Genomic DNA, 120,781 nt, shown 5'->3' with positions numbered 1-120,781 from the left:
ACTTGTTTGGTATTTTTCAGTTTGGAGTTATTTAATTCCGATTTTATTGACAGCATGTAGACAATACTGTGTGATAGTGTTTAACCACGAAGTGGTCAAATGTGGGATAAATGCAACTGTAAAATGACCGGTGGCACTGTCTGGTAGTTACACGGACCTTTTGTTCGGGAGGTACGGGATCAAATCCTTCCAATCACAAAATATATGTGTATTGTGTGTGGGTGTGTGTGTATTGCCTTAAACACTGTAAACTATGACCAGTGGTTCAGAACCCACCGTAGGCTGTAGGTTCACATATCTAGACAAAAAAATCATACTCGCTTAAGAGAACTCTCCATAAACTGGAGAATTCATTCTACCCTAGGTGGGGGGAAAATTTGTCTGAAACCCCAGTAAGTAACCAGTCTCATTAAACATGGTTGAAGTTTATGTCCACAAGTGATTTAAAGTCTACTCAGATTCATTATTTAATCTTTAACTAACCTAGTTAATTTTTGCTTCATGGTGGCTTATAATTTTTTATCATAAAAATAATTGCCTGGTGTTCATCATGAAAAAGAAATAAAAAGTTTTTCTACATGTTTTACAGATTAAAAAATATATATTTAAGTTATTACAGTACATTTTAGTATAAGTATGGGTTTAGAGTTTGAAATTTCAAAGCAGGCCTAGGCCTACTTTAAAATTTGTATGCACATAATATCTGAATTTGGCTATTTAAATTATCTATTTAGTTTGGTTTGGGTTTTATTTTAGCTTTTTATATAAGTAACAAATTTACAAAATTTGGCTTAAGTAGGGCTAACTTGGCCTATTTAAAAAAGGCAATACAAAAATTCACAAGTGATTGTAACATTAAATTTTACTTATTAAAATTGCTTTAAAGGTGTTGGCTTTAAAGAAGTTTAATGTAATTAATTTACGGGTTTTAAATAACATTTTCATTTTTCCGAACATAAATTCAAAAACTGTATTTCTGCATATCAAGACATGTCCAAAAATGCAAATCTAGGTACCCAGACATCCACTATTTTGTTTTTATGCATGACAATTTTTGTCTTAGGATTTTTCCAACCAATCTTTATGAAACTTGGTGTATTGTTAAGGTATTTAAGATATTTATGTTACAAAAACAATTAATTTGATCCACTTTGAAGTATCAAAATGGGATCATTATAATTATAACTTAAAATTATTAAAATATGGTAAATTTTATGAAAAATGTCAAAAACACTTTAATTTTAGCATTCAAAATTTCATTTTAAACAACAAATTCAAAAATATTGTTACAAAAGCAATTAGTTTGATCCACATCAAAATATCAAAATCATTATAATTCTAACTTAAATCATTAAAATATGGTAAATTTTATGAAAAATGTCAAAAACACTTTAATTTAAGCATTCAAAATTTCATTTTAAACAACACCAAGTTCAAAAATATCGAAGAACGACTAGCTGAATCAAGTTTTTACTTCTCCCCCTATAAGTAGTACATACATGGAGAGGTATTGTTTTTGTCAAAATTTTCATTAGTTTTGGGACCCCCGAAACCCAAAAAATGGTTTTCAAAGTGATGCCTGTGTGTAAGACCATTCGTGTGAGCGTGTGAATGTGTACATAGGTTCAGACCATACCTGTTGCCTGATATTGATGAAATTTGGTACCTATGTAGGTAGTAGTAGGTAGGTACTAAATCAATCTGTTTTTTTTTATTTTTTGGAAATTATTTTTAATGGTGTTTTTTTTTCTTAGTACTGTAACCCATAAAATGATAGAAAATAGGATAAAAAACGGCTCGAACGATTTGGATTCAAGTTGAGTATGTTTATGTAATTTTAATTACCATCAAGGAAACAAAGTTGGAACGGAATTGAATGATTCTAAAAATTGTGACTAAAAATATTTAGTTGTCAAGTAGCTTTACTTTGAAAGTTATTCAGTATCACTATATAAATATACTAGCTGTACCCACGGGCTTTGCCCCGTTTAACTTCATAAGTATTCGCATGGCTCAATCACGTCACGGTTGAAGTTCGTTCGCTACGCTCACTCACCTTCAGGTTGGAAATCGTTCGCTGCACTAACTTGTTTTCAGGTTAGCTCGTTCGCTACGCTTACTCGCCTCCAGGTTGATGTTCGTTTGCTACGCTCACTCACCTTTTGGTTGCAAATTAGCTGTTCATAACATGCTGTCATACATTTAAAAAAGTCATCCCTTTTATTGTTTATAATACAGTACTTTTATAAAGGTTTTTATGTTTTAATATTTAACATTGGAGAATTTAAACGTTGTTAAGTGCACAGGTGTGCTGCGATTGGGGTTTAATACATTTGGACTTATTTAAAAGTAAAATAGTTTTCTGTGCTGCAATCTGTAGAAACACTGTGGCACTATTTCAAATCATGACTAATGCTAATACAGAATGTTGTAGTTATTCAAACGTACAAAACAGTTGGTGAAAGTAAACATCTGCTTTTAAATCTATCTATCTATCTATATATTAATAGGCAAGCATGTTTCTTTAAAACCTTTTTTCTCAGCTCGTGTGCATCGTAGGGAAAATCTACGCATACCGTTGGAAAGCTATTTTCCTGTAGGTGTGCAGAATCCCTTTATAAATTTAAATAGGCTCAAAGATAAGCACAAAAAATAAGTTTAAAAGTTGTAAAAAAATAACATGGATCTTATGCGTTGCTATGCTGGTTACGAAATAACAACGAAATATAAACAGAAAATCAAAACAAATGGAGGAAACTCCAATCACATGTTTTATTTACAGTGTGGGGTGAAAATAGTTAAGTGAGTACATTACATATTTTTGGTCGAGTTTCGACCACTGGACGACCTCTCGTACTTATTTAATACGCAAGCATGTTTTTTGTGACAATTACTCCTCCGAAACTACTGAACCGATTGACATGTTTTTGGTGTCATTGGAAAGAGCGTAACGTGAAGTTGTGCAGGAAACTTTTTTTTAGGGAAATAATTAGAGAGTGAGGCCCTGGGGCCCTTTAAAGTTTCGTATTTCTCCATAACATGGGAAACAAAAATTTTTATAAAACTTCAGCTGTTGTCAGAAGTTAAAAGTGAGAAGAAGAACATATGTTAATTCTAAACATCCAATAAGTTTGCTAATACAGTTTGTTACAAACATTTACTGACTTGGTTTAAATGAAATATTTACTATTTGAATTTAGGTTATGGTAAATATTACAATTGAAAAAAGCGAGAGAGCCTGGGTAAATAATTGATATATTCTGTTAAATCTTGAGTATTTCCATAATCTTTTGGTCGAATCTTTTAAAGTCATCAGAAATTATGACCGTTATTCCTTTAAAAATAACGCCTCTAATACTTGGCAATTGCTCGAATTCGAGCAACAGGGACACTAGTTATATTTATTTGTTAACATTCTAGATCAAAAAGTCTGACATTGGCCCTCTTAAAACCCTCTGGGGCAGAGCCCTTTTGACGGATCTGCACCAAACTTCACTCGAACCATCCTTGAAAGATGCTTAATAATGCCTGAAAGTTTCATTACAATCTGTCGAGCGGTTTCGGAGTCCATAACGTATATACACATATATATACATACATAGTTCCTCTTTTATAGATATAGATATCCTTTTAGTTATATTGTAAAACAAAAACTTAAGCACAGCTTTGAAGTACTGCATAAATATGCATACATGACCAAATGAGACGCTGAATACAAAGTTTCAGAGTATTTCATTTTGTACTTAACAAAGTATAAATAAATAGAAACTTGCTTCCATGATGATTAAATTTGCACCATGGAACATTCAACATCACAATTTAATAACATCAATATTAAAATAATTCTAAATTGATTGCAAAAAAGCCAAAATACTTAACAAAAAGGTATGTAACAAGGATAAAATAAAACACACACAATAGACTAAAATGTGATTTATTTCTAGTGAATGTAACAGTAATAATAACATTAAAATAGACCAAAACTTGATCTTGCCTACTGGCAGTCAATATCACCAGTTCACATACAACTGTTTAGGTATTAATTTGGCATATGGTAGTTATGAGCAATGTGTGATTCATAGGAAGTGGGCTCTGTAGAAATGAGGAACTAACACTCAAGTTCAAATCCATTTTACAGTCTGGGAAGATTTTAGTGCTTTAAAGGACACTGAAATAAAAACCATCATAAAAACAGGTAATACACAATCATAAGAGCTTGTTAAGTAACTTATAAATAAACATTTTGGATGCATTTATTATCCATGTAAGATATTTTATTCATTACAGGCAGGTAGAAAAATAAGGTGGAATTGTAAAATATAGAACTACTTTGTCCTCATTTCTCCAGAGTAAAACCGTTATATTTAGAGAGACCTTTTGCTTTATAACAATTACAATGATATGCTTTCATAAAAAAAAGGTAGAATAATATTTCTTTCTAGCAATATTTGTTTGATATAGTAGCACTTTTACTGGCATTTTTAGGACCATGGACATAACAAATAACTTTTGGTATATACATGACAGGCAATACAGTGTGTGAGATGCATTGAAAAAAGGTACGGTAAATATAGAACCGCTCTTAGTTTAATGTGGAGAACAAAACGCCTCCTTAAACGAGTTTGATTATAATATTCAAGGACTGACTGTATATTTCAAGATAATACAAAATTTTAAGCATGTTAGAAACAGTCCATAAGCCAGCTTAAGTTTAAAATGTGCTTAAAAAGTATGATTTTTTTTAAAGAGTAGAGTACATAACAATTGATAATCATCTATAAATAATTGATGATCATTCACCTTTCCGATTGTATGTTAAACCATAATTTATTATGTTATGGAAAGGTAAACAAGCCGACAGTTAATTTTAACATTGCTTATTATTACAACAGTTGATTCATATTAACATACAGTGTAAATTACAAAGCAAAAGGTCATCAATGTTTTACAAATAAAAAGTTAAAAATTGTTAACTCAAACAGGTTTAAATTTAAAGACCTTAAAATACCTAGAGAAATATTGATTTAAAGTTGATTATATGACTATGAAGCTAGTCATAATGAGCATCTTAATAGTTAATGTTAGCTAAGGCAATTTCAAAACCAGGTTAGAATATTTTTACATTTATTTATACATATTCACAATAAGCAGTGAGAATAGAAACAAAACGTTCGCATAGACATCACTAGCTAAAGCTAATATAAAATTAGTTCTTGAACATTTTACAAAACTTTAAAAACAACCGAAAAAAGTGTCAGGTTTTGTTATACAGACCTGCAAGCTTCAAAATCTCAAACGTAACAGTTGCAATAAAAATAAAATATCCAAATATATATTTATATATCTAATAACATGCACATAAATGCTATAAATCTGTGATTTATCATAAATTAACATGCTTTAGAATCATTATCGTTTGTGAAAATACTTAAAAAAGCAGCCTCAATCAGTCGTTCAGAGACAAATTAATGATTTCAAATAAAACAACCATTAAAATAGGATCTATAAAAATAAGCAATACTATATTGATACAATCTTTTAAAATCCATTTAAATATCTCCTCTATTCATATAAAACACTGTTTAAAATACATAATAATACTTATAGTGGTATTCGTAATCTTGTTACTTTCACGTACAGGTATTCATAAGTGTGATCATTTTAAAAACCTCGATTTTAATTATTTCAATTCTTTGAGCAAACTGTTGAATATAAAAACCACAATGTTTCATAGCACAACTACCAAAAATGGCAGTCGTATCACTTTTCACAATGTGTTTATTGTCAATAATTCCTAGGGTAAATAATAAATATATAAAATGCATTTTGGATTTTAATGAAAAGCATTAATGTATCTAAAAGGCAAAGTATATTGCTAGATTAGGTGTTTAAAATCTTAGAACTTAGATGAAAAGTTTGAGTAGAATGCTTTAATATATCAATTATATAGACATTTTTTATATATTAACACCTAGTAGCCTGAATATCAGCAAAATATCTTTGATTGAGTAACAAAAATACACAATCTTATGTTTATAAACTTCACTCTGATAAGAAGCAGCTGAAATAAAGTTGTAAAATTCTGCACAGTTGTAAAATAAATTCAAAAGCATCACTCTTTAACTTGATTTAAACTTTTTGTTGTTGTAAATTAGAAAAACTTAGCTGTTAAATAACACCCATGTAAAATATGAAAAAGGTTTTTAAACATGCATAAATAAAAATAATACTCATGATAAAGTTAAAATATGCTTTATCACTTGTATGCTTGTGTGTTTTCAAGTTTCATAAGAGGTGGCTAGAAACATTCTTGAAAAAATTCTCTCACAATCTGCCTCGCATTGACTGAATAAGTTTTGCTATTATTTTTCAGATGTAAAATCCAATTCTTTATCAATGATTTAGAATAAGGTTTCAATGAGTTTATACGGAATACTCAAGTTTGCCTGTCAAACTCACTTATAAACACAAGACATGACTAGCCACCACTTAAACCTTTGATTTTATTTAGGATAATAAGAATGCTGGGAACAAACGGGAAAGTTAACAACACTGCACTGGGTGTGATGATAATCAATATAAAACTATTCAATACAAAACTGATGTAATTGATCAGCTACATCAAATATAAGAATGATATACAACTTTATAAATCACCCAGTCCCTCATAAAGGCACGTCTCACTCAGCTAGCTGCCTCGGTATTGTGTTATAGACCGTATTTACACGATATTTACAACTGAAAATGTACAACTTGATTACGACTATCGATCAATAAAAACTGTTATAACCAAATAGCTGGGATGCAGACCTCATTAATTGGTTGAGGTTGAGGGGATTTATGTGCAATTTCTTTGTTGGCTGGTTCCCAAAAACCAGCACCTAACTGAAAATATTGAGCTTGTCTATTGACTTTAAGAAAATTACATGCATTGTAAAATGTTGAGTTAAAAAATTACTGGAGAATTTTATAAAAATAAGTAGAACTAAACTTGCCCTTAATGCTCTAAAATGTTATTAATAGCTGTTTCGGATCAATTGAACCACTTTTATTTGATATAAAATGTTAGATCAATGATATGTGTTTGCTCCATAAAAAACTACAATACAACTAAACTATAGGAATTGAAACAATTTAATTTACTTACAAATATCAAAGGTATATTTATATGTAAACAGAATTAAACAAAATTTGATTGTTTGATCAAAACATAACAGCACCTACTTTACTACAACAGGTTTTATGATATATCAGTGATTTATCCAATAATAGTAAAATAGTAAATATATCAAGTATAAGGCAGCTCATAAATATAAAACTTTCATTGCCGTGAAAAAGATAGTCAAAAACCGGGTTTCAAATTGAGCTCAGGTCACCTGAAAAATAAGAGTAAACAAATTAGTTTGCATTTCATAATACTGTAATAATTGTTATATTTTAAATTATATTTGCTCTTAATACATTTAACTTCTGTAAGTACCTTTATGCCTCAACAGAGGCACAATCATCATCAGCCCATTCAGAAACTTAGCTTTCCCAAGAAAAAAAGATAAATCTGACATACTCAAATGTAAAAACTACTCAAAGATTCTACACAATGCTTTAGGTAGATAACCCGGCGCATGAATACAATCCCTTTAAGAAGCAAAATGCTTATGGAGAATAAAAGTCAGACTGGAATTTTACCACTAAAATTAGTTTCGGGCGGCCTCCACTAGGATCGCTTGTGCGGCGGCCGTGTCTCTGTCCGTACTCTGTCTCTGTCTCTCTCTCTCTAAGCCAATTCTTTGTCTCACTCTCTCTCACTCAGTCAGCTGACTTGGCCGCGCACTAGCGATAGTTTACCTAGCGGCTGCCGCGTGAACTGTACGAAATTGAAATTTTCCAAGACTGAATTTTTAACAAAGGCATTGCGCTTCTTAAAGGGTTTGTATTCATTGCCTGGCGTCTAACATTAATATCCTTATAACTTTGAAACACAAATTGTTAGTGAACCAAAGATGAGAATTACCAATTTACCCAATCAATTTCCACATCAACACCAGTCAGCCATGTAAGTGAAGTCTCTGAAGAGTGTCTGCTCATCGTCAGTGAGAGGTCGTGGGTCCTTGGGAGGAGTCAGCTGAGGCAGTTCTGACGTAAACTCTTCATCAAAGTTACTCACGTCTTCCACGCCATGCTGTGTGACCAACATAAAATGTTAGTCTTAGAACTTTCACATTGTTTTGGGCAGAATAGATACAACTGATTGATGGGCAAGCGGGTATTAAAAATGCAATGGTCTGCTCTTAGAGTTTAATAAACCTATATAAGGAAGTAAGCCCTGTCAACTCCACTAAATTATCTTCACTTTAGAGGATTTATTACTGATATAAACTTTTGCATTACACTTAATTTCTTTTTCAAGGGCTGCAAACTATTTTTAATCTGTTTTCTGTTGTTGAAATGTCACTAGATGCATCTCTGTGTAAAATATTATTGCAAAATTTTACCACAGTATGTTTTATAACAATATTGAAACAAATTTATTGCTCTCATAGAATTAATTATGTTTACTTGTTACTTACTAAAGCCAACAGCTTTATTTCAGTTAGGCTAAAGTTTTTTTAAATAAAAATATTTACCATTTAATTCAGAAAAAGGTCATTGAATTGCGTGTCTTATCTTATAATTTCAATAATGCCAAGTTGCCAAATTGCCAAGACTGTGATGTATTGCTTTATGGAAAGAGTTTAGCTAAATTACCAGAGAAAGTTAGAGTCCAGGGTTAACACATACACAATTAACTCACAAACTCATAACTCAGGTACACTAACTTATCGCTATCTCTTTTCTAAAAATTCCTCTTCTTTCCAAAGTACACAGTAGACTCTTTTCAAGATAACAAATTTCTAAACACAGAAACTCCCAAGGGCTGCAAAATACACGACAACATACCACAGTTGGCACGAAGGGAGGTTTGAATCGACGCAGCAGCAAGTCTTCCCAGGGTATGCTACGGAAGAACGCTTGCTTCTTGACATCCTCTGCATCTCTCTCACTGGAGCCAAGCCTTCGCTCAGGGTTCTTACGCAGCAGCTGTGAGCAAATCATAATGCAAACCGTGAACCAGACCAGGTCTAACACAATGTGAAACATAAAGGAGTGTCATCAAATCAAAGGTGTTTTGCATAATTCTTAAAAGATAATAAGGACTGCGAAGAAAATGTTTACTTTATTTACCTCATTAAATGCTATTTTAAGACTTGAATATATTTTTAATTTCATTTTTAGATTTAATGCTAGTGACCTCTGCTAAGAACGGTTACTAAACACTTTTTGGAAAAGCGGTTCAAACCCTTAAAACCTTTGTGGATGAGATCAAACCGGTTCCTCATACACCAAACTCACTAGAGTAGCAATTGTTTACTGATATTGAACGAACACATCCCTATCCCAAAGAATTAAAGAAAGTAGTCTATGTGTTTACATGTATGCAACAGCACTTACCCTTCTCATTATAGCAATGGCCTCTAGTGACAGGAATCTTGGGTAGCGAACCTCATCATTGACTATAGAATCAAATACTTCCTCCTCATCATCTCCAGGGAACGGTGACTGGAAAACAAAAGTAAACATGGTGTTAGTTACTAGTGTTCCTAAATTAAAAAAAACATCAGGTTTCATTTATCCTGTAACCAACACACTTGCTGCATGAAGTGGAGCTACTAAACATTGGACAATTGTTCCATCAATTCACATTTGAAATTGAAGGGACAATAGTCTAGGTTAAAACAAATAAACTAGAATTTTTTATGGCTCGTCAGGGCACATGAAACACAAAAACTTTAAAATATAATAATACTACAATATTTCACAGCAACTGACGGCAATTTTGAGGAAAACTTAAGTGAGAAAGAAAGACCCATCTACCCAATTTGTTTTTTGTATTTATTTTTTACACAAACCCTTGTACAAAAAACAACCTTGAAAAAAATTCTGTGTAAAGTTACAGTGTAAAATCCAAACGATTGTGTATATTGGTAAAGAAGTTGCTTTTCTTGTGCCATGATGAAACTAATCCACTGTTTAGGTGAGCCTGCTATCCCTAAAAAAAATACTTAATTCTGAGTTTTCAATATTTACTACAAATCTAGAACACATCTTATCCTCTTTTGTGATAAACAAAATTCACATGAAACATTTTATTAAGGTGTAGAAATACATCAACTGACTAGACAAGAAGCCAACTCACCTCTCCTACAAGCATCTCAAATATCAGCACGCCCAGACCCCACCAGTCCACGGCTCGGGTGTAGGATGTCTCTGTGAGCACCTCGGGTGCCAGGAACTCGGGTGTGCCACAGAATGTGCCTGTGCGATCTCCAAATCCCATCCCTTCCTTACAAAGTCCAAAGTCTGCGATCTTCACATACCCCTCGGTGTCCAGCAGCAGGTTGTCCAACTTGAGATCTCTGTGGAGATAATATTGTTACTACTATTTTTGCCCCAAACCAGTTAGCCTAAAGATGTTTAGGTTAAATTGATTATAAAATAAAATTTTCACATTTAGTGAGAAAGATTTGCAAGATCAAAAACTTACGACGCTGAAGTTTTACACTGGGTATAAAATTCAAAACTACAAAGTATCAAGAATTAACAATCCCTCAATTCAATCTTATCACTTCACTAGTCTACAATGATTGAAACAACAAAAATAGGGAATGAATGGACAGGATCATCCCTGTTATAACAATAACATGTGTTGAAAGGTGTTAACTGTATTTATTTAGTAAAATCAAGCTAATTGAACTAGCTTTTTAGAACCTTCGCTAATCTTATGTTTAGTTAGACAACTATCTTAATTTTGTAACATGGGTTACGAAGTGAACTAGTGTACCTATAAATGATCTTGCTCTCATGCAGATATTGCAGTCCCAAGACAACACAGGCTGCATAGAACACAGCACGAGGCTCCGTGAACACGTCAGCATGTATGTGCATCATCAGATCACCACCGGCCGCATACTCCATCACAAAACATACGTGGCCCTAGAAAACACCATGATTATTATTATTTTTATTACCAACTAAAGTAGAAAAAGTATGTTTACAATAGTGAAAAAAACGGTCCTAGCCAAAATATTTGGTGTAAAATGTAAAGTTGTATGTATGATTATTTTGCAATTAATATGACGTGTCCTATTTCTTTGTAAAAAGATCAATGAAATAAATCATTCTTATTCTTGTTTGCTCATGTTCTTCAATTTTACGCTCTCTAAGTTTGGAAACAAGGTGGCCTAAGGCTCATGTTTAATTTTAGTTTACCATCGCCCACAGTGGTAGCAGATAAAATATCAAGAAAGCTAACAATTCAAATTCTTTAAAAAAATGACAGCTTGGGTATAGCTTTGATTTACTTCAAATTGAGCTCAAATAGGTTGATTTACATGCACCAAACAGTATATATATGTCCTGACTATATTTCCAGGCCAGGTATTATCTGATTGAAAAGGTATCTTATTTCCATTCCTTATTATGTTATTTATCTGATTTGAAAAGTATACAACAAGAATTTACTTTAAAATCTCAACAAATTGAGGAGCAACAAGCGTACCTCGGTCTGGAAGCAGGCAAACAAGTTGACCAAGAAGGGATGCCTCATAGTGTTTGCCACCTCAAATATTCTCTTCTCTGACAGCAGAGACTCCACCTCGTCACGAGCGATTATGTCACCCTTCTTGAGTGCCTTGATGGCGAAATACTCCCCGGTGTTGCGGTACTGTGATAGGATCACCTAGAAACAGATAAATGTTGCTGTAGAAAATGTTTACACAGCAATAATGATGGCAAATGTGAGACGTATTTCTGATCAGTTAGTTGTACATCTGTATTCGTTACAAACTTCATCAGTCCTCATTTTTTATATACAGTACCGTAAATTAAAATGATTGTATACTCTACTATTCACAAACTATAAAAAAAAATACTGTTCACAAGATCAAGATGATGATAAGCAATTTTTAACCAAGCAAATAAAATAAAATAACAATGTCAAGGTGATCACAGAACTCCTTATAAAATCACACATTTTCCCCGGTTTTCCCGGTCCGTGATTCCTTGGAACCAGAGGACCTTTTGACTAAGGGTCTACAGGTTCCCAATATTTTTGGGTCAAGTCAAACCAAAAGTTGACCCTAGGGATTGGTTCCGGTTGAAAATGATTAACGGTCCAAGTTTGAGTTGAGATGAATGTATATTTACACAATCACGGAAAGCAAAAATGTACGATCAAAGATTGAAAATTTGTCACGTTGTCCACCGATTTGTTGCAATCCTGGAAGACAATAATGTTCCCGAGACCATGGAAGATGTCCTTGATTTGGTTGTGACCGCTGGAGATGTTCTTGATTTCACCGTGATCGTAGAAGGTGTTTACGATTTCACCACGATCTCAGAAGATGTTCACGATTTCGCCAAGCCCACAGAGGCAGTTCCCAAATTTTCTGAGATCAAAGAAGAGGTTCTCAACTTAGCTGGGGTTGCAAACGATGCTCACAATGTGCAGTCGGTGTTTTCATGCCCTAACGGAGTTTCATGATGATTCATGAGCGTTTGTGCAAATACATTATGGCGCTGGGTGTGAAACCTTTCTAAACTTGTACTGAATCCATATTTAAAATGGTTAGTTCCCGGTTTTCCCGAAATTCCCGTTCTCTGGTCACCCTGAACTTACATATGTAATTTTTTTGGTCTATATCGAAGCCAAGACAACAAAAGATTAGACGATAAAAGGAACTTTAGAAAGTACAAGTTCTAATAATAGTAAGATAGGCCTATAGAAAAGTAATGTAATCCATATTAGGTGAGATAAGTTCAATCTTTTGTCACAAAACATTGTTTCAAGTACCAAAAAGATTAATGAGATTGATTCTACTTAATTAATGCACTTACCATAATTAAAAGAACTTAAGAGATCAGCATTAGCACTTTATGATTCTGACCATTTATTACTTATTGTAGTAAAAATTAGAACATTTACAGTGCAGTAATAAGTTATACAAATCATTGTTATATTGTCACTCTGTGGATTGGAAACATTTAGGACCCAACGGTTTGTGGATATTCAGGACCTGTAGACCCGGGTGAGTTTAAGGAAAGTTTTGTGTCAATGGGGGATGGAGCTTACCTTGCCAAAGTGTCCACGGCCCAAGACACTAAGCAGCCTGAAGTTGTCCATGGTCATACCAGAGAACTGAGAATGTCTGCGAGACTCGTACGCTGAGTCTCTATACTCTAGGGCTCTAGCTGGCGGACGAGGATACTCAGGCTATAACATTACGTACAACATAGCCCATCAACAGTCTGAGTACATTTTCTTAAAAATAAGGGGACAGTATGTCAAAGCCAGTAAAAACTGTGATGGACCCACAAACCCATTCATCTTAAAGTTTCCTCCATCTGAAGGTTACCCCTCAATAAATAAAGAGTATGAGATCTTAGAAAAGTACAGAGCAAAGTTAACAAGGGTAAATATTTAATAAATTACAGAAGACTCTCTCATCGGTAACCTATTTCTGGACTCTCCAGCCTTAGCCTTATTTTCTTGTGTGATTTTGGATTTGTGGGTAGTAACTCGATTACATCAGTACAAGAATGATCTTTTATTACTGTGATAAAGGTGGGAACGGAAATTTTTTTTTCAAGCAAAAGCTGATTGAACCTATTACTTTTCAAATTCAGGGAGGAAAGTCATCCTCTAAGTTTGCCCGGATAGAGGCGGTTAATTCAAAATGGTGATTGATACAGAGTCAGTTCAAAAGAGTATATATGTTAGTAAGGTTGTATACCTAAATTTGATGGGAAAATATTTTTGGAGATATTAGAAGGGACCTTTTTGATACATTTTGGAGACTTGCCTAAAAAAAATAGTTTTGATCTTCCCATTATAAGTTCAATTCATTCCAACTTCATTCAAATTGTCTTGTAATCTTGTAACTACATATTATGGAGTCTAAGGAGACAAGATAATTTAGGTTAAATATTAGTTGGATTTACAAATCAATCAATCATCAATCAATGAGATGGGGATGCCAACTAGGTGCGTATTTACAAGAAATATTCTTAGTTAAGATGATTGCCATAGAAAAATTAAATAATCAATTAAACATACACCTTGGTAGGGAAGTTATATTAAGTTTTCACCAGTTTCAAAACAGTTACAGAAGTCATTTAGTTATTTCCAACATACCAGTGAAAAAACTAAGGAAGTATAGTAAATTTAATTTAACCCGTAAAATTATTATTAAAATGGTGTTATCACTTATCAGTCAAAACATTTATATACAACAGTAAGTGGAAAGTAATTCATACAAAAACACTACATTAGAATAACAAGGGGTGTGCAAGTTAATAAACAATCTGTTACAAAGCAAGAAATTTAAAAAATAGATTTTTTTATCAGTAATTAGATATAAGAAAGAAAAATAATAAATTAAACTAATGCAACAAATACATAATGTTTAACATTCAGCAACCCTAGTACCTGTTCCGATACAAAATAATAAAATATTATAACATTTCTGTAAGCATTCCTAAAAATGTAATAGAATTAGTAGAATTACTGAGTGTGCTACGGTCATACATTCTATTTTCTCCCTTGATTTTAATTGCTGTAATAGTTTATGTGAAATAAAAGATGCAATAGCCTTAGGATGCAATAGTCTTTTCAATTTGACTTGGTTAAAACATGGGCGTATTGGAAAGAGATTAGTACTTTAATTTGCATCAGCACACTCTATCGATGGATCAATTGAACAATATTTATATTATTTTTATCCTGAAACTGGGTACAACCGTAACATGGGGCTGGGATGTATACACTATCAACAGCCAAAGGTAACCATAGGGTTTGCAACCACTGGTAGTAAAGTCTTGGGCTGATAATAGGTACCGAAATTGTTGGTTCAAGACTGGCCACATGTCTAGTCCTACAACTTTAACAAGGTATAGAAAGTCTAGCGATCCATAGTCAAAGAGTTTACAAGTATCATGCTACAGTTTAACTTGCTGCACACCCCTAGTTACTTATTTACAAGGTACTGTACACTGTACAGCATGCAAGGAGATACCTCTTCCTGGGGGAACTCTATAAGCGGAGAAGGAGTTGGAGGCTGGGTAGGGGGTGCAGGGGGGTGAGGAAGTGGTCTCACTCCCCCTCTCTCCTCCTCCTGAAGGAAGTCAAACTCTCTCAGCGCACTCTGCAACTGTGGACATTGCGAGTGCGACATGCAGCAACAACAACAACAGTGCGGTATTGTAACAATCACCACCTACCACCTACGTATGTACAATATCAAACAATCTGGGATAACACAGTTTGTCTTTGAATGTTATGTAATTATATTAAGGATGTGTCGGTTTCTAAACCTTCTATGGCAAAAGTTTGATATAAGTTCTTGTTTTTTGTGACTTTTGATTCCATGCCAAGCAGTTGCTTTGCTATACACAAGTTTTTTATAGTATTTTAACTATTAAAATCTGATGGCGGTCAAAGGTTTTGTCGAGTTGGTATCACAACAGATTATAAATCGAATAAAGCTATACAAAATGTTTCCCTCCCAATGCACTATATTTATCGGCTCACCATTTGCTTTGCTTGAAAAAATGCACACACAGGCCTCTAAGGCCCATTATGTGCGGGTTAATGCAAAGTTAAAAGATGTCACAAGCCTCGGTTGGATAAAAAATAAATGTGACGATATCCATGTTTGTGTCAACTTAATTTCCTTGCAATAGCAGGGACATTAAGAGCATTTATTCTGTGACGTTTCCGTACCTTAAAATAGTCTTAAAATATTTACAGTCCTCCAGAATATTCTACCTATTTCATTATTTACAAAAATTAAAATGTTTAATATATTCTGGAAATTTATGTCTCATTACTAGTAAAATTTATTGCTGTCATAAAAACGTTACAACTCTATGCAGAAGCCTACGTTTGTTGTCATAGTAGATTTGTCAGTAAAATTTGCAACCAAAAGGAATAAAAGAGCAAACATGAACAGTTTTGAGAAAAAAAAGGCATCGGGACAAAAACACCTTCAGTTGATAAATTAAAAAAAATTGAATTTAAATGAATGTATGCATATATTGCAGTTTCATACCAGATTGAATGATATGTATATGTACAAAATATAACTTTCTGTAAGTTTAAAACAAACTGTTAAGCCAAATAAATTATGGTTGTTAATTTTGTTCATAAACTTGATTATGGACTAGTTTTAATTGAAAACTTCTTTCAGCATTAGCCATGTTGAAAAAGAATTTATATAAAAACTTATTATAATGTTTTGATAATAAATTTCAGAAATATTGTAAAACAAATATTGTAACCTTTCAAATATGTGGTAAAACTATAATGACAAATTTTTGAGATGAGATTTATGATAAAGTGAACTAGAATATTTTATGAACAGAATGGTGCAAAAATGAATGGACATATTTTGTTGGTTAAAGTGATAATAAATAAAATGGTAAGTATTATAAGGGTGAACAAAAGATTTGCCAACAGCAACAGAGAGCAAGGAATGAATCACAGCCAACAGAATGAAAGCAAAGGCATGGAAAGAATTTCAAACCAGCTGATGTGAGCAAGTAAACATGAAAGGTTTAATTGATTGCCTGACTTGAAGTCAATTACTTAATAATCTCCGAGCCATTAAGTTTGGAGCCCGATTCATAAAAAGTATGAGAAAATAAAACAAAATACTAACTATATATTTGAATTTGAATACTACAGATACACCTTCAGAAAATTACTATCACCATCATTCCAAACCTATTTTTTTTATGGCTAATGTAATTTTAATGAAAACATTTCATGCGAATTTACCATGAATTTTCTATTGATATAAATTAACAATATTCGTTTTAATGAAAGTGAGATTTTACAGAAGGTCAAATCAAAATTTACATCATCATTTATACGGCAACTATGATACAGGGTAATCTTAAAGCCATTTTAAAGCAAATTAGGAATCTAAAAATAATTTGAAAAATATATCTTTTACCTTAGTGCATGTTAATCCAGTTTTTTTAAACATTTAAGCCTGCCTTTGAAAAAACATCTTCACAGACTTTATATTGTAATTTAAATTGTATTCTTCTAGCCAGGCAATCAAGAAGGATAGGTGAAAAAGAAAATGAAAAGTGTGTTACCATTCCATCAATTACCTCCTGGTCAAGTCTAGGTGGAGGCGGCGGTGGTGGCGGAGGTACAGTAGGCAAGGTAGGTGGTCGCTTCTTAGCCACAGCGGAGGGGAGGAAAGGCATGTCCGGGGGCAGCGGGGGCAGCACTGCTACACCCATACCCAGCGGCCTGGCACCACTCAGCCCCGCCACACCCGGGTCTGGGGCCTCACCTGGGGCTTCTGGCTTGTCTTCTACCTCACTCCCTGCAACAGACAATGCTGCGTAAAACAACTAGCCTTGGCCGGACATATGGGGCTATGCCTATGCTCCACCTTCAGCATCACTCAGCAGTTTACTCAAGGGAACCTAATGGTTTCTAGAAAATAAAATCTACCGGAACAAACCGTGAAGTTGCATCGCCAACAAAAGGGGGTTAGCTCATCCAGAGCAAGGACCGGCTCTTGAAATTATAACATTAAGAATACTTATTGATGCTCTTAAAAGTAGAAACATCCACCAACAAGAAAGTTGCTGCATTTATTATTTTTTAAATGGCAAAATCATTCTGGACAACCACTTGACAAGAAGCTGCACTCAGAACCTAGGTCAACAGGTAAACTCACCAGTAGAAGGTGGACTCTCTGAGTGTGTCCTAGAGTTCTGTATGGAGGGCGACGACCTCTTCAGCAGTCTGCCCCATGTGGCAACATTGATATTCATCTGCTTGGCTCGTGGGAAATTCTTCACCTGCTGCTTGAAGATCTTTCTCTGCCTTTGCAGCTTGGGTTTACGTGAGATCATTGGATTCAAGAATTTAATCTGGAAACCAAATAAATTCTTTCTACTCGCTTTGTATTAGAACTATTATTAGGACAAATATTATTCTACAGCATCAGGAGAAAGGATTGGATCAATTATGGTGTCAAAGGTATTTCTTAGTTTTATTTCCTCCAAAAAAGCTGTAGTACTAAAATGGTTGACAATAAACTATAGAAATTTAGTCTTGCGATATTTAACAGCTTTTGTGCTAATGGGCTTCCAATAGAAATTTGATTATCACATTGTAGATTAGCATCTGGATTACTGAATATTGGCCTAAGAAAGTCCATTTAACGTTAATATTGTCAAGTAATCCAGTATCCAACTCCGATATCATCATTTATTATTATGCAATAATATGACCTTGAAAATTAACCGCTTTGTAGTTAAAACCTATAGTAGTTCAGCAATATTGAATCACATAGCAAAGAACAAGTAATTGAAACTAAACCTTCGTTAAAACTGGAATTTGTATGAAGTTTTTCCCACTATTACAAATATGGATTAATTATTTCTATGGCTTTGAATAAGCGGATAATTCAAACATATGATGATAGAAAATCAAATGATACATCCATAGTTTTAGGAACCACTACAGTACCTCAGCAAACAGAAGGCCCTGGGGTTCTAGCTGCAGAGCCATGCCATGTCGGATGTCGTCTATGAACTCCTCCAATCTCAGGAACTTGATGGCACACAGCGAGCGCCAGTCTCTCCAGAACACTCCTATCTCTAGCTCTCGCGACTTGTCTAGTTCTATGGAGAACCTACGAACAATGAACAAACTGAGCAAAGTATTCAAAATACAATAAAGTCACGACTAGCTAATCTCAATTAGTCAAGCTCAGGTAGTCAAGAAGGTTGGATAAAACCGAAAAATATAATAAAATAAACATTGATAGTTTTTTTTATGCATACCTCTGGTCCCAGGCCTGTTGTGAGCAGGGACGCCAGCTAGTCTGGGCCACTGTCTGGTTGTCCAACTTGATAACTGCCATGATCTCATCTGGAACAATACAGCACAACTATACTACGATCCAGTAAACCTTGTATTATATTTATTTATTACACAATAACTTTTAATTCTATTATGACACTGTGACCTCAATAAACCAGGTGTAGGAATAACCTTGATTGTGATACCTTTAATCTGTACTTTTGATATAGTTCACAAAGTCATAGCATCGTGATGGATACCCTAGAACAATACTATTAGCAGAGCACAAAGACAAAGTAAGAGTACATACATGATGACTTAAATTGGAGTTAGGCAGTTATAAAGGTGACAGTTTATCAAGGACTATTAGACACTATAGTGCAAAACTATTCTACAAAAAATATACCATAGTGGTGTGGTATATTTTTTGTAGAATTAAATATTGGGAAAAATAACAACTGTTTAACATGCAGATGCAAGTAACATACAAGTCCTTAAGTAGCATGCAGGGATGGACTCTTTTCTTTCTCATTCTTCTAATAAAAAAAAATTCTTAAAACTGAAAATAATGGTGTAAATAATGGAGAAATGAACTCTTTCCTATTCTTTAATCCAACTAAACTCATCAATAGTGTTATTTAACATGCATATATGGACTCTTTAGCATTCTTCTATCAAACAAACCTCCTCAAAACTATGAGTAATCAGTTATGCCATAAAAACCTGGTTAATTTACTGATTTCACTTTTCACCATAAATTAGCATGCTTTAACCAAACTTGTAGTTTGACAGCATGCAAGGTAGTGTTTAACTACTGACTGCTAGTTTCATCCTTGACGCTGTAGCTCTTACTGGAACTGCGGCCTGTCACTCCTTTGACAAAGGACCTCAGATCTCCTGGACTGGACGAGTTGTCCTTCTCTCTCCTGGACCTTCCGGGCACATCCTCCAACAGGTCCTGGCACCCCATCAGCCTTTACAACAAACACCATGAATAATAGAACATACAAAACTATTGTAAAAGAACTGTACTTGTTCTTAGTTGTAAAGACATAGAAATAGTTACACATATCTTTATATATCAACATTTTAACTTCTTGGTTGGGTAGGTCTTTTAAGATGGTAAAACATATATGCCAACACCACTGGATTGCAAATGTGAAAAGTACTTTTGACTGTTAGATCCTGAAGTTGACTTCTCATCTATACAAAATCTAGGGTTGCTAGTTTTGATATTATGGGAATGGGATGTCTCTTATGAGTAGTAAAAATGTTTACCTCAAAGGTACATCACTACCAAACGGACCAAAAGGGTATGGTCACAGGGGGTTGAATTTAATCACTAAAGACAGATTACTACGCTCAAGCATTTCCTGTATAGTTTCAGAAACCTGGTGGGAGGTCTCACCTGACTTCCAGCTTGCCAGTGACAGCAGCTGTGCGGCTGAGGCTAGAAGGGTTGCTGGAGGCAGGCTTGGCGGCATCATGACGAGGGAAGGGCTGCAGACTAGTGTAGGTGACAGGCCCAGGGCTGGTAGCCTGGACACTCTGTATCTCTGCCTTGAGTTGCTGCGCCGCAGCCGAGTCCGGCGGCAACTCCTTGTGGCGCAGCTCCAGCGAACATCGCAGCAGATCAAGCTTGCGAGAAGATTCGGACAGCGACGCTTGTGCCTGCAACGACAGATACAATGGTTTTAGTCAACAGAAGACTGAATGGAAACACAAGAATACTACTCTTTCTCAAAAAAGTCGGCTCTGAAATTGTCCAGATTTACCCTCCCGTTGAGATAACTCGAGACATTATGTATAGATAGAACACAGCTGAAAATCAGCCAGAACATGAGCCACAGACTCATATACACACATACTTACTGGTTTACCTGTGAGAAAAATAATACAGGGTGATTTTTTTTAAAACTTGCATCTTTATTTATGTAAAAACCGCAATAGATAGAAACATGCAGTTTGCAGGAATCATCTATTGACGTAGGGGGCCCAATTTTTTGGAATTCAACGTTACATTCACATTCCCCCCCTTTACCCCCTGCCCCAACTTAATTTTTTTAAATAGCAAGGTACCCCTTGTGACATATCAAATGAAAGAGCATGAAAAAATAAAATGTTTAGTGAAATTTATTTTATATTTTATATGTCACAAGAGGTACCTTGCTATTAAAAAAAAAGTTATGGGTAGGGGAAAAGGGGGTGGGAGATTATCTCACAAATTCATGAGCCGATTTTCAATTTTTTTCACCAAACATTTTCTTTTTTCATGCTCTTTCATCACAAGGGGTACCTTGCTATTAAAAAAAAATTAAGTTCCAGGGAGGGAGGGGGGGAATATCTCACAAATTTATGAACCAATTTTCAATTTTTTTTCATCAAACATTTTCTTTTTTTATGCTCTTTCATTTGATATGTCACAAGGGGTACCTTGCTATTTAAAAAAAATAAGTTGGAGGCAGGGGGAAAGGGGGGGAATGTGAATGTAACGTTGAATTCAAAAAAATTGGGCTCCCTACGTCAATAGATGATTCCCGCAAACTGCATATTTCTATCTATTGCGGTTTTTACATAAGTAAAGATGCAAGTTTAAAAAAAAAACACCCTGTATATAGGGCATTTATCTTAAATAATTGTGAGAACTTTTATGGGCAAAATAAACTCAGGTGTTCCTCAAGGACCTTTGCTTTTCATTTGTTACTTAACAAATTTTACACGTTCTATTTTTTCTCCATACAGTTCTGTATCTTTATGCAGATGACTCATACCTAAAAGTATCTGGGAAAAGTACAGAAGATGAAGAGTTGTTATCCACAACAGAAACAGCTTATATTAAGGATTTTTTTTATGATTACGATTTAAAATTAAATGAAAGTTAACCTAAATGTGTCACATTCAAAACAAAACAAAATCATTTCCAATCCTGGTATTAAAATAATAACAAAAACAAGCAATTGAAATAAAAGAAGCAGTTCCTTGGGTTGACTTTAGACAGTAATTTGTCTTGGGACCAACATTTTAAACTTTGTATTAAATAAAATAACCGTTTTGCAGTTTGAAAACTGTCAAAACTAAGCAGTATTAAATTTGTTTAACCATTCATTACTCCCATAATCAATCCCATACATCTTATGGTTATTATTTTTACTAGCCAGTAGCCACATATGAATTTCAGTTTTAAAAACGTTGTAAGGAAGCGATAGAAATTTGTTGGGCAATTTATTTAGACATATTAGGCTCAGAATTTTATGACTTTTTTGTTTTACTCAGTGGAACATGGGGTATATCAAATTGATGCCTGTTTCTAGTCTCAAAATCATGATAGTCACTCCATGTGGGATGGGAGTCCAAATCCTTAAAACTAGTTAACATTACATTTAAGATGTATGTAATAACAGTTAAAATATTAAAATCAATAAAAATGGGGCTACAATGTTCCTTAGGATCAACCCTAGACATTATATGTAGGACCTTTTTTGTAATACTAAGACGTCAGAGACATGAGAACTATTACCCCAAAGAATAAAACTAAAGTTCAAAGCAGACTGAAATAAACCAAATTAAAGAAAATTGTAGGGTTGTTATTGTCATTACTATGAAAACACAAGAACTATAAACATTTATAGCAAGCACATACCAAAGTCGTTAAAATAGATTTCATGTGAAACTGGGATAAGTAGAATGAAAAGGAAATAAACAACATTGTTTTATGATAAATTCTGTGAAACCTTATTTTTATTGTAAATAAATTGAAATTAAGTAAATTTGGAAAATCCTTACCACTATAATCTAATTATAACTCTAAATTACGCACTGGAGATGATTTCACAGTCAAAATGAAACTGGTTGGCTGAGGCCACAAAACCAGCTTGCTTCTTGGCAAAACTTCAGTAACAGAAACTATTTTAGGACAGTAACAGCCTTGGAATGCCTTATATAATTTTACACTAACTGGAACCATTCTAAAACATGAAATATTATATTTGCACTGTGATACATACAAGCTAAAAAATTATTTCTCGTGACATTAGAAGCAATTCTGTATCAAACGGCGATGTTCCGATATCTGATATTAAAGAAAATAAAATCCTGGGGTAAGGTTAAAATAAATGTTGTACCTAATGAACCTTTATGAGGCTTCCAGGGTAACCAATAACACATTGTGTAGGGTATAAAGAAAAATTATAAAGACAAGTGAAAACAACATTAAAACTTTATTTATAAGACAACATAGAAATGCTAAATAGTTTTAAAAGCATCAAGAAGAGTATTAATTACAATTCAAATTTAAAATATAATGGTATACCTAGGTTTCTAAGAAGATAAATAAACCTAAAGTAAATAAAAGTAAATTACGGTAGCAAATAGGTTGAGAGTTAAAAAACAAAATCAAAATAAGATTACAGATATAAAATATATCTTCTTTCAAAGCAAATTTATAAATTATTATAGGTAATAAGGTAACATTAAACGTTAAAAGGTAACATTGACAGAAATTTTCTTTTTAGACATTAAACTGAATTGCTCCTTGCAACCAGCACATTGTAGAAAATAATAGCAAGAATTCAACATTGTTCAATATAGCATTTTGAACCATGTTTTAGAATTATTGTATCAAATTTTGCATGAATATGTGCTATTATTAAAAGCAGGAGTAAGTTTGTAACTGCTTTACCTTTTGGAATGTCAATAAAAGATTAATCACAATCAATTTGTATTTTTTTTTTTGTGAATACAGGATTGTTTCTTGGTTATATGACTAATGTAGTTAATTTTTATTGTCTGACAAAATACAAAATAATAATTTCTCATATGGAATTTCTCTTAGTCTCATAAAACATTTTTTGAAACAAAGTGAACATTTTAGTCTTTTATTTTATGGTTTTCTTTCAATAGGTATTTTCAATTTCATCTCAAGAATAACTATGTCACACTAACGCCCCACATTCATAAATGTGCAATTATAAACTGTTATTTGTAAAGATAGGCTACTAAATAATGTCATCAAACTATTATTGATTTGAGTTGATGGGCCGAAATCCTGTAATTCGGGACTGTACATTTTTCATAACTAAGCAACGTTTACTTTAAAGTACAAAAGAGTAATAAAAGCAATAGCATAGAATGAAACTTAAAAATATTCCAAGTTATTATTTACTAAAAATTGAAGAAATGGACAAGGGTAGATCCATTTAAGCTTTAATATAGAATTTAATTAAAGAGTAGTGTAGGGTTGTTATTGACTTGTTTACATTAATACTCTCAAACATGCCAACCAACAATCTATAGAGTATAACAACTTGTTTGAGCACTTTGTAGGTTTGAGCAATTCAAAAAAATATAAAAGTACAAAAATGCTTATGGGTGACTAGTCTAGTAAATTTTCACTTAAGGCACTTTTCTTAAAGGTTTTTATGACTTTAAACAACAAAACTACAATACAAATTTAGTTTTACAGAAATCAGTGCGACTTTTTTAAACAAACACCTCAGAGATAGGTAGGGACAAATACAATACTGTTTAGCAAATGTAAGAATAGAGTGATAATAATGTTACCAAATTGTAACAAATGCAGTGATTGGTTTACAGTTTTCTGAAATGGTGTCTTGTATTTATAAAATTGATTGATCATTTTTTGAGAGAGTACCAATACAAGAAGAAATATACAGTACCAGCAAAAATGCATCAACAAATGTTTTTCTGTACTCCTTACACATTAAATGGTGACATCAGGTTAATATTCAAGAGTTAAACCATTTAAATACCAATTTTTCAAAAGTAAATAAATAAAAATGTTATTAAGTAAATAAAGCTTTAAAATATTCTTCATTATTGCTAATGTTGTAAAAAAAATTCAGCATTGTAATCAAAACCTTACCGGAATAATATTTTATTGAAAGTCTCTAAAAAAATAAGTCTTTTTAAACGTAGCAGTCTTTTATCAAGAACGTGTACAAAAAAGCTAGTAAAGCTGTTTTGAAAAAAATGTGTTTTTAAGTCTTCATACTTCAGTTCCCATATCCCACTCTCCACTGCCAGAATCTTCTTTCAACTTGTTTTGTTTCAATGTATCTAAAGTCGCTTTCCATTTATCTTTATCCTTCTTGCTAGGCATATCCCCTAAAGATCTCGTTCTATTCCGATATCCAAGCTCTTCAAAGTACTGACGACAATTGTAGCAAGAACAATCAGGATTTTTGGAAGGCCCAATATGATGCCCGGGTTTCCGTAAAGTGCCTAATATTGTGCCAAATTTTTCAGCCTTTGATAGCTGGTCAGTTTTCTTGCCCGGTATGGCAGTAAAAGGTGTTGTCACAGTAGATTCCAGCTTTTGTTTTGGAGGTGATGCTTCTTTGACCCCAAAAGGTCCGATGGTCTGTCTCATAAAGCCTTTCTGTACAGGAGACGGAGCAGCTGAATCGCTTAAGCTTCCAGAATCGAGTATTTTACTAGCTCGTTTCTTCAACTCCTCTTCTCTTTTAGGGTACATTGTGTCTTTGGCTCTTCTCACTGTGTCTTCTCTCTTGATCGGTTTAAACTTATCCAAGTTTCCAAAGCTCCACGCCATCTCTGACTCTCCTGAGTTGGAACCCTCAGAGCTGCTAATACTGCTATCCTCATCTTCGTCCGCCTGCCAGTGAGGGAATGGAGATCCTTTCCTCTCAATGTACTGTTGGTACCTCCTTTGCTGAACATTATGTTTCCTCTCCACTTCGTTTGATCTCCAATTTTTCTCTTGATTGTTCGCCCAAGCCCTCTCCTTCTCCATGATCCTTAGACGATCGACACTGTCTGCGTACTCAAAGCTATCTGTTCTATCGAGACTGATGTCGCTTTGACGGATGGAGTCAATGTCACTCGTATCTTTCCACGAAGTGATGATTTCGTCGCTGAACAGTGCACAACTAGAGGTGACTCGTGTCATAAGGCTGCTGTCTGTCTGCAGACTATCCGTGCTCTGCAAGCTGACTCCGGATGCAAAGGAGCTACGTTGTGACGGATACAAGGAGCTGATGTTGGTATCACTGGCCTCCATGCCACCTAGACAGCTGTGAGCACTGGACGCTTCACTGAGCGTACGTCGCTTCTGTCTACACAAAGCTTGCGGCAGCCGCTCCTCCTCCCTGGTGTGCACCACCCTCACATCCTCAGACTCAAACACTGTCTGTCTAGATGACTCTGACAGCTCCTCACACTCCGAGCTACTGGCTTCAGATCCTGTACAGTAGACATCTATGTGGACAGTGCGTGGTTGTTTCTTCTTGCCATCGCTTGTGCTGTTCTGTTTGTTCATAAGAGGAGACTTCCCTCTGAGTCTTGCTGGTGATCTTGACAGCTTCTGAAATACAGAATAGGATTAGTCATTATAGCCTTCAAGATACTTCTTAGATCTATTTGATAAAGGTTTGTTGTTGTTTATGGTCGTTGTATTTCTGGTTATTTTGGAAATACTAAACAGTATAATAGTTAGGGTTTTGTTTGGGATTTGAAAACAGTAGTCTAGTTGTTTGATTTAATTTAAAGGAATATCATCAATTTAATTGTTTTTCTGAATAGCTGAGTTATATGAACTTTGAATGCTGAACTGACATGCAACTTCCCCCTAACTTGTTTTTTTTCTTCCCTAAATGAGTCCAAACCACCAGTAAAAACATGACATCCCACTACCAGGGTCAAAATTTTTGAGGGCTTAAATTTGAAATGTTCCTACAGAGAATTAGGCTCTTTCTCTTAAACGTTTTTGATACTAAGAACAATCCACAAACTATCTTTGGTGGGGATGGTTTGCATTGGTTATTATGAGTGTGTGAGAGTATCGTTACCTTACAGAGAAATTATTGGTTTCACAACTTGTAAAAATTAATTAATATAATAATAGCAAGTTACTTGTTTAGGTCTTGCTACTTTAATTAAAAATATTTGCTACATCATTAGCACATGTGGTTTACTAAAAATGTCTAGTTTGCCGATCTACAGAATTATTGGCAGTAGCATGAAATTAATTTTTAAAAAGGATCACTTAACTTACCCTTTGTGTTTTTCCCGGTGGTGTCTCAACTCCTGGAACCTTGAGCCTGTTCTTTTCTTCATCCGACACCAGTAAAGGTGGGGAGAATATTTGAGAAGTCTGCGAAGCCACAGTCTTAGTTCCCATAGTCTTGTCAGGCACTCGAGTGCAGAAGTGTGAGGTGAACGTGTGTGCGCGGCGCGACGGGCTGTGTCGTCCACCACTGCACACATCGCACTCGTCGCGTGGCTCGCAGGACAAGGTCACTGTGTGGTGACATCGTGCAGGAACACTCGGCTGCGCAGGGTCCAGTGTTATGTTACAAGTACTCATACATCTGCGTCCGTAAGGTTGTGGCGTCCTGCGGACAGGTAGACTGCTGCTGTCACCTGGAGGTTTTGTTGTGAACACAATGTTTCCCCGTTGGAACCCATAGCACGGATGACCTGCGGGACGCGGGGCTACAGGAGGGATATTGGCTTCCAAGTGTGTTCCTCCATGTGAAAATGTCAACTTGGCGTGAACCGACCATTCCTGCTCAATGTCTGCTGGCCTACCTGCCATTTTTTATGACCAATTTGTCTTTACATTTCAATCTTGAAAATATTAAACTAATTTTACGTAGCTAAAATGTGTCAATTGGCAAGACAGTTATTTCTTTTAAATGATTTTTAGATACCAATTTAGTCATAAGTCGTTTTCTACACTCATTAATGAATAGTAAAGGCTCCATTGCAAAATCAGGACACTAGTTTCATCACCCTACCATTTCCTAACCTCATCAACACTATAATTAAGTAACGATTAGAGAACATATTTAACTTATCTGTCACTACATTTTCAACACAGCTGGAATGCACAAACGGTTATCACTGAAAACATTGTAACATTTTAACACTGGTAGGAAAGACTTGTTGCAAAACCATCGGCCGAGAGAGTAGAGCAAATGAGAACGCACAGAACGGTTCCATCTGCTGGCACGAGGCCAGTCAACACGGTGGACGAGACCGAGGAGAACGAACGGAATGATCCTTCGACAGCAACATTTGCTGATCCTACCACACTCTCGGTCTACCGATCACATTTTTTTACGGAAAACAAGAGTGGTATGTGCGGGCAAGGTGTAGAACTACGTCCGGGAATAGAGTGATAGCTGGGATGGAGAGGCGCCAAGCCTTGCTATTTTCAGCCACTCCTACACTGTCGCTGCACTACATTCATAATTACCAAGCCATCAATATTCCATATTGCGAAACTAATAAACTGTCGGGTCACTGAGTTTATTACCTATTCTATACTAAGTTAATCAAAAAATTGTCACAAACACATAACTTATTTGAAGACTGCCTGCTGATCCCAATTATGTAACTTAAGGTAGATTTGAGCATGTTGTAAGAGATTTAAGAATAACTAGTTCTTACTACAATTAATAGGCTACTAACATGTAAATATTTTTTTTTTTATTGAGTCTCTGGTTACTTTTATAGATTAAAACATATAGTTCAGATTAAACTCTAGTTTGATTTGAAAATAAATATAAAAAAGAGGATATAACATTTATGTATTGTAAGCAACTGGTGAAATATATTGCAATAAAATTTGATAATGGTTAATAAATCATGAAACTTGGAACAAAACAAACAGTATGCATAGGTGCAAAATGTGCATGTTCTTAGAAACCACAAATGAATTTGTTACACTAACTCTAGCATGGTTGAGTGTGGTCACACTCGCACACAGTTGGAAGAAATTTAACGATAACTTTAGCGTACGTAACAAGGAATGTTTTTGTGTTAATATGTACAATTTTAGATACTTAAATACATTTGAAAACAGAGGGATGTATTCAAAAAGCTGATTATAGTTTATTCGGTTTCATAATGTTAATAATATCAGTAGGTTCTTATAATAGGTTTAAAAGTTTATTGAATGAACTTAAATAATATCATTTATCAAGAACCCATCATGTCTCCTAATAAATTTGTATATGACGGTAAACAGAATACAAGCTGAATAAAAAATCAAATGTAGAGGGATTCAAGTATTAAATCTAAGAGTTGTTTACATTTTATATCGTAAATGAACAAACTATTTTTTATAATAAAAGTTTATGAATTGGTTGAAAATTTATTTTTGGATTTAGGATTAAACCATTGCAGGTTACTGAGCCACAACAGGATACTTATTGGCAATCGATTGAAACAGTTGCATAGACTGAGGTAACTGGCAATATTACAAGAGTGAACGACCCCATTGGCTTTCCATTCTACCATCAAGCCAGAATATCCTCTCCTAAATTATTCGGTCAAATGATTAAACACAATGTTTGATCTAAAATATTAAAATAAAGGAGAAACTCTAGATTAGTACAGATTCAGAATATAGGTAAAAAATTCATTCATTGTAATTTATTTGCAAAACCAAAACATATATTTTCTCTTTTGGTGATCATGCCCGTATGGTGTTATGTATGGGGTCTGTGAGCCTTCGTACCGGCAAGCATGTTGGGCTCAGTGCTCGCCTCGTCGGACCTGACGAGCCCGAGCCCCAACACAAACATGCTTGCCCGTCTATGGGGACGACCAACATGTTCACGAGCATACATGTCACAAGTATGAGAAATATGTCTGATAATGTCTTCAAAATAATTTTCAGTCATCCTCAGATAGTTTTTATAATCATTTGGTTCGTTTGCTGCTAGTTCTGCTAAAAGCGACATGTGACTGAACTGGTTCCTGATTTTAAGCTAATTCTTGCACCATATTTTTTGTGGGTTGGGTTTTTTTTTCATCTTTAAAACAAAGAAAACCACCGCAAATAGCCACAAGAGCGTTAGCATCCATTTTGAACACAACTTGACCGTCACAGCGCGAGAGAAGCATGAGTACTGTGCAGTGGTGGCGAGCATGTTCATGAGCACGCTCGATCGTCTGCTGGAAACGCCAAAAGGAGACCTTATGCTGCTTTTTTACCATTCAATATCAGCTGATTTTTTAGCATGTTTGATCAACAATCCTAAGTCATGATAATTGTCTTGTTTAAACCTTGGAATGGCTTATATCCTTCAATTAAGTGTCTTATTATGGACAGGAGAGTTAATAAATCACTCAGCAGGAACACACACTACAAATTCAATTATGCAGTAATATCATTGGTTCATGTTAGTGGTATTATCAGTAAAGTCCATTCTTGTACTGAGCCAGCTCACCTCTGTTTTGCATTAAACGTTATTTACACAAGCTCAGAGCACAAGAGCAACAAATGCAAGGTTTAAAGAGACTGTCAACCTCCTAAAAAGGTGTAACTGGAATAAATAGCAAACACATAAATCAATCAGCTAACCAACCAACACAGAAAAAGAAACAACAAGTAATATTTTTAAATCTTTAAATAACTATCATGATAGGCTATACTTAATTGAGAGTAAATCGTCTAAACACAAATAATAGTCTACAAATAACCTGCATTTTTATACTCTGTGAATCAAGAACAATAGAGCTAGGTAAGGGGACCAAAAGAGTATATAAATAACTGTAAATGCCCAAAACCACAAAAGACCTAACTAATGAAGACTTCCTGTTGGCATGAAATTTTGCAGATGACGAAACCAATTCTAAATGCCGTGGGTGCTGAATCTATAGTACTAACTTGAAGACATGATTTAATAGAGTGTGTATACACTTAAACTGATCAACTACACTATCGATAGCACTCAGCCTTACAATGTTTAATTGAATAATAATTATTATTTGCAACTGAATCAAATAACATTCCCATCCTAATCATATAAGCCTGTTATCCTAACAAACATCCTCAAGCTCGTTGTGCTCTATGAAACATCTTTACCCTTCGCTTTATTACTTAAGATACTTTAGTCTTAGCAACTGTTTTGAAAGGCGAATGGAAGCTTAAGAATAGACCCCGCTTAGTATTTTAGGCTTTAGTTTTTATAAACTTCAAAGGACCTAGGGCCTACCTCTTGTAGGGCTTTCTTGTCAGCCACTTTAGAGCTCTGCAGCAGTCTGATGACATTCTTGGCTCCTTCCACCACAGCAGCTTCTATCCTCAGCCTGTGTCGCAACTCTTCCACTCTCTCCTCCAGTGGGAGCTCCAAGTTGCTCTCCACCTTATCTGTAACAAGACCATAAAGGTTACTTCCACCACAGCAGCTTATATCCTCAGCCTGTGTCGCAGCTCTTCCACTCTCTCCTCCAGTGGGAGCTCCAAGTTGCTCTCCACCTTATCTGTAACAAGACCATGAAGGTTACTTCCACCACAGCAGCTTCTATCCTCAGCCTGTGTCGCAGCTCTTCCACTCTCTCCTCCAGTGGGAGCTCCAAGTTGCTCTCCAACTTATCTGTAACAAGATCATGAAGGTTACTTCCACCACAGCAGCTTCTATCCTCAGCCTGTGTCGCAACTCTTCCACTCTCTCCTCCAGTGGGAGCTCCAAGTTGCTCTCCACCTTATCTGTAACAAGACCATGAAGGTTACTTCCACCACAGCAGCTTCTATCCTCAGCCTGTGTCGCAGCTCTTCCACTCTCTCCTCCAGTGGGAGCTCCAAGTTTCTCTCCACCTTATCTGTAACAAGACCATGAAGGTTACTTCCACCACAGCAGCTTATATCCTCAGCCTGTGTCGCAACTCTTCCACTCTCTCCTCCAGTGGGAGCTCCAAGCTGCTCTCCACCTTATGTGTAACAAGACCATGAAGGTTACTTCCACCACAGCAGCTTCTATCCTCAACCTGTGTTTTAACTCTTCCACCCTCTCCTCCAGTGGGAGCTCCAAGTTGCTCTCCACTTTATCTGTAACGAGACCATGAAGGTTACTTCCACCACAGCAGCTTCTATCCTCAGCCTGTGTTTTAACTCTTCCACCCTCTCCTCCAGTGGGAGCTCCAAGCTGCTCTCCACCTTATCTGTAACAAGGCCATGAAGGTTACTTCCACCACAGCAGCTTCTATCCTCAACCTGTGTTTTAACTCTTCCACCCTCTCCTCCAGTGGGAGCTCCAAGCTGCTCTCCACCTTATCTGTAACAAGACCATGAAGGTTACTTCCACCACAGCAGCTTCTATCCTCAACCTGTGTTTTAACTCTTCCACCCTCTCCTCCAGTGGGAGCTCCAAGTTGCTCTCCACTTTATCTGTAACAAGACCATGAAGGTTACTTCCACCACAGCAGCTTCTATCCTCAACCTGTGTTTTAACTCTTCCACCCTCTCCTCCAGTGGGAGCTCCAAGCTGCTCTCCACCTTATCTGTAACAAGGCCATGAAGGTTACTTCCACCACAGCAGCTTCTATCCTCAACCTGTGTTTTAACTCTTCCACCCTCTCCTCCAGTGGGAGCTCCAAGTTGCTCTCCACTTTATCTGTAACAAGACCATGAAGGTTACTTCCACCACAGCAGCTTCTATCCTCAGCCTGTGTCGCAACTCTTCCACTCTCTCCTCCAGTGGGAGCTCCAAGTTGCTCTCCAACTTATCTGTAACAAGATCATGAAGGTTACTTCCACCACAGCAGCTTCTATCCTCAGCCTGTGTCGCAACTCTTCCACTCTCTCCTCCAGTGGGAGCTCCAAGTTGCTCTCCACCTTATCTGTAACAAGACCATGAAGGTTACTCCCACCACAGCAGCTTCTATCCTCAGCCTGTGTCGCAGCTCTTCCACTCTCTCCTCCAGTGGGAGCTCCAAGTTGCTCTCCACCTTATCTGTAACAAGACCATGAAGGTTACTTCCACCACAGCAGCTTCTATCCTCAGCCTGTGTCGCAGCTCTTCCACTCTCTCCTCCAGTGGGAGCTCCAAGTTGCTCTCCACCTTATCTGTAACAAGACCATGAAGGTTACTTCCACCACAGCAGCTTCTATCCTCAGCCTGTGTCGCAGCTCTTCCACTCTCTCCTCCAGTGGGAGCTCCAAGTTGCTCTCCACCTTATCTGTAACAAGACCATGAAGGTTACTTCCACCACAGCAGCTTCTATCCTCAGCCTGTGTCGCAGCTCTTCCACTCTCTCCTCCAGTGGGAGCTCCAAGTTGCTCTCCACCTTATCTGTAACAAGACCATGAAGGTTACTTCCACCACAGCAGCTTCTATCCTCAGCCTGTGTCGCAGCTCTTCCACTCTCTCCTCCAGTGGGAGCTCCAAGTTGCTCTCCACCTTATCTGTAACAAGACCATGAAGGTTACTTCCACCACAGCAGCCACTCCAAACAGGAATGTATTGTGATTTACTACTCTCTCCAATCATATTCATTACATGGTCTCAGTATGAACACAGGAGGATATGGTTGATATTTCAGCCTAACAAGATAACCATTAACCAACAAACCTCACTAATTCCTCCCCATTTTAGACTATTGTCTATATAGGACACTAGTCAACAGGCAACTCATTCAGATTACAGGAATGATCACACGTTATGGTTACCTAACAAAAAACCACATTGCTTGACGATTCACAGGAGACATAGCATGCAGGAGGTGGGGACAGTCTGAGGAGACTGCAGATCATTTACTTTATGACTGTGAATGATGAACGAGAAAGCACTCTTGGAAATATGGTAAGGGGCAATCACCTGCCTTAGGAAGAGGCCATAGCTATGATGATGCAGTTCACTAAGAACATCAGTAAGTAAAAAGCATACGAGATTCTGTAGCTACTTGTTTATGGAATAAGGTCCAACCCCACCACTTAATCAACCACGTAAAGTATGCTTATTTCAACAAAAATCAAATATGGCAATGAATTACAATATCATCTTTTTATATAATACGTGAAGGCGATTTCTACGAAACACTACTGCAAATAAATATACCTCGTGTATGGGACTCCACGTGCTTATAACTTCTCAGAGTATAAGGAATCATCATGTTCACATCTAGGCCCAGAGTTAGTTATTCGCAAGTGGTAATGGTAAAATAGCTGTAGGCCTATCGAAACTAAGTTAGAAAAACATTATGGACCTGATATAGATACTTGATGAAGGCTTGTTAATGAACAACATGACATAGTTTTAAAATTGTTAATGAATCTAAAAACACTTAGAAAAGACATTTACAATGTTTCTTACTGGTCTAAAATATTGCGTGGTAGACTAACTTGTGTTTTCAACTGCATGGGATTCCTGACAGTAAAATACTGTATTTAAAATGCATTATTACTTAATATCGTAGTCAATTTCAAATAAACTATTCTTGAATTTCTCAGATAAGGTGTACAGATTACTGTTGACATTTTTATATCTGACTGTTTAGAGCTCATTTTGAAATTGAAATTAGAAATACCCATATCAATGTTGATCAACCTTGGTGAATATTTATGAGCTTTAATATAAAGAAGTTAAAAATTACTAAACTTGTAAAAAAATTATTACTACATGATACTTCCAGTTCTCTATTCCTCATACACTGCCAACAATTAAGCCTTGAGGTTTGCCAACAACTAATTCTAGACCAGACGAATCACAACAGAAATAAGTTGAAACATCCAATTTTAAAGTTTCAAATAACAACAATGTTGAGATGTTAAAGAAAAGTTATTTTAGAAGTACTTACTTAGCCTACAAACACAAAACACTCTAACAAATGGCTACTTTACTTAAAGTTAATTCACTAAATCGAACAATCAATTACCTCATAATTTACCATCACAAATTCAATAACTTTTAGATTAGGCCTATATTAAGAAAATAACAGATTATGTTAAAATAAAATAAATTAATACAAAATTTAATTTTAAAATTTCAAAATGCACAAGAATTTTCTTAGGGAGCATAGTGAATTTGGAAAGTAAGTTTTATGAGCCAATAACATATTAATCTAGCTTTACCTTTTTTAAATAAAACTAATAGTTTTTACTAGTTTTGTTCTTTTTTAAGCACAACATAAAAATTGGCCAACAGATGCATACAAATTTTAAATTTCATGTAAGCCTGGCAAAGTGTCACACCTTAATGTGCGGTGTATTTACTGAAGGCTAAAATCATTAATGCAATCCATTTGATACTACTGCACATTTTCATTATTGACTGAATTGACTGTTTTCAGTCAATTTGTGGTTGTTATAACAAAATCAGTTAGGTACATTACAGCTAGTTCAATTTAAGTTTAGGTTGCAACTACTTCTACCGTACTTGGTTTTTATGAACAACCGCAAATCAAACTTCATTTTTAGTTTATATTTTTTTAAATTGTAACATAGTAAAAGCTCAAAAATAAGACAGTTTTTTCTATGTAAATTTCGGCTAGATTTCACTTAAGGATAAATCACACATCCTATTACAGCTGATTGATCAGTCTACGAAGACGGTGGAAGGGAAGGGGGGACTGAGCAGTGTTAGCGGCAAGCAATAGCAGCAAACCAAACCAGTACCTGCCCAGTCCCAGTGGTCATGTTGTCGTCTCCTATTATCAATTATACGTTTGATAAGAGCTTTCATGGAATGTGAAGCGCGGCGCGGACGGCCGTGTGGTAATGGCCACACTGGCACCGACCCGAGGTATATTTAGCCGCTACTTCTTACGTCTCACGTACGACATTTCGTCAACGCTAAGGCCAGGTGATTGTCAACAGGTGATAGATCAGTCTGACCATTCATTGTAAAGGTTAACTGACGACACATGTTAACTTCAAAATGATTATTGGTCATCAGTTAATTGTCCCATCAATTCAGAGTGGAAGATAAATTAGTGAAGATAAATTATAACTAAAGATAAATGTACAGTGAATCTAAGTTAGCTCTATTACTAAACTGATATTAGCTTAATTAAAAACATAATCGATAGTAAAATTCCTAATGACCAACAAAATTATTTACCATGCAATGACTACTGTATAACTAAACTGTGAACAGCTTCACTATTTATTGAACAGATTCTTTTGCCATTGGGTTTTTAATTGACGTCAACACGTTTGCCATTAATCATACAGAATAATTCTAGGGGGAGTCACCAAAGAACTAATTAACCAAAACGTAATCTTTGCTGTTAGCCAAAAAGTAATTTACTGATCTAAATTAAGAGTACCACTCAGGTACACACAGGTAAGTGGCAGTGTTTTTCCCTTAACTATAACTAATCTCATTATAAATAACCAACATAACCCTGGCCAGATTATGCTTTGGAAAAATTTAACAGCATAGCTTTTTTAAATGAAAAATGGGTTAACAAAATTAACATTTCAAATACTGTAATATTTTTACCTGGTCCTTACTATATTCAGGCGGTTGAAGAAAAAATGTTAGAAAGACTTTCATGTTAATTTTAAGGTAAAGAATTGTAATTAAGTCTAATACTGAATCCATATATTGTTAGGCAATCTGTAATAATGGAATTAAATCAGGAAAATAATAAGCCTAGATAAAAGAACTCTAAAAATGCAATTTATCGACTTACCCTTATGGGAGAGGTCACCATTAGAGGAATGATCTTGCGACTTCTGTGTTCGATTCTGTTTAACCTGTAAAAATTGTGATTCATTAGAAATTTAACACTGAGGAGGGAACTTGCATTTAACTGTGTTATTTGATTGTTTTAACACACTCCATACACACACTTAGTCTAATCCACCTGCATAACTCTGTGCTACAATTCATATTTTGCTTTAAGTTTAATTTGTCAATTATTTTTTTATGTTACTTAAAATAATGGCCTCAAAACAGAAATAGTGGTTTTAATGCAAAATATTAAAGGTTTAAAAACAGAGAAACGTTTACTATGAATACAATGGCAGTATTAGGTTGGGTCAGATCAGGTTAGGTTAGGTTTGAATGAATGAATGGATTAAAATAGCATTTTAGTGATGCAAACATTAGGGCCACATGGATTTTTCTTGCAGTTAGCGGCAGTAAATTTCTGTGCTATAGGACTTTGTCGCGGCCTGTGTAGGTCGGATAATCAAGATTTTATCATATGTAGATAGCAAGAAAAGATTAAGAGAATTTTACATTGTAGATTTATGGTCTTTGGGTCGACCGTGTCAAAAACAACTAGACATTTTCATCAATCGACGTTTTGGTCTAGATGTAGAGTGCAGAGTGCAGAGACTTTCCTTCGTGAAGCACAGGCAAGCAATTGTTACGAAAACTGTGGAGAATTCAACTCGTTGATCTCGTACAAAAATGTCAGTTAATAGAAATTTTTTGTTTTTTTTTCTTCGTCGACTCTCAAAGACCTCGAATCCACGATCAATGAACGTGGAAGCCTACCCATGAAGATTAGTTTTACATTGTTCACTACGACTATCTTAAATCTCTTTATATGAAAACTGTAAGAAGTTACCTTCATGATCCTCATGCGCAGGTACTCTATCTTGGCCCTAGAGTCAGCCAACATCTGTTGTGCCTCTGCCAGCAGCTTCTTGTCCCGAGTATGTCCACTGGTCAAACTCTGTATCATGTTCTCTGCTCCTTGCTTAACCTGAAACACAAATACCAACACGGTTAAATTAATAACGTAACATTCTTGTTACCAAGACTGCAAAATTTAAAACCTATCGTCAGCCCTGTTAGTTAGTCAAAGAGTTATTAGACTCGTATCATATGACCAACAATCTAATCCAAAATCAAATTGGTCTTGGCAGGATTCGAACCTGAGACCTCGAGGACCGAATCCTGCACTCTACTACACCAGCTCACCCCCTATTCTCATGGTATTTGAACCACACATAGTCTTATACAATGTGTTATCATCTCACGATACTAACATATGATAGACAACAATTACGATGTTATTTGCATTCTTCAAAACAAAAACTCAAAATGCACCAGGTGTTTTAGCGAGGAGAGGAGCAGGGGGGAGAGAAGAGGGGGTGGGTGTTGTATTTCTGTAGCAGTATCCGTGTGAGATCTGACAGTCAGTTAACAGCTGTTCTTGTAAACATTTCACCTGAAAGTTGTCAACTGGCAGCTTGACAGCAGATAAACTCTGTCACAGCACCTCCTTCCCTCTTTCCTTTGCCTGAGAACCTTTGTCACCACAGTATCTCTCAATAGGAAATGTCATTAAACAGCTTTGTATTCACTTGAATGTTTAAATCATTGATATCTTTCCAGTAATATATTCTTGATTGCAAAAGTTTTAGTCTGTCAGTAACTGGACAGTGTAAGTTTAATCAGTTAAAAATTTAGGAAAACAACAAGAAATTTAGAAGTTATTAAAAAAAAGAATTAGAATTGAACAAATAATTTTTACGAGCACATTAGATATATTTACCTTTCAAATCATGGTAACAGATTACAATCACTCCTTATCTCTGTGTCACACACAAAGTTGAATATTTTATGGTGAATGTGATTGTAGATGAAAATGCAGGGTGAAATTAAATTAGATAATCTGTTTAGGCTTGATATTTACTCCGAAATTGATCTCTGAGATCTATTGACTTCTGGACCCAGTTTCAAACCGGCCAAAAGCTATAGACTTCTCAGAATTAACCAGCAATCTGCCATGGTAGGCAACTTAGACAGACAACTAGGCGAGAACAATAACCACTCAGCTTAACTGTTATTTTTATTCATACATGAATTTAAAAAATACCAATTGATCTGAGAAAATCCTCAATCCTGATCTTGAATAATTGGGAAGATGGTGGATTAAACCCAGTTAAAACTAAAAACATCATATTATGAAGCACAGTAGAATAAATGAAGCCAAAAAGATTGGTACAGTAATGTTTTCTAAGTGTGTTTTCCAAATGTATTTTGCTTAAACCTCCAATATCCTTGTTCTTCAGAATCCTTGTCAGTCAGATCCAGGGTCAATGCAATTACATAGTTACACTGAACAGTCAGGAAAGTTGTAAGTAATTTACACATGAGTGCAATTTTCACACATCATTAGGGGCAAGGGTATAAAATAGGCCTATGTATGAAAATTTTTTCTTGAAAAAAAAATAAATGTTATATAATTTGACAAACAACAACCATTTTTAAAAAAGGAGTCGTTTTTCAAAATTCCTTCCAAATTAAATTAAGTGTAAAAAAGTGCCACGTAGCCCTTACTTTGCCTAAATAAATCAACTTTTTTTATTTCATTTATATTTTTTTATAATTTAGAACCACAATTTACATTAAAAACCTTTAGGGTTTTTTTCAATGCCGCAAAAGTAAAACAGGTTATAGTAATGCCTTTCAATACCCAGTAGGTATTGGGTAACAAGTATTTGTTATACAAGGAATTAATTTAAGTCTTGCTGTATTGTTTAGAAAATGCAAATGAATCAAAGTATATTTTGTATTACACAGCAGGGCCAAGATTAGTGGTACCAATACATAATATTATGTATGGGTTTTTATCCAATATAATGATAGTACAGTGGTATAAGGTGAAGTCAAAAAAGTACCTAAAAGGCGGGTCTAAACTGATGTATCGCAGCAATACAATATTCAGATTTTGATTCCTCGTTCTTCTGTATTGCGTGTAAATAAAGCAAAATTGTTACATTTGAGTATGAAAAACTTTTCCTCTCATAATAATAATTGAATATTGTTGCAATTTCTATGAAAGCACAATACAACGAATAAATCCCCACAAACAAGCCTATTATTTTGACAAACACACAAATTTTAAGTTTTATTTTTCAGTTAAATGTTTATGTATTTCAATAAGAACAAGTGAGAAGGAACGCAGGGTAACCTATCACAAGTTATTTGTCATCAGCTCAGCTGTAGCAAGAGCAAGGCAGGGGGAGGGGGAGGAAAAGTAAAATGCTGGGAGCGCCGCCAGTAGCAGCACCTGTCACCGGAACCGCACGTTCTACCTTCCACACTTCCACTTCCGGTCGTAGTTCCCGCCATTCCGCCGCCCGCGTACCGGTCACCCACCGGGTAGCCGCCCTGTGATGCCTCGGTCGTACCATCCGTGCACACATACATTAAAATCGTAAAAAAAATAATTATGTATATAAAGAAAAAGTTCTTTTGTCAAAAACACCTACTATTTTCTTTTTCTAGATTAATGGACCAAAAGCTCCTAACCACCCGGTTATAATGTTGTCAAACTGCTAAAAGCAAAATTGGTGATTTGCTAATTTTGAGCATATATATACCTCAGGATACGAATGCCTGCGGAAGTGTTTTTAATTGCAGGGTGAATAGCTTTTTGGACGACAATCCAAAATGCATTGAAGACAACTAATAATATTACCTCTACCAAACAAAGGACTGTTATAAAATCTTTGTTTGTCAATGTACGTTAAAGCCAGAAACATAATGTCCCAAGACTAATTAGAATTGCGTATTGAATACAGATACAACGATAGGTTGATAGCCGCTGAGTTGGAGGCTCGTCGAACGGCGAAGCAATAACATCAAACTATGCTAGTGAGTGACGAAGTGTCTTTGATTACAGTAATCTGTACTTCCACGTCTGAACCACGGCAAAGGGTGACTCGCACACGAGCACCAAGCATAGACAAGTCATCAGCTGTAGTTGTAAACTGACCTCAAAATGCAATACCTCCCACCTTACCCGAATAATTTGTGGCTCTCAGTTCAAAATTTCTCACTGAAATTTAAATCATAATATGCTATCGGAACCAAGGCTTTCAAGGACAAATCAATTAATTACACAAGTCTTGAATGGCAATTATACCACCAGTTTACAAGAAAATAACTTTGTTGGTTATATTAAACCAAGCCACTTTACTAAAGCTTGGAATAGCATAGGAAATCGTGTTGTTGTTTAGGATGGCGCCCCATACTGCCGCGGGTTATAATACATCGTTGATAACTTCAACAACAAGGCCCGGTTTCAACCACGACAATAATCTTTTAGATTACAAACATTTCTGTGGGGAAAATAAATTTTAAGGAAATTTTTAACATAACAGCTCAATTTTTTTACGGTTCTGAATAATTGTCAAGGTCAGCTAAATAGTCTAACGCACATTACAAACGATCCAATTTTTAACACGGTTGATTAATATTTACAGACGTAATTTTTTTGCAAACCGTGGCGATCTGTTACGAATCATATCAATCATTAGTTTAATTAATTTCAAAAACGGTCCATCAAATCCTCACGTGATACTATAGTATGTTTTGCACCGACGACGCAAGCCAACACAAAAGCCTAATGAACAGATAGAAAGCCTCTTTAAGCACAATGAAAGAGTAAAACGGGTTCTTTTGATTCCAAGTAAACCTTCTCCATTTTAGATGTTCAAAATATCGTTGCTAATTTACACCGTTTGTTTGGCAAAACTTGCAAACGTGTGCAAAATGAGCCAAGAAAACGAAGACTTATTGACAGCTAGTTGGAAAAGGGAAGTCCATTGAAAATAGTTATAAAACAGGAGACCTTTTACTTTGGATACAATACCGTGCAGTAGACATTTCATTTTCATGTGCAGAATTGTAGCCAGGTTTTACCAGTTTTACATGAAAAAGGACTTAGCTTAATTGGACTATTGACAGTGTGTTACTTTAAAATACTGCTGTGCCTGCTTTCTTATTTACTGACGTCCATAATTTTAGGAAACTTTCTTTATACTAGAGCATTTCTCTCGCCCATATCAACTACAGTAAAACAGTTAAAAAATAGAACTTCAGCAGCACACTACTGTATTCAAACTCAACTATGATATCCTTGAGTTAAAACTTGACTACAACTGGCTCATAAATGCTACATGAAACCTACTCAACTACTTTAGAACTAGGCTACTTTATAACTGCTACTTTAGAAACCTAAGTCAACCTAATAACATCGACCGGTTTGTTGCCGTCCCTAAAAATTCTAGCATTTAAAATCGTTTACCGGCAATGATTAATATGTCCGGAACATAAAAAATTCAAAATTTTACCTTAGTCTCTGAAAGCAAAAACATACGTGGTCTATTATTTATCACGTCTGAGATTTTAATTCAACTTACGTTGTATGCAATACTTTCGTTTCGTCGTACATTCGGTATTGGACAATTTTAGGACCTGTCGATAAATAGTCACAAAAAATAAATCTCGAGTAAATTACACCAGTGTGGTGGAATCAACGGAACATAGCTGTTGTTTAGTGATACTGTAATAGTTCACGTAATTCTCTTTCCTCACAACAATTGGTCTTCGCCAAAGCAGAAGCAAAGCATAAGTGTCGACCTTGCTGGATAGCAGTCTTTGTCATTAGTTCCATATTAGGAAATAGTAATTGTGCACGTGCATCGCAAATATACGTTCCTTAAGAGTTCTTGTGGTCTAAATTGTCAATGCACATTGAACAGCTCGCGTAAGTGTGTATTGGATTACTATAGTGTTCAATGTATCCTTGGGAAGTGTTGTGCGAGGGATAGTGTTGAAAAGCAGGTAGTTGGGACATAAGGGATTTAATTGCATCATCCTAAATTATAATAAAGAAGTAGCTAGAATTTTAAGTGGTGGAGAGACTTCCATATTATTTTGTGGCACCATGTATTCCTAAGATATTTTCAGAGTATACATAGAAACAAACATGCATTATAATTACACTGATGAATAGCAAATATATCCCATACTATAACCTGTAGTATATATTTTATGTTTATTACCTTAAGCTCGATGTTGAGCTGTTTCTCCAAGGAGACCAGTCGGAGGTCGTTGGCGAACCCGGAGTTCTGCGGGGCCGCCACCACCGGCGACGAGTATCCATCTGCAACAGAAATCAGCCTACTTTAATACAACCAGCAATAACCAAATATATTCTGAGGAGTCCCTGAAAAGCAATGTTGTTTGAGGTTTTATGTCTGACGTGTGACTACTGTATTTACCCCAATGATCTAGTTCTCCTGTGTAACTTTACACAACTATTCAATCGTTCGAATCTAGAAAATTTGCATGATTTGCAAGATTTCAAAATATTGGATCAACTGTTGATCCTTCATCATAATCGAATACTGTAGCACAGTTAGAGTATCTTCATCGAAGCAATTCTACAAGAATGGTATTTTTTTATCAATTCTTCTTAAGCCTATAATAAATTGTGATTTGTACACTCTGATTACTGTATTCTCCCACATTTATTGTTTAGAAAAGGAGTTACATTGTGGACATTTATTGTACATTTACAGTAATAAAGCGTTTCCAAACAAACGCCTTTCTGTACTCCTGATTTATTTTTAGCTGAAATGTGATCCCCTCTATATTTCATAAGTTTAAAAGGCACCACAATAACTTTGAATTAAAGGGTACATACAAGATTCTACAAAACAAAAATTTTAGAACACTAGATTTGGGTGGATGAACATAATTAACAATATAAAACATAAACCTGAAAATATTTCTTCAGTATAAAAGTGTGCAACATTGAAACACCTCTTGCATGGAATACAAAGGCATCTAAGAAGTGTATTCATATTTTTTATCTCGCTTGTTAGTATTCAGATATAGAGTACTTTGTTAACAATATCACTGTTTAGTTTCTGTATTATGAACAATGGAGATCTGTTCACTGCACAGAATATGAACAGTGAACAGTTCATAGAAAGAGCAATTAAAATGTAAAAAATAAAAATAAAAATTGTAATAGCGCTGAATCCTATTATCTCCATTAGTATCGGTTATTAAACAGAAGGAAACTTCATTCTAAAATTTTAATGTTGCAAAAATTGTAATAAAGAACACAATCGTGATATAAATCAAGGCTATTAAGTCTACATATAAAACTACATGTACCGTTAATCCGCCACTGAAGGACAAACATATAATTTGTGTATAATACGAACTACCTTTGTACTCATTTCATTCTTAATGCAGCCTTGACTTTACCTCAGTTGGTTATTGTATGGGCATAAAATACTGTGATTTTATTGTGTAACTAATTTCAACCAGAAGTACAGTATATAAAAGTGTCCGGTGGTTTAAGCTGCTGTGTCAATTATTTTGCTTAACTCGGTTGGCTTTGCCAGTAGGTTAGTAGATAATTATAATCATGAGGTAGAAATAATTTTTAATTTTTATTTGAGACTAGCTGTTTCCGTGCTTTGCAATGGGAAGAGGATACGAAATAGAAAGATTAACATTTTTACATCTGTTGTATAAAATAGTTACACATCCGCCAACCCTTTTTAGAAACAAAATTCAACCTTTGTGGTCTTTATAGAAACGTTTTTGGCTTTTAAATCTGGTTAGTAGTGGAAACCGCCATTTTTATTTTTATTCATTTTAAATCTTGTGTAGGCTGATATGAGAAAAACCTAATGGAGTATGTTTTATCAATGGAAAAACGTACCTAATTTTCAAATACAATTTTCACATATATGATTTACATTCATCTCCATTATTTACACATATTTTTTTCTTTTTTTTACATTCTTAAATTTTAATCTTGAAGTTTCAAAACTACTAATTATTAAATTTTAATGAACAAATTTTTAGGTCAATCTTCTTTAAATTAAATCACTAATCCTTCCATCTTCACTCAGCAACACTAACATCAGCTGTTATAAACCTTCGAAATATTGTTGTGCCTTATCAATAGTCTTTTGAATTATTAAAGAAACAATCTATACTATAAAAGGTTGTGAATTATTAATTTAGCTCGTAAGTAGTAATGCCAATAAGAATTTATTTGTAGTATCCACCATACCCGTGTTTCGCAACGGGAAGAGAACGCTTAAGAGAATAATTATTATTCCATAGATCTGCTGTATATAGATAAACTTTTAGTAATACACTTAATCTCAAAACTTTAAAATATTAACTGGATACATTCGTTTCCCAGACATTATTTTTTGGGAAATAAACCATACAAATCCATTAGGTTTTTATAAACATTTTGGAAAAAAGAAAGTCAATAAGTGAATTTACTGAAAGACATTTAATTCTTTTAACGATGGTACTGTTTTCTGATACGAGACCAGATTGCAAAACACGGCGTCACATCCACAAACACAATTGCCAAGTTTTGAACGCGAATGTTCAAACAACTTCATGTAACACTCAATTGGCACTTGTTCCCGCCATAACAATGCCACGAGTAAACATGGACGTGAGTATTGAATAAACAACTGAACAAACGCTACCGAATTCCCGACAATGTATGGGTACTCTATCACATCAATACATTCTCGGCATTACAGGTTCACAAAATTATGGACACCATTCGGATGGGTTATCCTAGGTGGCGGAAACGTTTTCGGCACAAACTCTTAACAAAGATAGAATAGCTGTTTTCGTAGATGTCAAATTCGTCGGCTGTACTCTGAAAAAGCAAAATCACAAAATCATGCACTAAAACATTCATAAATTTGCAGCAGTATTCGGCTACCGGATTCGGCAGCTAGAAACTTTGCCTTTATTACAGTTAGCCTAACTATTTAGATCCCGTTGAAAGCTTAAAACCACGAAAAAAATTACCGACATTCTAGATAGGTACACAAGTTAAGGTGATAAGTAGACGTGTGTACACTACAGCACCTGAGTTGTGACAAGACCAGGAATTTTAGATATAATACATGGACAAATAGTTGTTACTGAAATAAGAGTTATTGAATAATAACACATTATTACCCCATCAACACCGGTGATGTGCTAACTACACCAGAACAGTCATTTGGAAAATATTTTTGACGAGGGTATTAATAAAATATATTGAGTGCCGTACAACATATCCAGTAATCATTTAAAACAAACCCAGCAACAACTACTGTTCTACAATAATTTCATAACGCAAACTACGGTACTATACAGGCAACCGGTTGTATGGAATGACACTTATGTGGAAGCAGATAGAAAATTCGTTAAGCAAACTTAATATTTACACCCACGTGTGAAATGACTTAATTTGTCTGTGGTGTAGTATAGTAATCGTTGATTTGTGTGAACATCCATGATTAGTGAACCAGGCAAAGATTGTTCAGGTCCCTCCCTCACATTCCGTTTACAATTCTCACTTCAAGCGGAAACAATCCAGTAAGAGTTGAGAATACAGTTGAGAAAATGAAAGCACGCGTTCAAGACCATCCGTCACCATTTCAACTTCAAGGGTTTGCACAAAGCGCAATGCGACAATTAAAATACCAAATGTATGACACGGTGTGTGTGCAACTGCAGCCAATGAAGACAACTCCGAGGTAGTGTATCACGCAAGTCTCGTAGTTTCTAGTTAGTTTAATTGTCTACACAGAGCGGAGGCACGACACGGGCGCGACAGGTGTGTGAGACGTAATCCTTGGCCATATCCGGCGGTTGTAACCCGGCTGCGGCACTACACCACACAACCACACACCAGACACAGACCCCCCGTCAAAACATACGTGGCGGAGTTGGAACACGGTACTACAACCACATACGAGACACAGACTCCTCGTCAAAACATACGGTGCGGAGTTGGACACGGTATTACAACCACATACCAGACACAGACCCCTCGTCAAAACATACGTGGCGGAGTTGGAACACGGTACTACAACCACATACGAGACACAGACTCCTCGTCAAAACATACGGTGCGGAGTTGGACACGGTATTACAACCACATACCAGACACAGACCCCTCGTCAAAACATACGTGGCGGAGTTAAACACGGTGTTACAACCACACACCAGACACAGACCCCTCGTCAAAACATACGCGGCGGAGTTGGAACACGGTATTACAACCACATACCAGACACAGACCCCTCGTCAAAACATACGCGGCGGAGTTGGACACGGTATTACAACCACATAACAGGCACAGACCCCTCGTCAAAACATACGTGGCGGAGTTAAACACGGTGTTACAACCACATACCAGACACAGACCCCTCGTCAAAACATACGTGGCGGAGTTAAACACGGTGTTACAACCACACACCAGACACAGACCCCTCGTCAAAACATACGCGGCGGAGTTGGAACACGGTATTACAACCACATACCAGACACAGACCCCTCGTCAAAACATACGTGGCGGAGTTAAACACGGTGTTACAACCACATACCAGACACAGACCCCTCGTCAAAACATACGTGGCGGAGTTAAACACGGTGTTACAACCACACACCAGACACAGACCCCTCGTCAAAACATACGCGGCGGAGTTGGAACACGGTATTACAACCACATACCAGACACAGACCCCTCGTCAAAACATACGGTGCGGAGTTAAACACGGTGTTACAACCACATACCAGACACAGACCCCTCGTCAAAACATACGCGGCGGAGTTGGAACACGGTATTACAACCACATACCAGACACAGACCCCTCGTCAAAACATACGCGGCGGAGTTAAACACGGTGTTACAACCACACACCAGACACAGACCCCTCGTCAAAACATACGCGGCGGAGTTGGAACACGGTATTACAACCACATACCAGACACAGACCCCTCGTCAAAACATACGGTGCGGAGTTAAACACGGTGTTACAACCACATACCAGACACAGACCCCTCGTCAAAACATACGCGGCGGAGTTGGAACACGGTATTACAACCACATACCAGACACAGACCCCTCGTCAAAACATACGTGGCGGAGTTAAACACGGTGTTACAACCACACACCAGACACAGACCCCTCGTCAAAACATACGCGGCGGAGTTGGAACACGGTATTACAACCACATACTAGACACAGACCCCTCGTCAAAACATACGGTGCGGAGTTGGACACGGTATTACAACCACATACCAGACACAGACCCCTCGTCAAAACATACGTGGCGGAGTTGGAACACGGTACTACAACCACATACGAGACACAGACTCCTCGTCAAAACATACGGTGCGGAGTTGGACACGGTATTACAACCACATACCAGACACAGACCCCTCGTCAAAACATACGTGGCGGAGTTAAACACGGTGTTACAACCACACACCAGACACAGACCCCTCGTCAAAACATACGCGGCGGAGTTGGAACACGGTATTCATAATTTAAGAGTGTTCGAAAGAGTCCACTGATTCCCAAACACGTACCACACAACTGGTGCATTATGTAGAAAGAGAAGCATACAGAGATGAAGACTAGAAATGTAGGCACCCAATACGCGAGTGAGGTTTCTCAGACCCCCCAAAAGGTTTAAACATGTATACGTGTTCAATTCCTTTGAATCTGCTTCGACAACACTGTCCAGTTCATACTCAAAGAATTATGGATTTGACGAGGGTTCGCAACATTTGTCATCCTCGTCGTCGTCGAACGGAGGCAGATTTACCATACAGTATTTAACCAATTAAGCTCAATGAAAACAGTCTTCGGTGTTTACATTTTTCTGCGTGAAAGTGACAATTTTTACAGAAATCAAAATTACCTGATTTGTCTTTAAATAACAACACTATGTTAACATTGTCAGTACCGGTACGTATCAAGAATATATGAACACGTTTTATGCGGCTTCATACAAGAGTACCTACATAACAACGTCAATACAAAAAGTAAAATTTCTCATTAATAAAATATGCAAACACTATTAGAACTGTGAACTAGAGAACTATGCTCCAACTAAGAGAACTATAGTTTAGCACAACCAGTTTTAATGACAGTTGTTCGATAAATTATCACCTTTTAAAGTAAGACAAATGTTATATGTTTTTCCCTTGACTATCTTGACTACTAAAATAATTCGGAGATAGAATACTAACAGATGTAATGTTTTTCAAAAACTCCCTTATCAAAAAGGAATAAGAATTCGTGGAAAGAAAACGTAACTGTCTACAAAATAAAATTCAACATTATAAACAGCAAGTTAACTTGGCCTACAGCCGCAACGATCATTTATGACATGATTGCGTGATCGTGAGGCGCATCACATTTTACTGTAGAAGACTTGCCGCAACCTTCCTACATTGTAGTCTATTTGGATGTATACTGTATTACCCACACAAAAAATAACTACATTGAGTTGAGCACAAAGAGAGTTTTACGGCACGACGTAAACCAAGTAGACCCTATCCAAGTAAAAAGTATATAAATAATCCAGACTATTGAGCGATCAATGGCAGGGCTATCTGTGGTGCACAAAATTATCGTTTGGCGTAGCTCATAAATTAATAGCAAAAATAGAATACACAACCAAATTTTATTTTCAATCAAAACAATTGAGTCAATTACGGAATGAATTTGTTTGTAGTAAAAGTGTTGTGTATGAATCAACTCATTGATGAGAGCAATCCAATTCCAAAAATTGTAAATAATTATCTTTAGCTACAGTATAACTATACGCTCGTTGCTTAGAGCAAAATGTCAACGGCAATTACGGTACTACTGTCGTTTTCATCGAGGACTTGAAAAAACTTCCATTAAAAGTACGAAAGCTATTTTTTTTACATCACTGAAATATTAACACATTTCAAAAGAATTTACCCCCGAAAACAAAAACCTCTAAATATCTGCCAGTATACCAGAGGCCAGAACATACTGCTACTCGAAACATCAATAGTACAATAAATTTACTTTTGAGGTTATAGTTGCTGCGCATCGAAAAATGCTAAGATGTAGATAATAAAGACAACAAACATTTGCTAAGAATAAAACCAATGTAGAAACCAAATACATTATTTCAGTTAAAACTCTAGGGCCGAAAGTATTTTAGGTTTTCAGCCCCAGCCTGCAATACGGCACTCTTTGCAAATTATGGTTTAATAATAGCTGATAAGATCCTAGAGAGGTGATACGTAAACCGAAACTCGTTGTTTTGAAACTCGGTATTGAACCACAAGATGAATGCAAGCCATTGTTAACCTAGCCTAACTGATAAATAGGGCGTCCATTTATTTAAATAATGAGACACTATGACGTATGCTAGACAGATGCATGGTCAATGAGTATGAATTGGCAGACAATTGGTGATACAGCCTACGCTATACAGGGCAATCTGGGTAATTGACCCTTCATGTTGGCGCCTCTTCTAAACACGTACGTCATAGCTTATAGCACAGAATAAAGAGTTTATATGCACTATCACTATAAAACGTTGTATCTGACGAATCATCAATATCACCAGACAAAATAAAAGTGAGTGAAGCACACAACAATTTCACAAATGGAAAATAATTATTAGTTCCTCAAATTAGTATTCATATATAGGCCTATATAGAATTGGACCAAAGCTTTATTCTGCATACAGGGTGAATAAAAAGTCAAGACCCCCCCATCTAATATTTTTCCAAGTAAATATACAGAGATATCCTTTTGGGGGTCGTGCAATCTTAGCAGGAAGTTTCTTTTTATGATTTTGAAATTTTTGAGTGTCCCCCCAAAAGGGGGGATTTGGGGGGTAACTCAAATAATTTAAATGTAAACCCCCTTCAAGTGACACCTTATTTTAAAGTGTTTACTGAAACTTAAAGAATAGTGAAAACTAGAGGTCGCTATCTCTTCTCTGACCAAAATGGTAGCCCGTCAAATGTTGTGGAAAATCAATGGTAAAATTTGTTCGTAATTGTAATATTGGCTACCATTTTGGATAGAGAAGAGATAGCGAACTCTGGTTTTCACCATTCTTTAAGTTTTTGTAAACACTTCAAAATGAGGTGTCACTTGATGGGGTTTTACATTAAAAAGTTTTTAGTTGCCCACCCAATCCCCCCTTTTGGGGGGACACTCAAATATTTTAAACGTAAACCCCCATTTAGTGACACCTCATTTTGAAGTGTTTACGAAAACATAAAGAATGGTGAAAACCAGAGTTCGCTATCTCTTCTCTATCCAAAATGGTAGCCAATATTAAAATTACGAACCAATTTTACCATTGATTTTCCACAACATTTGACGGGCTACCATTTTGGTCAGAGAAGAGATAGCGACCTCTAGTTTTCACTATTCTTTAAGTTTTTGTAAACACTTTAAAATGAGGTGTCACTTGAAGGGGGTTTACATTTAAAATATTTGAGTTACCCCCCAAATCCCCCCTTTTGGGGGGACACTCAACAATTTCAAAATCATAAAAAGAAACTTCCTGCTAAGATTGCACGACCCCCAAAAGGATATCTCTGTATATTTACTTGGAAAAATATTAGATGGGGGGGTCTTGACTTTTTATTCACCCTGTATAATCTGTGTGTTTGCTCTATGTCTGTTCTGGATTATGTCCAACCATAGATTAAAGGAGTTTTTAATCTATGGTCCAACCCTATGTCCCACAAATGAATTTTTTTGATGAGGGTCTAGACAAATTTCATTGCGCCACTGGACGACAACGTACTGTAGTTCTTTACATCGTTGCCTGCGCATAACGGAAGTGGGGTTATGTTTCCCGCCACCCGTGTGAAAACGCCGCTTTTTCCCGCCAAACCGTTACTCAACATCGCTATCAGCGGGACTTGAATTGATTCATTAATGAGATGTATATCACACATTTCGTTTATTGCTTGCTTGATCTTTTTGCTTGGCAAAACATCACACGTCTTTGACCTAAGACAGATTTTACAAAACCTTTCAGATTTTCAAAATTATTTTTTTTATCTAAGTCCAATCAAATCAATTCTGTTAAGTTTAAACCTAATGATTGAAAGGGCATTAAATTAACTAAATCGAATGGAAAGTCTATTCTAGCGGAGTGGGTCATAATGTATTAGGTACATAGTTAGATAAATCGTTCTGCATAACCTTAAATCGTAAATGTTAATTATACTTGGCAGAAATGTTATTAAACTAGTGATAATAGTAACGTTGAAAACTATCTGGCACACCCTTCTTTAGATATTAATTATTATCAAAAATGTAGTAGATTTTCCAAGTATAAATTCTTCACATCAATGTAGACTATATTATACATTAATAGTGCTTAAATTGAGCTAGCCAATTCACCATAACAGTATGAAAATTATTACTGAAACCAAAAGATTTAAACGTTCTAAATTGTTGAAACTAGTTCTTAAAATTGAAAAAACATTCAATGTATTGTGTTATAAAATGTTAAGGAGTAAAATGTGTTTTTTTTGCATTTTCGTTGCGCAAAAATTAGTTAAAAGGTGGTCAAACTGGGGTGGCGGAATTGTACCCCCCTGGAATTGTACCCCCTGCTGGTTTGTGACGTCACGATGACGTCTCATTTTCTCTACCAAAACGGCGTGTACGGGCTGGAATTGTACCCCCCTCATAAAACTTTGATATTGTTATGCACGAGTGGTTTGATTAAATCCACTGGCATCTAAAAAACTGTACGGACCGGAATTGTACCCCCCTGGAATTGTACCCCCTCAGTTAGAACTCACTTTTATTTGACCAGTGTACGGGGTGGAATTGTACCCCCCTGGAATTGTACCCCCCGTCAGTCTAGCCCTTCTTATAGGACCGGAATTGTACCCCCCTGGAATTTTACCCCCTGGTCACTGCAGAAGAAGATGTACGGCCCGGAATTGTACCCCCTGGAATTGTACCCCCCCCATTTAACCGAGGAGCTTGTCTATTATGATTACCAACTAAAATCAAAACAATAGTTATGTTGTATATTAGAGAGGAATCACACGAATGTGAACTGAAGCAAGTTACCCGACACCTAATGAATTGCTTGTTGTAAAAGGATATTCTAAGAAACTGCAAATTAAGGCCATTCAGAGTAACGTGCGAGAGGCCTAACAGACTTCTTTGTACGTTATTCATTAATAATTTCTTAACCTTCCCAAGTACTAACTGTTCATGGGTTAGCTTATATTCACAAAGGTTAAAACTTTGACAAACTGTGAACTACTTTGTACCAGATACCTACATTCGGGACCACGTAAGTTTGCAGTTGAGGGAGGAGCCTATTTACCATATGGTTTTGAATGGACCAATGAGAACCGTGCGGTGTTGCCAAATCTAATAATACCAGCTGATTTGATAATATTGCTTAGTATACAGGGTGGCTGAAAAGTAACTTGCACCCCCACTTAACTTTTCAACCATTTGAGATTTTTGAAATCGGTTTCTGGCAACCTTCTTAGATATAAGGGGCTACAATAATTATGGTCAAGCGGGGGTAGGAGGTAGCTCAAAATTTTCAAATGACAAGTATAGTCGAGTTTGGTATCATGTTACAGGTCTTGACGAAACATGAACATTGACATAAAGAAAACCAAAATCGGCTCACTAATAACAAAATGGCGCCCTAAAACGTTTCAAATCCAAAATACCCCCGCCGCAGCAAACCTGCAGACTAAGCGAATTTCTATTTGACTGATTGGATTTACACTGAAATGTCTACTTAAAAATATAACATTTATTCCCGATTTAAATAGAATTAGTTTAACAAGTACTTAGGTTTGCTGCATCAGGGAGGGTAAAACTGTTTTTTTTTTTTGTAAAATGTTAATAGTTAGTAAGAAATAAAAAAATTTTCCAAATTTGATCAAAATATGTTCATAAACAAGCAAACTACAGCAGTTTACTTATTCTCCATAAGAATAACATGGGAATTTTAAATTTACAATTTTTTTGAATTTTCTCCGTAACCATTAGGCGCATAACAACGCTTCAATATACTAAATTATTTGTTTTTTTAAGCTCTACAAAATGGTTTGAAAATAAATTGCTAAATTTTATGTTTTTTGGGTCAAAAATGGGAAAAACCTATTTTTACCCCATAAAACCCCCCGTAAACACCCGTTCCCATGGTCCGATCATGCTGGATCGCGAACTCGTTCGAATAAACGTAGGTTTACACGTTTGTACCAAATTTAATCAAAATCGGATCATTTTTGCTCGAGTTATCGTGCTGACGGACACATATATATATATATATATATATATATATATAAATATATATATATATATATGAATTTGAACGGATGGTGTTTTTGGCCTCTAGGGACCTCAAAATGAAAAAAAAATCGGTCCCGCGTCCAGGTCTTACCATGAGTACTACGGTAATAGCTTATTCCCTATATGGGAAATTCGCTTAAACCATGAGGGTGACAAAAAAATTAACTTGCACCCTCTTTAACTTTTTAACTATTTGAGATAATTGAAATCAGTTTGCGGCACCTTCTTTGGAAATGAAGGGTTGCAAAAATTATGGTCAGTTTGGAAAATTTTGTTCTTAGGGGTAGCGGGGGTAGGGGGTAGCTCAAAATTTTCAAACGGCAGCTATAGTCGAGTTTGGTATCATTTTGTAGGTCTTGACGAAACATAACAATTAACATAAAGGAAATAGAAATTGGACCATTAATTACAAAATGGCAGCTAAAAATGATTGAGACAATGGTTATTTAAAGTAATTTTGAGCTGCCATTTTGTTATCAATGATCCGATTTCTATTCTCTTTATGTTAATTGTTATGTTTCGTCAAGACCTACAAAATGATACCAAACTCGACTATAGTTGCTATTTAAAAATTTTGAGCTACCCCCTACCCCCGCTACCCCTAAGGGCAAAATTTTCAAAACTGACCATACTTTTTGTAACCCTTCATTTCCAAAGAAGTTGCCGTAAACCGATTTTAAATATCTCAAATAGTTAAAAAATTAAAGAGGGTGCAAGTTAATTGTTTTGCCACCCTCATGGTTATTTGGATTTGAAACGTTTTAGGGCGCCATTTTGTTATTAGTGGGCCGATTTTAGTTTTCTTTATGTCAATGTTCATGTTGTGTCAAGATCTGTAAAATGATACCAAACTCGACTATACTTGTCATTTGAACATTTTGAGCTACCCCTTACCTCCGCTACCCCTAAGGGCAAAATTTTCAAAATTGACCATAATTATTGTAGCCCCTCATATCTAAGAAGGTTGCCGCAAACTGATTTCAAATATCTCAAATGGTTGAAAAGTTAAGTGGGGGTGCAAGTTACTTTTCAGCCACCCTGTATTTTAATTAGTGTTGTCAACGGGCGATGTGGCAAAGTCGCTCTAGCCTTGTCTTGTGATTGGCTGGCACCATATGCAAACTTACGTGGTCCCGAATTAAATTTTACAACAGGTATTTTGTCTACCTTTGCCAGTAATAACTGTTCATAATTTGTTACCGAATGAACAATAATGCATATTATGTTTGAATGAACAAAAATGAAATACATTAACTTCTTTTCGCGGTCATATTAAATTACGTTGAAAAAGAACGAAGAAAAGTGACGTGAACAAATAACCATTCCATTCTTATAGCGTAATTATTGTATACAAACTTGTTTAGCTTAGTTATTAGGCCTATGAGCAGTAATCAAAAGTATGTCAAATTTATATAACCAAGCCGAAATTCGCTGCTTGCGACTCCTCTCAAAAACAAAGTTTGTTAGAATTTGCACTGCTTGTATCGTTTTAAAAAAAACCAATCAGCTTGGGTTATAAAATTATTTAGAAGCTTTGTCCATGAGGGAATCAAGCTCAGCGTTAATTTCGTAAACGTTTATTCCATATTGCTTGGCCTTTTATTAAGTCACTAAGGAAGGCAACAGGTATATCCTGCGATCGCAAGAACATCGCAGTTATCCCAAACGATCACAGCAAATTTGTCGTCATCTCCCACGATTACGGCAACGCTGTTTGTTATCATCTCTTGCGATCACGGATACAATGTGGTAATTTACCGAAAACGTGATTTAAGAGACACAAAAACAAGACGTGATAAGGTAACTAACGGCGACTCGTTACAGATTGCTTTGGTGGATATTATAAAATGTAAATTTCTCTTTTCGCACAAAGTATTCATTTTGTTTGGGCACAAAAGTCCCAGGTATTTCCCTAGTCATTAAAATTCAATTTTAGTACTTAGTTTTTTCGATCACCCTGGTCGCAAAAAAAATTCTCATTTTATTTGGAAAATTAATTTTCATCACTCCGTTACGAAAGTAACTATTTTCGATAACAGCTGACATCAATGAAAGTAGCTGTTTCCCAAGCTCTAATTTAGGGCGAGGGAAAATCGATCAGCTGATTTTCCCTCGCTCTAAATTTACTTTCCCTCGCTCTCGATTAGTTCTCCATTTATTCACTACGCGCGCTAGTGTTTTGTTACGGTTTAATTTAATGATTTGAAACAGCTGTTTTTATTGTTGCTCAATCTAAATCTACAGAAACGGCTTGTTTTGTTGTGTTTTAACATAATGCATGTTTGGAATTGCTCAAAGTATGTCTAACATTACTGAAGATTTGATGAAAACAGCTTAACTTATCATATTTCACCGTATAAATCACAGGAAGGATAAGAAGAGGAATACAGAAAGCTTAGACACTGGTACAAATCACAAAATGTTAAGTTAATTAACGTGACGAAGTATTTATTAATACATTATTTATCTAAATAATCTACAATTATGAAACCATACACGTAAGTTGTGAAGTGTTATTTTCAATGATAAAGAGTGGTCTAAAACTATTTTAATCCTACTGCGATATGTTATTCTGAATGTGTGTATTTTTGCGTCGTGATGAAAAGTATCGTTCATAACTCGTACCAAAAGCTTTTTTCCGACACTTGCTCCATTATTCCCGTCCTCGGCTTCGCCTCGTACGTGAAAATAACTCTCACCTGCTCGGCTTTGCCTCGCACGTGAAATTTGGTTTTCCTGTGTTCGGCTTTGCCTCACACATGAAACTTGAGCGCGCGTCGGAAAATGCCGCTTTCGGTCCTAGTAATGAAATATACTATATTGTTTGATTTTCATTTGAATATCCCTAGTTCTTCCGTTAAATGTAATCCGTTTAGAGTTAGTGTTGAGCAGAATTTATATTGTAAAAATGTTGTAAATAACTGCTTTAAGGTAATCATTGAATATTACAATAATTAAGGTTTATCATAAAAAGTACCTACTGATGACCTAATGTTCATCAGTAAACAGCAGGCTTCAAAGCGAACATAAAGCTTTTTGGAAAATGGTATAGTGAAAGTTGATAAATTAAATAATTATATTCATGAATAATGAAATACAAATGGGTTCCGAAATTTATGGAGTAGAGGGCTTCATCAGTTACCCATTTAATAATCAATGTTCCAATTAAAATATTACACCAAACTTAACAAATAAAGGAACAAATAGTATGAACTATAGTAATAGTATGTCTTAGATATTTCAAAAACTGTTTATAGGCCAATATGAATCGTGTAGCAAATGTGATATAAAATAAACCATCCATTTATTCAACTAAAATAATTTCAGTTTTATATTTAGTGAAATAATTCCAAAAGAGTAAAAGAGTGTAATTTAGTAATTCAAAACATAAAAAATAAGAAAAATGAATTGATATAGTAGGCCTACTTCTGTATTTCTTGAGCAATCATTGAAAGAACCGGGTGTTAAAAATGGAAACATAGGAAAGTCATAGAACGACACCAAGTGGAAGAAATAGAGATTTCTATTTTAAATTACTATCGTTATTAACCTATATAATGAAGAACACATATTATATGAAGATTCCCACAAACAATGAACAAGTATGTTAGCCAAAGTACTACTATTTTGTAGGAAACATAGACTTAACTTTACGATGATTGGCAAAGGAAACCCCTCTAAGGCTGAATTAATCTGGTACGGCAAGGACATTAATAGGTGTTCATAAAAGTCAAGTCATTTTAAAAGAATATGATTGTTTCTTTTCTTTAAAAAAAATATTTCTTTTTACACAAGTTGTTTGTGGCTTTGCTGGGTGCAATTTTTCAGTGAAAACTATGTCTGTATAACAGCAAAGCCATTAAAACAACGTATATGACCATATTGTTTATAACACAGTCTTCAAAGAAGCTCTGTAAACATGTAAAAACGTAGATTGACATTATATTTTGAATAAGTTAACTATCCAAAATGTAAACCCAGTCTATTCCTGAAGTAAGGACGCATACTTAAATAAACGATGCGTTTACTACCTAGTATTAACTGTATTTATTTATTTATTTTATTCATTTTGCTTCCAACGGTCCAAACAAATTAATTTACAATTATGTTTAAATAAATATTCAATGTTACTAATATCTGTATGATGTGTACTTGGACGAAAACCAGGATAATAAATCAAAAACTCCTAAACAAACTTGAAGAAGATATTCTGTAGCCTACAATAACGGCTACGTTAACTATATTATTCAGAGATAATCTATCCATTTATCTATCCACCCATCTAACTATCTATTCATCCTTCTATCTATCCCTCTATCGATCTATCTATCTATCGCAATGAAATAAATTTGTTAAACTGATTTAATACAAAATAATAACAATGTAAACTACTTATAACGTTAACAATATAGGTACAAAATGTAATGTTCCACTATCACTCTTAAACACATTACAGCGATTGTTTATATAATAAATAAACAGAACAGCCTACAAGACTTAGTATGGGGTTGGATAATATGTGTAACATAATTATTGTGATACAAGATAACCTCAAATTAATATATACAGGGTGGCGCAGATGGATCGGGTGGTTTTAAAATACTTGTCAAACTGTCAATTTTAAAGGTATTGGATTGAAATAAAGTGCAAAACGTGTAGTTGCAATGGAAGTTTATTGACAAAAAATTAGTTAAGTTAGTTTTTAAAAATTACATCCATCAAATGCCTTCCTTCTCGAGCGACGCATTCTTGGGGTCGGTCCTTGAGGTTCCGCATTGCTCGCTCAAGCACATCACCAGGAATTGATGTGATTTCGTTGTGAATTGCAGCCTTCAACTCCTGAATGGTCCGGGGTTTGTTCATGTAGACCCTTGCTTCAGGAGTTGAAGGCTGCAATTCACAACGAAATCACATCAATTCCTGGTGATGTGCTTGAGCGAGCAATGCGGAATTTCAAGGCCCGACTCCAAGAATGCGTCGCTCGAGAAGGAAGGCATTTTATGGATGTAATTTTTTAAAACTAACTTAACAAATTTTTTGTCAATAAACTTCCATTGTAAGTGCACGTTTTGCACTTTACTTCAATCCAATACCTTTAAAATTGACAGTTTGACAAGTATTTTAAAACCACCCGATCCATCTGCGCCACCCTGTACAAAAAAAACCTTGTGTGTAAAAAAGCTTGTGTATACGTTAAGCAATAATTAAAAAAATCACATGCACATTTAACACAATGACACACACTTACATTTTACTCACATTTAATGTATGTATGTATGTAGACATTAATTATCATTGTATATAGTTGAGCACTTTTTTCCTGTGCTTGTGTCACAACCATGTCACCAATGGCTGAATGCTTGTGTAATGAGTACGCAGTGCGGGAATTCAGTGCATTTTTGAGACCAAATCGGTTCTGAGATGACCGGAAACCCTGTCACTCACTTACTTGTGAGCGCTTTGTTGGTTTACGAAGAATCATTACCGAAGGTCATAGCTCTTACAATAATCCCTATATCTTCGGGCCTGCATTGTTGTTTGATTAATAGCCTCTTAGAAAAAGCGTTGACCTATGATGTGTACTGTGATTGTGGCTTCGTCTTGTGTATTTTCAAAGTTTGAAGGAGATTAAAAGTTAAATTTTATGATCAGGTTTTATGTTATTAGATAATAGTGTATAAAAAGTATTACAGTAAAAACAAACTAAGCAATAATGCATTCAAGTTGTTCATGGTTTAAAGAAAATTAATAAAATATGCATATAGCCCGAGGCGAAGTAAAGTGGCGAAGCCAGATTTTTGGATAATCTCTTCACAATTATAGTTCCTTGGTACAATCACTATATTCTGTACAGGTTTGAAAATCCAACATATGTCAATGTAGAAGGCATTCTCTACTACTTCATTTTCATAATACCAATTAAGATTATCGAGTGGGTGGGGGGTACATTTCCAGCCCGTACACAAGCCAAGCTAGCTGTCCAAGAGGGGGGTACAATTCCGGGGGGTACAATTCCACCCCGTACACATTTGGCTTGCTGATGGGGGTACAATTCCAGGGGGGTACAATTCCACCCCGTACGTAAATATTATGATGTTGGCAGGGGGTACAATTCCGGGGGGTACAATTCCAGGGGGGTACAATTCCGGGCCGTACATCTCCTGCTCTTTTTAATATCTAATATAATTATCCGGTTCACTGATCACTTGCCCACATTAAATAGATTAGATTTCGTTCAAATCAAAGTGTACGGGGTGGAATTGTACCCCCTCTAGGCGTGACGTCAAAATGACGTCAACGATCGCCGGGGGGTACAATTCCAGGGGGGTACAATTCCGGCGACCCGTCAAACTCTGCTGTGAATTTTATAAATTAGTTTGGAATAAATTACCCTGAGATCGCAACACTGTGGATTTCTAGTGTGGTCACTCTACGTATAACTGTGAACGAATCAATATCTTTATTGCTCCAGCCAGAGGAACCGTCAACAACAAATCCCAGTGTTTTTCTTGTTAACCAAGTACTGTACAGACAGTGAGGTGTACACTGGCCACGTTACGCTCAGCTATGCGCTATGCGGCCATTGAGTCTCACTGTGTATGCTAATGAACTAACAGGTTGTCTCTGTCTTTGTTTCTCGCACCCAAACGAACAATACTGTATGAGGTTGAGGTTGGATTCCAAACCAACTCTAGACAGTCGTACACACTTGTCCACCACGGACAATGTAGGTTGTATTCATTACCATGTGTTATACTGGATACGAAGCTGGACGGATTCCAAACCAAATATGAGTGAAGAAGTGTAGAAAGGACTTATGTGAGTATGGTGCCTTGTGTAGCTTTGACACAAGCTTTTCCATGACTATTTAATAAAAGCCCAATGGTCATCAAGGCCTTCTGGGTTCAGTTTGGTTCATCAAAGAAGCTACTTAGCATCGAACAGGCAGCATTCGTATTGTTAGGCGAACACTATATAGCCCAATAGTTACCAAGGCGTAAACAAGCTATATTTGCAACACAAGAGAAATAATGTAAAATTGGTGTAAATACCTGCTTCTTAACCTGCTGCTGTTTCTTACCTGCTTCTTAGTTGCTTACGGACGCAACTTGCGTCATAACAGCAACAATTTGGATTACAAGAAGCAGGTATTTACACCAATTTTATATTCAACGTAATCCGCAGGCTAACATCAACAAAGAAATAATGTATAAATTGCCTTCTGGCGATCTTTTGGTGTGATTTTGGTTTATGTAATCTTTATTATACGTCACGCAGAAAATTCTCAACATCTACCAACAGTAGTCCCCAGAAGCAGTTTAGGTGCAACTACTTAAATATTCTTTAAAAAATGCAATCAAATAGTTTAATTTTAGGAAAGACCATTTCCGTTAACTTTGAATGGGACTACGAAGAGCGACAACAGACGTTATACAACAAAACAAACTAACCTATGACTGGGTGAATCTGAGTAGTTATGCGTCATTGCAATGATTCATACACGTACAAGCACATGTAGTGGTTTTGCGCACCAAAATATTACAAACGTGTCGAAGTCGCTAGGATAATGTTACAGTATATACACCGGTACTGAGAGTGATGCATTAATAATATGACACCTCGTGAGTAACAGAAACACAAGAAATAGGCGTGGAAACGAGTATCTCTAGCTCAATTTGTAAGGTTTATTTGATCGGAGGGAATAGTTGCGTTGGTGAAGCAAATACTTTGTAACAATACAAAAAAAAGTTAAAACAAAATGTGAAACTTCTATAAGCAGTTAATAAGACAAAATTAAAAAAAAATGTGTCTATACTGCTATCAATGATACACGTAGGGGGAAATAATTATAGTGAAAAAACTGTTAAGTATGGGCCCTATCTAAATCTATGAAGCAAATTAATTATGTATTAACGAAATACATCCAGATACAAATATGGGGAAAACAATGAACCCGAAAAACTGTGAAGAAGTTTAACTAATAATATTCGACCCACAACAAGTACTATAACTAACAAGTAATATAATAACTATAACAAGTAATATAATAACTATAACAAGTAATATTGTAACTATAACAAGTAATATAATTACACAACATTTCTTCAAAAAGTCTCATACATTCCAAAACACTTAACGGCAGACAGCTAGCGCTTGGACCTCGAAGCGGACGTGTGGTGAGTCACTAAATGAGCGGATATTTTAAGCACGTTGTCCAACCACACCGCTCCAACGCTCCATCGCCAGTTGCAGTGCAGTTACAGTTTACAGTATTTGGGTTTTCCCTGCGCTTCCATGACTCCACGAGCACTGAGTCCACTCATATCCAACTCAAGTAATTTGTTGTTCTTAATACCTAAGCCCTTAGTAATATGGGAGAGTCCCTAAATATACGTATTATACGTCTGGTGACAATCGTCCATATCCGCCATAAACTATGTACTACAGTGTCACGACGTAATTGGAAACATAATCTAGTAAAACATATGGTGAAGGTTATGTTATGGAATTATATTCATGGATATTGTAGAAAACCAGGGGACTTGTATGAAAAGTTTCTTGTATTAAAAATTGCATAAATCTTTACTTAGTATCCACCCAAAGGCATGTTTATCAATTATTATAGTGTAATTATTCACTTATCTCATATACGACAACACCATAATCTATACTTATAAAAGGCAAAGCCCTCACTGACTCACTCACTCATCACTAATTCTCCCACTCCCCATTTACCTAGGAGGCTGAAATTCGGTACACCGATTCTTTGGGCATTAAATAGGACAACTAAGTAGTTTTAATTCTGATCGGGCTTTCGGGCTCTGCCCCAGTGGCTCTGGAGTTCCACATGTTAACCTTATGATTTTTCATATTTAAAAGGAACTAGTGTACATGTTGCTCGAAATCGAGCAATTGAAAAGAAGTACAGGAGTTATTTATAAACAAATAACTTGTTTAAAAACTAACAACAGTAATAATTTTCGATGATTTTAATAGAGTCAACTAAAAGATTATTAACTAATGGAAATGCTCAAAATTTACATAACAGTCCTATTCCAGTTTAAAGGTTTAATTTTCAACAACCAAACTGTCCATGGACGGGAAAAGGTAAGCTTACAATTTAAGTCATCGTAAAAAGGCTGTCAGCTTGTATAAAGTACCGTACCAAAGTTATTTAGCCAATTTGTAAATAATAAGGTGTAGGCTACTTTAAACTCTACAGTAGGACAGAGTTAGGCAAAAACTCGGAGAACTCAGAAATGGTGTTATTTATCATAGGCTTACTCATGCGCCAAATCCTGAAAGGAATCAATAACTAATACTGTAACTTATATCATTAAACACAAACCAACATCCAAAACTATATAGTCCAGGCAACGAATGCTAAAAAAAGGGTATAGAGGGAAATGTTTGGAACACAATTTCTGACTTCGTAACTTTGTTTAGTATAGTTAGGAGGTTAACATACCAAAAGTCCCCGCCTCTAGCCCTTGTGCTGTGGGGGAGGGGGGGGCTTGAAGGTACAATTTTTCGGTTTTTTGCTGATATCTCGGAAACCATGCGTCCAAGCGAAATTATGCTAATATACAAAATGAAAGCTTATTAAATTTCCAGCAAGTTTGTAATTTACTATTTTTCGATATCTTGTATAGCTTTCGTGTTATTTGCTATCAAAAGTTTGTAAATTTGGAAAAATACATATTTTTTTCTCATGTTTTTTGTTCTTTTTGACAAGTTGCCTCTCAAACTATGCGCCAAAAAAATAAATGCTGGGCATATGGTTGTAGAAAATTAAATTCCCTTCAATAATATATATAACTTTACTAGTTTACCTCCTTCCGTTCAGATTTTAAAGCAAATTAACCGTCAGTATAAAAAAAATAATTTAATAAAAATTTAAGAAAATTAAAATCTAGTGTTGAGCAAGGAATTTGAAGTCTTGCAACAGCTGTTGACTACTTAATATTTCAATTTATCACCTTACACAGTCAACTAATTGGTTGGAACATTCACTATCAAGTATCTAAGGTGAGTGATGGGCGTCTAAAAATAGCACAGATACCCTATAGAAAATATACACTTGTGGGCTGCCTAACCAGCTTCCTCACACTTGATGATCTAGCTAGACTATTGTAATGGGAAAATATGGTGTTATAACCATGTTTATGCATATAAAAGTGTCTATATGACACTGGAAACCAATCACAACAATAAAATTGAAATCAAGACAATTGACATATTTAAGTAGGAGTTATCATAAAACATTACATTAGTGAGTAGCCTTAGCCTACTATTGAATCAATTCAGCCTTGCTATCTTAGTTTGGAAAGGACTACCATCCTCATAATTGTTTTTATCCTCTTATTCTCTAAGAAAAAAGGTAAGGGACATCTTTTTCTCGCACCATAAACTATCTTAACAAGGATTAGATGATATTTTGAAAGCGATTCTACTGGATGTGACAAAAAATCTTCAGCATTTGAGAAAAGCAAGGTTGCTTATGCGAAGTTGTATCTGAATTCCCCAGTGGCCCAAAATGCATCATCGGTCTTTCACGCCCCCTCTCCAACACCACCCAAATACAAAAGGTATGGAAAATGTACATCTTGATTTGATATGGGCTTCAGCGAGAGAGGTATTGTGCACTTCGACTTCAATCTATACAGGTACAAGTCAATTTTTAAATCGACGGTCTCCATCAAGCCTAATATCTCTTGTCTTCCTCCGACTGATGGTGCTTTCAAACATGTTTTCTATCATGTACATTCCAAAAGGTTCAGCTGTGGCTGGGAATAACCTGCCTTCTCTTATGTAAGAGTGGAAAAGAATAATAAAAACTCTGTAGTAGCAGAGCACACACAGCATGAAACTACACTGAAGGATATTCTCAAAATTGTTTTCTGCCTATGCACATAAAACTGTACTCGTGCAAAATCAGGGAGCAAAAAAGCAAGCCTAAAATAAGTATGCCAAAAATGTCAAAATGTTGTCCCTGGGAAAGATGACTAAGAATATGAAGAAAAACAGTATACCATTTCCAAAATAGGTCCGGTCCGATGGAGAAAAAAGGATAAAAAATGATGAGGATGGTAGTCCTTATTAAACTAAGATAGCACGGGATAGAATAGTAGGCTCCGATGTAATGTTTTATATTAATTCATTTAAATATGTAATTTATCTTTGTTTAAATTTAATGGTTGTGATTGGTTTCAAGTGTCATATAGACACTTTTATAATATTTTCCCATTACAATAGTCTAGCTAGATCATCAAGTGTGAGGAAGCTGGTTAGGCAGCCCACAAGTGTATATTTTCTATAGGGTATCTGTGCTATTTTTAGACGCCCATCACTCACCTTAGATACTTGATAGTGAATGTTCCAACCAATTAGTTGACTGTGTAAGGTGATAAATTGAAATATTAAGTAGTCAACAGCTGTTGCAAGACTTCAAATTCCTTGCTCAACACTAGATTTTAATTTTCTTAAATTTTTATTAAATTATTTTTTTTTATACTGACGGTTAATTTGCTTTAGGGTGCATAGTTTAAGAGGCAACTTGTAAAAAAGAACAAAAAACATGAAAAAAAATGTATTTTTCCAAATTTACAAACTTTTCATGGCAAATAACGCGAAAACCATACAAGATATCGAAAAATAGTAAATTACAAACTTGCTGGAAATTTAATAGGCTTTCATTTTGTATATTAGCATAATTTCACTTGGACGCATGGTTTCCGAGATATTAGCAAAAACCCCAAAAATGGTACCTTCAAGCCCCCCCCTCCCCCACAGCACAAGGGCTAGAGGCGGGGACTTTTGGTATGTTAACCTCCTAACTATACTAAACAAAGTTACGAGGTCAGAAATTGTGTTCCAAACATTTCCCTCTATATCCTTTCGTTGCCTGGACTAATACACATTTTTAATACAACATAGATAATTTACACATTGACTGTTTACAATTAACATATGTTCTTCTTCTCACTATTAATTTTTGCTTCGCAAAGGGAAAAATCTGTTTCATAATCATTGAAATAGATTTATTAAATAATACTAGTGGATCCCCGTCGAAATCGACGGTTAATGTTAAGGTTTTATGTAAATCCAGCTAACTGCGATAGATAGAGTGAAGTCATTAAAATCTTAGTTAAATGAAGGGAGGATAAGCGATAATAAGTATGACGGTTGTGTTCCCTAAAAAACGTGATTGATGAATTTGTTTAACACAATATTTCCTACCTTTTTATCGGCTTGAAAACGAAAGTTGATATCTATACTCAATTCTAATTACGTTATCCTATTTATTTTCAAATAAGAACCTTCGGTAAAATTCCGGCATCATTTGTAAAATTAATTATGATTATTAAGATTGGCATAGTGCTGAATCACAAACAAACCAAATGGTTCCAAAATAGAATTACCTCAACAGTACCTGTTGATTTCGACGGGTTTAACCTTGTATTTTTTATTTTTTTTTTTGTATTTTGTATATTGTATCTTAAACCGATGCTTGTTGTGAAATCTGGACATGCATAACTTCAATTTGAAAATTCAACCATGAACTGGACATGCATAACTTCAATTTGAAAATTCAACCATAAAAATTGGTCGAGTAGAAGAGCCAAACGAACTGGGAAATGAAAAACTAAACTTAACTACCAATAGAGCAAATTTATTTTACGTATAACCCGGGTTTGGACTGTAGCTACATATATTCCAATGCTTGATGGGACATCTGTGCGTACATACCCTCAATTTGAGACCTCAATCTTGAAAATCGGTCGGTTAGAAGAGCCAAACGAACTCGGAAAAGAGAAACAAAATTTAACTTCTATAAGAAATACATGGAGAGGAAAAATTTTTTTTACGTATAAACCAAGTGGGGTTATAGATAAATATTTGCCGATGCTTGATGGAAAATCTGTACGTGCGTACCTTCAATTCGAGACCTCAATCATGAAAATCGGTCGGGTAGATGAGCCAAACGAACTCGGCAAAGAGAAACAAAATTTAACTCCCATAAGAAGTACATGGGGAGCAAATTTCGTTTACGTAGAAATCGCGTGGAATTATAGATACATTGATGCCGATGCTTGATGGCAAATCTGTACGTGCATACCTTCAATTCGAGACCTCAATCATGAAAATCGGTCGGGTAGAAGAGCCAATCGAACTCGGCAAAGATAAACCAAATTTAACTCCCATAAGAAATACATGGGGAGCAAATTGTGTTTTACTTATAAGCCGAGTAGGATTATAGATAAATATATCCCGATGCTTGATGGCAAATCTGTGCGTGCATACCTTCAATTTGAGACCTCAATCATGAAAATCGGTCGGGTAGAAGAGCCAAACGAACTCGGCAAAGAAACCCCAAATTTAACTCCCATAAGAAATACATGGGAAACAAATTTCGTTTACGTATAATCCGCGTGGGATTATAGATACATTTATGCCGATGCTTGATGGCAAATCTGTGCGTGCATAACTTCAATTTGAGACCTCAATCATGAAAATCGGTCGGGTAGAAGAGCCAATCGAACTCGGCAAAGATAAACCAAATTTAACTCCCATAAGAAATACATGGGGAGCAAATTTCTTTTACTTATAAGCCGAGTAGGATTATAGATAAATATATCCCGATGCTTGATGGCAAATCTGTGCGTGCATACCTTCAATTTGAGACCTCAATCATGAAAATCGGTCGGGTAGAAGAGCCAATCGAACTCGGCAAAGATAAACCAAATTTAACACCCATAAGAATAACATGGGGAGCAAATTTCTTTTACGTATAAGCCGAGTAGGATTATAGATAACTATATTCCGATGTTTGATGGCAAATCTGTGCGTGCATACCTTCAATTTGAGACCTCAATCATGAAAATCGGTCGGGTAGAAGAGCCAATCGAACTCGGCAAAGATAAACCAAATTTAACTCCCATAAGAATAACATGGGGAGCAAATTTCTTTTACGTATAAGCCGAGTAGGATTATAGATAAATATATGCCGATGCTTGATGGCAAATCTGCGCGTGCATACCTTCAATTTGAGACCTCAATCATGAAAATCGGTCGGGTAGAAGAGCCAAACGAACTCGGAAAAGAAAAACCAATTTTTTTTAATATATAAGATTAATGAATCATAACAGCTGTTTCAATTAAACAAGTTGGTTCTGTTCTATGATGTTCAATAGCATTAAAGTTACAAGGATTACTAACAGGGTGCAGCACTATTATTTTTTTTTATTTATGACAACAGCTAATTAGCAACCAAAAGGTGAGTGAGCGCAGCGAATGAACTTCAACCCAAAAGTGAGTGAGCGTAGCGAACGAACTTCAACCAGGACGTGATTGAGCCATGCAAACGAGCTCATCTTGAAAATTAAAAAGTTAAACGGGGCAAAGCCCGCGGGTACAGCTAGTATACTATACGTTCATAATTTAAGATTCTTATCATTTAATCTTTTTACAAGAATGTTTAACTTAAACAGCCAATACAAATAGTCCAAGAACATAAACATACAAAATAATTAGCAGATAAATTTGCCATCATAAAATACCAGTTAGACATCATGGCAAATTAATTATAGGCCTAAACATAAAGTATGATGACATATACGCAAATAAATCACAAAAGTGATACATTAATCACAATCAATGTTTAGATAAACACTCTGATAGTATCATAGAGTATAAATAAATATCTAAACAGGGAGTGTACGAAAATATTTGTAAAAGTTGCAGAAATGGATTTGATTGTTCATTTAGCATAATAACTGAATGATTGGTGCACTTAGTTTTCAGAGAGCATTATTATACAGAAGCCGTGTTCTATTATAGTAGGGCCTAGTCGTTGCCGGTGGTATGTTTGTTGTTGTCATGTTTGCCCAGATCGCTGGTTGTGTTATTGCCGGTTTGGTCGTTTAAGAGAACCTTTTAATTACCGTTACCATCGCCAGACATAATTACAGCTGCATTTGTCTGTGGAGCGCCAATCAGCGAACGATTGTTCTCTAATGAACCTCCCGTTGCTTCTGTTGTACTTGTGTATTTGGATAGTCTGCGATCAGATCATAGTCGCTCCACTTTATAATCGCTCACTAGCCTTGTACTCACTTTCAAATTCAAGCTTCCGCAATGCTATTGGTCACACAAAGATCATAAAAAACAAAAAATCATACAAATTTCTTCGCGAAACCACGAAAATTAAAAAAAAAACTGAACGTATTAATCACAAAACATCAGATATTAAGCGGCGTCGATTATTTAAAACGTTAAAAATTATTTGCAGAAACATTCATTGGAAAATACATCAGTTAGAATAGTTATTAGCTGGGTTGTTAGATACCGTTAATCGACCTGGTAATGTAATGTACGTAAAGGACGATTGTTCACCAAATGACTGGTTCATTGTCACATGCCTGATAGGGACCTGCCCTCACTTTAATTTCTGAGAATTCTGTACAAATCCGGTCCCTGGTGTCAATTAAAATCGAGCTATCAATCAATAATATGTAACAAAAGGCAGACCAGGGTTTGGGCGGTTTCCCTTACACAAGTGTAAAAATGCCAAATGCATAGAAGACACAAAATAACACATTGTCAATCGCGTTGTTTTTGGGTCATCTTCACACACAAAAATCTAATTATATTAACATTTTTAGAAAACTAATCGTAATATACTTCTTAAAAATTTACCACTACGATCCACGCAAAAGAACAGTTTCTACTTCTTGGGCGCTGCAGCCTGTCATAGCCCTAATAATTTTTGTCAACATGCAAGCACCTTATTATCTACGTTTTATGCGTCTATTCTACACCATTATTGCAGACTGCATGTTCACATCGCCTGGACCAGTCGAGTAGGATGCAATAATTAACCTCCCAGTTAAAACGGAACTCACTACCTCGGCTAGCCCCCTCCATCTAACTGTTGCTCGTTGCTATTCCTTGTGTGTGTATTCAGGCTTTATTGTTATAAACACATAATGGGATAGAAATATTGTGAAACGTCAGAATATACTTTAACAGCACGTGGGATTGAAAGGTCGGCGAGTACTGTTTTTAAATGTTATCTTAGAACAAAGTCCGAGCTCTTATCTGTTACGATGCAGCTTCCCAATGCGTTGGTGCAGTAAAATGTTCGACAGCATTTCTTTATGTAATACAACTTGCATTTTTCACTGTCAATTCATGAGGCTTTAATGTCATTCTGAGTTCTGAAAAGTAGACAGTTTCTTCTCCGCTGGAAGCCGGCTCTAATCTATATTTCATTACTACATAAACTGAATAATTTATTGGACTACAAAAAACTCTATTGTTGGTAATGCGATTGCTGGAGTTAGTAGTTATCGTAGATACTAAATTGAATCAAAGATTAGATTTGATTGGGTGAAGGTTTTGTTGCTACCAGATACTAATGCCGGTAGATATCAACTTAGGACCACTAGTTCAGAGGAGTTTACAGGCCGCCAATCAGAAGAAACAAACATTGGAGTACAAAGGTTACATCGATGAATATTGATGATCATTCTGAGCTAATGGATTTCTGGCTGAACCTCGGGCCACTCGCCAGTCAGTGGGCGGAGTCGTTAAACTGTAGCAGTAAAACATGTTTAGAGAGCTTATCGTGGAACGGACTGTAAACTTGACACTTGGGATATTTGCTAGTCAAATGTTCCTCTAAACAAACTATTCCATAACACCTTCAGTTCTCTCCTCTAGGAAATGTAAGGGATGAGTTATAAAATACCTACTTTAGTTTGGTCGCCATTTCAGATAAAAGTATTGAAGTGACAAGAGTCTTTTAGCTTGAACCAATATTCGTTGTTTATCATTTGGCTAAGCAATAATGTGTTAGAAAATAAGAACAAGTTTACCTTTACAAACAACCGAAGAAAGAAATGCTTCAAGCGTTGGTCAACGATGTGTACACCTATCAGGAATGTTTAAAAACTAACAAAGAGGTGTATACTTTTAATTACAAATTACTTATACATTAAATCTGCAGCTATAAAATAACTACTGTAACAGTTCTATCTGTTTGCAGACTGGTCGGATGACAGTGCGACTAGGACCTCATAATGACAGATCCTGTCTTGCATGGCCTCCACAATCTACGTTCACTAGATTTGACGACGCATGATTTCTACCTTTGGAGGGTCATAAGGTCCCTACGCTACAAGCCTACCATCCTAGATTGTTAAATAAGATCTATGCAAATGTTGCAATAATTACTTCAGACAATATCGTTCTGAGGTGTGTTCTGAGACGGATTGTGTACACATTGAAGACTGAAAGGTTTTCAGGAAAACTATTTGAGTTGTTATTTCATTTGTTCAATGTTGGCATACATTCTAACATTCAGTTTCGTATGCAAGAGACCGATAGTAGCAAGAGTTGTCGTGTCTGGTAACCTCGTTGTTGACCGAGCCAAGCGAGACGCTAAACGACCTTGGTCACTTGATTGTTTTTGTTTTGGCTGCAATATGAAGTTATGAGGCATCGCATTTATAACCAAAAATGTTAACACTAAGCTTTAACAAAATGTAACGAAGTACCGGTAACGTAAATACTTGTAAGCGTTCGTAACATATACTTTGCCCATACAATAGGAGACATACGGGTGCAAATGAGTAAGATAAGACTTGTTTTGGATTTATAAATACAGCGTTTCACAATATAGACATAATTACCTGAGACCAAGATGTTTATGAAGTAAGAGAGCAAGATTTGTAATTAGCTGAACACTCGAAAAACCAACCATATATACATATATACATGGTGTGTGCTGCTAGCCTCTCAAAATCCCCTGCATAACCGCTATGATTTTAGGGATTTCTTCAAATGCGTTTGGATTTCTTTCATAAACAGTACCACTATATATAGGGTGGACGACGCCGAAACAGCACATACACTTATCCGGCGACAAGTCATAGAATGTTACTAGAATTCCCCAAATAAAATGTCCATTAAGAGGTCAAATGTAGAGATTTAACTTATGTAGACACACATTTAGAGTCCGAATGAATAATATTAATTTGTACATGGCAAAATATGTTTTTAGGATATGCCAAACTATCACAGAAAGAGTATCAGGAGTCATGTTTGGTTTCTTAGTATATACATATTCATGCGCAGTATTCCAGACAACATACATATAAGTATAGAATACTTATTATTAGTCACGGAATGTACAGTAGCTACTACCAATAATCAATGCTTTTACCAAAAACCTTTTAAGAACATGATGACAAAAGTTAACTGAAAAATACCAGAGATATATTGTTTTGCATATGTGGATATGCTGGAAATGCAGTATACACTGGCTATATACCTGTGTGATTGCGTGTGTTTGCTTATGTGCGTATGCGTGTGCACACGTCGAGACCAAGACCCTGACAGTCGCACAGTTCCCAGGCACTGTGTCAATGTCGTCCACTCACACGATGACTGTTTGATTACTTTAACATTGGAACTGGATTGGGCTCATTTGTGGGGTTACATCACATTGTAGTTGCCCGGGCGACTGCCTTACATGGAAGTGCTATTCGGCCATGGGCAGTATGGGCACAATTGGCACAAGTCTCTAATTCAGAGTTTGTTTATTGGTTGGACGAAAATTGATGTTTTCGCCAATTGGATTTATTTGCCCGCAGTATTTTCAGAATACAAGTACCATAGGGAAACCTCTTAATGCTAAAAAATTGTATTGTTATTTAGTTTCAGCAATCGACCAATATGATGAAATAATAAGGTAATTAACAATATGTAAAGAAATGTTGTATTGCGTATGGGAATTGAAACCACTTAAGATTCAAACTATTGTTCATATCGTTATTTATCATTCGCTAAGCTTCGATTACGTCACGGTGAACTTTAGCTATACGGTACTTAACCTGTAAACGTTGTGTATGAGTGAACTGCGACCTTGATTGGAAGTAGGTGAACAAAATTATGGTAATTAATTATTTTGAAATAGTTGAATGATACGGTATAGGATTAGTTACTGTAGCCACACGTTTTCAAAAAGTAACTACAGTAAATGATAACACGATCACAATAAAAGGGTAATCACTTTCCTACTGGTTCTAGTACTACACACTTCTACCAGTTGTATCAATAAGCTACTACCATGCAGCTTATATCAGGTTGGTTGGTAGGGACTGAGGAGGTCGAATTATGTAGTGATGAAGAATCACCATGGCGACTATTTGTTGTTTGGTCGACCATTCCATAAACATGATTTATATAAAAGCGATCCAAAATTCTGTTGTCTTCACCAAAGCTCTGTCTAATACACTATAGTGACAATTCCATACACCAAAATCAAATAGTGATCAGCTGACTTTTCCTGACATAAACATTACTTTCGCTACACAAAAAATACTTTGCCTGACATCAACAAAGTTACAATCAGCTGAATTTTACACTAAAATTAATTGTACAGCCGTATTGTGTTTAGATTAGAAAAATGAATAGAAATATCAGATTTTTTAAAGTTTGAAGTAGATGTTTTTATCGTGATATTCATCGTTCAATACTCGTCACGAAAGTCCTATTTCGGGGCAAGATAGTGTTTTACATGCGAGTCGACACTATTACATTACTCTGTATTCGAAATTAGCCCATTTCCATACAGCTGAGTTCTGCGAAAATCTTTAATTTCCATACACACAAAAATAGTGATCAGCTGATTTTTCCTGACATAAACATTACTTTCGCTACATTAACATTACTTTCGCTACACAAACAAATGAAATATACTATTGCATCACTCTATATTCGAAATTAGCCCATTTATATACAGCTGAGATGAGCGGAAATCTTCAATTTCCATACACCAAAAACAAATAGTGATCAGCTGATTTTTCCTGACATAAACATTACTTTCACTACAATGCTTTGCCTGACATCAACAAAGTTAGTTTGAATAGATAACGAAATATCAGATATTTTTTTAAGTTTGATGAAGTAGTTTTTGTCATTGTCATCAAAAGTATCGTTCTCGTTCAATATTCGTCCCAAAAGTCCCATTTCGGGGCGAGATAGTGTTTTACATGCGAGTCGACTAGTAGTGAAATATACTGTGTGTAGGCACGGCAAAGGGCAACTTTTTAGACTATCATTACAGATGGAAAAGTACCTGTTTCTGTATAGTATGATGTAAAAATGTTTTCTGGTGTAAAAGGCTGGATAAAAGGAAAGGAGTCGAGTCCATATATCTACTTATATATGTCTATATGTTTACTTCATTATCCGAAATCAACTGGTTCTGTTTAGAATCGAAACAGGGTCTGGTGGCAACATTATGGACTATATAAACCATGGTATCACCAGAGAAAAACGTAAATTTAATTTATAGTTAGAAATCAACGGTATAGAAAAGACTTTTTGCTGACATGTTAACTAATTCTGTAATAAAAAATCGTCACAATAGGCATATTAGATCGAGTGCATCAGGTGGACGTGGACCTATCTGTTCCATGTGTGATCATTCATTGCTATTTTATACATAGGCTGATGCGCTGTCCAAGCTGAACATAAGCTGTTCACTGCATGCTCCTGGGAACTGGTTGAAGACAGACGATTTCCCTCCTTGGCGCCGGCGACGATTATTTGATATTGGTACGTTTTAATACGTCGATGTTGTCTACACTTCGAGATTGTGCTCTCCCTATTACATTAAGAGCGGATGGAAATTTTATTTTGTTGCACAGAAGTATTAGCGATACCTTTCTCCTGCACTACAGATTATAATTCATTGTCTTGGCAACTAGGTATTCTTTTACCATGCATTCGTCGTTCGCGTAAAGTCATCCTAGTGCTTGGTTTGATAGAATGAATTTATATTAGTTTGAACATCTTGTATAATTTGTACTGGGAAGGTTGTACCAACGTCACAATAGTTTACGTCAAACTACGTTTGTTAATAACTACGCGTAAATGTAAGGAAGGTAATTTACCACAGTGAAGTAGAGAAGCTGTCATTCTATTGATGTCTCTATCACCACACAAAGCCTGGGAGTGACAAGCGGTTTCTACGACCACAACGCTAAACTGGTTGTAAACACCATTATAACTAGACATGTCACCGCGACCCTACACTACACAGTAGGGAATTGCTCTATTACTATTGACCATTGGAAAGGAACCCCGCCAGATGTTGGACCGGAAGGACGTGGTAATTATGTGGTACGACATCAGTAATTCGACTCTTCCATAGTAGCGGTAGAAGTAGACTGTCCCTATCTCTAAACCTGTAAGAGACTAGAATTATGCTGGGAGAACGTAATTATTGAAAATACTTCGTTCGCTGATTCCAGCTTCACATTCCATATTTACGGTGAAGAGGCTGATGGTTAGTGCTGGAAATTTTGAAAATACAAAACGGGTAGGATTATTTTCTTCTGAAACAACGTGAATTAACTATCCCTGTATTACCTGCAGGGTTACTAGACACTGCTGCATGAACAGGAATTATTACAAGATCGTCGTTTATCTCCGTGAATAACAGCTCCATAAACCGTAAATTTAGGTGTAGGTGATTAATGGCGGCGTACGTTGCAAGTTTTGCATATACAAAATGAACGTTAAAAAATGCTTGCCCCTATAGACTGTTTAGGCCTACGTTTGACGGACCCAATCAGAGGATAACATGTTTGAATTGCACTAATAATCGATACAATACAATGCGCTGTAAGATTAGCTTTGTATTTTAAAATACAACACTATTATTGACCCAGACACAATGTCTAAATTTTTAGATCATGAGCAAGCCCTGTAAGATTCAATAGTTGCAGAAATAAAACACTCTTAGCGAGTTGTAAACGCCGATTTGCAGACCTTGTAAGGAAGATTTCCCACGAGGGTTCATGACTGATGTGTTTGCCCAAGGTTAATTGGGATCTGCAATCAACAGCTGGCCGCGACTGCGAGTGGTCCACCACTTGTAGCCTACACCGAGTGGTCGACTGCCGAGTGTTGTACAGTATGTTTAGTCTGGCTCAGCTGTGTATCAGCTACCGCTGCATTGAGTCGAGAAAAATTCATAAGTAGTAATGAGCGATTAGGAAGACGCAGAAGATAAAGAAAGATTGAGGGGCGTTGTTGGTGCGACCAAATTTCTCCTTAGAGATGCGTGTCCATGGGAGTAAGTAAGTAAAAATTACGAAATGAGAGGTTATGAAGTATTTGAGTGGTTATCTTTATGTATTCTTATCTGGATTACAACCTGAGAAAAGATTGATATTTTATGGACTTCGACGGCATATGGTAACAAACAGAAACTTGCATTACGTTGAATAATTGCAACATGAACGAATGTCTTATGTGTTACAGTATTTAGAGTTATGGTGCTAAAGTAACCTAACAAAACTATAATCTGAAACGCTCTACGTAGTTGTATGCCTGTTTTTAAAATCTAATACAACCAGTCTCGGGCAAAATCTGGACAGCCAGTCCCGGACAAAATCTGGACAGCCAGTCCCGGACGTAATCTGGACGGCCACTCCCGGACAAAATCTGGACAGCCAGTCCAGGACATAATCTGGACAGCCAGTCCAGGACATAATCTGGACAACCAGTCCAGAACGTAATCTGGACAGCCAGTCCCGAACGTAATCTGGACAGCCAGTCCCAGCCTTATTACTGCCGGAACTGAATTCCCCAGCAAAACATGTAAGCAAATGCTATGTCAAATTTAACTGTAATTGTCTGCCTCCCAAAGGTAGGATGACAATTAAATTAGTAATGCATCTGAACAAAACACAAACTGGTAGCGACCATTCAGGATCGAATTGTTTGAAAACGTCTTGTTTACAAAGCGTCACAGCATCGAACTATATTCACTTTCCAGTTCACGTTGGAAAATACCAAGAAATATCTCTTTATTTTAACATTAAAACCCCAAAATTGCAAGATTGCACTTCCCCATCGATTGTATGCGAGATGATGCCGCATCTTCTGGCATTTCCATGTAGACAGTGGCGGAGGTTGGCAAGGTCAGGAGTCCCCAGCCCAGATTTAGCCGCTGGTCGCCAGGAAACCTCACACTGCTATCCGCCCACGCCGCGACGTCCAAACATCTCACTTCCTCACAGCTCACTGCGCGTTGCCAAAGAATTATTTCGAGGCAACAAGTAAACATTCCAAGGTCAACGTCACTTCGTGTTTCTGTCATACGCGTGACTTAGGAATTTTTAACTTCGGAGCACTTTTAAGAGGTAGATGAGGTAGATATTACTTACACAAAAGTAATTGCAGGAAACTTACCTGGAAAATACAAAATAAATTAATAAACTGAACTATAACTTTATAACATGCATGCAACAGACAAGTGCTCATGTTAACCTTAACAAAGCTACACTATAAAACCCTCCAAGACTAAATTCTTTTACTTCACATTGTTAATACTGTACTTGGGATGAACCTGCTCACTATCGGCATTGGCTTGAATGGGCCTCTCATTGAGAGTGCTAACAATAAGATGCTTCTATCATTATAATAGTCCATACGATTATAGTTTATATGAAAATGAAATATGCTATTGCAAGCTCTAACGATGCAAGCCCTCAAGCTCAGCATGATTGAAAGGTTGGTATGAAAAATAAACCAATAATTATATCAACACATCGTTAATGGCTCCATTAAACAAATATTTGTTGAAAACTAATATACTGAATGTCAACTTCGTCGTGATGTATGTAATCCCATACATAGAGCTTTGGAGAATATCGCAAAAGTTTTTCGTATTTTTACACCTAACTTTTACCACCAACAATATAACCCGTTTAGGCTGACAAGTGATGTGCCGCGAAAGTAACGCAAGTAATTCACCACCTAGAGCCTGAGTTGGGCTAAGTGACGAGGGGCTTGGCACGGAGAGAACTTTCACACCCATCATTGTTTTCAGTAAACACCTCATCCGCCGCCGCCGCCGCCGCGGTGCGGTGGGACTGGGACACAGATTGTAGCTAATTAATCCACGAATCAACACTACTTTGCCGCCACTTTCCATCCGTCCTGATCGGAGAAAACACCGTCCCTTCACTACACAGTAGCCTGTGTCTGTCCTCGTTGACTGTACACGCGATTTAAACACTGTTTTCGGGTTTTGGCCATCTCACTTATAACATACTTAAATTATATATTATCGATACAGCAAAAATAGCGTGTAGGGTTCAAGCCAAATTGATAATACTATAATGATAAATTTCTACGTAATAGAGATTTATGTTTTGCTTCTGACGTTGGCTCTTTAGCAACGTTGTAGATTTGAGTGAGAATATTTTTCGCACACTTACAGTATTTCTGGTTTCCGGCATTAAACATTGTCTAAGCATCAAGGTCAAAGGAGAGCGGTTTGATCCTGATGAAGTTTTGTTTTTCATAGTTCGAAAATATACACAGCAGTAATTATTCATCATCGGTGTTTTATCAATGGTCTTGCTATATTGGTAAAATCACAGATAATCACGAGAGGGTGAGACATCTAGGTAGGTAACGGCGACATTAATCATACATCCACTGTGTATTAATGTATGATCAATGTGAGTTAGAAACTCACGTAGATGTTTATAGTGATAGTAGGCGTGAACGAGGTTATCATGTGTTACTTTGCTGATAACGCTAACTCTGAGATATGCAACATCTCGCCAAGGGCGAGACGTCGATGCGATAAGCGGAGACGTTCCAAATGTTAATGTTGCTCGTCATAATCAACATGACTAGAAACATCATTCGGAACGTCTAATAAATGTACCAAACCCAAACTAGTCATAAAACATCATTATACGATTAGTACTTGAGTTTATACGAGTCATATATTTAGTTATACGGGTTGTTTACCCTTTGGCATTGTCCACTATTCTACCCCACCGCAGCCGGATCCGCCCTGTATGTAGGTTTCTTATATCAGGTAAATTATTTGCAACTTTCACCGTCGTTGCAACTGCACGCCATTTCTCCTTTCTCTCCTACCGTCGTCCGCTTTGCCGCTGTGTACCTGTCGACATCCACATCTCATTGTGTTATTCCTTCAACTTTAATCATATTCCAAGACTATTAGTATGACAGTGTTAATCATCAGGCTGTTGTCAATACAGTAGTATAAGAACAAACTACTGTTTAACTTACTAGACGAACCGTGTAAATTATGTTTAAATAATCAGCTATAAAAAAAAAAAACACAGAACACGTATTATAACACAGAAACTACAACCCCGTCACAGGGAGAACCCTTAACAGAATATTTACCGGGATTACCAATTTCTATCACCACTAAGTTGTTATGAGTCATTATCTTGGTCGGAATGAGTCATCGTGTTATCTACAGTTAATTAAACAAGTCGTGATGTCCACGGCTGTTTTCCCTGTCGTACAGCCCGGTGACATATCCGAGTAGAGTGGCAGACTGTCGGTGTCCTAGTGACCTACAGTTGCGAAGTTCCAAATGGTTCCACTGTAGTTTCCCGCCGTCACCGTCGTCGACCTTCCGTTCACGGCCTCTGCCTAGTCCTCTCGTCTGCCGGCAATTTGGGAATTCCTCAACTTACACTGGGTGAAACTGCATTAGTTTAAGATTCGCCATTAAATCTATCCTGTTGACTTTAACTCAACCGATAAGCTAGAGCCTAGTTGAATCACTTCTTTTAATCTATGGTTGAATGTGTTGAGAAAACACCACGATCTATACGATTTGTTGAGTAATAAACTAGTCTAGAGACTACTTCTATCGCTTTTATTCCTTTAGATAATGCGAATTTGAAATTACAAAAACTTTAACATAGTCTACCAATTATTGGTGACTGTGGTGGAAAAGGTGAAAGAAGCCTAGGAAACAATGTTGCTAAGATGAAGATCACAAGGTCATTTAGCCATGATTATTCATTAAAATCCCGATTATAAAATACAGATAGGTACTTTTTCGAACCGTCAAAAAGCTAAATAGCTATACTTTTCTCAGGATTAACGTTCTTTCTTGATGCTTTGACAATGTGCACCAATTAAGACAAATAAGAAATTTGAGAAAATTAACACACAAACCTACAGTATTACTTTGCAAGAGTGACAACGACAGAGTCAGAACATTATCTGCACTGATTAAAACCGGTAAATTGTCAGCAACTCTACACATCGGCCGAAAGTGAGTTGCCCAGTTTGAGACCGGATTCCACGACACCATTCCACAACAGGATGGCAGTCAGTAGCAGAAGCAGTGGCAGTAGCAGACCAGCAGACCACACGTAAGACAACGTAACCAAGCTGACCAACGCCTTGTCACCATGCAAATGTCGCGTAATCCACATACGCCTCTCATACGTCTCTGGTATGGAATTGCCTTGCCTCTACATGGCGCACGAGCAGTGAGCACTACTGCGTACACACGCCACACGCCACCATGTATAGTGTTGAATGTACGAGTAGCGTTCTTACAATCCTACAGCTGATTGGAATTTTCACCCGAACCTACGCATTAATCAGTCATAGTAGGCTGTTCGTTTTTATATGTTAGAGTGTTATAGCACAGACAATATAATACTTTAATGGTTATAGATTTCGAGTCATATATATATACCTAAGCATCTTTACCGTGCAAATTGTATTACATACAATATTGTCAAAGCTTGAGTCTGCATCCTAGAATAAATGAGTCAGTACTTAATTTGAAATGGTGTACAAGTATAAACAAAACCGTCTGAAATGGTGAAAAATATTACCAGTTCTCTATTGGAGCAATAAAACTGATAATAAAACGATTGTTTCACAGCCAAACAAAATTACGTTTATGTTATAGCCACAATAAAACGCGTTTAATGAGCTGTGAAGGGAACAAAGACTGAACCACCACCTGTGTAGCTACTGTGTCAGGCGACTGTTGAATGACGAACAGATGTTCATAACACAATCAGGTCATGTGACACCAGTACCATTCAGTACTCACAAGTGCTGCCGAGCTCAGTTTCCCACCTCTAGAGTTATGCTACATAAGGCATATTTAACGAATTTCGTATTACTCAGTGTGCTCATCGGTGTAATTATTTCATTTTCTTGCGAGGAGTTAAATTTTAAAAACTGATACTGTATATGACTAAAGAGTTCTGAAGAAAATTTTATACCCAAAGGGTTAAATAGTGTAGGCGATGTATTTAAGAGAATATTAACAGCTTCTAATAACCCTAGATAAATATGCATTACGTACTAGATTATGCATCAATGGTAAAGTAAAAGTTTGGTAGGTTACAAGTTGTGTCTGAAAAAACATAATCGGGAAAAGTAATAATAAATTAATACCGCCTCTATGTCAAAACCGATTCTAACGCGAATGTCCAAATGATATGCAAGCTCTGGTCTCTCAAGACTGGGCAATCCCACATCAGCATTGGCAGTGTTGTAGTTCACAAATGAAATTCCGCATCTGAGCCATTCAATGTTATACAATGGTAGATCGCTATCTACCATTGTATAACATTGAATGGCTCAGATGCGGAATTTCATTTGTGAACTACAACACTGCCAATGCTGATGTGGGATTGCCCAGTCTTGAGAGACCAGAGCTTGCATATCATTTGGACATTCGCGTTAGAATCGGTTTTGACATAGAGGCGGTATTAATTTATTATTACTTTTCCCGATTATGTTTTTTCAGACACAACTTGTAACCTACCAAGTAACAACCATGTTCTCAAGTATGGTAGTCCTGCTAAATTGCGTAACCGAGTGTAGAAAAAAACTGATAACTCAGTTATTTTTCATCCGATTTTAACAAACAAGGTCTCATTTGATTTGTATTAAAATCCTCTATACTTTTGATAAGGTAAGAAATTGTCTTAATATTTACGGTTTTTATGGAATTTGGCATTACAGATTTTAAATGGCCGTCACATTGAAATGGCTTGAGATACCTATTGAAACGTAATTTTCAAAGTTCTTTTCACTTTCAGAACTACACGTTGATGCCAAATTTTAAATCTCTATCTTGAAAAGTTCTCAAGATATAAAATAATTTATAAAAATCACAAACAGACCGACAGGCAGAAATCTAGGCACTTTAAACCCTTTAAATGGTGTTTTATGTTTGTCTTAGCCCAGGGAACAACTCCACAAAATATGTCTAGACAATTCGGAAACACCCTGTATAGCAAGAATGTGCTCTAAAGGTATTGTCATTCAGGTTTGAAGACAGGCACGCCTTGTAAACGCATAAACGCTAAAAATTATCACGTTCGCCGTCACTAATAGATCAATCAACGTACCTATCACATAGCAGGAACCTATCTGATGTGTGGTGATATCCCCAACTGTACCGCAGGTTACAGATACGTCACGCAGCGCCATACATGGGGCGGCCAAAACACGGGTCAATTTGTCCAACGGTCCAGCCTAGCCCGCTATGTGGCTAGTGGCATCACGGTAACACACACACGTTGGGAACGGCGAAAAACTACGATAAATGTGGGTTTCTTCTTGTCAAACAATATTGGGGCGCTGCTAGTCTTGTGGTGAGAGCACAAGGATTCTATACATCAGGATCTAGGGTCCAAATACCGTCAATAACCAATTGTATTAACTATTTGAAATTGCACGTTCCAGTGGTTCGGACCCCACTAGAAAACGAAAATGAAACGTCTCTAAGGCAAGGAGAGCAATAAAATACCTATGATAAAAGTCTTTTGACAAAATCCACGATCCATTAATTGATTCAAAAGAAAGTAAATGTACGTTTGACACTAGAAACACAATAAAAGGCAACTCATTAATTTTACATACATCAAGAGCTACAACGAGATTTAGTAGTTAAATGCTAAACAATCCAAAGAGCAATAGTTTTGAAAGTTATCACCATTTATTGCATTTAATTTATCGTCCCTGATTATGGATAGGACCAACAACAATTAGGGCAAGTTGCTGGTCTGGTAATTCACGATCCAGCACAAACGCGACTTGCTTACTTTTTCAGTGTCCGTAAATTAGACTTCGCTTTTCCAAAAATTAGCTATGGCTTTGCCATTTGCTTGTAAAAGATCATCTAATGTGCAAAGACTGGTCTATGCGTGGACAGATCAGCAGATGGCCAGGATCCTGAACAGCACCACACGCACACAAGATGTTTTCTTTGTCGTTTTCTTACAAACGCGAAGAAATCGATTATCGACTTATCTACACAATTTTAAAGGACTTTACAGTTTTCCTTTAGGTATTTTTTCGTACCATCGAACAAAATGTGTCCAGCGTAAGCAATATTTAAGACTAAAATGCAGACATATGGTTAGTGACAAATTGTAATACACTTAAGGTGTAATTTTGCCCAAAGAGTGTTCCGTCTAAGTGTACCTATTTGTATCAAATTTATGAAAGATTTAAAACAATGTGATATTTCACCCAGAGAAAAATTTAGTGCAGATCTATTCAAACTAGTTTCAAATGTAAACTAAAATATTGTTTTACCCAAAATAGTTAGCATCAATGATGCGACATTAGGAAAAGAAGGCAGTGTAAAATTACGTGTACACCTAGTCCATGTAATAATCTCACAAACGATACTTCATTATTGATTTGATCCTACTAATATTATAAATGAGAAAGTTTGGATGGATGGATGTATGGATGTATGTTTGTGACAAGTGAACGCGAAAAATACTGGTCGGATTGGGCTGAAATTTGGCATGATGATAGCTCACATTCCCGATTAACATATAGGCATATTCTTATTTCAAAAATCCTTTCGGGCTCCGCCCCAGTGGCTCTGGAGTTTCCCATGTTAACCTTGTGAGAAATGAAATTATTGAATCTTAACAGCTGTTTCAATTAAACAAGTTGGTTCTGTTCTGTGATGTTCAATAGCATTAAAGTTACAAAAATTACCAACAGGGTGCAGCACTATTATTTCTTTTACATTTATGACAACAGCTAATTTTCAACCAAAAGGTGAGTGAGCGTAGCGAACGAACTTCAACCTGGAGGCGAGTTAGCGTAGCGAACGAGCTAACCTGAAGGCAAGTGAGCGCAGCGAACGAGCTCCAACCTAAAGGTGAGTGAGCGTAGCGAACGAGCTCCAACCTAAAGGTGAGTGAGCGTAGCGAACAAACTTCAACCAGGACGTGATTGAGCCATGCGAACGAGATAATCTTGAAAATTAAGAAGTTAAACGGGGCAAAGCCCGCGGGTTACAGCTAGTTGTATATAAATACACCAATCACGAAATACAAACAAAGCGTCAACATTGCGTCAACCACATTGCTACACAGTGTCACAAGTTTGTTCAATATCCAGATCAGCTGATAGCTCAGATCCAGGTCTAGATACCGTTTATAATCACACCTGTTACAACAGCTGATGCAAGTGTCAGATTCTCGTATCGGAGAGGGGAAAGGTTTACCGCCATTTATCTCAACTTTATCTAAGTTACGTGTAAACGATTGAGCTGTACAGAACGATCGTAATTTTAGAAAGTTAAATAGCGTAAGGTAGCTCCAGCTATTATTAATAATTATATAGACTTCTATATGGTTTTTACGAGGCCTTCCTTAAACTCCTGTAATAAACAGAAGCAATTTCAGTGATAGTGATTGTAGGATGGCATTCTATCGCTCATAAATCTGCTAATTATATAAACTTTTATGAAATGTTTATTTTCTACGTTTGAATAAGAAAAGTTTTAGATAAAAAATGTCAAGTGAGTCACAGTATGCTGGTGTTGTCAGTTTCTTTCTTATAACATATTTATTAATACTAATCATAGGAAAACTGACTGTAGGCTATTTGTGAACTCGACAGTCTGTGTAAAAAACGTTAAAAGTAAAAACTGCTTATAGCTAATCCATGTAGATGGGAAGTCTATTTTTTATCTCAAGCCATTGACAACAGCCAACAGCTAGTCCCCTAGTATTATTTTCGCTAGCTAGCGACGATGGTGACGGTGACAGGTAGTAAGTATGTCAACAAGATGCGTAAGTAGGCAGCTACTCGCCGTGACTGTACTCTGTACGTGAATGTACTGAAACTGGTAAACAAACGACCGCAATTTGGCCCGGAACTGCGCCCTCCTCGTACCTTCCAGTTACTCACTCACTACCTCTATCAATCACTCACTCACACTCACACTATAACTCACTCGCTCAAACTCAAGTCACTAACCAGGTTTAGCTTGCATAGTTGGAAAGATGACCTTTCAAACAATATATTGAATTTGCTCGTCTACGTATCCTGTGCTTTGGGACGTATCAAGCTAAGGAAGTGGTGAGCGTTAAAGAATACAAGTACCTATATTAACTAGGTAATAATTGTTCAGTAGTGGCTCCAGGACGAGGACATGGATACACGACATCGCTGATTTCATGTGTAATCTTTGACAATGATAATGACATAGGACAAACAACGGTTAAACCAATTTCTATTTGGGCTAAAAGTAAATTGGTAAAACCAAAAATCGTAAACATCATATCACTCTCAACGTATAACGGGCGTAGGTATTTATCCAAGATATTCCGGTATTTACTGTATATTTATATTTGTCTTCGGCTGATGCATATGAATAAATCTATTAGGCAGGATATTATCAATAACAAGAATATAAACCTCAACACAAATGATTTGCACCGTTGTTACAGTATACATACGTGTTGCGGTCTACAGCCACGGTTCACTGCCCATGTTCGGTTTTGGTTTCGAGGCCAATACCGTTCCCGCCAAAATAGCATGTCGCAACGCCACTGTTCCCGCGCAATGTGCGGCTTAAGACGGTGACACACTATCGATCTTTTCCCCGAACAAGACCCCGAACCGAGCAGGGAGAAGGGAGAAGGGAGGTCGAAGGGAGGATGTTCGATAGTGTGTCACGGGTCCGTACACCGATCAAGACGCCGAACAAGACATCAGGCCGAGCAGGGAGACGAGCGCTCTGGAGGCGGTTTTTTGGCGAAAGATCAAAGAAAAGATCGGTCCGATGTACGGTCCGATGTACGATAGTGTGTCACGGTACATTTTTGCCCCGTACATCGTCGCGAGCGCCGCACCGAGCGGCCGCCTGCGCTAGCATTGATAGTTCTGATTTAATATGGCAATTAAACTTTTTAATTGATAAAATAAATAAATGTTGGGTAATATGTTGCCGTTAGATATTATAACCATTTAAGATGTAATGTTTGTGGTTTGTTTGGTCAAAGTTGAAAGTGTAGAAACCGTTAAATCAATTATATCAATAATATTAAGGTTGAATTAAGTAATTGATGTTGACCTAAATTCTTTCAAACATAATATAAACATTAATATTATTAAAGGCAATTAAAATTATCATTCTTTAACGTTATTTCAATGAATAAAACCAATAGAAATCAATAGATATAACTAAGCATCCTTTCTAGAATATTTTATTTTTGCGACAAGTTTTCAAAATGCGACTTTTAACAATAATTTTTATGTTATAGAAACTTTTTGGCTTTGGTCTGGTGTGCATTTTTTAGATTGGGACCAGTCAGGTAGTTTCGGGGTAATTTTGAACCAGTTGAAGGGTAAAAAGTCTGGTCTGAAGGGTAAAACCAATGATGTTTAACTTGAATTTAGTAATTGATGTTATACTTTAATTCTTTCAAAATTAATATAAACATAAATATTATTAAAGGCAATCAAAATTATTATTCTGTAACATGTTATTTCATGTTTTATTACTGTTTTAGTATTACTGCCTCTGCGCTCTCACTCGCACACACTCTCTATCTCTCTCCAAACTTCCTTTTGCCGCGCTCGGTAGAATTCGTCTGGTCTTGGTCATGTTCGGGGAAATGTTCGGAGTAAAATTTTGCTGATATTTATCTCCCTTCTCCCTTCTCCCTGCTCGGTTCGGGGTCTTGATCGGGGAAAAGATCGATAGTGTGTCACCGCCTTAAGACGGTGACACACTATCGATCTTTTCCCCGAACAAGACCCCGAACCGAGCAGGGAGAAGGGAGAAGGGAGGTCGAAGGGAGGATGTTCGATAGTGTGTCACGGGTCCGTACACCGATCAAGACGCCGAACAAGACATCAGGCCGAGCAGGGAGGCGAGCGCTCTGGAGGCGGTTTTTGGGCGAAAGATCAAAGAAAAGATCGGTCCGATGTACGGTCCGATGTACGATAGTGTGTCACGGTACATTTTTGCCCCGTACATCGTCGCGAGCGCCGCACCGAGCGGCCGAATGCGCTAGCATTGATAGTTAAAAAAAGTTCTGATTTAATATGGCAATTAAACTCTTTAATTGGTAAAATAAATAAATGTTGGGTAATATGTTGCCGTTATATATTATAATCATTTAAGATGTAATGTTTGTGGTTTGTTTGGTCAATGTTGAAAGTGTAGAAACCGTTAAATCAATTATATCAATAATATTAAGGTTGAATTAAGTAATTGATGTTGACTTAAATTCTTTCAAAAATAATATAAACATTAATATCATTAAAGGCAATTAAAATGATCATTCTGTAACGTTATTTCAATGAATAAAACCAATAGAAATCAATAGATATAACTAAGCATCCTTTCTAGAATATTTTATTTTTGCGACAAGTTTTCAAAATGCGACTTTTAACAATAATTTTTATGTTATAGAAACTTTTTGGCTTTGGTCTGGTGTGCATTTTTTAGATTCCACGGCACTGCCTCCGCGCTCTCACTCGCACACACTCTCTATCTCTCTCCAAACTTCCTTTTGCCGCGCTCGGTAGAATTCGTCTGGTCTTGGTCATGTTCGGGGAAATGTTCGGAGTAAAATTTTGCTGATATTTATCTCCCTTCTCCCTTCTCCCTGCTCGGTTCGGGGTCTTGATCGGGGAAAAGATCGATAGTGTGTCACCGCCTTTATCTGCCACTGTATCGGTGATCGCGTTATCTCGACGTGGAGGATTTGCCCGGATTTGCCACACCTCCGATGACAAACGAGCCCGGGATGACTTATGGACCGAGCAATTTGTAAGTGGGGCGTAGCGTCAGGCAACGGTCGCTGAGCTCTGCCATTTGGAAACCAAGATGAACTAACCAGATGAGCGAATGTGAACAATGTTATCTTTCGGCCGATGTGACTTCTATAAAACCAACTACGCAACTTGATAGTCGCTTGCAGACACTATCCATGTAAATCTAGCGTGTTTCGTTACTTAAACGGGAAGTTCTTCCTTACCTGCATGAATATTAATTTTATTTTTTAAAGGATAAAAAGGTTTAGCAATTTCTTTGGAATAATAACATCACGAAAGCAAGCATATTTTTTTAGCAACTCGAGAGCGCAAAATATTTAACATACCTTTTGAAGAATACAGTATCTTCAAATACAGTAACGATTGGCGTTTTAAACTCATTAATGACTACTGAAGTACTAATTGGATCTATATTGACCAGACTTAGCCAATTTTGTATAAAAAAACATAGTTTTCCCTTCACTATTAGTTACTGCAATAGTTGACGTGAGATTTGAAATATGCTAAAAAGTCCTTCCAGTTACAGTTAGGCTTGGTTAAAAATTAGGTGCTTCAACAGTGCGGGAGGGACGTGTTCGATCTCCGGCACATCCACAACACATATGGGTTTGGTTTGGACAGCTTTCTCTATTTTCAGTACACACTGTGCACTCGTCTAAAAATGCCACTAGCGTCAAAACAAACACATTTTGCGAGTGGCTCAATTTAATGACATTTTATTCTAAAACTTGCTCAATTTTAAAAAGGGAATGGAATGCCTAGTTCTATCCTTATTTAAGGGTTAAACAAAAACAAAAATTGCAAATCCAAAAATTGCAAATCCACAACACTGTTTTACATGGACGCTAGATCTTGTTGGGTTTAACGATCGAAGAATTCAGCCACAATTTGACCCCACTAAGGTAACCTATGAGCACAAGTCTATCATTTGATTGCGAACCTGAATAATAAACTATCCTAAACTACAACCGCTGGCAATCGAGTGATCGACAGTAGTTGACCCTGGTTATCAACCGTATCTCTGCGTTTGCGGCTTTTCCTGCTTGAAATTAGGTAGGCCGCCCACCGCGACCCATACCTAACTGGGATAGTTAACGCAGCGAGGCGGAGAAGCAATTACTACTAGAGAAGCTCGACATACAAGCTACATGACTACACTCAGCGTCACGCTTTTTTGACCACAGGATCGTTCATCCGACCAGCAAAATCGCTCACTTTCAATACTGTTTTACCGATCATTAGGCTTCTGATCAAATTATGAGAATATCACATTGCGTATCCAGCAATATTCGTCAATTCGTGGTTACAAATACATTGATGGAGTAAAAATAGTATGAATTATCTCAAATCCTCAACTAAGGAAGATAAGACAATGACAAATGCGTTATTTCTTTTAATGTTGCTGATGACAAATGACTGAAAATAAGAGTGTGTTGTTGGTGGTTGTGGGTCTCTTCTCAACTACAAAAACAACAAAAAGCTTCAAACAAGCAATAAAACGTTGTTTATAGTAGCAAATGAGTAAACAATACAGAATAGTAACAGATCAATTTTATAAGTGCAAATAGGCATTACGGCCACAGATCTATTAACACATAGGTATTATAGTTCTATGATTACAGCATGTCATAACATCCTGAGAATATAGTTTGTACCCTTCCAAACGACTTATGGGAGTGACGACGGAAATACAAACATTACAAAAGGCTGTAGGAGGCGTAAACGGATTTCGCAATGAACGTAGGGTCTTAAACAACCGCCGAACAGCCCTAACGTTCACACGTGTGGAAATGGGTCTATTGTTATTGTCTACAGTCATATCTAGGCGCTGAGTAAAAATAACGCTGAGAAAACTACAACTGAACAGCGCTACATTACATTAAAAAAGGTAAAACATCTTCATGCCAAGTCATGAATTAGACTAAACTACACTTTGAATTACTGTGTGATACTTTGACAAAAAGGGTTCTCGTATGTTGAAGTACCTGTATATGAAGCTACAAATACGTCACCGAATAATGTGTTAGGTTTAACCATGGTTTAACTCTTTGACGAAGTTATTGCATTATAATTACCAGTACAGCGCGTAATTCATGGATACGTGTATTTATCTTTATTATTTCCAGAAATCTCAGAGATTACTGAAAATTTAAGTACATTGTTTGTAATCTTCTCATTAGGTATTCAAATATTTGGTAATTGTACTTATTTTCTTTGATTTGATAGACGGAATATATTTAGAAATCCAATTATTTTAGCTATGCTATAAAACAAGGAATTCGACAAACCACCAGAGGAAGAAAATATCTACCGTAACTACCTTTCAGTAAACGCAAGTCACTTACAATTTAGCAAAAAGGGACTATGGGAGTTAATTACCCTAAAAGGTGACAGATTCTACACCTAAATAAAAAGTGCAAGTGACGTTACGTGAAGAGGAGCAAAGCGGAAACAAGGGGAGGGGGAAATGGGCGTGGTCATGTACATATGGATACCGACACCAGACACATAGACAGACAGACACACAGACAGACAGACAGACGATCGTACTACAAACTTCATCACTTGAGTGAACAACCTACACAATGTAAACACAAACATCGGACAACTTGACTCATCGAGGCAATAAAGTTCTACCATTCTCATGTTGCAGTTACCGTTTGTAAATAGTCAATTTATCAACCAAATCATCAATGTTTGTAGCCAGTATTAGAATGAAAATGAACACTGTTGAATCCAGCCAGTGACAGAGTGAGCTGATGTCAAATAGCTGATTTTCTGTCATATACGACTTTTTAAACAAAGCCAACTTGAAAGGATGACTTAGTGTAAGCCATAGCATCTTTTGTCACATTAATTAGCAAAGAATCAAGAGTGAAGAGAAGAGAGTTTTGATAGTGACACTTACAGTATGAGGCTCATTCTATGTTCAAATGGATGAAATATTGAATACAGCTGTTCCATAGAGTTTGGAAATCTGATTCAGTTCACAAAATAAACTGTTCTGCCAATACTACTCACTGAGAACATTTTATATTATGTAACAAAAAATAAAGGTAATAACTATTATTTATTTATTGTTTTTTTGTATACTGACATCACGACACGATATACATATATACTGTAGTATGTTGGTTATTAATTACAAGTATTAACCAGAACCACCACCTAAAAAAAATAACTAGAGAGTGATATGAACCAGTTTTATATCAAACAGTATATATGAACTGAAACTGTAATATATCCCCTTTTAGTATGTAATATAACTTTTCAAAATTATTGTTGTACTGAAGCAAAAATTTGGAGATGTGGACAAAAGAATGAAGATTTGGCAAATAAGTGAAAGCAATTTAAAATAGAACTTGCTCCTCTATTACACTGACACTAGGGAGTTTCTATATGATGTGTTGTAATTGCACATTATCTTGCAATTATTTGGTTATTACAATCATACTCTATTTCTGTAATCTATATAGACCTACATAGACTAAAAAATACAGTCTGGTCATGTAACCAGGATGTAGTAAAGATTAAAAAAATCTGGAACAAAAACTAAATTGCCTGAACAATTAAATAAGCTTGAGTGATGTTTAGAGGTTTTTGCTTCATGGGAGCTATTAAGTAAACTTCTTGGCAACACCACCAATGAAGAGCAAGACTTGTCTCTTATACTGTACTTTTTCTTTTGGGTTTATTTTATTTTATTGTTAAAATTACCAAAATAATAAGTACCAAACACTGAATGTTATCTGTGTCTGGTTATTTATAGCATTTAGTTAAATTGATTTTTACAAACCTCATACAGGGAAACTAAAATGCTTAGCAGCCTTCTATAGCCTAGATTTTTTTCTAAAGAAGGCTTAGTTTGCTAGCCGATAATTTTGTTAATCTCTGTAAATACAACATTTTACAGTAATTTAGTATTTTCACAAACTTTGTGGCTAATAGGATTAGAAAAATAATGTTATCGCCTATCTATATCTATATAAAAGAGGAAGTATGTATGTATGTATATACCCTATGGACTCTGAAACCGCTCGACAGATTGTAATGAAACATTCAGGCTTTATTAAGCATTATTCAAGGATGGTTTGTGTGTTTGGTGAAGATCCATCAAAAGGACTCCGCCCCAGAGGGTTTAATGCCAAAATACCCTGTTCTTTAACTGCAACAAAAATGTTTTTTGTTACAGAGATATATGGTATCATTGTGATCTGTTTAGCACTGACTCAAGAGCTTTAATGTCCAGTCTATTAGCAAAGTGTGCATTTTCATCAATGACGCACATTAAGCTGGATTTAGTGTTATTGCTGGTCAGTAAGTGTAAGTGTGTGTGTGATCTGGCGTGTCAGCATAACTGGAACTATCAGTGTAGCCAACATAAACATTGAGCTGATGATGGTACACTGATCTTAAGCTTATCTAGTATTTATGCAGAATGTCAGGTTTGGCATTGGAACTATCAATCTTTAAAGATAAGATTACTGGGTCCAGCTTGGAATAGCTAACTTTTAATTGGGATGAGTGTAGTAGAAGTACAAGTTAACCATTCAAAATTATAAGCAGTAAACAATTATTGTGAGAAAAGAATTAAATTTCTTGTTTATGTTGTCAATGAGAAATTTGAGTTTTTTACCAATGAAAAAACAAAATTTTAAAGACTTATAATTTACTTTCTTTTGATAACATGCTAGTTGACGGTGATATTTACCATTGTTTCGAGATATCTTCACACAACACTCTCTTCAAGTGGTTAGGTGCAGAATTTGTAAAAAATGTATGAAAGACAAACACGGACACATAAACAAGATCCTAGTGTTGGGTTTGTTGTTTGAGGTTTTTGCCGAAGCAATCTTGCCACCTAGAAGCATCGGTGTTTTACAGTTTTACAGTGTCGCGAAGCAAATGTTTTATTTCCTTGGAGTAAAGGTAAACTTAGTTTATTCTGCTTGCATATGAAACACCATTTAAGTCCACACATGAAGCCAGTCTGTCAACACACTTTTGAGTAGCCAGCGAGTGGTTTTTTTTTGTATGTTGGCCGAGGAGGACATAACTATAAAAGATGGTGCAGGGTTTAGGAACTTCGAAGTTTTGCTAGGCTTTGTTAGGCCAAAAATTGCAATGAAATGTTCCTGTTACCGGGCTTTAATTTCAGCCACAATTCGATTTGCAGTCACATTGAGGTTCCTGGCAATCCTGTCTCTGTATCTCCAGACACGGCCACTCCTGCAGACTTGACACAAAAGTTTTGTACCTTGTCTCTGTTTTGTGGTTGTGTTTTGTACCAAGTTTCCCATTCTTATGGGAAACAGAAAAAACCTGTATTCTGTCCAGAAACAGGAAAATGTCTGCCAACAGTCGGAAAACAGTCGGCCGACAATGTTTCTGTAGACAAATCGCCATGTGTGGACTAGGTTGAATGGTTCAGCGAAACACAAGTGGAACTCTGTTTTAAGTACAAGTGCATTTTTTTCTTTATCTTAGTTAACACTTTGGCATGAACATAATGTAGATCCTGGTCTTAACCAACTTTTGACAAGTCGTGCTTAAAATAGCAACATCTCATACATAAACAAATGAATTAGACCTCTCATTGGGTGCTCAAACTCCTATTCTAGTGTAAACAACGATATAGCAGAGGGTGGTAGGTCAGGCACAAAGGTGCTCTAGTTTGGAAAATACATTGTGAAAAGGATAAGATTTTAGTGATTCAAGGAGCGGAGAACATTAAATGTTTAGCCAGACGATAATAGATTAAGGAGGATACTACTATGAATTTGGTAACTGGCAATGATAACTAATAAAAAAGTAATAATAATCATTTGGTCAAGGGAGTGCAGTTCCCAAACAAATGCAGGCGTAAACAGTCGAGTTTCTACCCCACTAAATCAGGGTACTGGTATACCGAAACTCGTATTGAAAGATTACAGAGAGCTTCGAAATATATATCCAACATCATAAAATTACAAAGCATTTTACAGGCCATGCTCCGGATTCAATAGATGTGTAGGCAGCCATTAAGAGTTGGCCAAGCTCCAGCCAGCACCTACACAATTGTGTAGTCTCGTATGTAGGCCTGTGATACACAAGAGGTAATAGTCCTACGTAACTGCCAATACCACATTGTTTATTGCCCTCAGCACTTTCAATTACAACTTATTGTGTTTAACTGTCAGTTTTGCACTCTTAAGTACGTCTTGCTAAGTAGTTGCCGTTTGGTAGAAATTAGCGAAATTCCTGTACTAAATGAAAGGTATTTTTATAAATAACCAAATGAACTGATATAAGTTTAATGAATCTGGGGGAAGAATCCACTTTACAACAATGTTACAATGTACAATAATCCTATGAAAATGTTTGCTTAAATTTAATAATAACTTAACTATGAGCTTGTACTAAAATCTCATTTTTTTACATTCTATTAAGTTAAATATTTTTTGAAAAATTCTGTAATTTTAAACACATGAAGTAAATTTAGCATGAAGTAATTTGGTAAATGTGTTTCCTCTTAAATAAAAAAACTCAAAAAAGTAAGGTACAGTAGTATTAATTTACCAGCCACCTTGCTCTGAATAAATTTATGACTTAGCAAAAGTCATAGGCGATGAATGTCTAACAATGCTAATCATTAAGCATGCAGCACTTTGCAGCTCACTCGCTATTAATGAATAGATATAGAAGGGAAAATGATTATTGGAAAGAGAGAGTATGGTAAATGGTCTGTGACCAGGCCAAGATAATTACAAATAAATAAGTATGCTTGGTTGACTCATTGTAACATTATTCGGGCAGATTTTATTACTATTGTAACATAAATCACAATTGTTATACTGTACTGTCCCTGTATTAGATTAAATAAAAGTCTCAGGTCTGCATTTTAATAGCCAGTAAACCTAATATCAGTTTTGTCTAGAAGGGAATTTGATTGAAAACACGTTTGAAAATGATTTAAAATATTGTTACCTAATTAGATTTCACCATTAAGGGTGGCATCAGTAGGGCTATCAATGATTTAAAAAAAATTCAAGTAGGCTTTGCTTGGTTTTACTTTTCTGTTCCTCGTATACAAATCCAATCTTTGGTCAATGACTTATTTCTATGTCCTTATCATCAAAAGGTCAATTATTGTTATTATTATTACACCTTTGAATAAGCTTAATAAAAGTACAAGAAATAAGTACAAAGATCTTCAGTGAGATAAAAAAATACAACTGTCAAATGAATAAAAGTATGCTAATGCATAGTCTAATTATTTAATCTTAGTGTTTTTCTATTTAGCATTCACGCAAACTTTTTTTGTTTTAAATCTATCTATCTATACTATTATAAAGAAGAGGTGGTGTCTGTGTGTGTGTTTGTATGAGCTAATCTCAAAAACTACTGAACCTATTGGGCTCAAATTGCACACACATGAAGCTACAGTTCCGAGGATACATATAGAACTATTCCCGCATCAATATTGTCCTAGGGCTCTGCCCCGTGGGCTTTCAAAAATCGGAGGTGAGAGATTTCAAAGTAAATTTTGATTGATGGTATCCATGACAACAAAGAACAAACCTACAAAGTTTAAAAATGTAAACAAGCAGTACTAACTGTCAAATTAATTTTGATTTCACAATTCCATACAGCTGGTTCAAACATTCATTTAAATACTGCATGAATATTAGAACAGAGAGGGTAAGGATCATATTTAAAATAATGATGTCACTATCCTGAATGTAAACATTATTTAACATTACCTACTTAAATGGAGCTGTCAAACCATACGCTAATGTCACTTTATACTTACATGCCAACCTCGTACAAAGGACGGGTACTCTGCTAGTTATATATAAATTTAAATCATTCAATAGAATATGTTCAGTGCTAAAAAGTCTAACCCTTGCTTAGTTTCACACATTAACTAGAAACTTGTGTATAGAAATAAGTTAAATAAATTAAAACCTAGCATAAGCTACAGTACTTGCAAAAGGCAAAACATGCAAATTTCAACTTTAAAGTGGAATAGGTTCATTTGACAGCAGAGTTGATAAGGTTATCAAGAGGTTGTGAGAGAAATGCAGCATTAACAGTGACCCCAGAAGCCATCATCTCTTATCTAGAGTGATAACACATTACACAGCTGACAGCCCCCACCATAAACTCATGTCACAAGCCAGCTTCCTAGTATTTACCGTACTACAGTAGTTATATGACTCATAGGGCCCTTCTTGGAACAATTGCATCATTTGAGTAAACAAACTATCAACAATTCTATTGAAATGCCCTAAAATACTCTTTATACTGTATCTATCATTTTATGTTTTAAAATGCATTGAATACCCAACAGATTAGTTTATAACAAGCGACAGACAACAACAAGAGCAGCCTATTCATGAAAGAATACAAATAATTGAGTTAGGTTGAGTAGGCTACAGAAAAAATGTTACCAAATATCCTTCAATAGTTTTTTGTGTAACTAGTGAGCAAAGTGGCACTTAGCTACACTTGAGAGAGATGTTTAAATGAGCAGAATGCTTCTTGAGTGCAGCAAATACACTTTGCACTCGTCTAACACATTATATTTTTCCTACAGTTACTATAAAGCATATAGGTAATATTTATATGTTGTATATACATCGTACGGTACATTTTATACAGGTGAACTTTTACAATACCGTTTCACAAATAACAAATCCAAACCTAAATTAAATTATCTCCCAAACAAATCAAAATCTTATATATTAAAAAATTTTGGTTTTTCTTTTCCGAGTTCGTTTAGCTCTTCCCTGACCGATTTTTATGATTGAGGTCTCAAATTGAAGGTATGCTCGCACAGATTTCACATCAAGCAACGGCATATATTAATTTACAGTCCCAATTGGCTTATACGTAAACAAAATTTGCTCCCCATGTTTTTCTTATGGGAGTTAAATTTGGTTTTTCTTTTCCGAGTTTGTTTGGCTCTTCTACCTGACCGATTTTCATGATTGAGGTCTCAAATTGAAGGTAGGAAAGCACAGATTTCACATCAAGCATTGGCATTTATTTATATACTGTATTACTCGGCCAAAAAACATAACTTAGATTTGTTTTTGAATTCTTACTTCAATTTAAGATTTATTTCACCAGTTATGATTATAAAATCCTAGGCCTATATATTTTGGTTTTACCTTCAGTGAAATACCGGCTTTCATTTAAGTTATTAGTTATTCAAATCGGATGAGTTTCAAGCTAACCCAAGGTTAACAACCAACACAAAAATTATTTTTATAAGGTTTTTATAAGGCTATGATTGAAAATAAATAGCTCAAGTATTGTTAATAATCAGTAAACTATAGGCTTTCATTTGAGCTATTGACCGTTTGAATCAGTTAAGTTCAAGAATTAAAAAAAACCATAATATTTATTATTTCTCGGATGATATTTAGACGCTGTGGAGCAGCTTTGGTCCTCCAGTCTAAATAATATTGTTTCACAAATCAACAAAAAAATCCAAATGAAATCTCACAAACATGATTAATCAAAAACTGAATGTCCTTTTTGGTTTGAAGTTTATGAATGTGTTTATGTTAACACTCAACAACAGGTTAGAACCTATAGGTTTTAGGTTAAGTTCAAAGCATTGCACGTCAAATATGTAGGCCTTTATTGCACCAGCTGATCGATTTAGTAGGAGACGTAGGAATTGGCTAACTCAGGAACTCACTAACTCGGTCGTGTGTCGGAACTGGCTAACTCTGGAACTGGCTAACCGTCTCAGTCAGGAATTGGCTAACTCCGGAACCCGCTAACTCGATTTTGTCTCGCGGCGGAATTCGCTAACTCTGGAAGTCGCTAACCCGGCCGCGCCCACTGCACGGAGCGTTGCCAACCTTGTTCGACGAAATACTCGTACACTGCCGTATTTCAAAATGTAAGTGTCAATGAAGATACAGTAAATGTTATTGTTTTTTGTTATCAATTTCAAAGACAATAAAAAAATCATGAAAAAATGTTTTTTATTTTTATTTACTGTACAATGGCTAATTAAATGTTTATGATTTCGATCTTAAATATAAATGCCATCAGTTTAAAAGAAAATTATATAATATGAAAAATATTTAAAATTCAGTTTAATAGGTACTAAATAATTAAACCTCTACGAAATTAAGCTAAAATACACGCAAGTTCTCAAACACGGAAAACAAATTTTATCGTAATGTCGTAATAAACCAAAACTATTAATTAATACAGTCATCAACCATCGTAACTTTCATAACTAATTCATAGACTTAAAATTAAATATTCGTCGTTGAATCGTCCAACCTGTACAAATATGACATAGACCAAGTTTCATATCAACTTATAGAATAGCTGTAGGCCTAATGGTTTAAACCAAAGCATTTTAGGCCTACTAGTAAATAGTTGCCTAATTCTAAAATGGGTTGAATTTTTTAGTAATAATGTTACATGTTTTAAAACAGTTTTTAGATTGTACACCTAAGCATCACTAGTAAATAATAGGAGAAGATATAATATTCATATAATAAAACGTGAAAGGTTTATTTTAATTCACGATTTTTAATCAACGACTTGACGGATTTTCCTGATTTGAGTGTTGGGTTTCCTTTATATTGCTTTCACAATCGAAATAAACTATACTAAGCCATTGCTCGGTTCCCTGTTCCCCGTTACTGAGCTACTCAATAGACTATAGCTTTGTTTTTGGATAAGATCAGGTAATTTTAGCTATGGCCACCATTCATAAAAATGATAACAAACAAGAACGACTGGGTCCATTTAGAACCATAAAAAATCCACACTTTTAAAAAGTAGGCCTACTGAAAGACGTAAAATTAATATTATTTAACAAAATTAAGAGGATGACCCGACTTCTAACTAATAACCTACGATAACAGAAATTTACAAGTTGTATTTATGCATATACAAATTTGTAATGCAATCCACGAATACATTAGTCCTACCACTTTATAATGTATTGATCAATATTTATTTAAATTCAATAGCTCTATTTAAAAAAAAAAAAACACTACCACTACAATGTATTTCTGTAATGACGTTTAACGTGTACATTTTATCATGATTTATGATTCAATTTTATGATTCAAGGTTACAAGCCCAGTATATAAAATACGAACTTAATAATTCTATTTGCAGAAGTTCACAAAATGGTATTTATTTCAATAAAAGAAACAAATGGCGGACTACGAAAATAGATATTTCATAACATGTAAAAGATCAAAATTAAATGTACAGTAATATCTTTTTGCATCCCAATAAGGTACTATTTAAGTGAGAAAACCACATATAAAACCATAGATAAAACATACCGCCTTATATTAGTACATTTCTCATCCTTATGGATCAGCTGAAGACAGTTTTATTGTTAGATCTGTCCGGTGCACTGTCTTTAGAGGTCGTGTTTTGTTTACAATTGTGTCTTGTTTTCAGTCATTTAAAACCTCGTTTAACCAAATAAATCGTTCTAATCACAACTATTAACACGTCTCCTAGTTATATAACCAAACATTAAAGAACTAATCATAAAGTTAACTATAAAATAATAGAAACACAATTTCGTCGACACTAGCGATCAGTGTCACCGGACATGAACTAGACACGATATACGAGCTTCAAAGTTTACTTGTGTTGGTTAGGCTATGGTAAGACTATAATACATTTTCCACTCTAATAATCATAAGAATAATATTAAACATACTTCTAAATATAGTTTATCGACTATCAACTATAATGTAAGGTATATTTTTTTGCGATTTTATCTCTTTTAAAGGAGTTTTATCTAACTACGTTGCTCTTAATCCTATAGTTATTCGTAGGATACGACATTATGGTACTGATACGATATAGGTACCACACTTTCGGCAACACTGGCTATAAATCTTCGTGCTTGGCTCCCATTGGACGACCCGCGAGGCTTCTGATTGGGAGTTAGCGAGTTCCGCCGAGGGACCGAGTTAGCGACTTCCGTACGAGGACGGAATTCGCTAACCCGGCTCTAGAGCGGGTTAGCGGGTTCCGGAGTTAGCCAATTCCGAAACCGAACAAGTTAGTGAGTTCCTCTCATCGACCAAATTTGAAGATAGGGCGTTTAACATGGGGTTAGCGAGTTCCAGAGTTAGCCAATTCCGCGGACCCTTTAGTAGTGTTGCCAACATGTTTTCAAGCGTAGTCTACACGTGTTACGTGTCTAATGAATGCTCACTATTTTGTGTTGTTTGGCTGATATACTTGAGTGCGGGAGAGTGAATAAATGCAGGCATGAATTACTGTGCGTGTTATAATCAGTGCAAAAAACCCAGCTTTGTCAGGCAACTGAAGGAAATTTTTGTTATACCATGAAATTAAAGTAAATTATGGCCTGTGTTCAAACTGGATGGATATAACATGTATGGTATATTCATTTGTTATTTCTTTCAATTACTTTTCTCTGTTGGAATGAATAAAACACATTCATTACTAGCAGTGTGTCCGATCTTGTCTAGTCAGTTGAAACTTTATATTCACATTAGCATTTTTTGAAATATGCAGGTATACAACTATACACAACTGCCGTAAACACAGTAAATGACGGTTTTAAGGCAAACCAAAATTGTTTTGCAAATAAACGTTACATGGAATTTTTTAGGTTAAGATATGTAAAAATTACAAAAAACATATTTTTCTACACAATATACAGTCATCAAAACTGATGATTTAGCCTACATATATTTTAAGGGTCTGAAGAGTTCTGCGGGTTAACCTCAATTAATTGATGAGTAGTATAGAGATATGATATAAAATTCGTTCATTAAATAAGTTCAATGCTTTTATTTTAAAGTCACTTGTGTGAATTTTGCTTTATTTTAACATAAAACTTCCTGTTAGAACTGTTTTACTGTTAAGTTACTGTGCTTTAGAACGATTCAAAACTACAGGATAAAAACATTAAAGTTTCAACACCGAGTAAACCAAATGAAACCTATTTCTGAAGCTGAGCAAGGGTTCAGGCTTGAAGGTGTCAGAAATAGCACAGCGTCAATATGCACTCCATAACAAATACAGAGTGTGCTGTGATTTAGTGAGGTTTTTATATAGACCTGCAAGTCAGCAACGCAAGCGTTAGACCTAATAATAATTTAAATCCCAAAATAAACGCTCCGGATGCATCAAAGTCAGTTTGTCATCATTCTCTAGACGTTTTAAACTACGAGTTTATGCTACGACCAACAGATAGATTGACAAAACACATATTTCTTCTGTGAAAAATCGCGAGAGATTAAAGCTCATTAATGCTGTGTTTTGATTTTTTTGTTTCATAAGTGATAACATTTAGTACCGGTACCTACAGTAGTATTGCTCATTGTGTCTACTTTCAAACAAAACTATAATACGACAGTCTTACTATATGACTCAAAGAATTGGGTGCTAAGCAAGAGAACGGAAAACAAATTTAACAGTTTTCAAAAACAAAATTCTAAGAAAAATCTTTGGACCATCCTTTGAAAATGGAGAATGGAGAGGAAAGCACAACAGGGAGTTGAGAGTTGTAATGGGGATCCATATGTTGTGACCGAGGTGAGCGATAAGTATTAGAGGTGGGCCATGTGTTTAGAAAGAAAGAGGGCTGCTCCTTAGTGAAAACACCCCAATCAACAGCCCTGAGGGTAGAAGACCTCCTGGAAGGACCAAGTTGAGATGGAAAGATCAGGTAAGAAGAGACCTAAGAAGAATGGGAAGAGGAGGAAGCAATGGATCAAGAAATCTGGAGGCTTTGTGTTGGCGAGACTAAGTACCTACAAGAGTATTAAATTGCATTTAAAGCCATTTAAAGAGTTTTTACTCTAAGTGTAAAAATAATACCTTTATCAGTAAATTAGCGTTAAACTATCTAGTAATTAAATAGTAGGTAAATATCAAAACTCACCATGTCCGTTGTTGGATGTGGGTGGAGTGAGAGGCGAAGGTAAGGCACTTTGTCCCTGTGTTAAAATAATTTGACTCTCTAGTTCCTGCAGTTCGGCATGCAGTTCCCCCAATTTTGAATTTGACTTTTTAACGATATGTGCAACATCTGATAAAGATTTACGATCAGTAGCAACCTCCCTTAATTTTTCTGCCCCCTCTTTAATTTTAAGCTCTTTTCGAATCTCACGCCGAATATGTTCCTTAAGTTCCTCCAGTTTACATGGAAGCGCCGCCTCAGGAACCGCCTCTGTTTGAAAGCCGTACTTGTGACTCAACTCGTACAGCACCGGATGGCGGATGTAGTCCCCCTGGAAAAGAAAAATATGATAAAAACCTTATAACGTAGCTTACTGAGAGTTTGTTGTATGGAAAGTTTCAAAGCGCCACCTTTCAAAAACTCAAAAAAACTTCTGTCCGTAACAGTTAGGTCTACTCGTAAATTACTCTAATCCTCTATGTGCCTTTTCAAGGAATATCTACCCATTCTTGAATAATGTGCATTTAACATTTTTATAGAATAGTGAGGTAGGCTACCTCTTAATTTTAGGTAGCCTATAGCTAAACCATTACCTAAATACCCGGTATCTAAGTAATGAACTAAGTGCAGTACCGTTCCTGTGAACTGGCATTTATCAACTTCTATATGAAACACAATTTTAACCTTCACTGAACGTTTTTATAACCAAATATATATGACCTGCAAAGCGTAGGATAGGCTACAATAGATTTTACTAAAAATCTGCCTAAATCTGCTTGAAGAGAATAATACTATTTTTCTTATTTTAGGTTACAGGTAGGGCCTATACGACATTAATAAACCCTATAAATTCTGTCCTTTCAGAATAAAAATTTTTATAAATATTCAGGCCTATAAATTTTAAGATGTGCCACATTCTGGGAAATTGAGTTCAAAGTACCCTAATTTATCTTATGATTAAGTTAATTTAATTAAGGCTATACTGAGGCTATGAGGCTATTAAGGCTATGATGAATGTCAACTAAGTTATCGGTAAATTCGAAATATTATTAACAATTTTCCAAAAATACAAATTGGTTACTATTTTCCTCACCAGAAAATAGAGAGACCTCACTTGTTTTACCATCCTTTCGCTGAGGAAAACACAATAAAACTGAGGTTTAATCTCCCAGGCACATCTAGCCTTCCCACAACTTTCAGATGGATATTCTCACCTATTGTCTTGTGATGTTATATAAATAGCCTTGAAGAGTTTGCAAGTACCAACATTCAAAACTCAATTTCAAGTCAAACTTTGAAACAGCACATTCAGGCCTTAATACAGTAGTAGGTAGTTAACTATTTGAAATAGATTAACCAAGCACACATAGCCTTTAAGTCTACATAATAGCCCAATAACCACAAGTTAAGTGATGTAAGTAGGCAAATATGAAGCATGAAGAACGAAAGATGATTATAAATCTAATGATTTTGTCAATAAAGCACCAATCAAAGTACGTACAAAACTGTACCACTTTCAATTTGATAAAAAAAATAAGTTAACTAACCATACACTTCAATAGTTAACTTACCGGTACCACAAAAAAAGGTCAGACAACTCTTAAGACAATGATTTTGTAGCCTACAAAATTTAGGAAGGTCCAATCTAGCTTATGTTTACAGCAATGCAAGTTTTTTAACAAACTTCCTTGTACAGCTCGGAATCTGACGGAAAACAAATTCAAAATGGGTATATTATCTCTTCTTTGGCCGATTTACTCCTTCAAAGTTTTATTTTTCGCCTGAACAAGTACCTTCTTTTAGTCAATAGTGAACCTGTGATATATTACCGTATCGGATGAACAACTTAACAAGTAGAACCTCGCTACCGGTAATTCGAATTTCGGAGGAAATACAATACATTTCGAATCATAGGAAGTTTGAAATATAGAGAGTTTGAATTAAAGAGGTCCGGATAAATAAAATTCGAGTTATGGAGGTCCCAGTTTTAAGTGTAGAGAGTTTGAGAGAACGGAGACTCTACACTCGTGGGAACATTAATAAGAGCGTCAGTTCATGTTCGAACAGGCGTATGTTTGTTCTCAATTCGAATTACAGAGGCGTACAGTAATGCATTCGAATTGTAGAGGTTAACTTAAAATTTTGAAGGTAACAATTTGAATTATGGCAACACAATTTGAATTGTAGAGGCTCAAGTATGTGCAAATTCGAATTGTAGAGGCTGAATTAAGAGTAAAAATCACTTAGAATTATCGGTATATTATTTTTCAAATTTTAGAGGTTTTCTGAGGGAAACAGACAAACATTTCTAACTAAAGAGGTTTTCGAATATAGCTGAAGTAAGAGAACGGTACATATGATTACTTCTGTTGGCCGTACTACTTGTTGTAGATCTTTCTCTAATTCTATTGTGTTTTTTTCTGTTTTGGAACTGATCTTTTACTTTGTAGGATCGGTCTTCCATGTCAACTCTGTATCTAACTTCTTCATCTACATCTTCTTCCTTCGAATTCAATTCTATCTTCAGTTGAACAGCTTCAAATCTTTTCCAGTTTTCTTCTAATACATCCATTCTGTTTTGCAGAACTTCTGTGGGTATGGTGGATACATCATCTAACAGTCTGTCTGCCTTTGTAATCTGGTCTTTTACAATAGCCTGTACTTTCTTCAAATCTACTATTGAATCAATGTTTTGTAAAATTTTCATTATGTAGTTGACTACCGTAGTGAAGATATGAAAAATTTAAATACGTAATTAAATAATAAAAGGTAAAAAATTGAAGGTAAGTGTAGTTTCTTTTTTTTAACCTGAAGAACAGTCTTTATGAGGTAGTGATAGTCTTGGTGGGTAATGAGAATGAGGACTTGGGAGCAGAAACTGAGTGGTTAGATTTATTTCAGAATGATAAATACATTTTTATGGATAAAAAATGAAACAAGGGAAGGAATACCGGGTAGACTTCCGTATCTATTGTCAAAAACAACCGAATAAAAATATCAATTGATATGCCAATTATTCTATATTCATTACCGTTTAGTTAGTTACGTTAGGTTAACCTAAACTACCCAAACGATATATCGAATGAAACAATTGAATAATCAATATTTTCATTCGGTTGTTTTTGACAACATATACAGAAGTTTAGCCAGAATACCGGTAGCAGACAGAATACCTACTCAAGATTATGGGGAGTGTTCATAGTTTGTGTTGTATGTAGCATATTGACTTTTTCTTAACTCATACATTTTGTATCTAAGTTAAATAACTTAAGTTAACTTAGGTAAGGGCCCAGCAAACTAAGATTTTTTTAAATCAAGTGTCGTATGTTTGTAATAAAGTACTGATTAGCGTGTTTGAAATAGCCTAAGTTGATGATTGGTATTTAGGCCTATTTAGGCTATGTTGTCTATTCGTAACTCTAGACCTAAGTTTAACTTAACTTAGTCCAAAGTGTAGGCCTACTGCTTAAGTTTTAAGCGAAGATCCAAAAGTTGATGAGTTTAGTCATAGGATGGTATTAGTGTACCTAGCCCAGGAATCATATTAAAACGTGACAGGATTTTTAATTTCACAATTCTAAATCAACCACTTGACGGATTGTCGTGATTTTTGTGTCAAAAGAAAGATAATTTTGAAAACTAGAGAATGTCGAAGCCATAATTTTAGTTTTGGGTTCCAGTTTTTTAGAAATTAGGTTTTAAATTTTAAAAAGTCTAGCAGCCGACGCTAACATTCCACTCTAGCTTTTGGTATAATAAGTTTACCATTTGCTTAACATAACAGCTGTAAACATTCAGCGTTTTAGACACAAATTCAGCTTTTGGATGAAAATGAAATTACATATACCGTATACAGTACGTAGAATTGACTTTTTTATACTAGCCTACCTAAGTTATGAGTACCTAATGCTATAATCATTGATACGTCTATTTATTTGGTAAGAGGATGAGAGATTATAGGTACATAGTAGGCCTAAAATACTAGATGTTCTAATTTATTTATTTGAGCAGTCTTTAAAATACTTAGTTTGTTTTAGTGAAATATAATTTGTCATAGAACTAACAGCTGGTTGAATAAAAAATATTCTATAAAACTTTGAGGTTAACTTAATTACCCTACTCTGTGATTTTTTCATTGATTATTATAGGAAATAAGTTAGGTACTAAGTAAGATTCTTTAACGATGCTGTGTACGAATAGAAGCTCACGAATCTTCAAAAGAAAGCTTATGAAAATTTTTACTACTCGACTAGCCTATTTGAGGAAAGGTTAAGGGAAAATAACAATGAACTCATGTTGTAATTCATCTTGGAAGCTTTTTCTTTACTATAAATTTTGAATTGCTTAAACTAGGCCTATGCATGAATTAGTAATAGGCCTAGACATAGGTGAGTCGGTGGCTCAGTCGGTAGCGTCACGGACTTCGAGTTCAAGGCAGCAATGTGGTGGGTTCGGATCCTGGTCACTGCCACTAAAATTTATCAGTACAGTTCACCTTTGTACTGTACCCTACCGGTACCGGCTCACCTCTTGCTTTGCTGTAAATGATCCAAGCACGGGCGCTTAGTCTATGTGGACGGGCAAATAAAAGATTAAAAGAAAAAAAAATTTAAAAAAACATTATAAGCCTAGGTGTAGGCCTACGGTTTTAATGGACTAGGCCTAGGCCTACTCGATTCCCGTACGTAGGACGGGCTAACAGCTCGTTTAAATAATTATATAGCCTACTCTATGTGCCATTGGACTTTTTCGACAAAATCGGGTGAAATCCAAGGAAAAATAACTGTTGCGCATATGAGCTCTCATTACCAAAGCTAACCTCCCAGTTCGTGATGTCAACATTAGCCGTAACCTGAAGAGATACTTGCTACTCACCCTTAAAGCTAGCATCACTATGATCAAACTTCAAAGTTATAAGTTAAAACCATGCAAGTGTCAGATTATTATTACTCTAAGGAATGAAAATAACATGCTACCCACCTGATAATAACTTGAATCCGCCATATTTTAGAGATTTCTCCCAACTTACTCTTTGCACTAACAAACTCCGGCACTACCAAACACTTCACAAAACAATAAGTAAAGAAGGATAATTCCTTCTCTCTTTGCGTTAGGTCACCATAAATAAGTATTTTAATTCAACACAATAAAATATACACAGATTAATAACTTTTGACACATCACAGTTACACACACCGAGGCTCAACTTTACCGACTAAAACAAGGTTTATTTTATTTTAACAGACAGCCAATCATAGGACAGAATCCGTCTGATTCAACTAACAGGTAGTACCAACTGGTTTTTGTACCGAAGAAAACTTTAATATCCGTAGCATGTCATTTCATATGAATATGTAACGTTTTAAATTCGTGTCCATCTGGGACCCACGTAAAGGCTTATCTGGAGTAGTGTTAAAAATTAAGCAAATATTGATAAAAAATATAAAGTTTGAAATCATCACAAATTTACATTTAAGCTCTGAATTTTTTACTTTAAACTATATTGAAAAAGCCACACTGTCCACACTGTTATAACTTAAAAGTTAATTAATTGATGATATGGTAAAATAACAGCATAAATTAGCCATATTTAACCAATGAAAAGTAATCGAGCGCTAAAAATTATTTCAAGTAATATTGCTGTACTATCACGTAAGCTACTGTGCTACTATACCAAGTGCTAACCACCAATTCACTTACGTATTAAAAAGACAATCCCCCTTTTTTAAGAATCGATAATATACTCAATAACGCTCGTATATAGCTATTGTTAGCACACAATACAATAAATGTAATCATAAGAAGGAAAATCCATGCTAAGCTATACAGATATAGTGATACAGAGCATCCACTGGCTCTAGAGTGGAAATCAGAGGCTATTGTAATATTGATAAGATGTTTCCTTCTTTCTTACGATATTTTATAGACAAGGACAAGAAAAAAACCCTTGACGCCAAGAGGAGGCAGAGGCTATTGTAATATTGATAAGATGGTTCCTTCTTTCTTACGATACCTATTTATAGACAAGAAAAACCCCTTGAAGCCAAGAGGAGGTATCAAGCGATAAATAAAGACATACAGTGCCAATTTCATTGAGTCCTCTCAAAATTCTTGTGCTGCTGCTTGGTCTGTCATTAAAACGGAGGGGGCCCCTTGCAAAAGCAAAACCAACTACCAACTATAGACTTTCTTCCAACAGACTCGGGATGCAATTGGTACCCCACCAATCCCCGCTAAAAACCCTCCTAGCCCAGCAACCTAGACCAACATGTTCTTTTAACATTGAACCTGTCTAGCTCTTTTTGTGGGAAAGTGCTATCTGTTGTACATAAGATGAATAGCTCTAGAAGTAAGGATGTTGTTGATCTCTCCGCAATCTTAATTAAGAATGTGATTCATCATATTTATTGTAGTTCCACTCACATATTGTATCAATGTTTGTATCAAGGAGGGTGTTTTTCCAGATGTCCTAAAAACAGCCAGAGTAGTCCCTGTCCATAAAAAGAGGGGAACCATAATGTGCCTGAAAATTTTAGACCTGTATCTATTCTCCCTGTGTTTGGTAAGATTTTTGAAGGTGTATAAGGATCAAATGTTACCTTATTTTGAAAGTAATGGACTGCTTGTGTCAGCTCAGTATGGTTTCAGCTCAGGCCGTTCCACAATCGATGCAGTTGAAGTTCTGACTATGGTGTTGTTTTAAATTCGTTTGAGAGTGGAGGCTTTGCTGGGGCCACAATTTGTGACCTCAGCAAGGCTTTTTGACACCGCGTGGACCACAAAATTTTGCTTGACAAACTCCATTTTTATGCAGTTAGGGGTAAGAGCTTGGACTTAATGGGATTATACTTGGGCGGGCACAGACAGTTTGTCTCTGTAAATGGTCAGTCCTCTGTTGTCATACTTTATCTCATGGCGTCCTTGGGCCCTTGCTTTACAACATAATGATAAATTACCTTTCTTTGCATTTGGGAGAGGGGGTTGTTTGCTGTATGCAGATGACACTACTCTGATTGGGGTAAATGATAACTTTAATGTCCTATAGGGCACTATGTCTCAGACTCTCCAAAGGGCCAGTTTATATATTTACCAATCTCTTCTGTGTACTAAGCAGGAGTCAGGCTCTCTCGAACTTCGAAGTGATATCCACCCTCACAATACTAGGAGGAAGGACGACTTGAATGTACCCTATGTTAGATTAAGAAAGGTCCAATCTAGCTATTGTATACAGAGATAATATAAGTTTTTTAACAAACTCCCTTGTACAGCTCGGAACCTGCAGGAAGCAAAATTCAAAAAGGGGATAGAATCTCTTCTGTTGGCAAATGCGATTAACACATTCAAAGAGTATTTTGAAATTTCACCTGGCCAAGTAAGTCAGTTTTTTTAGCCAATGAGTGCAATGTGTGATAATTAATAAGTTTTGTTTTAGCGAATTTCCCTATAGGGAAGTAGCTATTACCGTAGGTGGCACAGTAAGACCTAGACCCGGGACCGATTTACTTTTTCATTTTGATGTCCCCAGAGGCCAAAAACACCATCCGTTCAAATTTTTATATATGTATATATATATATATAGACTTATATATATATATACGTCCGTGAATGCGATAACTTCAGTAATTTTTGTCCGATTTTGATGAAATTTGGTTTAAAGGTGTAAAGCGGGATAAACTTGAATGAGTTCGCGAACCAGCACGATCGGACCATGGGAACGGGGCTTTACGGGGGGTTTTATGGGGTAAAAATTGGTTTTTCTCACTTTTGACCCTCAAAACACAAAATTTCCCGATTTCTCTTTAGACCTTTTTAAAGAGCTTAAAAAACAAATAATTTAGTATATAAAAGTATTTTTGTTCGATTATTAGTAACGGAGAAAATTAAAAAAAAATTGTAAATTTAAAATTCCTATGTTATTCTTATGGAGAATATTTTCAAATGTTGTAGTTTGCTTGTTTATGGATACATTTTGATCAAACTTGGCAAATTTATTTATTTTGTACTAAGCTATCAATATTTTACTCAAAAACACACTTTATTAGTTTCCTTGTAGCAGCAAACCTATGTACTCGTTAAACCTAATGTTTTTAAAATATATTTAACTGAAAATCAATTCAGACAAATGGAAATTCGCTTAGTCGGCAGGTTTGCTGCGGCGGGGGTATTTGTTTTTCAATTCTGTGCATGGTGTGTTGCAGGCTTAGGCTATGATTTTGATGTATTTGACGTTTCCTTGTACATAATTATACTTTCAGGAAATAAATCATTCTCATTTATGTACCTATATATTGTATATATGTCACTAGTCTCTATATAATATATATTAATGGTTTTAGTTTGATACAGAGTAAAAATAGGTATGTATATGTCATAGATAAAACATACTCCTCAAGGAGTATGTTTTATCTATGGTATAGCTGTTGTTATCCATCAAAATCATGAAAATATGTTTTTATACTAAAAGCTTTACATAAAAAAAGATAATTAGGAAAAAGAATTAAACCATTCAGTTATACTCATGTAGAAAAGTGTCTAAAGTGAGGTCCTCAAGATCACACCTCGTGTCCTTAATTATTCATAGGTATATTTATAGGAATTATTGTTGTTACTTAATTTGGGTATTGTTAAGTAAACTGGAATAAACTGTTGAAAAATTAACTAAGTCAGTCTGTGGTCAGAATATTTAATCTATGCTGCTGCTCTACTGTAGAAGACCAAATTATATATTTTTTGCTACGACATTACGAGATTTCAATATAATACTCCATTAAGACCAAGGAGATATTAATGGTCACTTGCAACAGCTGATTATTTCCCATGGAGTCTCAGATGACCAAAACAGTCCCCATTTGATCAATATCCCATATAACCTCGACAGCATCAATAGCGTCAGTTTCGGGAACCTTACTCATAGGTTCCTCATAGTCAAAAGCTTCGTTTGTCTATAAAACAACGTACTGTAATAATAGAAATGTCTCTATTTGAATTCGGAAAATTAATTCAGTAATTTTATATCTATGTACATTCAAAACCCTAAAATATCCCCCTAGTGAAAAAAAATTCTGGTCCAGAACCTGGCCAGTACTGTTACAGAACTGGCCAGTTCTGCCACAGTACTGACCAGGTTCTGGGCTGATACTGGCCAGGTTCTGCATCAGTACTGACCAGGTTCTGCACCAGTACTGACCAGGTTCTGGTCCAGTACTGGCTATGTTCTGAACCAGTATTGGCCTGGTTCTGGACCAGTACTGGCCTGGTTCTGGACTAGTAGTTACCAGGTTCTGGACCAGTACTGGCCTGGTTCTGGACTAGTAGTTGCCAGGTTCTAGACCAGTAGTTGCCAGGTTCTGGACCAGTAGTTGCCAGGTTCTGGGCCAGTATTGGCCTCGTTCTGGACCAGTACTGGCCTGGTTCTGTACCAGTAGTTGCCAGGTTCTGGACCAGTATTGGCCTGGTTCTGGACCAGTACTGGCCTGGTTCTGGACTAGTAGTTGCCAGGTTCTAGACCAGTAGTTGCCAGGTTCTGGACCAGTAGTTGCCGGGTTCTGGGCCAGTATTGGCCTCGTTCTGGACCAGTACTGGCCTGGTTCTGTACCAGTAGTTGCCAGGTTCTGGACCAGTATTGGCCTGGTTCTGGACCAGTAGTTGCCAGGTTCTGGACCAGTATTGGCCTCGTTCTGGACCAGTACTGGCCTGGTTCTGGACCAGTACTGGCCTGGTTCTAAACCAGTATTTGTCAGGTTCTGGTTCTGGCCCAGGTTCCTGACAATTCTGGAGCCTGGGCCAGATTTTTTTCACTAGGGCCATGACACTTTTTTACTTGAGATAATGGAAAACCTGCAATAATTTCATATTTCAGGGACACTATAGTCAATGTCATCACTAAGAATGAATGTAATATAGAAACTTCATTAAGTACTAATATAAAATAAATAGAAATACCAGGAAACAAAAATTTATTCCAGCCACACTATCCAACAATGAAACATCCAAATAACAATAGTTATTTTATTTACAAAACTCTTACAATTTGTCATCACCATTGTCAAAGACCCTAAAAGTTAAGGACTAGTTAGTTGATAACTACAATAACAAGAATCTTGAATGGTGAGCAAATACAATAATTGGCTCACTGAGTATTACCAGCAATTAATTCTAATAATGCACAAAAGTACAATAAAACAAAGATTGAAACATTTTTCAAAATTTAGTTCACACATTTACATGTAATATAAGACTAGAAAATAATATTATGAAACATGCCTTAAATTACTATAATTTTCCCTTGCATGTTGACCAAAAGTAAAAGTATATACAAAGAAATAAAACACATGATTCATCAAATATTATTTGCTATCCCAACACATCTCTAAAAATAAAACTAACAAAGCTAGCTTTTGACAAATTTCAAACCTGTATCAATTTTGTAAATTGTATATAGGCATATCCTCCTCTTATACAGGGCTGCGGTGTTGGTGTTTCGTAAGCCGGCCAGCCTAAGGCCATGGTAGTAACAGTATTAACAAACGTGTAAACGTAAAATTGTGCAAACGCTCAATTATGTATAAGTGAAACAGCTGTTTCAGTAAGCAGAGTCTGTGGTGTTACCACTTTTGTCTCCCCGCAGCCATGTATTAGGGCAGGCCATGATATATACTTATTTATTATTTAAGTCAAATACAAATCATCCAGTAATGAATTTTTTATTACTTCAAGACTAATCTGAATTCCCCAAAAACAAATTATATACATATTATATTATTAATAATATATTAATACATCAATATATTACAAAAATATTCATCCAATAAAATGAACTTCTTTAGGTACAATAACCATGTTGTAAAATTCAAGAGAAGTAATACACGTTTCCCAAGACTGCTCAATCAAGAGCTGCTTTAAAATTTGTTCTTTGTATTGAAATTTTGTTCTTAATTTAACACTGAAATGCATACAAATACAACAGTTCATAAATGGATTTGTGTTTATTGATCATCAGTTAAATTAAATTCTATTAAAACTAAAGCTATTTCCTGCAAATTGTGTAAGTAAGTAAAAACAATGACTAGTAAAAAGTTTGCAAGTAATTTTCTGGTAGAATTAGCTTTTATTAATAGAATGCAAGAAGCTGTACAAGTTTAAAACCATGAGTAATAACATGGCCTCTCCAAGCTGAACTGTAGAACCTTGTATAGAATGATAGCCAACAAATCCCGGCATTTTTTTGTTGTTAAAACATTGGTGAATATTAGGGTTACTAGTAAACAATTAAGTGTGGGGTGTTTGAATGCAACTTACAATATTTGTTCATAAAGGAATGTCAACACACTAACGTATCGAGCAGTACTCCAACTAGTAAAAAGCAACCACAACCTCTTACAGAAGAAGAGCTAGCACCAGTAGATTTTAAAAACACATTCCTTCTCCGATCAAGCACAACAGAAGACTTATTAATCACAGCTACTTAATTAAACTGACAAACTGTATTCAGAAAAAGCTTAATCTCAGTTAAATAAGACACAAAATTGTTCTTTATTTGTAAAAAAACCTGTTGACCACTCTTTCAAACATCACAGAAACTAAACTAAGAGACAAAACATATAAATATATAAAGGATGATAAACAGCATCCATGTTCCTACAAACTAAAACTAAAACACATACTATCAATTTCAACCGAAAAATAAAAAGAAGCTTTTTATGTTGATGAGATTTGAATAGTACATTCGGGTGAAGAAATCTTTTATTAAATATTGTCTTAAAGCCTGTTTTCTTTTCTCAAAGAAATGTAGTTTTTTTCAAAAAATATAAATTAAAAACTGATATAAATAGCTTATGAGCAACAAATCCCACATAGAATCAATTAATTAACCCCCTACTTAGAGAAACATTTATTTAAATACATAAATATACAGAAAATAATGTCCGAGGGACAACACGTGTCAAAGGAAAACCACCACCGACTGAAAAGAATATCACAAGACTCACAAAGCTCAAAAATCTAACAAGCTTATAGCATTGATTATAGATATCAAAGTAGACAATGTAAAGTAGACATAGCGAATCAAAACTGTCGTTCAAAAACAATTACATAGTGGGGACGACAGTTGCCTCAAATGGATGCACCAATACCTTGAAGTTATTCGAGACTTGGCAAACGAATAATACTAGTTCAAGTGAAAGTTAAGACTGGTGTTGACTTGGTACACGCTGATAATGTACACACATACTGAAATGCCATTATAATCATGTATCTTCTCCAGTGCAGGACAGACTCAAAATAGATGTAGAATGTCAACAGGGGAATGTTACTGTGCCACAATATTTTGAAATATTATAAAGAGAAACCCGTTATGCTAACAAGGTTAACATGATTGGTCCACATTCAACTCCTTAAAATAACAGTTTTGATCAAATTACAATATCACACTCTGGTATTTGAGATCATATTAATCTATGGGTTCATTTATCTTGATAAGTTACCAAAAACTCAATGAAAAAATAAGTCTTTTAGATAACAACTCATCTCTAAAGTTACCACAAAAATAAAACATTCCAGAATCAATGACTCCTTTTCATTGTGTCCTACAATCCCTGTATTTCCTCTCCCAGAACACATTTACACTGCAATATAAAAACAAGTAGAAAACAATACTTAACAGTCTGGACTTCTTTTTAAACTTCATGAGGTTTTCTTTATAGGGAAAGAGATCTTGGAACACCGCATCGTAGCATTACTCCTCAAATCAATCCAGAAATTCTTCCGTTTTGAACATCTACTTCATTAGTACGTTTGTTAAGAATTTCTAAAGATACAGCAAGTGTTAAAAGTAGTGTGTAAGTGTATTGGTGCAAAAACCACTTCTTCAATCTTACCATACAATGAAATGTACACAGCTTACAATAGTATTGTATCTATAATCAATGCTTACAGTGTTAATATACAAAGAAGCTTAGCAAAATAACATTACTCCTTAACCTAACTAAAATCATAGACCTTTGATATTATGATTGAGAATTTTATTGCTAAAGCGTTTGCCATTGAATTTCATGAAAATAAATAAGGATTCGTCTGCAACTTTGTCATGATTTGAGATGCCCAAAATGTATGAAGGTACACATCCAAATTAAGAAATTATTAAAAACTCATCTGCAACAAATTGAGAAGCCGTTGAAGTATTGGTATGGAAAAAGGGAAGAAAATATAATAGATTTGTTTATTGGTCCAACATTAGTAGAGCAATGTAAATCAAACATTTATATGTATTTTTCCTTTGTTATACAAAAGAATATTCTGATTTCTCCTGGTTCTTTCGGCGCTTCAGAGCCCTTATACAACCTCTGATACAAAGGTGCTGTAGCGCACATTTAAATACAACTTGAATCAATTCAGTTGTTTAAGCAATTGGAGGTAATAAAGCATCTAAATCATGACATCTAACTAATATGTTGCCAATTCGTTGTCGGTTCTCGACTACAAAGACAAATTTGCCAAAAGATGGTATTTAAGCATAAAAAAAACTTTATAAAATATTTGATCAAAATCGGTTTTGATACAAAACCAAAAAAACAGTAAAATAAACTATGCAAACATAATTCACTAGCACTTATCAAATGAAACTAATTACATAAATTTCTTCTATTTTACCTAGCAATCTGCTATCACCTGACAAGATTTGTATCACAAATCCAGATCCTATGAACGCACTAAGGAAAATTTTCGAAAAGTGTGAGTGCTTTTAAGCATCCTAAAGACTGTTGAACGTCTTGGAAGATAATACTATTTCAGAACAAAAACTACCTTCGTCTACAATCTGATGTTAACCTACTCCTAGCTTGGAAGATGACTCAGTAGAATGGAAGGTGGGTGGTGGTGGGGAGATTTAACACGAGTTGTCGGCCAGCAGTCATTCCGAGTGTGGCCGAGGTTTGATCTGGAAACAGCTGATTCTGAAGTGTCGACACATTTGTCTAACCTAAAACAATACATTAATCTTGAGAGAGAGAAAGTTAAAAATAGTTTATGTTGAAACTGGGGATGGTAATTTCAACATTATCTCTGTAAAGTCTAAAACATTTACAATAAAACTGATTCATCATCGTGTTTGGGACTAATCATGCCAAATTATTGAAAATACATAACTGAGTGTTTCAAACATATCCAGATGATAACTAATTGGCCTAACTCTCGGGTTGAAAGATCAATCCTGATGCTTCATATTTATTTTTTACGAGAGCACGCCCCGTGGTCGAAAAATCGACCAAAAGTATGTTTTGTGCAAAATTCTCTATTTTCACCCCACACTGTAAATAAAACATGTGATTGGAATGTCTTCCATTTGTTTTGATTTTCTATTTATATTTTGTTGTTATTTCTTCATCACCATAGCAACCCATAAGACCCATGTTAATTTTTTTAAATTTCAAATTCATTTTTTGTGCTTATTTTTGAGCCTATTTTAATTTATAAAGGGATTCTGCACACCTACAGGAAAATAGCTTTCTAACGGTATGCGTAGATTTTCCCTACGATACACACGAGCTGAGAAAAAAGGTTTTAATGAAACATGCTTGCCTATTAATATATAGATAGATGTGTTTGCTGGTAGACTTGCTCAGGTACCACCTTACAGCCATTGTTATATTTACCAGCAATCAACCACTAATTTAAATATCAATGGAGGCTGTACGGATATAAGATACATCTGACAACAGAAATTATAAATGACTATGACATTATGACTTTGGTAAACCATCAGTGACTTTATTCAATTATTCATCACCATTCGGATGGGATTCATTATTGATTGTTCAATCACTAATTGCATTTCTGTCAGAAACAATCTCGTTTGAAACTGAACCGACGACCTTTATATTTGAAGGTGACCAGTATAATCACTCAGTTATCCAGACAATCCTATACCAAAACCTTTCCAAACGGTTTTTGTACGAGAAGAGTCAAAACCCTTCCCTGCTTTACTCACTGTCATGATCTGTAGGAGAGTCGACCATAACATTCCTTTTAGAACCCATACATCGCTTAAATTTAGTTTGGATAATCATTAATACTGTCGATAGTTTTTATTCATTCACTGAACACTACTCCAAAATACTTACAACACAGGTGCCGTAGTGTATATGAGCAAAGGTGGCTGTGGCCCACAGGGTGTACAGAAGGAACAGCTCTAGCCGAGGCGAGGGCAGCAGTATTGCCAACCCCGTGCAGAGGAACGCAGGACCCAACAGCCAGTTGTATGTGTCACATCTAGTATTGGACATCTGTGCTACTATCAGTCGGCACTGCAACAAACAATAGCTGTACCCAACCCATGATTTGAAACGGGATTTGAATGACTCTCGATAGAGTTACCAGAATCAAGGATTAGTTAAAATACAGTAATACTATAAGCTAAGAGAGAAGTCTAAAGATTTTTGATGGTTTGGAACTGGTCCCAGCTGCCCTTGATCATTGGGCTTAAATTTTAATTAATCCTTCTGGCTGGACCAAGGTTTTTATGTTTCGAGAGTGCTTTAGCAAAAAACCTCTAAAAAACAAACTCAATAAGACAAAGGAAACAAATTTAAAGGCTGTCAAGAGACAACATCACTTCCAAATTGGATCCTACCCCCTCCCCAAATCACAAACAAAATCACCCCTTCAGAGGTGAATTCACATAGTTTCCCTCTAGGTGCTTGTATTTTAGATAATAACATGTGTGTTTTCATTGGTCAGTTTTCGTAGAAGTCACTGTACCAGACAATTTTTTAGAAACCGATTTTATTTTATTCTCAAAACCTCTTCCACTCTATCCTTTATGGTTGTAACGACCCAAAATCTGCCGAGAGGTACGTTTCCTTTTTTAAGTTGTGTTTAAGTTCATTATAATGTCCTACATTCAGGGTAAACCGCGCCTGCGTTGGCAACGTCATCAAAGGAGCACGGGAGGGGTTCGACATCATCGTAGAGGGGAGGACGCTAAACCCACAAGCTACCGAATCGTCAATATGCTTGCTGTTTGGAGACCAAACCAGCAGTCTAGATTTCAATAATTTTAGTGAGTGCCTGCAGGACCCTGGGGCAGCAAATAATTTTACCGAAATTGTAGACTTTTACTCTAAGTGTTATAGAAACAAAACCTTAGGGAACAAATTAATAGTTACCATTTTGTTAACGATAAAATTTTCAACAAAAAAGTGGTAATTTGATAATCAAAGTGTAAAATAAAAAATAAAATTATAAAAATCATAAAAAATAATAACTTTTTTAAAGTAAACTTGATTTAGGCCTATAAATTCCGAGATTAATCCAGACACCAAAAGACACTTCTGTTATAAAGTTCAATTGATTTCCTACGTATAAATATCACATGTTGTTTTATTCGCAAAAATTATTGAGGAAATATGCAAAACAAGAAGCAAGATATTTATAAACATCATAAAATTAAGAAGAAACAAATTGGGGGAAGAATAATAATAATGAAATAACTAGCAGTGACATGAGCAGCACTCGTAAGTCAGCCGCCGGGCCTGCAGCGGCCGTACGAGTAACGCTCGTAAGTCGGTGCCAATGGGTTAAGTTGCCATGGAACAATATACACAGAATATATTTAATCACCCCAAACAGGCTTATGATATTTTCATCTAATAAACGCCGTATCTACTCCGGTGTTTGACAGAGTTTATTTTCCCGACATGTTTACTTTGGTGTTAACCAAGACCAACGAACGATTACACTTTATTTAAGTTTCTAAATTGATTACAGTATATTCGCATGTACGATATAATTCATTCTAATTTCTATCCCAACGCATATTTCGAGTGGCTATCATGATCATTAGTTAAAGGTAAGCTAAACATTATTAGCATTGTTGTAATGTTTATTCTGAGCCAATAAACTCGAAAAGATTATTAAATAATTGAATACGTTGGAATTCTGAGGTCCGTGAAGTTAGCCCCCCCCAAAAAAGCACTAACAATAAAACTAGTATTAATGGTTAGTGCTTCGTTAGTGCTTCAACTCCCATCGTTAGTGCTCTTACGGTTCAGGAGCTATAACCAAAAAACTGTGGGGGGGGCCAACTTCACGGAAGTTAGCCCCCCCCAGGAGTAATATGTGAGCACTAACTTTCAAAACTGTACCAACGGTTAGTGCTTCAACTCCCATCGTTAGTGCTCTTACGGTTCAGAAGCTATGACCAAAAAACTGTGGGTGGGGCCAACTTCACGGAAGTTAGCCCCCCCCAGTAGTAATATGTGAGCACTAACTTTCAAAACTGTACCAACGGTTAGTGCTTCGTTAATGCTGGTTAGTGCTTCAACTCCCATCGTTAGTGCTCTTACGGTTCAGGAGCTATGACCAAAAAACTGTTGGTGAAGCCAACTTCACGGAAGTTAGCCCCCCCCCATAAAAGCACTAACAATAAAACTAGTATTAATGGTTAGTGCTTCGTTAGTGCTGGTTAGTGCTTCAACTCCCATCGTTAGTGCTCTTACGGTTCAGGAGCTGTAACTAGTTGTTGAACTAGGAGTTGAAGCACTAACCAGCACTAACGAAGCACTAACCATTGGTACAGTTTTGAAAGTTAGTGCTCACATATTACTACTGGTTAGGGAGAGCTAACTTCCGTAAAGTTGACAACTCAACAGTTTTTCTAGTTACAGCTCCTGAACCGTAAGAGCACTAACGATGGGAGTTGAAGCACTAACCAGCACTAACGAAGCACTAACCATTAATACTAGTTTTATTGTTAGTGCTTTTATGGGGGGGGGCTAACTTCCGTGAAGTTGGCCCCACCCACAGTTTTTTGGTCATAGCTCCTGAACCGTAAGAGCACTAACGATGGGAGTTGAAGCACTAACCAGCACTAACGAAGCACTAACCATTAATACTAGTTTTATTGTTAGTGCTTTTATGGGGGGGGCTAACTTCCGTGAAGTTGGCCCCACCCACAGTTTTTTGGTCATAGCTCCTGAACCGTAAGAGCACTAACGATGGGAGTTGAAGCACTAACCAGCATTAACGAAGCACTAACCGTTGGTACAGTTTTGAAAGTTAGTGCTCACATATTACTACTGGGGGGGGCTAACTTCCGTGAAGTTGGCCCCCCCCACAGTTTTTTTGTTATAGCTCCTGAACCGTAAGAGCACTAACGATGGGAGTTGAAGCACTAACCAGCACTAACGAAGCACTAACCATTAATACAGTCCAACCTCAGTATAACGAATCTGAAGGGACCGAACTGAATATTCGTTATATCAAGGATTTTGTTAAAACGAGGTTCGTTATATAGAGGTTAGGTTTGCAGGAATTTTGCTATGTCGAGGTTCAGATCCAGCGTCGGTCAATATAGGTCGAGATTGTTGAAAATGCCTGCCTTTTGTTATTTGTAATAGTCATACTACAGATGATGTGAATGTTTATTTACTATCAGCTGTCTGTTTTGTCTCCAATATTGTTCCTTGTCATGAAAACATTAATGAGAAATACATTTGATTATTGTATAGTTTAAATTCGTTTTTCGTCGTAGTTTTACTTAGATTATCCCTAAACACCTCCACTTGGGAGAATAATTCAAGAGGTTATGGTCACCAGCATCGTTTTATGTACATAATAGTGTTGGGAAATCTAGTCTACTACGTACACGGTAAGAACAATTTATACTGACGTATTTTTCTGTCTCAAAAGTATTATTTCTTTGGTATATCTTTCGATCGAGTTCGTCCAGCTCTACAAAATGGAATACGTGAAAGGTATAAAACCATTGAAAGGAGCAGAAGATTGGCCGACGTGGAAAGATCGAGTGTTGGACGTTCTAGAGTTGTTCGACGCGGTTGATATCGTCGAGGGAAAGAGAGAAAAGCCTACCCTCTCTGAGCCTCCGACTAAAGCCGAAAAGGAAGAACTTCAGAAATTCAACAAATCCACGACTCAGGCAAAATTAGTTATTTCTTAGTGATGATCTACATCAACGTATTTCCGGAAGATTATCAGCTAAGGAAGCGTGGGACATTTTGATCGAGCAGTTCGATAACAAGGCAGAAGATCAGTTGTTTCGTCAGTGTTTGGATTTCTTCAGTATGGAATGGGATGATAGCGAGGATGCCCCAACCGTGCTTTCAAGATTGAAGAATCAAAACCGCGAATTTGCAGCTGGCCTCAAAACGCGTAACATCCAAACAGTCGATTTTCTTGATTTTCTTGAGCTCCTGTTTGTGTCAAAAGTGTTACACATTTTGCCGAAGCGTTTTGAATCGTTCAAGTCTAGCTACTTACTTATGAAGGCAAACGAGAGCAAGAAACTTGAAGATGTTTCATCTGCATTG

At 36.0% G+C, this 120,781-nt stretch overlaps 3 protein-coding genes across 3 annotated transcripts in view; all 3 read right to left on the bottom strand.

The window, feature by feature from the left end:
- Positions 1-3,935: 3,935 nt before the first annotated feature.
- LOC129005517 (serine/threonine-protein kinase N-like) lies at positions 3,936-106,666 on the bottom strand. The gene is made up of 29 exons (XM_054434427.1): positions 106,440-106,666; positions 101,442-101,790; positions 42,456-42,556; positions 37,220-37,357; positions 36,335-36,398; positions 32,931-33,104; positions 32,592-32,873; positions 32,423-32,539; positions 32,152-32,313; positions 31,926-32,087; positions 31,700-31,861; positions 31,349-31,630; positions 31,123-31,296; positions 30,916-31,070; positions 20,337-20,599; positions 19,748-19,902; positions 18,910-18,997; positions 18,593-18,758; positions 17,796-17,991; positions 17,215-17,435; positions 15,111-15,245; positions 13,169-13,309; positions 11,597-11,776; positions 10,880-11,031; positions 10,235-10,454; positions 9,490-9,597; positions 8,938-9,078; positions 8,020-8,179; positions 3,936-7,376 (listed from the first exon to the last, which is right to left on the bottom strand). The coding sequence occupies exons 1-28, from the start codon at positions 106,461-106,463 to the stop codon at positions 8,036-8,038; spliced, it is 4,656 nt and encodes a 1,551-aa protein (XP_054290402.1). The 5' UTR covers positions 106,464-106,666; the 3' UTR covers positions 3,936-7,376; positions 8,020-8,035.
- Positions 23,258-28,037, bottom strand: LOC129005486 (uncharacterized). Its single transcript, XM_054434388.1, has 2 exons — positions 26,961-28,037; positions 23,258-26,270 (listed from the first exon to the last, which is right to left on the bottom strand). The coding sequence occupies exons 1-2, from the start codon at positions 27,501-27,503 to the stop codon at positions 24,933-24,935; spliced, it is 1,881 nt and encodes a 626-aa protein (XP_054290363.1). The 5' UTR covers positions 27,504-28,037; the 3' UTR covers positions 23,258-24,932.
- Positions 106,667-111,398: 4,732 nt separating the features above from the next.
- LOC129005491 (ethanolaminephosphotransferase 1-like) overlaps positions 111,399-120,781 on the bottom strand; it is a 24,090-nt gene continuing 14,707 nt past the window's right edge. The window contains exons 7-8 of the mRNA XM_054434395.1: positions 116,576-116,758; positions 111,399-115,434 (exon numbers count right to left, since the gene is read on the bottom strand). Coding sequence (XP_054290370.1) covers positions 115,366-115,434; positions 116,576-116,758 — 252 coding nt within the window. The 3' untranslated portion in view covers positions 111,399-115,365. The remainder of the gene's footprint in view (positions 115,435-116,575; positions 116,759-120,781) is intronic.

This window comes from Macrosteles quadrilineatus, unplaced genomic scaffold, assembly GCF_028750875.1.
Source record: "Macrosteles quadrilineatus isolate MER2022 unplaced genomic scaffold, UCM_ALF_1.0 Scaffold_22__1_contigs__length_1958994, whole genome shotgun sequence".
Taxonomy (NCBI): domain Eukaryota; kingdom Metazoa; phylum Arthropoda; class Insecta; order Hemiptera; family Cicadellidae; genus Macrosteles; species Macrosteles quadrilineatus.
Note: the sequence above shows the minus strand (reverse complement) of the source record. Positions and strands in the feature narration are given on the sequence as shown.

Coding starts and splice junctions, on each gene's coding strand:
- LOC129005486 (XM_054434388.1), bottom strand. CDS start 27,503: ATGGCAGGTAGGCCAGCAGACATTGAGCAGGAATGGTCGGTTCACGCC. Junction 26,271..26,960: donor CACCGGGAAAAACACAAAGG/GTAAGTTAAGTG, acceptor TCTGTATTTCAG/AAGCTGTCAAGATCACCAGC.
- LOC129005517 (XM_054434427.1), bottom strand. CDS start 106,463: ATGGCGGATTCAAGTTATTATCAG. Junction 32,088..32,151: donor CTGGAGGAGAGGGTGGAAGA/GTTAAAACACAG, acceptor GTCTTGTTACAG/ATAAAGTGGAGAGCAACTTG. Junction 18,998..19,747: donor CGTCAAGGATGAAACTAGCA/GTCAGTAGTTAA, acceptor GTATTGTTCCAG/ATGAGATCATGGCAGTTATC.